The sequence below is a fragment of the Saccoglossus kowalevskii genome, chromosome 6 (assembly GCF_978046115.1).
Source record: "Saccoglossus kowalevskii chromosome 6, keSacKowa6.1, whole genome shotgun sequence".
NCBI lineage: Eukaryota > Metazoa > Hemichordata > Enteropneusta > Harrimaniidae > Saccoglossus > Saccoglossus kowalevskii.
In genome coordinates, this window is record NC_140646.1 from 3371481 (window position 1) to 3515659 (window position 144179).

General features: G+C 34.1%; 1 protein-coding gene across 2 annotated transcripts; it reads left to right on the plus strand.

Moving 5' to 3' along the window:
• The first annotated feature begins 7694 nt into the window (after positions 1-7694).
• On the plus strand, positions 7695-93357 carry LOC144349513 (multidrug and toxin extrusion protein 1-like). 2 transcript variants are annotated; one of them, XM_085499964.1, is made up of 16 exons: positions 7695-7812; positions 54268-54406; positions 55202-55303; positions 56439-56507; positions 57181-57329; positions 69231-69273; positions 69989-70131; positions 71005-71102; positions 72158-72271; positions 75817-75884; positions 76358-76466; positions 78765-78840; positions 79344-79413; positions 80591-80723; positions 91105-91199; positions 92711-93357. In XM_085499964.1, the coding sequence occupies exons 2-16, from the start codon at positions 54287-54289 to the stop codon at positions 93227-93229; spliced, it is 1908 nt and encodes a 635-aa protein (XP_085356090.1). In that variant the 5' UTR covers positions 7695-7812; positions 54268-54286; the 3' UTR covers positions 93230-93357. The 2 variants fall into 2 exon arrangements, with proteins under 2 accessions (XP_085356090.1, XP_085356091.1); XM_085499965.1 differs by lacking the exon at positions 7695-7812 and having other exon boundaries at positions 54313-54406; positions 55179-55303.
• The last annotated feature ends 50822 nt before the right edge of the window (positions 93358-144179 follow it).

The following is a 144179-nucleotide window of genomic DNA, read 5'->3' on the forward strand; positions in this document are numbered from 1 at the left end:
TGGCAGTTAAAAATATAGCAGCAGAAATAAGCCAAAAAACACACAAAGATGATACCATGAAAAAAATAATTCATGGAGATTTTAATATACTGAAAACAGTTTCAATGAACCTAGGTGAACCACTTGCAGATGTATCTACAATAAAGTTTATAAATCATGTTTTAGGAGACATGCTAACATCACAAAGTAAAAAGAAATTTGTTATTAAACTATTACAACATTTTAATTGTCTGCACTGTCAAACTGTGTCAACAAGTGGTATTAAAGAAATTACATCCCTGCCTGTCAACAATTTCACAAAAGACTCTGTTAAAAATGCAATAAATGAAATAAGATTAAAGCCTATGAATCCAAAATGTAATTCTAACACATGTACAAAGCCAGATAAATTTAGAAGTTTTAAGCCTAGTGCAGAACCTTACATTTTTCAAGTAGGACAAACAATAATACTTTATACAAAAAAAACATCAACTGACTTCCAACTAACAGCAAATCTTGATCTTTCCGCGGTTGTTGATGAATTCCCAACTTTTATAAGTAAAAGGACTGTATTTTCAATGAAGACCATTGTTGTTTGTAAATCTGTTAGTTCTGAAAACGTACAATACAATACTTATATTAAAAATGTTGGGAAGTGGGAACTCACATCTATGTCCAGCCCACAGAATAAATCATTTTGTACATTTAGTAAACTTCACACTGACTGTTTTGAGGCAGAGGAATGCATAGCATTTTATGACAGAATAACTCAGAGTAAATATTCATCATCCGATATTAAATTCAAACATAGCTCTGATAATGATATGAATAGTTGTGGTAAAAATAAAATTGTAATATCAATTGGAAAGAAAAAGTATGAGAAAATGTTGGAGGATATGCGAGATATTGATGATATTTTAGTGGTAGGGATAAATATACAAAAACAATGTATCTTTGATTTAATAAATGGACATTGGCTAGATGACTGTTTGATTACATCATACATAAGACTTCTTGTTGAAGGCAATAATAAACAGAATACAATTTTAGTCCAAGATGCTTGTTGGGCACTCCAAAAACTGTCAAGTTCATTAAATGCTGGGTTACCAATGCCCTATAGACAAACAAATTGGTTCAATTATGAATATATCTATATACCTTCAAATTTAAGGGGATCACACTGGATTATATTTATAGTCAAAATTAAACTACAGGAAATTTATGTAATTGATACTTATGGCCCACTTGATAGTAATGGCGAACACCTTTTAGAACAGCTATTTAAATACATACAATTTATACATCTATTAAGATATGGAAATAAAAATCATTTAACCCAATGGACTGTAAAAGTCTTGTCTCAAAATAAATTATTCATAAAGCAGAATGATACACAAAACTGTGGGTTGTTAATTTGTGCATATGCCAAGTGCATATTGCTTGATGCACCATTGTCAGTAGACACAAGTTTAGAGATGCTAAACAGCATGAGAGTTACCATGGCATATGAACTAATTACACAGAATATCCTAGTTAGAAAGCAAATTACAAGTGAAACCAATATTAAAACCATTCAAACAACAGGTAAAATAGAGCAAACAAAATTGCAAGATAGAAGATTTTCACTTGATAAACAAAAAGTTAATATACCTAAACTATATAAACGGTCAGTCGAATGGGTAGAAACATCTGTAATTTGGAGATATCGGGAGGTAGATAGAAGAGTAATTAAAAATCCAAGCAAGAGAAGTGACTTCCTTGATGGATTTATAAAACCAAAAATTATCCGTGAAAATTTCAAAATTTCAGAACCACTTACACTCTCAGTTAAACTTGACACTGGACATGCATACTTATATGATGGCAATCATCGAATACGTATTGCGAAAGAATTAAATATAAAATGGATACCAATAGTGATTTCAACAGTATTTCTTAATGACTTAACAGATATTCATGGAAATGAATGGCAGAAAGTTCCATCATGAAAAGGGTGTCTGCTCCAGATACAGCAATTGCCAATTACACCTTCCGATCATGGATTTGATGCTTGTGCCACTTGTCCATTAGACAAATAAATAAATAAATAGCTTAGTTTTACAATGTTCAGTCATGCCTACCTATAACGTGATCGGCTTGATTAAAACTTGATCGGCTTTACTATCCAAAAGCTCCAAGTTTGAAATACAAGCATCTGAGAGCGCTGGAAAAACCAGCAGCCTAGGGATGCAAGCATCCCTAAGTAACCAGTACTAAAATTTGTAGCTGTTGAAAAACAGCCACAAACTTTAGGCCGTCCATAATCCCAGAATTACCTTTGGTAGAAGTCTGATTTCAAAGATTTCTTATTTCAGAATTCTTTCTTTTCAGAATTTAAAACCATGGTAATCATGTCATCACCCCATCCATCCTTTCCTGGGCTGCAGGTATCACACAATGTACAGCTTTGTGGGTATCTGCTATGGCATCAGACACTGTTAAGACAAATAGGACATGACAGTAGTCCATAAGCATAAATGTTTCGGGTGAGATCACATCATCTGAAACTTACCCACAGTAAATTGGACCTGCTTTTAAATTTTGTTTTTTTTAACATTACAATTTTATATCTTGCAGATATTTTGTGCCTTACTGCATTCATCATATATTCTTGATCTAATTATCAGGGAAAATGTATGCACTCCCAGTACAGGAAATATCATAGCATAGGATTTTTTGTGATAAGTCATCAGTAAAAATTACTTATTTTAGGGAATTAACAAACAATTTTGAAAAGACAACCTGAAAAGCTCATTAAAATTTTGGCACAATTATCACTGAGCTTTGAATTTTTTTGACCTGTCAATAATTATCACACACAAATAATCACAGTTTATATTTGGTTAGTGAATATGTTTGTTTTTTTTAAATTCAATTAGGAAAATCTATTGTCATTGTTTACCACAATGAAATTTGTTTCGACAAATCATTTTTGGAAATGAATTTTTTTTAATGTTTTTACAGAAAACTTTTAAATAAACTCGTTTGAACTTCAATGAAATGTGTTGCATCCCATTATTATAACTGTTACCAGTGTCATTGTCACAGTCGTCATAACATGTTGTGTCATAGATGAGTCCCATGCGTACAACTTACGTAAAATACATTTTTTATTTAAAATTTGAATGTGAACCGTATGACGATTGTGACATTATGAGTGAAAGCAATGATTCATATATACGCACTTTCACCCCCACATATAATACCACAAGTACACCTCAAACAACAGCACCTTTATTATATTTCTGAGACCGAATACAATTCACCAATCTTTGAAATGTCACATACAGATGTGTTCAAAAATGTTATTGATGCATTTGTATGTCTTCCTTATTTAGAAAATTATGTGTCACTTTAACGTCACATTCTTTTGTTCACTTCAGACACAAGAACACTATTAAATATTGCATAATGCTAAAGATTCTTTATTGCGATTTTGTGTTATAGTTTCATTAATTATTATTAAAAGCAGGGAAAAAATGTATAATAATATTATGAGGTTATTATGAGGTTGATGCAACGGCATACCGTCTGAGTGCATATTTTGAGATATCCTCAGAATAACCTTACTATTATACATCTTTTCCTTCCAAAGGTACATAATGGGAAAGCTGAGGTCCAAAATGTTTAGAACAGAATCAGCGAACTTCTTTGTGTGGAGTCAATTCAAAGTCTAGTGGCAGCCATGTTTGTTTTTATCATTAGAGGACGCTTATGCATGTAATCATTCCATATTTGGAATTTGCATTTCCTTATATGGTAGGATGAAAATACCCCATAAAATACCGCACAATTACGGCATGCTGTAACTTCTGGCATTACGGTGACAGATGTATAATAATATTATGAGGTTATTACAAGAATAACACGAAGTATACACAACAGCAGTATGGTGATCATATCGACAGAAGTGTAGCAGAGGTTGATAAGTTACCGTAATGCTAGAGTGCATATAGATTGCGATAATCTCATTAATATAGTGATAATTAATGAGTGGAAGCTAAATGACAGTGCACACCCGATATTTTTAATTAAATTGGTGATTTAAATTGCATAGATGGGCAGTTCTACCACAATTATGATTTCCATATTTTAAAATTGTCTGCTAATTATTAAATGTCACCTATTACAAATTGTAGTGAATACATGTATGTTTCATACCACATAGGTGGTTAAGGTGCACACTCAATATTTTTACTGTAATTAGTGACTTAATTAGTGTCTGCTAGCAAATAGATAGGGCAGTTCCACCACAATTATGATTTCCATATTTTAAAATTGTCTGCTAATTATTAAATGTCACCTATCACAAATTGTAGTCCATACATGTATGTTTCATACCACATAGGTGGTTAAGGTGCACACTCAATATTTTTACTGTAATTAGTGACTTAATTAGTGTCTGCTAGCAAATAGATAGGGCAGTTCTACCATAATTATGATTTCCATATTTTAAAATTTTCTGCTAATTATTAAATGTCACCTATCACAAATTGTAGTCAATACATGTATGTTTCATACCACATAAGTGGTTAAAGTGCACACTCAATATTTTTACTGTAATTTGTGACTTAATTAGTGTCTGCTAGCAAAAAGGGCAGTTCCACCACAATTATGATTTGCATATTTTAAAATTGTCTGCTAATTATTAAATGTCACCTATTACAAATTGTAGTCCATACATGTATGTTTCATACCACATAGGTGGTTAAGGTGCACACTCAATATTTTTACTGTAATTAGTGACTTAATTAGTGTCTGCTAGCAAATAGATAGGGCAGTTCTATCATAATTATGATTTCCATATTTTAAAATTTTCTGCTAATTATTAAATGTCACCTATCACAAATGGTAGTCAATACATGTATGTTTCATACCACATAGGTGGTTAAGGTGCACACTCAATATTTTAACTGTAATTTGTGATTTAATTAGTGTCTGCTAGCAAAAAGAGCAGTTCTACCATAATTATGATTTCCATATTTTAAAATTGTCTGCTAATTATTAAATGTCACCTATCACAAATTGTTGTCAATACATGTATGTTTCATACCAGATAAGTGGTTAAGGTGCACACTCAATATTTTTACTGTAATTTGTGACTTAATTAGTGTCTGCTAGCAAATAGATAGGGCAGTTCTACCATAATTATGATTTCCATATTTTAAAATTGTCTGCTAATTATTAAATGTCACCTATCACAAATTGTAGTCCATACATGTATGTTTCATACCACATAGGTGGTTAAGGTGCACACTCAATATTTTTACTGTAATTAGTGACTTAATTAGTGTCTGCTAGCAAATAGATAGGGCAGTTCTACCATAATTATGATTTCCATATTTTAAAATTTTCTGCTAATTATTAAATGTCACCTATCACAAATTGTAGTCAATACATGTATGTTTCATACCACATAAGTGGTTAAAGTGCACACTCAATATTTTTACTGTAATTTGTGACTTAATTAGTGTCTGCTAGCAAAAAGGGCAGTTCCACCACAATTATGATTTGCATATTTTAAAATTGTCTGCTAATTATTAAATGTCACCTATTACAAATTGTAGTCAATACATGTATGTTTCATACCAGATAAGTGGTTAAGGTGCACACTCAATATTTTTACTGTAATTTGTGACTTAATTAGTGTCTGCTAGCAAATAGATAGGGCAGTTCTACCATAATTATGATTTCCATATTTTAAAATTTTCTGCTAATTATTAAATGTCACCTATCACAAATGGTAGTCAATACATGTATGTTTCATATAACATAAGTGGTTAAGGTGCACACTCAATATTTTTACTGTAATTAGTGACTTAATTAGTGTCTGCTAGCAAAAAGAGCAGTTCCACCACAATTATGATTTCCATATTTTAAAATTGTCTGCTAATTATTAAATGTCACCTATCACAAATTGTAGTCCATACATGTATGTTTCATACCACATAGGTGGTTAAGGTGCACACTCAATATTTTTACTGTAATTAGTGACTTAATTAGTGTCTGCTAGCAAATAGATAGGGCAGTTCTACCATAATTATGATTTCCATATTTTAAAATTTTCTGCTAATTATTAAATGTCACCTATCACAAATGGTAGTCAATACATGTATGTTTCATATAACATAAGTGGTTAAGGTGCACACTCAATATTTTAACTGTAATTTGTGATTTAATTAGTGTCTGCTAGCAAAAAGAGCAGTTCTACCATAATTATGATTTCCATATTTTAAAATTGTCTGCTAATTATTAAATGTCACCTATCACAAATTGTAGTCCATACATGTATGTTTCATACCACATAGGTGGTTAAGGTGCACACTCAATATTTTTACTGTAATTAGTGACTTAATTAGTGTCTGCTAGCAAATAGATAGGGCAGTTCTACCACAATTATGATTTCCATATTTTAAAATTGTCTGCTAATTATTAAATGTCACCTATTACAAATTGTTGTCAATACATGTATGTTTCATACCACATAGGTGGTTAAGGTGCACACTCAATATTTTTACTGTAATTAGTGACTTAATTAGTGTCTGCTAGCAAATAGATAGGGCAGTTCTACCACAATTATGATTTCCATATTTTAAAATTGTCTGCTAATTATTAAATGTCACCTATTACAAATTGTAGTCCATACATGTATGTTTCAAACCAGATAAGTGGTTAAGGTGCACACTCAATATTTTTACTGTAATTTGTGACTTAATTAGTGTCTGCTAGCAAATAGATAGGGCAGTTCTACCATAATTATGATTTCCATATTTTAAAATTTTCTGCTAATTATTAAATGTCACCTATCACAAATGGTAGTCAATACATGTATGTTTCATATAACATAAGTGGTTAAGGTGCACACTCAATATTTTTACTGTAATTAGTGACTTAATTAGTGTCTGCTAGCAAAAAGAGCAGTTCCACCACAATTATGATTTCCATATTTTAAAATTGTCTGCTAATTATTAAATGTCACCTATCACAAATTGTAGTCCATACATGTATGTTTCATACCACATAGGTGGTTAAGGTGCACACTCAATATTTTAACTGTAATTTGTGATTTAATTAGTGTCTGCTAGCAAAAAGAGCAGTTCTACCATAATTATGATTTCCATATTTTAAAATTGTCTGCTAATTATTAAATGTCACCTATTACAAATTGTAGTCCATACATGTATGTTTCATACCACATAGGTGGTTAAGGTGCACACTCAATATTTTAACTGTAATTTGTGATTTAATTAGTGTCTGCTAGCAAAAAGAGCAGTTCTACCTTAATTATGATTTCCATATTTTAAAATTGTCTGCTAATTATTAAATGTCACCTATCACAAATTGTAGTCAATACATGTATGTTTCATACCATATAAGTGGATAAGGTGCACACTCAATATTTCCCAAAAAATATTGGGAATAGTGTTTATATACACTCACATAGAGATACACTTTCAGGGGGAGTGAGTACATTTGTTAGAATTTCTCTGTTTAAATGAATATTAGCCATTTATATTAATATATTGATGTCAAACTATGATTACGTGATGCAAAAAGAGGTGATAAACTTTGATTCAAAGCATTAATATGCCTTATAGACTGTGGCTGCTAGTGTGTCTGCTAGCTTCCACTGTCTGCTGGGAGTGTCTGCTAGCTTCAGCCGAGTCCAACCGTCCTTTTAACTATTTATAAACCTTCGTGCTGACATTTGATTCTGAACACATGCTAGCTCGGACTATAAAAGGATCGTCAAGTATGGTTGCTATTATAATATGAATATAACATCATTTATCGGTAAGTCAAATTATTGTAGTCGCCTCGTGTATACATGATAACTTGGTCTAGTGTTTACAGATAGCTTTTGTTCCATTGCGTTGGCAGAATACTGCTTCTACTACCACATGTTATCTCATGTATTTACCGCAAATATAACCTATACAATATTATCATATACTCAGTGTGCATATCTTTCGAAGTAGTGACGATTAGTGTAAAATAACACTATCCCAAAAGCAAATTGTGTATTTACTGTATTTTGGATCAAATGGACAAATTCATTAGACAGCATAACTTCTCAATAAATTTTTTCATTCCAAGTATAATTTGTTTTATACAAGAAGTATCCCATATTTGTCCAAGTGTATCGTCTTATTACACAACAGCATATATTTATCTATACTTACATTTAGAATTCAATTTATCAATTGTTTATGCTTACCTGACTGACTATGGTACATTCATTACATCCTATTTTGTATCTGTTTAACATATATGTCAGCCAAGGATGTACAACAAACTGATTGTGGTGAGAGTAATACTGATTTATTTCATTGCATTTTGCTCAACTGCAAATGCCAAAACTAGATATATAATGGAAAATTAAATTTTAATTTAGTTAAATTGATCAAGAAAAAGTTCATAAAAAATGACAATGAATCATGTTAGGATCCAAAACAGGATAATTTTTAATATATGCAAATTAGGTAAACGTTAAATGACTTTCATGGGAAATGTGTTATACACTCTTCTTATAATGACTGAATTCTTTCAGTAAACTGGAGTAAAAATATAATTTTACTGATATCTATCTGTAATTAATCTATTGAAAATGTTTGTGAATGAATTAAATATTAAATTTCATATTTTTGTACAGGTTATGTATCATATTACTGGGACTATTTAGATTCTAAGTCCAATTTTTGTACATTCTATGTATACATAAATAGTACTAATATTTGTCAAGATGCCAAGTCAATAATTTGTACAGTTAATGTATACATAAATTATACTTCATTCTGACATCAATCTAACATAAATTGTTTTGGTTACTCTTTATTTCTTAGTCAAGATATGTAAATTTTACAATATTTAGATGTTGAATTCAATGCAAAAAATCTGTACATTTCTAGTATACAACAAATATACATAAAGGAATTTGTATAAAGTGTGTATACAGATAATGTACTGCTGTTTTCTTGTACATGTATGTATAAATTTTGTATACACATAATGTACACAATTTCAAAAAAGTATACTTTTTGTACAAAACATGTATAAAATTAATATACTATTGGGGTGTACAATTTGGTAAGGGTGTTTTTTGACTAAGACAAAGTTATATTAGAATGCAATCACATGACAATGAGAGAAGTGCCAGTGTCTGGGTTTTGTCGTGCAATAATGACCCATCAAAAGTGTGTAATAGTTGTGAACTACTGGGCACAAACCATCTTCAGCAGCCAAAGACTATTTATTCGGCAAAAATCTCAACATTTGTTATGCTGGCTTTAGTGAAACGATTCGGGGTGATGGGCTGACACGCCTCACTTTAAACTTTTTAAAAACAATCTGAATATATCCGAAAAAATTTCAATTGAAAATAAAAGTGTTTTCTAGAAATTGAAGGTTTAGCCATTTTGACAAGATCTGTAATCTGATTATGTGAATATATAAATAATTATCTCTAATTATATCACCACACCCTTCTTCCTGCTACCTTAAAACTACTCGAATGACATTAACAATATAAGTATGCATAAATTCATATGAAAACTTATGTAAATATTGTGAATATTAAATATACAATATTACTTTTATATGTATTGTACTTTATCACTAATATTTTGCTGTCAACCTATGGAATCTATTGCTAGGGATTTATTATTATTATAACATATGCTGGTTTGTACAATAAATCAAATTTACTATTTTAGTGCATGTAGAAAGTGATTCTAGCTAATTTTGCAAATTTTACATTGAGTGATTCACTTTTTGCAAATTTCATTGAGTGTTGTTGTCAATTCATTCTTGTCTGTCTAAGTTACCTATGCAAATATACTAGCTGTAACATTCTGTCGCATACGACTTGTTTACCACTTCCGTGTGACTGAGAATGTTCTAGAACCGTACTGTGTCTGGGTGGAATTTTTAGAAGCTGGTTGAATAGGTACTAGGACACTGTAGAAGGCAATAGAAGGTAATGGAACATTCTAGAAATTTGTAGTAAATTCCAGACTCATTATGTATGCTGATGTAATGGTATATTTATAGACAGTGGGGGTAAATATAGGGGAGTTGTTCAGCACTGATTTCAGATCGGAGATCCCGTTGAATTGTATTGGAATTTAAGTATCTAGTTAGTGGAGTAGTGGAGTTTTACCGCGTTATTGTACTTGATGTTTGCAGAGTATAATAATACCAGTACCAGTTGAAACCTCATCTGTTGGCTCTGTGTTCGTATTTTATCATCGCCGCCAGGGAAGGCTTTCTGTTACTGTTGCCATTTTTGTATTTGAACCATCACACCTGTACTATACCAATTACGGTGATATTACGTTGCGTGTGACACATTCTTGTCTGTCTAAGTTACCTATGCAAATATACTAGCTGTAACTTTCTTGTCTGTCTAAGTTACCTATGCAAATATACTAGCTGTAACATTTTTGTCTGTCTAAGTTACCTATGCAAATATACTAGCTGTAACATTCTTGCCTGTCTAAGTTACCCATGCAAATATACTAGCTGTAACATTCTTGTCTGTCTAAGTTACCTATGCAAATATACTAGCTGTAACATTTTTGTCTAAGTTACCTATGCAAATATACTAGCTGTAACATTCTTGCCTGTCTAAGTTATCCATGCAAATATACTAGCTGTAACATTCTTGTCTGTCTAAGTTACCTATGCAAATTTACTAGCTGTAACATTCTTGTCTGTCTAAGTTACCCATGCAAATATACTAGCTGTAACATTCTTGTCTGTCTAAGTTACCCATGCAAATATACTAGCTGTAACATTCTTGTCTGTCTAAGTTACCTATGCAAATATACTAGCTGTAACATTCTTGCCTGTCTAAGTTATCCATGCAAATATACTAGCTGTAACATTCTTGTCTGTCTAAGTTACCTATGCAAATATACTAGCTGTAACATTCTTGTCTGTCTAAGTTACCCATGCAAATATACTAGCTGTAACATTCTTGTCTGTCTAAGTTACCTATGCAAATATACTAGCTGTAACATTCTTGTCTGTCTAAGTTACCTATACAAATATACTAGCTGTAACATTCTTGTCTGTCTAAGTTACCCATGCAAATATACTAGCTGTAACATTCTTGTCTGTCTAAGTTACCTATGCAAATATACTACCTGTAACATTCTTGCCTGTCTAAGTTACCTATGCAAATGTACTAGCTATAACATTCTTGCCTGTCTAAGTTACCTATGCAAATTTACTAGCTGTAACGTTCTTGTCTATCTAAGTTACCTATGCAAATGTACTAGCTGTAACATTCTTGTCTGTCTAAGTTACCTATACAAATATACTAGCTGTAACATTCTTGTCTGTCTAAGTTACCCATGCAAATATACTAGCTGTAACATTCTTGTCTGTCTAAGTTACCTATGCAAATATACTACCTGTAACATTCTTGCCTGTCTAAGTTACCTATGCAAATGTACTAGCTGTAACATTCTTGTCTGTCTAAGTTACCTATGCAAATATACTAGCTATAACATTCTTGCCTGTCTAAGTTACCCATGCAAATATACTAGCTGTAACATTCTTGTCTGTCTAAGTTACCCATGCAAATATACTAGCTGTAACATTCTTGTCTGTCTAAGTTACCTATGCAAATTTACTAGCTGTAACGTTCTTGTCTGTCTAAGTTACCTATGCAAATATACTAGCTGTAACATTCTTGTCTGTCTAAGTTACCTATGCAAATATACTAGCTATAACATTCTTGTCTGTCTAAGTTACCTATGCAAATATACTAGCTGTAACATTCTTGTCTGTCTAAGTTACCTATGCAAGTATACTAGCTGTACCTTTCTTGTCTGTCTAAGTTACCTATGCAAATATACTAGCTGTAACATTCTTGTCTGTCTAAGTTACCTATACAAATTACTAGCTGTAACATTCTTGTCTGTCTAAGTTACCTATGCAAATATACTAGCTGTAACATTCTTGTCTGTCTAAGTTACCTATGCAAATTTACTAGCTGTAACATTCTTGTCTGTCTAAGTTACCTATGCAAATATACTAGCTGTAACATTCTTGTCTGTCTAAGTTACCTATGCAAATATACTAGCTGTAACATTCTTGTCTGTCTAAGTTACCTATGCAAATATACTAGCTGTAACATTCTTGCCTGTCTAAGTTACCTATGCAAATATACTAGCTGTAACATTCTTGTCTGTCTAAGTTACCTATGCAAATATACTAGCTGTAACATTCTTGCCTGTCTAAGTTACCTATGCAAATATACTAGCTATAACATTCTTGCCTGTCTAAGTTACCTATGCAAATTTACTAGCTGTAACATTCTTGTCTGTCTAAGTTACCTATGCAAATTTACTAGCTGTAACGTTCTTGTCTGTCTAAGTTACCTATGCAAATATACTAGCTGTAACATTCTTGTCTGTCTAAGTTACCTATGCAAATATACTAGCTGTAACATTCTTGTCTGTCTAAGTTACCTATGCAAATTTACTAGCTGTAACGTTCTTGTCTATCTAAGTTACCTATGCAAATATACTAGCTGTACCTTTCTTGTCTGTCTAAGTTACCTATGCAAATATACTAGCTGTAACGTTCTTGTCTATCTAAGTTACCCATGCAAGTATACTAGCTGTACCTTTCTTGTCTGTCTAAGTTACCCATGCAAATATACTAGCTGTAACATTCTTGTCTGTCTAAGTTACCTATGCAAATTTACTAGCTGTAACGTTCTTGTCTATCTAAGTTACCTATGCAAATTTACTAGCTGTAACATTCTTGTCTGTCTAAGTTACCTATGCAAGTATACTAGCTGTACCTTTCTTGTCTGTCTAAGTTACCCATGCAAATATACTAGCTGTAACATTCTTGTCTGTCTAAGTTACCTATGCAAATTTACTAGCTGTAACATTCTTGTCTGTCTAAGTTACCCATGCAAATATACTAGCTGTAACATTCTTGTCTGTCTAAGTTACCTATGCAAATGTACTAGCTGTAACATTCTTGTCTATCTAAGTTACCTATGCAAATATACTAGCTGTACCTTTCTTGTCTGTCTAAGTTACCTATGCAAATATACTAGCTGTAACATTCTTGTCTGTCTAAGTTACCTATGCAAATTTACTAGCTGTAACATTCTTGTCTGTCTAAGTTACCTATGCAAATATACTAGCTGTAACATTCTTGTCTGTCTAAGTTACCTATGCAAATATACTAGCTGTAACATTCTTGTCTGTCTAAGTTACCTATGCAAATTTACTAGCTGTAACATTCTTGTCTGTCTAAGTTACCTATGCAAATATACTAGCTGTAACATTCTTGTCTGTCTAAGTTACCTATGCAAATATACTAGCTGTAACATTCTTGCCTGTCTAAGTTACCTATGCAAATATACTAGCTGTAACATTCTTGCCTGTCTAAGTTACCTATGCAAATATACTAGCTGTAACATTCTTGTCTGTCTAAGTTACCTATGCAAATATACTAGCTGTAACATTCTTGCCTGTCTAAGTTACCTATGCAAATATACTAGCTGTAACATTCTTGCCTGTCTAAGTTACCCATGCAAATATACTAGCTGTAACATTCTTGTCTGTCTAAGTTACCTATGCAAATATACTAGCTGTAACATTCTTGTCTGTCTAAGTTACCCATGCAAATATACTAGCTGTAACATTCTTGTCTGTCTAAGTTACCTATGCAAATATACTAGCTGTAACATTCTTTCCTGTCTAAGTTATCCATGCAAATATACTAGCTGTAACATTCTTGCCTGTCTAAGTTACCTATGCAAATATACTAGCTGTAACATTCTTGCCTGTCTAAGTTACCTATGCAAATATACTAGCTGTAACATTCTTGCCTGTCTAAGTTACCTATGCAAATATACTAGCTGTAACATTCTTGCCTGTCTAAGTTACCCATGCAAATATACTAGCTGTAACATTCTTGTCTGTCTAAGTTACCCATGCAAATATACTAGCTGTAACATTCTTGTCTGTCTAAGTTACCTATGCAAATATACTAGCTGTACCTTTCTTGTCTGTCTAAGTTACCTATGCAAATATACTAGCTGTAACATTCTTGTCTGTCTAAGTTACCTATGCAAATTTACTAGCTGTAACATTCTTGTCTGTCTAAGTTACCCATGCAAATTTACTAGCTGTAACATTCTTGTCTGTCTAAGTTACCTATGCAAATATACTAGCTGTACCTTTCTTGTCTGTCTAAGTTACCTATGCAAATATACTAGCTGTAACATTCTTGTCTGTCTAAGTTACCTATGCAAATATACTACCTGTAACATTCTTGCCTGTCTAAGTTACCCATGCAAATATACTACCTGTAACATTCTTGTCTGTCTAAGTAACCCATGCAAATATACTAGCTGTAACATTCTTGTCTGTCTAAGTTACCTTTGCAAATATACTAGCTGTACCTTTCTTGTCTGTCTAAGTTACCTATGCAAATATACTAGCTGTAACATTCTTGTCTGTCTAAGTTACCTATGCAAATATACTAGCTGTAACATTCTTGTCTGTCTAAGTTACCTATGCAAATATACTAGCTGTAACATTCTTGTCTGTCTAAGTTACCTATGGAAATATACTAGCTGTAACATTCTTGTCTGTCTAAGTTACCTATGCAAATATACTAGCTGTAACATTCTTGTCTGTCTAAGTTACCTATGCAAATATACTAGCTGTAACATTCTTGCCTGTCTAAGTTACCTATGCAAATATACTAGCTGTAACATTCTTGTCTGTCTAAGTTACCTATGCAAATATACTAGCTGTAACATTCTTGTCTGTCTAAGTTACCTATGGAAATATACTAGCTGTAACATTCTTGTCTGTCTAAGTTACCTATGCAAATATACTAGCTGTACCTTTCTTGTCTGTCTAAGTTACCTTTGCAAATATACTAGCTGTAACACTCTTGTCTATCTAAGTTACCCATGCAAATATACTAGCTGTACCTTTCTTGTCTGTCTAAGTTACCCATGCAAATATACTAGCTGTAACATTCTTGTCTGTCTAAGTTACCTATGCAAATATACTAGCTGTAACATTCTTGTCTATCTAAGTTACCCATGCAAATATACTAGCTGTACCTTTCTTGTCTGTCTAAGTTACCCATGCAAATATACTAGCTGTAACATTCTTGTCTGTCTAAGTTACCTATGCAAATATACTAGCTGTAACATTCTTGTCTGTCTAAGTTACCTATGCAAATATACTAGCTGTAACATTCTTGTCTAAGTTACCTATGCAAATATACTAGCTGTAACATTCTTGTCTGTCTAAGTTACCTATGCAAATATACTAGCTGTAACATTCTTGTCTGTCTAAGTTACCTATGCAAATATACTAGCTGTAACATTCTTGTCTGTCTAAGTTACCTATGCAAATATACTAGCTGTACCTTTCTTGTCTGTCTAAGTTACCTATGCAAATATACTAGCTGTAACATTCTTGTCTGTGTAAGTTACCTATGCAAGTATACTAGCTGTAACATTCTTGTCTAAGTTACCTATGCAAATATACTAGCTGTAACATTCTTGTCTGTCTAAGTTACCTATGCAAATATACTAGCTGTAACATTCTTGTCTGTCTAAGTTACCTATGCAAATATACTAGCTGTAACATTCTTGTCTGTCTAAGTTACCTATGCAAATATACTACCTGTAACATTCTTGTCTATCTAAGTTACCTTTGCAAATATACTAGCTGTACCTTTCTTGTCTGTCTAAGTTACCTATGCAAATATACTAGCTGTAACATTCTTGCCTGTCTAAGTTACCTATGCAAATATACTAGCTGTAACATTCTTGTCTGTCTAAGTTACCTATGCAAATATACTAGCTGTAACATTCTTGCCTGTCTAAGTTACCTATGCAAATATACTAGCTGTAACATTCTTGTCTGTCTAAGTTACCTTTGCAAATATACTAGCTGTACCTTTCTTGTCTGTCTAAGTTACCCATGCAAATATACTAGCTGTAACATTCTTGTCTATCTAAGTTACCCATGCAAATATACTAGCTGTAACATTCTTGTCTGTCTAAGTTACCTATGCAAATATACTAGCTGTAACATTCTTGCCTGTCTAAGTTACCTATGCAAATATACTAGCTGTAACATTCTTGTCTGTCTAAGTTACCTATGCAAATGTACTAGCTGTAACATTCTTGTCTGTCTAAGTTACCCATGCAAATATACTAGCTGTAACATTCTTGTCTGTCTAAGTTACCTATGCAAATATACTAGCTGTAACATTCTTGCCTGTCTAAGTTACCTTTGCAAATATACTAGCTGTAACATTCTTGTCTGTCTAAGTTACCTATGCAAATATACTAGCTGTAACATTCTTGCCTGTCTAAGTTACCCATGCAAATATACTACCTGTAACATTCTTGCCTGTCTAAGTTACCCATGCAAATATACTACCTGTAACATTCTTGTCTATCTAAGTTACCCATGCAAATATACTAGCTGTACCTTTCTTGTCTGTCTAAGTTACCTATGCAAATGTACTAGCTGTAACATTCTTGTCTGTCTAAGTTACCCATGCAAATATACTAGCTGTAACATTCTTGTCTGTCTAAGTTACCTATGCAAATATACTAGCTGTAACATTTTTGTCTGTCTAAGTTACCTATGCAAATGTACTAGCTGTAACATTCTTGTCTGTCTAAGTTACCTATGCAAATATACTAGCTGTAACATTCTTGTCTGTCTAAGTTACCCATGCAAATATACTAGCTGTAACATTCTTGTCTGTCTAAGTTACCTATGCAAATATACTAGCTGTAACATTCTTGCCTGTCTAAGTTACCTATGCAAATATACTAGCTGTAACATTCTTGCCTGTCTAAGTTACCTTTGCAAATATACTAGCTGTAACATTCTTGTCTGTCTAAGTTACCTATGCAAATATACTAGCTGTAACATTCTTGCCTGTCTAAGTTACCCATGCAAATATACTACCTGTAACATTCTTGCCTGTCTAAGTTACCCATGCAAATATACTACCTGTAACACTCTTGTCTATCTAAGTTACCTATGCAAATATACTACCTGTAACATTCTTGTCTGTCTAAGTTACCTATGCAAATATACTAGCTGTAACATTCTTGCCTGTCTAAGTTACCTTTGCAAATATACTAGCTGTAACATTCTTGTCTGTCTAAGTTACCTATGCAAATATACTAGCTGTAACATTCTTGCCTGTCTAAGTTACCCATGCAAATATACTACCTGTAACATTCTTGCCTGTCTAAGTTACCCATGCAAATATACTAGCTGTAACATTCTTGTCTATCTAAGTTACCCATGCAAATATACTAGCTGTACCTTTCTTGTCTGTCTAAGTTACCTATGCAAATATACTACCTGTAACATTCTTGTCTGTCTAAGTTACCTATGCAAATATACTAGCTGTAACATTCTTGCCTGTCTAAGTTACCCATGCAAATATACTAGCTGTAACATTCTTGTCTATCTAAGTTACCCATGCAAATATACTAGCTGTACCTTTCTTGTCTGTCTAAGTTACCTATGCAAATATACTAGCTGTAACATTCTTGCCTGTCTAAGTTACCCATGCAAATATACTACCTGTAACATTCTTGCCTGTCTAAGTTACCTATGCAAATATACTAGCTGTACCTTTCTTGTCTGTCTAAGTTACCTATGCAAATGTACTAGCTGTACCTTTCTTGTCTATCTAAGTTACCCATGCAAATATACTAGCTGTACCTTTCTTGTCTGTCTAAGTTACCTATGCAAATGTACTAGCTGTACCTTTCTTGTCTATCTAAGTTACCCATGCAAATATACTAGCTGTACCTTTCTTGTCTGTCTAAGTTACCTATGCAAATGTACTAGCTGTACCTTTCTTGTCTATCTAAGTTACCCATGCAAATATACTAGCTGTACCTTTCTTGTCTGTCTAAGTTACCTATGCAAATGTACTAGCTGTACCTTTCTTGTCTATCTAAGTTACCCATGCAAATATACTAGCTGTACCTTTCTTGTCTGTCTAAGTTACCTATGCAAATGTACTAGCTGTACCTTTCTTGTCTATCTAAGTTACCCATGCAAATATACTAGCTGTACCTTTCTTGTCTGTCTAAGTTACCTATGCAAATATACTAGCTGTACCTTTCTTGTCTGTCTAAGTGACCTGTGCAAATATACTAGCTGTACCTTTCTTGTCTGTCTAAGTTACCTATGCAAATGTACTAGCTGTACCTTTCTTGTCTATCTAAGTTACCCATGCAAATATACTAGCTGTACCTTTCTTGTCTGTCTAAGTTACCTATGCAAATGTACTAGCTGTACCTTTCTTGTCTATCTAAGTTACCCATGCAAATATACTAGCTGTACCTTTCTTGTCTGTCTAAGTTACCTATGCAAATGTACTAGCTGTACCTTTCTTGTCTATCTAAGTTACCCATGCAAATATACTACCTGTAACATTCTTGCCTGTCTAAGTTACCCATGCAAATATACTAGCTGTACCTTTCTTGTCTGTCTAAGTTACCTATGCAAATGTACTAGCTGTACCTTTCTTGTCTATCTAAGTTACCCATGCAAATATACTACCTGTAACATTCTTGCCTGTCTAAGTTACCTTTGCAAATATACTAGCTGTAACATTCTTGTCTGTCTAAGTTACCTTTGCAAATATACTAGCTGTACCTTTCTTGTCTGTCTAAGTTACCCATGCAAATATACTAGCTGTACCTTTCTTGTCTGTCTAAGTTACCTTTGCAAATATACTAGCTGTACCTTTCTTGTCTGTCTAAGTTACCCATGCAAATATACTAGCTGTACCTTTCTTGTCTATCTAAGTTACCCATGCAAATATACTAGCTGTACCTTTCTTGTCTGTCTAAGTTACCTTTGCAAATATACTAGCTGTACCTTTCTTGTCTGTCTAAGTTACCCATGCAAATATACTAGCTGTAACATTCTTGTCTGTCTAAGTTACCCATGCAAATATACTAGCTGTAACATTCTTGTCTGTCTAAGTTACCTATGCAAATATACTAGCTGTAACATTCTTGTCTGTCTAAGTTACCTATGCAAATATAATAGCTGTAACATTCTTGTCTGTCTAAGTTACCTATGCAAATATACTAGCTGTAACATTCTTGTCTATCTAAGTTACCTATGCAAATATACTAGCTGTAACATTCTTGTCTGTCTAAGTTACCTATGCAAATATACTAGCTGTAACATTCTTGTCTGTCTAAGTTACCTTTGCAAATATACTAGCTGTAACATTCTTGTCTGTCTAAGTTACCTTTGCAAATATACTAGCTGTAACATTCTTGTCTGTCTAAGTTACCTATGCAAATATACTAGCTGTAACATTCTTGTCTAAGTTACCTATGCAAATATACTAGCTGTAACATTCTTGTCTGTCTAAGTTACCTATGCAAATATACTAGCTGTAACATTCTTGCCTGTCTAAGTTACCCATGCAAATATACTACCTGTAACATTCTTGCCTGTCTAAGTTACCCATGCAAATATACTACCTGTAACATTCTTGTCTATCTAAGTTACCCATGCAAATATACTAGCTGTACCTTTCTTGTCTGTCTAAGTTACCTTTGCAAATATACTAGCTGTACCTTTCTTGTCTGTCTAAGTTACCCATGCAAATATACTAGCTGTACCTTTCTTGTCTGTCTAAGTTACCCATGCAAATATACTAGCTGTACCTTTCTTGTCTGTCTAAGTTACCTATGCAAATATACTAGCTGTACCTTTCTTGTCTATCTAAGTTACCCATGCAAATATACTAGCTGTACCTTTCTTGTCTGTCTAAGTTACCCATGCAAATATACTAGCTGTACCTTTCTTGTCTGTCTAAGTTACCTATGCAAATATACTACCTGTAACATTCTTGTCTATCTAAGTTACCCATGCAAATATACTAGCTGTACCTTTCTTGTCTATCTAAGTTACCCATGCAAATATACTAGCTGTACCTTTCTTGTCTGTCTAAGTTACCCATGCAAATATACTAGCTGTACCTTTCTTGTCTGTCTAAGTTACCTATGCAAATATACTACCTGTAACATTCTTGTCTGTCTAAGTTACCTTTGCAAATATACTAGCTGTACCTTTCTTGTCTGTCTAAGTTACCTATGCAAATATACTAGCTGTACCTTTCTTGTCTGTCTAAGTTACCCATGCAAATATACTAGCTGTACCTTTCTTGTCTATCTAAGTTACCCATGCAAATATACTAGCTGTACCTTTCTTGTCTATCTAAGTTACCCATGCAAATATACTAGCTGTACCTTTCTTGTCTGTCTAAGTTACCTATGCAAATATACTAGCTGTACCTTTCTTGTCTGTCTAAGTTACCTATGCAAATATACTAGCTGTAACATTCTTGTCTGTCTAAGTTACCTATGCAAATATACTAGCTGTACCTTTCTTGTCTGTCTAAGTTACCTATGCAAATATACTAGCTGTACCTTTCTTGTCTGTCTAAGTTACCTATGCAAATATACTAGCTGTACCTTTCTTGTCTATCTAAGTTACCCATGCAAATATACTAGCTGTACCTTTCTTGTCTGTCTAAGTTACCTTTGCAAATATACTAGCTGTACCTTTCTTGTCTGTCTAAGTTACCTATGCAAATATACTACCTGTAACATTCTTGTCTATCTAAGTTACCCATGCAAATATACTAGCTGTAACATTCTTGTCTGTCTAAGTTACCTATGCAAATATACTAGCTGTAACATTCTTGTCTGTCTAAGTTACCCATGCAAATATACTAGCTGTACCTTTCTTGTCTGTCTAAGTTACCTTTGCAAATATACTAGCTGTAACATTCTTGTCTGTCTAAGTTACCTATGCAAATATACTAGCTGTAACATTCTTGCCTGTCTAAGTTACCTATGCAAATATACTAGCTGTAACATTCTTGTCTGTCTAAGTTACCTATGCAAATGTACTAGCTGTAACATTCTTGTCTGTCTAAGTTACCCATGCAAATATACTAGCTGTAACATTCTTGTCTGTCTAAGTTACCTATGCAAATATACTAGCTGTAACATTCTTGTCTGTCTAAGTTACCTATGCAAATATACTAGCTGTAACATTCTTGTCTGTCTAAGTTACCTATGCAAATATACTAGCTGTAACATTCTTGTCTGTCTAAGTTACCTATGCAAATTTACTAGCTGTAACATTCTTGTCTGTCTAAGTTACCTATGCAAATATACTAGCTGTAACATTCTTGTCTGTCTAAGTTACCTATGCAAATATACTAGCTGTAACATTCTTGTCTGTCTAAGTTACCTATGCAAATATACTAGCTGTAACATTCTTGTCTATCTAAGTTACCCATGCAAATATACTAGCTGTAACATTCTTGTCTGTCTAAGTTACCTATGGAAATATACTAGCTGTAACATTCTTGTCTGTGTAAGTTACCTTTGCAAATATACTACCTGTAACATTCTTGTCTATCTAAGTTACCTATGCAAATATACTTGCTGTAACATTCTTGTCTGTCTATGTTACCTATGCAAATATACTAGCTGTAACATTCTTGCCTGTCTAAGTTACCCATGCAAATATACTAGCTGTAACATTCTTGTCTGTCTAAGTTACCTATGCAAATTTACTAGCTGTAACATTCTTGTCTGTCTAAGTTACCTATGCAAATATACTAGCTGTAACATTCTTGTCTGTGTAAGTTACCTTTGCAAATATACTAGCTGTAACATTCTTGTCTGTGTAAGTTACCTATGCAAATATACTAGCTGTAACATTCTTGTCTGTCTAAGTTACCTATGCAAATATACTAGCTGTAACATTTTTGTCTGTCTAAGTTACCTATGCAAATATACTAGCTGTAACATTCTGTCTGTCTAAGTTACCTATGCAAATATACTAGCTGTAACATTCTTGTCTGTCTAAGTTACCTATGCAAATATACTAGCTGTAACATTCTTGTCTGTCTAAGTTACCTATGCAAATATACTAGCTGTAACATTCTTGTCTGTCTAAGTTACCTATGCAAATATACTAGCTGTAACATTCTTGTCTGTCTAAGTTACCTTTGCAAATATACTAGCTGTAACATTCTTGTCTATCTAAGTTACGTATGCAAATATACTAGCTGTAACATTCTTGTCTAAGTTACCTATGCAAATATACTAGCTGTAACATTCTTGTCTGTCTAAGTTACCCATGCAAATATACTAGCTGTAACATTCTTGTCTGTCTAAGTGACCTATGCAAATTTACTAGCTGTAACATTCTTGTCTGTCTAAGTTACCTATGCAAATATACTAGCTGTAACATTCTTGTCTATCTAAGTTACCTATGCAAATATACTAGCTGTAACATTCTTGTCTGTCTAAGTTACCTATGCAAATATAATAGCTGTAACATTCTTGTCTGTCTAAGTTACCTATGCAAATTTACTAGCTGTAACATTCTTGCCTGTCAAAGTTACCCATGCAAATATACTAGCTGTAACATTCTTGTCTGTCTAAGTTACCTATGCAAATATACTAGCTGTAACATTCTTGCCTGTCTAAGTTACCCATGCAAATATACTAGCTGTAACATTCTTGTCTGTCTAAGTTACCTATGCAAATTTACTAGCTGTAACATTCTTGTCTGTCTAAGTTACCTATGCAAATATACTAGCTGTAACATTCTTGTCTGTCTAAGTTACCTATGCAAATATACTAGCTGTAACATTCTTGCCTGTCTAAGTTACCCATGCAAATATACTAGCTGTAACATTCTTGTCTGTATAAGTTACCTATGCAAATGTACTAGCTGTAACATTCTTGTCTGTCTAAGTTACCTATGCAAATATACTAGCTGTACCTTTTTTGTCTGTCTAAGTTACCTATGCAAATATACTAGCTGTAACATTCTTGTCTGTCTAAGTTACCTATGCAAATATACTAGCTGTAACACTTTTGTCTGTGTAAGTTACCTTTGCAAATATACTAGCTGTAACATTCTTGTCTGTCTAAGTTACCTATGCAAATATACTAGCTGTAACATTCTTGTCTGTCTAAGTTACCTATGCAAATATACTAGCTGTAACATTCTTGTCTGTCTAAGTTACGTATGCAAATATACTAGCTGTAACATTCTTGTCTAAGTTACCTATGCAAATATACTAGCTGTAACATTCTTGTCTGTCTAAGTTACGCATGCAAATATACTAGCTGTAACATTCTTGTCTGTCTAAGTTACCTATGCAAATATACTAGCTGTAACATTCTTGTCTGTCTAAGTTACCTATGCAAATATACTAGCTATAACATTCTTGTCTGTCTAAGTTACCTATGCAAATTTACTAGCTGTAACATTCTTGTCTGTCTAAGTTACCTATGCAAATATACTAGCTGTAACATTCTTGTCTGTCTAAGTTACCTATGCAAATATACTAGCTGTAACATTCTTGTCTGTCTAAGTTACCTATGCAAATATACTAGCTGTAACATTCTTGTCTGTCTACGTTACCTATGCAAATATACTAGCTGTAACATTCTTGTCTGTCTAAGTTACCTTTGCAAATATACTAGCTGTAACATTCTTGTCTGTCTAAGTTACCTATGCAAATATACTAGCTGTAACATTCTTGTCTAAGTTACCTATGCAAATATACTAGCTGTAACATTCTTGTCTGTCTAAGTTACCCATGCAAATATACTAGCTGTAACATTCTTGTCTGTCTAAGTGACCTATGCAAATTTACTAGCTGTAACATTCTTGTCTGTCTAAGTTACCTATGCAAATATACTAGCTGTAACATTCTTGTCTATCTAAGTTACCTATGCGAATATACTAGCTGTAACATTCTTGTCTGTCTAAGTTACCTATGCAAATATAATAGCTGTAACATTCTTGTCTGTCTAAGTTACCTATGCAAATATACTAGCTGTAACATTCTTGCCTGTCTAAGTTACCCATGCAAATATACTAGCTGTAACATTCTTGTCTGTCTAAGTTACCTATGCAAATTTACTAGCTGTAACATTCTTGTCTGTCTAAGTTACCTATGCAAATATACTAGCTGTAACATTCTTGTCTGTCTAAGTTACCTATGCAAATATACTAGCTGTAACATTCTTGCCTGTCTAAGTTACCCATGCAAATATACTAGCTGTAACATTCTTGTCTGTATAAGTTACCTATGCAAATGTACTAGCTGTAACATTCTTGTCTGTCTAAGTTACCTATGCAAATATACTAGCTGTACCTTTTTTGTCTGTCTAAGTTACCTATGCAAATATACTAGCTGTAACATTCTTGTCTGTCTAAGTTACCTATGCAAATATACTAGCTGTAACACTCTTGTCTGTGTAAGTTACCTTTGCAAATATACTAGCTGTAAAATTCTTGTCTGTCTAAGTTACCTATGCAAATATACTAGCTGTAACATTCTTGTCTGTCTAAGTTACCTATGCAAATATACTAGCTGTAACATTCTTGTCTGTCTAAGTTACGTATGCAAATATACTAGCTGTAACATTCTTGTCTAAGTTACCTATGCAAATATACTAGCTGTAACATTCTTGTCTGTCTAAGTTACCCATGCAAATATACTAGCTGTAACATTCTTGTCTGTCTAAGTGACCTATGCAAATTTACTAGCTGTAACATTCTTGTCTGTCTAAGTTACCTATGCAAATATACTAGCTGTAACATTCTTGTCTATCTAATTTACCTATGCAAATATACTAGCTGTAACATTCTTGTCTGTCTAAGTTACCTATGCAAATATAATAGCTGTAACATTCTTGTCTGTCTAAGTTACCTATGCAAATATACTAGCTGTAACATTCTTGCCTGTCTAAGTTACCCATGCAAATATACTAGCTGTAACATTCTTGTCTGTCTAAGTTACCTATGCAAATTTACTAGCTGTAACATTCTTGTCTGTCTAAGTTACCTATGCAAATATACTAGCTGTAACATTCTTGTCTGTCTAAGTTACCTATGCAAATATACTAGCTGTCACATTCTTGCCTGTATAAGTTACCTATGCAAATGTACTAGCTGTAACATTCTTGTCTGTCTAAGTTACCTATGCAAGTATACTAGCTGTACCTTTCTTGTCTGTCTAAGTTACCTATGCAAATATACTGGCTGTAACATTCTTGTCTAAGTTACCTATGCAAATATACTAGCTGTAACACTCTTGTCTGTCTAAGTTACCTATGCAAATATACTAGCTGTAACATTCTTGTCTGTCTAAGTTACCTATGCAAATATACTAGCTGTAACATTCTTGTCTGTGTAAGTTACCTTTGCAAATATACTAGCTGTAACATTCTTGTCTGTCTAAGTTACCTATGCAAATATACTAGCTGTAACATTTTTGTCTGTCTAAGTTACCTATGCAAATATACTAGCTGTAACATTCTGTCTGTCTAAGTTACCTATGCAAATATACTAGCTGTAACATTCTTGTCTGTCTAAGTTACCTATGCAAATATACTACCTGTAACACTCTTGTCTGTGTAAGTTACCTTTGCAAATATACTAGCTGTAAAATTCTTGTCTGTCTAAGTTACCTATGCAAATATACTAGCTGTAACATTCTTGTCTGTCTAAGTTACCTATGCAAATATACTAGCTGTAACATTCTTGTCTGTCTAAGTTACGTATGCAAATATACTAGCTGTAACATTCTTGTCTAAGTTACCTATGCAAATATACTAGCTGTAACATTCTTGTCTGTCTAAGTTACCCATGCAAATATACTAGCTGTAACATTCTTGTCTGTCTAAGTGACCTATGCAAATTTACTAGCTGTAACATTCTTGTCTGTCTAAGTTACCTATGCAAATATACTAGCTGTAACATTCTTGTCTATCTAATTTACCTATGCAAATATACTAGCTGTAACATTCTTGTCTGTCTAAGTTACCTATGCAAATATAATAGCTGTAACATTCTTGTCTGTCTAAGTTACCTATGCAAATATACTAGCTGTAACATTCTTGCCTGTCTAAGTTACCCATGCAAATATACTAGCTGTAACATTCTTGTCTGTCTAAGTTACCTATGCAAATTTACTAGCTGTAACATTCTTGTCTGTCTAAGTTACCTATGCAAATATACTAGCTGTAACATTCTTGTCTGTCTAAGTTACCTATGCAAATATACTAGCTGTCACATTCTTGCCTGTATAAGTTACCTATGCAAATGTACTAGCTGTAACATTCTTGTCTGTCTAAGTTACCTATGCAAGTATACTAGCTGTACCTTTCTTGTCTGTCTAAGTTACCTATGCAAATATACTGGCTGTAACATTCTTGTCTAAGTTACCTATGCAAATATACTAGCTGTAACACTCTTGTCTGTCTAAGTTACCTATGCAAATATACTAGCTGTAACATTCTTGTCTGTCTAAGTTACCTATGCAAATATACTAGCTGTAACATTCTTGTCTGTGTAAGTTACCTTTGCAAATATACTAGCTGTAACATTCTTGTCTGTCTAAGTTACCTATGCAAATATACTAGCTGTAACATTTTTGTCTGTCTAAGTTACCTATGCAAATATACTAGCTGTAACATTCTGTCTGTCTAAGTTACCTATGCAAATATACTAGCTGTAACATTCTTGTCTGTCTAAGTTACCTATGCAAATATACTACCTGTAACATTCTTGTCTGTCTAAGTTACCTATGCAAATATACTAGCTGTAACATTCTTGTCTGTCTAAGTTACCTATGCAAATATACTAGCTGTAACATTCTTGTCTGTCTAAGTTACCTTTGCAAATATACTAGCTGTAACATTCTTGTCTGTCTAAGTTACGTATGCAAATATACTAGCTGTAACATTCTTGTCTAAGTTACCTATGCAAATATACTAGCTGTAACATTCTTGTCTGTCTAAGTTACCCATGCAAATATACTAGCTGTAACATTCTTGTCTAAGTGACCTATGCAAATTTACTAGCTGTAACATTCTTGTCTGTCTAAGTTACCTATGCAAATATACTAGCTGTAACATTCTTGTCTATCTAAGTTACCTATGCAAATATACTAGCTGTAACATTCTTGTCTGTCTAAGTTACCTATGCAAATATACTAGCTGTAACATTCTTGCCTGTCTAAGTTACCTATGCAAATATACTAGCTGTAACATTCTTGTCTAAGTTACCTATGCAAATATACTAGCTGTAACATTCTTGTCTGTCTAAGTTACCCATGCAAATATACTAGCTGTAACATTCTTGTCTGTCTAAGTGACCTATGCAAATTTACTAGCTGTAACATTCTTGTCTGTCTAAGTTACCTATGCAAATATACTAGCTGTAACATTCTTGTCTATCTAAGTTACCTATGCGAATATACTAGCTGTAACATTCTTGTCTGTCTAAGTTACCTATGCAAATATAATAGCTGTAACATTCTTGTCTGTCTAAGTTACCTATGCAAATATACTAGCTGTAACATTCTTGCCTGTCTAAGTTACCCATGCAAATATACTAGCTGTAACATTCTTGTCTGTCTAAGTTACCTATGCAAATTTACTAGCTGTAACATTCTTGTCTGTCTAAGTTACCTATGCAAATATACTAGCTGTAACATTCTTGTCTGTCTAAGTTACCTATGCAAATATACTAGCTGTAACATTCTTGCCTGTCTAAGTTACCCATGCAAATATACTAGCTGTAACATTCTTGTCTGTATAAGTTACCTATGCAAATGTACTAGCTGTAACATTCTTGTCTGTCTAAGTTACCTATGCAAATATACTAGCTGTACCTTTTTTGTCTGTCTAAGTTACCTATGCAAATATACTAGCTGTAACATTCTTGTCTGTCTAAGTTACCTATGCAAATATACTAGCTGTAACACTCTTGTCTGTGTAAGTTACCTTTGCAAATATACTAGCTGTAAAATTCTTGTCTGTCTAAGTTACCTATGCAAATATACTAGCTGTAACATTCTTGTCTGTCTAAGTTACCTATGCAAATATACTAGCTGTAACATTCTTGTTTGTCTAAGTTACGTATGCAAATATACTAGCTGTAACATTCTTGTCTAAGTTACCTATGCAAATATACTAGCTGTAACATTCTTGTCTGTCTAAGTTACCTATGCAAATATACTAGCTGTAACATTCTTGCCTGTCTAAGTTACCCATGCAAATATACTAGCTGTAACATTCTTGTCTGTCTAAGTTACCTATGCAAATTTACTAGCTGTAACATTCTTGTCTGTCTAAGTTACCTATGCAAATATACTAGCTGTAACATTCTTGTCTGTCTAAGTTACCTATGCAAATATACTAGCTGTAACATTCTTGCCTGTCTAAGTTACCCATGCAAATATACTAGCTGTAACATTCTTGTCTGTATAAGTTACCTATGCAAATGTACTAGCTGTAACATTCTTGTCTGTCTAAGTTACCTATGCAAATATACTAGCTGTACCTTTTTTGTCTGTCTAAGTTACCTATGCAAATATACTAGCTGTAACATTCTTGTCTGTCTAAGTTACCTATGCAAATATACTAGCTGTAACACTCTTGTCTGTGTAAGTTACCTTTGCAAATATACTAGCTGTAAAATTCTTGTCTGTCTAAGTTACCTATGCAAATATACTAGCTGTAACATTCTTGTCTGTCTAAGTTACCTATGCAAATATACTAGCTGTAACATTCTTGTCTGTCTAAGTTACGTATGCAAATATACTAGCTGTAACATTCTTGTCTAAGTTACCTATGCAAATATACTAGCTGTAACATTCTTGTCTGTCTAAGTTACCCATGCAAATATACTAGCTGTAACATTCTTGTCTGTCTAAGTGACCTATGCAAATTTACTAGCTGTAACATTCTTGTCTGTCTAAGTTACCTATGCAAATATACTAGCTGTAACATTCTTGTCTATCTAAGTTACCTATGCAAATATACTAGCTGTAACATTCTTGTCTGTCTAAGTTACCTATGCAAATATAATAGCTGTAACATTCTTGTCTGTCTAAGTTACCTATGCAAATATACTAGCTGTAACATTCTTGCCTGTCTAAGTTACCCATGCAAATATACTAGCTGTAACATTCTTGTCTGTCTAAGTTACCTATGCAAATTTACTAGCTGTAACATTCTTGTCTGTCTAAGTTACCTATGCAAATATACTAGCTGTAACATTCTTGTCTGTCTAAGTTACCTATGCAAATATACTAGCTGTCACATTCTTGCCTGTATAAGTTACCTATGCAAATGTACTAGCTGTAACATTCTTGTCTGTCTAAGTTACCTATGCAAGTATACTAGCTGTACCTTTCTTGTCTGTCTAAGTTACCTATGCAAATATACTAGCTGTAACATTCTTGTCTAAGTTACCTATGCAAATATACTAGCTGTAACACTCTTGTCTGTCTAAGTTACCTATGCAAATATACTAGCTGTAACATTCTTGTCTGTCTAAGTTACCTATGCAAATATACTAGCTGTAACATTCTTGTCTGTGTAAGTTACCTTTGCAAATATACTAGCTGTAACATTCTTGTCTGTCTAAGTTACCTATGCAAATATACTAGCTGTAACATTTTTGTCTGTCTAAGTTACCTATGCAAATATACTAGCTGTAACATTCTGTCTGTCTAAGTTACCTATGCAAATATACTAGCTGTAACATTCTTGTCTGTCTAAGTTACCTATGCAAATATACTACCTGTAACATTCTTGTCTGTCTAAGTTACCTATGCAAATATACTAGCTGTAACATTCTTGTCTGTCTAAGTTACCTATGCAAATATACTAGCTGTAACATTCTTGTCTGTCTAAGTTACCTTTGCAAATATACTAGCTGTAACATTCTTGTCTGTCTAAGTTACGTATGCAAATATACTAGCTGTAACATTCTTGTCTAAGTTACCTATGCAAATATACTAGCTGTAACATTCTTGTCTGTCTAAGTTACCCATGCAAATATACTAGCTGTAACATTCTTGTCTAAGTGACCTATGCAAATTTACTAGCTGTAACATTCTTGTCTGTCTAAGTTACCTATGCAAATATACTAGCTGTAACATTCTTGTCTATCTAAGTTACCTATGCAAATATACTAGCTGTAACATTCTTGTCTGTCTAAGTTACCTATGCAAATATACTAGCTGTAACATTCTTGCCTGTCTAAGTTACCTATGCAAATATACTAGCTGTAACATTCTTGCCTGTCTAAGTTACCCATGCAAATATACTAGCTGTAACATTCTTGTCTGTCTAAGTTACCTATGCAAATATACTAGCTGTAACATTTTTGTCTAAGTTACCTATGCAAATATACTAGCTGTAACATTCTTGCCTGTCTAAGTTATCCATGCAAATATACTAGCTGTAACATTCTTGTCTGTCTAAGTTACCTATGCAAATTTACTAGCTGTAACATTCTTGTCTGTCTAAGTTACCTATGCAAATATACTAGCTGTAACATTCTTGTCTGTCTAAGTTACCTATGCAAGTATACTAGCTGTAACATTCTTGTCTGTCTAAGTTACCTATGCAAATATACTAGCTGTAACATTCTTGTCTGTCTAAGTTACCTATGCAAATATACTAGCTGTAACACTCTTGTCTGTCTAAGTTACCTATGCAAATATACTAGCTGTAACATTCTTGTCTGTCTAAGTTACCTATGCAAATATACTAGCTGTAACATTCTTGCCTGTCTAAGTTACCTATGCAAATATACTAGCTGTAACATTCTTGTCTGTCTAAGTTACCCATGCAAATATACTAGCTGTAACATTCTTGTCTGTCTAAGTTACCTATGCAAATTTACTAGCTGTAACATTCTTGTCTGTCTAAGTTACCCATGCAAATATACTAGCTGTAACATTCTTGTCTGTCTAAGTTACCTATGCAAATGTACTAGCTGTAACATTCTTGTCTGTCTAAGTTACCTATGCAAATTTACTAGCTGTACCTTTCTTGTCTGTCTAAGTTACCTATGCAAATATACTAGCTGTAACATTCTTGTCTGTCTAAGTTACCTATGCAAATATACTAGCTGTAACATTCTTGTCTGTCTAAGTTACCCATGCAAATATACTAGCTGTAACATTCTTGTCTGTCTAAGTTACCTATGCAAATATACTAGCTGTAACATTCTTGTCTGTCTAAGTTACCTATGCAAATATACTAGCTGTAACATTCTTGTCTGTCTAAGTTACCTATGCAAATTTACTAGCTGTAACATTCTTGTCTGTCTAAGTTACCCATGCAAATATACTAGCTGTAACATTCTTGTCTGTCTAAGTTACCTATGCAAATTTACTAGCTGTAACATTCTTGTCTGTCTAAGTTACCTATGCAAATTTACTAGCTGTAACATTCTTGTCTGTCTAAGTTACCCATGCAAATATACTAGCTGTAACATTCTTGTCTGTCTAAGTTACCTATGCAAATATACTAGCTGTAACGTTCTTGTCTGTCTAAGTTACCTATGCAAATATACTAGCTGTACCTTTCTTGTCTGTCTAAGTTACCTATGCAAATATACTAGCTGTAACATTCTTGTCTGTCTAAGTTACCTATGCAAATTTACTAGCTGTAACATTCTTGTCTGTCTAAGTTACCTATGCAAATATACTAGCTGTAACATTCTTGTCTGTCTAAGTTACCTATGCAAATTTACTAGCTGTAACATTCTTGTCTGTCTAAGTTACCTATGCAAATTTACTAGCTGTAACATTCTTGTCTGTCTAAGTTACCCATGCAAATATACTAGCTGTAACATTCTTGTCTGTCTAAGTTACCTATGCAAATATACTAGCTGTAACGTTCTTGTCTGTCTAAGTTACCTATGCAAATATACTAGCTGTACCTTTCTTGTCTGTCTAAGTTACCTATGCAAATATACTAGCTGTAACATTCTTGTCTGTCTAAGTTACCTATGCAAATATACTAGCTGTAACATTCTTGTCTGTCTAAGTTACCTATGCAAATATACTAGCTGTAACATTCTTGTCTGTCTAAGTTACCTATGCAAATTTACTAGCTGTAACATTCTTGTCTGTCTAAGTTACCTATGCAAATATACTAGCTGTAACATTCTTGTCTGTCTAAGTTACCTATGCAAATATACTAGCTGTAACATTCTTGCCTGTCTAAGTTACCTATGCAAATATACTAGCTGTAACATTCTTGCCTGTCTAAGTTACCCATGCAAATATACTAGCTGTAACATTCTTGTCTGTCTAAGTTACCTATGCAAATTTACTAGCTGTAACATTCTTGTCTGTCTAAGTTACCTATGCAAATATACTAGCTGTAACATTCTTGTCTGTCTAAGTTACCTATGCAAATATACTACCTGTAACATTCTTGTCTGTCTAAGTTACCTATGCAAATGTACTAGCTGTAACATTCTTGTCTGTCTAAGTGACCTGTGCAAATATACTAGCTGTACCTTTCTTGTCTGTCTAAGTTACCTATGCAAATATACTACCTGTAACATTCTTGCCTGTCTAAGTTACCCATGCAAATATACTAGCTGTAACATTCTTGTCTGTCTAAGTTACCTATGCAAATATACTAGCTGTAACATTCTTGTCTGTCTAAGTTACCTATGCAAATATACTAGCTGTAACATTCTTGTCTGTCTAAGTTACCTATGCAAATATACTAGCTGTAACATTCTTGTCTATCTAAGTTACCCATGCAAATATACTAGCTGTACCTTTCTTGTCTATCTAAGTTACCTATGCAAATATACTAGCTGTACCTTTCTTGTCTGTCTAAGTTACCTATGCAAATATACTAGCTGTAACATTCTTGTCTGTCTAAGTTACCTATGCAAATATACTAGCTGTACCTTTCTTGTCTGTCTAAGTTACCTATGCAAATATACTAGCTGTACCTTTCTTGTCTGTCTAAGTTACCTATGCAAATATACTACCTGTAACATTCTTGCCTGTCTAAGTTACCTATGCAAATATACTAGCTGTAACACTCTTGTCTGTCTAAGTTACCTATGCAAATATACTAGCTGTACCTTTCTTGTCTGTCTAAGTTACCTATGCAAATATACTAGCTGTACCTTTCTTGTCTGTCTAAGTTACCTATGCAAATATACTACCTGTAACATTCTTGCCTGTCTAAGTTACCTATGCAAATATACTAGCTGTAACACTCTTGTCTGTCTAAGTTACCCATGCAAATATACTAGCTGTAACACTCTTGTCTGTCTAAGTTACCCATGCAAATATACTAGCTGTACCTTTCTTGTCTGTCTAAGTTACCTATGCAAATATACTAGCTGTAACATTCTTGTCTATCTAAGTTACCTATGCAAATATACTAGCTGTAACATTCTTGTCTGTCTAAGTTACCTATGCAAATATACTAGCTGTAACATTCTTGTCTATCTAAGTTACCTATGCAAATATACTAGCTGTAACATTCTTGTCTATCTAAGTTACCTATGCAAATATACTAGCTGTAACATTCTTGTCTGTCTAAGTTACCTATGCAAATATACTAGCTGTAACATTCTTGTCTGTCTAAGTTACCTATGCAAATATACTAGCTGTAACATTCTTGCCTGTCTAAGTTACCTATGCAAATATACTAGCTGTAACATTCTTGTCTGTCTAAGTTACCTATGCAAATGTACTAGCTGTAACATTCTTGTCTGTCTAAGTTACCCATGCAAATATACTAGCTGTAACATTCTTGTCTGTCTAAGTTACCTATGCAAATATACTAGCTGTAACATTCTTGTCTGTCTAAGTTACCTATGCAAATATACTAGCTGTAACATTCTTGTCTGTCTAAGTTACCTATGCAAGTATACTAGCTGTACCTTTCTTGTCTGTCTAAGTTACCTATGCAAATATACTAGCTGTAACATTCTTATCTGTCTAAGTTACCTATGCAAATATACTAGCTGTAACACTCTTGTCTGTCTAAGTTACCTATGCAAATATACTAGCTGTAACATTCTTGTCTGTCTAAGTTACCTATGCAAATATACTAGCTGTAACATTCTTGTATGTGTAAGTTACCTTTGCAAATATACTAGCTGTAACATTCTTGTCTGTCTAAGTTACATATGCAAATATACTAGCTGTAACATTTTTGTCTGTCTAAGTTACCTATGCAAATATACTAGCTGTAACATTCTGTCTGTCTAAGTTACCTATGCAAATATACTAGCTGTAACATTCTTGTCTGTCTAAGTTACCTATGCAAATATACTAGCTGTAACATTCTTGTCTGTCTAAGTTACCTATGCAAATATACTAGCTGTAACATTCTTGTCTGTCTAAGTTACCTATGCAAATATACTAGCTGTAACATTCTTGTCTGTCTAAGTTACCTTTGCAAATATACTAGCTGTAACATTCTTGTCTGTCTAAGTTATGTATGCAAATATACTAGCTGTAACATTCTTGTCTAAGTTACCTATGCAAATATACTAGCTGTAACATTCTTGTCTGTCTAAGTTACCCATGCAAATATACTAGCTGTAACATTCTTGTCTGTCTAAGTGACCTATGCAAATTTACTAGCTGTAACATTCTTGTCTGTCTAAGTTACCCATGCAAATATACTAGCTGTAACATTCTTGTCTATCTAAGTTACCTATGCAAATATACTAGCTGTAACATTCTTGTCTGTCTAAGTTACCTATGCAAATATACTAGCTGTAACATTCTTGCCTGTCTAAGTTACCCATGCAAATATACTAGCTGTAACATTCTTGTCTGTCTAAGTTACCCATGCAAATATACTAGCTGTAACATTCTTGTCTGTCTAAGTTACCTATGCAAATTTACTAGCTGTAACATTCTTGTCTGTCTAAGTTACCTATGCAAATATACTAGCTGTACCTTTCTGTCTGTCTAAGTGACCTATGCAAATTTACTAGCTGTAACATTCTTGTCTGTCTAAGTTACCTATGCAAATATACTAGCTGTAACATTCTTGTCTATCTAAGTTACCTATGCAAATATACTAGCTGTAACATTCTTGTCTGTCTAAGTTACCTATGCAAATATACTAGCTGTAACATTCTTGCCTGTCTAAGTTACCCATGCAAATATACTAGCTGTAACATTCTTGTCTGTCTAAGTTACCCATGCAAATATACTAGCTGTAACATTCTTGTCTGTCTAAGTTACCTATGCAAATTTACTAGCTGTAACATTCTTGTCTGTCTAAGTTACCTATGCAAATATACTAGCTGTACCTTTCTTGTCTGTCTAAGTTACCTATGCAAATATACTAGCTGTAACATTCTTGTCTGTGTAAGTTACCTTTGCAAATATACTAGCTGTAACATTCTTGTCTGTCTAAGTTACCTATGCAAATATACTAGCTGTAACATTCTTGCCTGTCTAAGTTACCTATGCAAATATACTAGCTGTAACATTCTTGCCTGTCTAAGTTACCTATGCAAATATACTAGCTGTAACATTCTTGTCTGTCTAAGTTACCTATGCAAATATACTAGCTGTAACATTCTTGTCTGTCTAAGTTACCTTTGCAAATATACTAGCTGTAACATTCTTGTCTGTCTAAGTTACGTATGCAAATATACTAGCTGTAACATTCTTGTCTAAGTTACCTATGCAAATATACTAGCTGTAACATTCTTGTCTGTCTAAGTTACCCATGCAAATATACTAGCTGTAACATTCTTGTCTGTCTAAGTGACCTATGCAAATTTACTAGCTGTAGCATTCTTGTCTGTCTAAGTTACCTATGCAAATATACTAGCTGTAACATTCTTGTCTGTCTAAGTTACCTTTGCAAATATACTAGCTGTAACATTCTTGTCTATCTAAGTTACGTATGCAAATATACTAGCTGTAACATTCTTGTCTAAGTTACCTATGCAAATATACTAGCTGTAACATTCTTGTCTGTCTAAGTTACCTATGCAAATTTACTAGCTGTAACATTCTTGTCTGTCTAAGTTACCTATGCAAATATACTAGCTGTAACATTCTTGTCTGTCTAAGTTACCTATGCAAATATACTATCTGTAACATTCTTGTCTGTCTAAGTGACCTATGCAAATTTACTAGCTGTAACATTCTTGTCTGTCTAAGTGACCTATGCAAATTTACTAGCTGTAACATTCTTGCCTGTCTAAGTTACCTATGCAAATTTACTAGCTGTAACATTCTTGCCTGTCTAAGTTACCCATGCAAATATACTAGCTGTAACATTCTTGTCTGTCTAAGTTACCTATGCAAATATACTAGCTGTAACATTCTTGTCTGTCTAAGTGACCTATGCAAATTTACTAGCTGTAACATTCTTGTCTGTCTAAGTTACCTATGCAAATATACTAGCTGTAACATTCTTGTCTGTCTAAGTTACCTATGCAAATATACTAGCTGTAACATTCTTGTCTGTCTAAGTTACCTATGCAAATATACTAGCTGTAACATTCTTGTCTGTCTAAGTTACCTATGCAAATATACTAGCTGTAACATTCTTGTCTGTCTAAGTTACCTATGCAAATATACTAGCTGTAACATTCTTGCCTGTCTAAGTTACCCATGCAAATATACTAGCTGTAACATTCTTGTCTGTATAAGTTACCTATGCAAATGTACTAGCTGTAACATTCTTGTCTGTCTAAGTTACCTATGCAAATATACTAGCTGTACCTTTTTTGTCTGTCTAAGTTACCTATGCAAATATACTAGCTGTAACATTCTTGTCTGTCTAAGTTACCTATGCAAATATACTAGCTGTAACACTCTTGTCTGTGTAAGTTACCTTTGCAAATATACTAGCTGTAACATTCTTGTCTGTCTAAGTTACCTATGCAAATATACTAGCTGTAACATTCTTGTCTGTCTAAGTTACCTATGCAAATATACTAGCTGTAACATTCTTGTCTGTCTAAGTTACGTATGCAAATATACTAGCTGTAACATTCTTGTCTAAGTTACCTATGCAATATACTAGCTGTAACATTCTTGTCTGTCTAAGTTACGCATGCAAATATACTAGCTGTAACATTCTTGTCTGTCTAAGTTACCTATGCAAATATACTAGCTGTAACATTCTTGTCTGTCTAAGTTACCTATGCAAATATACTAGCTGTAACATTCTTGTCTGTCTACGTTACCTATGCAAATATACTAGCTGTAACATTCTTGTCTGTCTAAGTTACCTTTGCAAATATACTAGCTGTAACATTCTTGTCTGTCTAAGTTACGTATGCAAATATACTAGCTGTAACATTCTTGTCTAAGTTACCTATGCAAATATACTAGCTGTAACATTCTTGTCTGTCTAAGTTACCCATGCAAATATACTAGCTGTAACATTCTTGTCTGTCTAAGTGACCTATGCAAATTTACTAGCTGTAACATTCTTGTCTGTCTAAGTTACCTATGCAAATATACTAGCTGTAACATTCTTGTCTATCTAAGTTACCTATGCGAATATACTAGCTGTAACATTCTTGTCTGTCGAAGTTACCTATGCAAATATAATAGCTGTAACATTCTTGTCTGTCTAAGTTACCTATGCAAATATACTAGCTGTAACATTCTTGTCTGTCTAAGTTACCTATGCAAATTTACTAGCTGTAACATTCTTGTCTGTCTAAGTTACCTATGCAAATATACTAGCTGTAACATTCTTGTCTGTCTAAGTTACCTATGCATATATACTAGCTGTAACATTCTTGCCTGTCTAAGTTACCCATGCAAATATACTAGCTGTAACATTCTTGTTTGTATAAGTTACCTATGCAAATGTACTAGCTGTAACATTCTTGTCTGTCTAAGTTACCTATGCAAATATACTAGCTGTACCTTTTTTGTCTGTCTAAGTTACCTATGCAAATATACTAGCTGTAACATTCTTGTCTGTCTAAGTTACCTATGCAAATATACTAGCTGTAACACTCTTGTCTGTGTAAGTTACCTTTGCAAATATACTAGCTGTAAAATTCTTGTCTGTCTAAGTTACCTATGCAAATATACTAGCTGTAACATTCTTGTCTGTCTAAGTTACCTATGCAAATATACTAGCTGTAACATACTTGTCTGTCTAAGTTACGTATGCAAATATACTAGCTGTAACATTCTTGTCTAAGTTACCTATGCAAATATACTAGCTGTAACATTCTTGTCTGTCTAAGTTACCCATGCAAATATACTAGCTGTAACATTCTTGTCTGTCTAAGTGACCTATGCAAATTTACTAGCTGTAACATTCTTGTCTGTCTAAGTTACCTATGCAAATATACTAGCTGTAACATTCTTGTCTATCTAAGTTACCTATGCAAATATACTAGCTGTAACATTCTTGTCTGTCTAAGTTACCTATGCAAATATAATAGCTGTAACATTCTTGTCTGTCTAAGTTACCTATGCAAATATACTAGCTGTAACATTCTTGCCTGTCTAAGTTACCCATGCAAATATACTAGCTGTAACATTCTTGTCTGTCTAAGTTACCTATGCAAATTTACTAGCTGTAACATTCTTGTCTGTCTAAGTTACCTTTGCAAATATACTAGCTGTAACATTCTTGTCTGTCTAAGTTACGTATGCAAATATACTAGCTGTAACATTCTTGTCTAAGTTACCTATGCAAATATACTAGCTGTAACATTCTTGTCTGTCTAAGTTACCCATGCAAATATACTAGCTGTAACATTCTTGTCTGTCTAAGTTACCCATGCAAATATACTAGCTGTAACATTCTTGTCTGTCTAAGTGACCTATGCAAATTTACTAGCTGTAACATTCTTGTCTGTCTAAGTTACCTATGCAAATATACTAGCTGTAACACTCTTGTCTGTGTAAGTTACCTTTGCAAATATACTAGCTGTAACATTCTTGTCTGTCTAAGTTACCTATGCAAATATACTAGCTGTAACATTCTTGTCTGTCTAAGTTACCTATGCAAATATACTAGCTGTAACATTCTTGTCTGTCTAAGTTACGTATGCAAATATACTAGCTGTAACATTCTTGTCTAAGTTACCTATGCAAATATACTAGCTGTAACATTCTTGTCTGTCTAAGTTACGCATGCAAATATACTAGCTGTAACATTCTTGTCTGTCTAAGTTACCTATGTAAATATACTAGCTGTAACATTCTTGTCTGTCTAAGTTACCTATGCAAATATACTAGCTGTAACATTCTTGTCTGTCTACGTTACCTATGCAAATATACTAGCTGTAACATTCTTGTCTGTCTAAGTTACCTTTGCAAATATACTAGCTGTAACATTCTTGTCTGTCTAAGTTACGTATGCAAATATACTAGCTGTAACATTCTTGTCTAAGTTACCTATGCAAATATACTAGCTGTAACATTCTTGTCTGTCTAAGTTACCCATGCAAATATACTAGCTGTAACATTCTTGTCTGTCTAAGTGACCTATGCAAATTTACTAGCTGTAACATTCTTGTCTGTCTAAGTTACCTATGCAAATATACTAGCTGTAACATTCTTGTCTATCTAAGTTACCTATGCGAATATACTAGCTGTAACATTCTTGTCTGTCGAAGTTACCTATGCAAATATACTAGCTGTAACATTCTTGTCTGTCTAAGTTACCTATGCATATATACTAGCTGTAACATTCTTGCCTGTCTAAGTTACCCATGCAAATATACTAGCTGTAACATTCTTGTCTGTCTAAGTTACCTATGCAAATATACTAGCTGTAACATTCTTGTCTGTCTAAGTTACCTATGCATATATACTAGCTGTAACATTCTTGCCTGTCTAAGTTACCCATGCAAATATACTAGCTGTAACATTCTTGTTTGTATAAGTTACCTATGCAAATGTACTAGCTGTAACATTCTTGTCTGTCTAAGTTACCTATGCAAATATACTAGCTGTACCTTTTTTGTCTGTCTAAGTTACCTATGCAAATATACTAGCTGTAACATTCTTGTCTGTCTAAGTTACCTATGCAAATATACTAGCTGTAACACTCTTGTCTGTGTAAGTTACCTTTGCAAATATACTAGCTGTAAAATTCTTGTCTGTCTAAGTTACCTATGCAAATATACTAGCTGTAACATTCTTGTCTGTCTAAGTTACCTATGCAAATATACTAGCTGTAACATACTTGTCTGTCTAAGTTACGTATGCAAATATACTAGCTGTAACATTCTTGTCTAAGTTACCTATGCAAATATACTAGCTGTAACATTCTTGTCTGTCTAAGTTACCTATGCAAATATACTAGCTGTAACATTCTTGTCTGTCTAAGTTACCTATGCAAATATACTAGCTGTAACATTCTTGTCTGTCTAAGTTACCTATGCAAATATACTAGCTGTAACATTCTTGCCTGTCTAAGTTACCTATGCAAATATACTAGCTGTAACATTCTTGTCTGTCTAAGTTACCTATGCAAATATACTAGCTGTAACATTCTTGTCTGTCTAAGTGACCTATGCAAATTTACTAGCTGTAACATTCTTGTCTGTCTAAGTTACCTATGCAAATATACTAGCTGTAACATTCTTGTCTATCTAAGTTACCTATGCAAATATACTAGCTGTAACATTCTTGTCTGTCTAAGTTACCTATGCAAATATAATAGCTGTAACATTCTTGTCTGTCTAAGTTACCTATGCAAATATACTAGCTGTAACATTCTTGCCTGTCTAAGTTACCCATGCAAATATACTAGCTGTAACATTCTTGTCTGTCTAAGTTACCTATGCAAATTTACTAGCTGTAACATTCTTGTCTGTCTAAGTTACCTATGCAAATATACTAGCTGTAACATTCTTGTCTGTCTAAGTTACCTATGCAAATATACTAGCTGTCACATTCTTGCCTGTCTAAGTTACCCATGCAAATATACTAGCTGTAACATTCTTGTCTGTATAAGTTACCTATGCAAATGTACTAGCTGTAACATTCTTGTCTGTCTAAGTTACCTATGCAAGTATACTAGCTGTACCTTTCTTGTCTGTCTAAGTTACCTATGCAAATATACTAGCTGTAACATTCTTGTCTAAGTTACCTATGCAAATATACTAGCTGTAACACTCTTGTCTGTCTAAGTTACCTATGCAAATATACTAGCTGTAACATTCTTGTCTGTCTAAGTTACCTATGCAAATATACTAGCTGTAACATTCTTGTCTGTGTAAGTTACCTTTGCAAATATACTAGCTGTAACATTCTTGTCTGTGTAAGTTACCTATGCAAATATACTAGCTGTAACATTTTTGTCTGTCTAAGTTACCTATGCAAATATACTAGCTGTAACATTCTGTCTGTCTAAGTTACCTATGCAAATATACTAGCTGTAACATTCTTGTCTGTCTAAGTTACCTATGCAAATATACTAGCTGTAACATTCTTGTCTGTCTAAGTTACCTATGCAAATATACTAGCTGTAACATTCTTGTCTGTCTAAGTTACCTATGCAAATATACTAGCTGTAACATTCTTGTCTGTCTAAGTTACCTATGCAAATATACTAGCTGTAACATTCTTGTCTGTCTAAGTGACCTGTGCAAATTTACTAGCTGTAACATTCTTGTCTGTCTAAGTTACCTATGCAAATATACTAGCTGTAACATTCTTGTCTATCTAAGTTACCTATGCAAATATACTAGCTGTAACATTCTTGTCTGTCTAAGTTACCTATGCAAATATACTAGCTGTAACATTCTTGTCTGTCTAAGTGACCTGTGCAAATTTACTAGCTGTAACATTCTTGTCTGTCTAAGTTACCTATGCAAATATACTAGCTGTAACATTCTTGTCTATCTAAGTTACCTATGCAAATATACTAGCTGTAACATTCTTGTCTGTCTAAGTTACCTATGCAAATATACTAGCTGTAACATTCTTGTCTGTCTAAGTTACCTATGCAAATATACTAGCTGTAACATTCTTGTCTGTCTAAGTTACCTATGCAAATATACTAGCTGTAACATTCTTGTCTGTCTAAGTTACCTATGCAAATATACTAGCTGTAACATTCTTGTCTGTCTAAGTGACCTGTGCAAATTTACTAGCTGTAACATTCTTGTCTGTCTAAGTTACCTATGCAAATATACTAGCTGTAACATTCTTGTCTATCTAAGTTACCTATGCAAATATACTAGCTGTAACATTCTTGTCTGTCTAAGTTACCTATGCAAATTTACTAGCTGTAACATTCTTGTCTGTCTAAGTTACCTATGCAAATATACTAGCTGTAACATTCTTGTCTGTCTAAGTTACCTATGCAAATATACTAGCTGTAACATTCTTGTCTGTCTAAGTGACCTGTGCAAATTTACTAGCTGTAACATTCTTGTCTGTCTAAGTTACCTATGCAAATATACTAGCTGTAACATTCTTGTCTATCTAAGTTACCTATGCAAATATACTAGCTATAACATTCTTGTCTGTCTAAGTTACCTATGCAAATATAATAGCTGTAACATTCTTGTCTGTCTAAGTTACCTATGCAAATATACTAGCTGTAACATTCTTGCCTGTCTAAGTTACCCATGCAAATATACTAGCTGTAACATTCTTGTCTGTCTAAGTGACCTATGCAAATTTACTAGCTGTAACATTCTTGTCTGTCTAAGTTACCTATGCAAATTTACTAGCTGTAACATTCTTGTCTGTCTAAGTTACCTATGCAAATATACTAGCTGTACCTTTCTTGTCTGTCTAAGTTACCTATGCAAATATACTAGCTGTAACATTCTTGTCTGTGTAAGTTACCTTTGCAAATATACTAGCTGTAACATTCTTGTCTGTCTAAGTTACCTATGCAAATATACTAGCTGTAACATTCTTGTCTGTCTAAGTTACCTATGCAAATATACTAGCTGTAACATTCTTGTCTGTCTAAGTTACCTATGCAAATATACTAGCTGTAACATTCTTGCCTGTCTAAGTTACCTATGCAAATATACTAGCTGTAACATTCTTGTCTGTCTAAGTGACCTATGCAAATTTACTAGCTGTAACATTCTTGTCTGTCTAAGTTACCTATGCAAATATACTAGCTGTAACATTCTTGTCTGTCTAAGTTACCTATGCAAATATACTAGCTGTAACATTCTTGCCTGTCTAAGTTACCCATGCAAATATACTAGCTGTAACATTCTTGCCTGTCTAAGTTACCCATGCAAATATACTAGCTGTAACATTCTTGTCTGTCTAAGTTACCTATGCAAATATACTAGCTGTAACATTCTTGTCTGTCTAAGTTACCTATGCAAATATACTAGCTGTAACATTCTTGCCTGTCTAAGTTACCTATGCAAATATACTAGCTGTAACATTCTTGCCTGTCTAAGTTACCTATGCAAATATACTAGCTGTAACATTCTTGTCTGTCTAAGTTACCTATGCAAATTTACTAGCTGTAACATTCTTGTCTGTCTAAGTTACCTATGCAAATATACTAGCTGTAACATTCTTGTCTGTCTAAGTTACCTTTGCAAATATACTAGCTGTAACATTCTTGTCTGTCTAAGTTACGTATGCAAATATACTAGCTGTAACATTCTTGTCTAAGTTACCTATGCAAATATACTAGCTGTAACATTCTTGTCTGTCTAAGTTACCCATGCAAATATACTAGCTGTAACATTCTTGTCTGTCTAAGTGATCTATGCAAATTTACTAGCTGTAACATTCTTGTCTGTCTAAGTTACCTATGCAAATATACTAGCTGTAACATTCTTGTCTATCTAAGTTACCTATGCAAATATACTAGCTGTAACATTCTTGTCTGTCTAAGTTACCTATGCAAACATAATAGCTGTAACATTCTTGTCTGTCTAAGTTACCTATGCAAATTTACTAGCTGTAACATTCTTGTCTGTCTAAGTTACCTATGCAAATATACTAGATGTAACATTCTTGTCTAAGTTACCTATGCAAATATACTAGCTGTAACATTCTTGCCTGTCTAAGTTACCTATGCAAATTTACTAGCTGTAACATTCTTGTCTGTCTAAGTTACCTATGCAAATATACTAGCTGTACCTTTTTTGTCTGTCTAAGTTACCTATGCAAATATACTAGCTGTAACATTCTTGTCTGTCTAAGTTACCTATGCAAATATACTAGCTGTAACACTCTTGTCTGTGTAAGTTACCTTTGCAAATATACTAGCTGTAAAATTCTTGTCTGTCTAAGTTACCTATGCAAATATACTAGCTGTAACATTCTTGTCTGTCTAAGTTACCTATGCAAATATACTAGCTGTAACATACTTGTCTGTCTAAGTTACGTATGCAAATATACTAGCTGTAACATTCTTGTCTAAGTTACCTATGCAAATATACTAGCTGTAACATTCTTGTCTGTCTAAGTTACCCATGCAAATATACTAGCTGTAACATTCTTGTCTGTCTAAGTGACCTATGCAAATTTACTAGCTGTAACATTCTTGTCTGTCTAAGTTACCTATGCAAATATACTAGCTGTAACATTCTTGTCTATCTAAGTTACCTATGCAAATATACTAGCTGTAACATTCTTGTCTGTCTAAGTTACCTATGCAAATATAATAGCTGTAACATTCTTGTCTGTCTAAGTTACCTATGCAAATATACTAGCTGTAACATTCTTGCCTGTCTAAGTTACCCATGCAAATATACTAGCTGTAACATTCTTGTCTGTCTAAGTTACCTATGCAAATTTACTAGCTGTAACATTCTTGTCTGTCTAAGTTACCTATGCAAATATACTAGCTGTAACATTCTTGTCTGTCTAAGTTACCTATGCAAATATACTAGCTGTCACATTCTTGCCTGTCTAAGTTACCCATGCAAATATACTAGCTGTAACATTCTTGTCTGTATAAGTTACCTATGCAAATGTACTAGCTGTAACATTCTTGTCTGTCTAAGTTACCTATGCAAGTATACTAGCTGTACCTTTCTTGTCTGTCTAAGTTACCTATGCAAATATACTAGCTGTAACATTCTTGTCTAAGTTACCTATGCAAATATACTAGCTGTAACACTCTTGTCTGTCTAAGTTACCTATGCAAATATACTAGCTGTAACATTCTTGTCTGTCTAAGTTACCTATGCAAATATACTAGCTGTAACATTCTTGTCTGTGTAAGTTACCTTTGCAAATATACTAGCTGTAACATTCTTGTCTGTCTAAGTTACCTATGCAAATATACTAGCTGTAACATTTTTGTCTGTCTAAGTTACCTATGCAAATATACTAGCTGTAACATTCTGTCTGTCTAAGTTACCTATGCAAATATACTAGCTGTAACATTCTTGTCTGTCTAAGTTACCTATGCAAATATACTAGCTGTAACATTCTTGTCTGTCTAAGTTACCTATGCAAATATACTAGCTGTAACATTCTTGTCTGTCTAAGTTACCTATGCAAATATACTAGCTGTAACATTCTTGTCTGTCTAAGTTACCTTTGCAAATATACTAGCTGTAACATTCTTGTCTGTCTAAGTTACGTATGCAAATATACTAGCTGTAACATTCTTGTCTAAGTTACCTATGCAAATATACTAGCTGTAACATTCTTGTCTGTCTAAGTTACCCATGCAAATATACTAGCTGTAACATTCTTGTCTGTCTAAGTGACCTGTGCAAATTTACTAGCTGTAACATTCTTGTCTGTCTAAGTTACCTATGCAAATATACTAGCTGTAACATTCTTGTCTATCTAAGTTACCTATGCAAATATACTAGCTATAACATTCTTGTCTGTCTAAGTTACCTATGCAAATATAATAGCTGTAACATTCTTGTCTGTCTAAGTTACCTATGCAAATATACTAGCTGTAACATTCTTGCCTGTCTAAGTTACCCATGCAAATATACTAGCTGTAACATTCTTGTCTGTCTAAGTTACCTATGCAAATTTACTAGCTGTAACATTCTTGTCTGTCTAAGTTACCTATGCAAATATACTAGCTGTAACATTCTTGTCTGTCTAAGTTACCTATGCAAATATACTAGCTGTAACATTCTTGCCTGTCTAAGTTACCCATGCAAATATACTAGCTGTAACATTCTTGTCTGTCTAAGTTACCTATGCAAATATACTAGCTGTAACATTCTTGCCTGTCTAAGTTACCCATGCAAATATACTAGCTGTAACATTCTTGTCTGTCTAAGTTACCTATGCAAATTTACTAGCTGTAACATTCTTGTCTGTCTAAGTTACCTATGCAAATATACTAGCTGTATCTTTCTTGTCTGTCTAAGTTACCTATGCAAATATACTAGCTGTAACATTCTTGTCTGTGTAAGTTACCTTTGCAAATATACTAGCTGTAACATTCTTGTCTGTCTAAGTTACCTATGCAAATATACTAGCTGTAACATTCTTGTCTGTCTAAGTTACCTATGCAAATATACTAGCTGTAACATTCTTGTCTGTCTAAGTTACCTATGCAAATATACTAGCTGTAACATTCTTGCCTGTCTAAGTTACCTATGCAAATATACTAGCTGTAACATTCTTGTCTGTCTAAGTGACCTATGCAAATTTACTAGCTGTAACATTCTTGTCTGTCTAAGTTACCTATGCAAATATACTAGCTGTAACATTCTTGTCTGTCTAAGTTACCTATGCAAATATACTAGCTGTAACATTCTTGCCTGTCTAAGTTACCTATGCAAATATACTAGCTGTAACATTCTTGTCTGTCTAAGTTACCCATGCAAATATACTAGCTGTAACATTCTTGCCTGTCTAAGTTACCCATGCAAATATACTAGCTGTAACATTCTTGTCTGTCTAAGTTACCTATGCAAATATACTAGCTGTAACATTCTTGTCTGTCTAAGTTACCTATGCAAATATACTAGCTGTAACATTCTTGCCTGTCTAAGTTACCTATGCAAATATACTAGCTGTAACATTCTTGCCTGTCTAAGTTACCTATGCAAATATACTAGCTGTAACATTCTTGTCTGTCTAAGTTACCTATGCAAATTTACTAGCTGTAACATTCTTGTCTGTCTAAGTTACCTATGCAAATATACTAGCTGTAACATTCTTGTCTGTCTAAGTTACCTTTGCAAATATACTAGCTGTAACATTCTTGTCTGTCTAAGTTACGTATGCAAATATACTAGCTGTAACATTCTTGTCTAAGTTACCTATGCAAATATACTAGCTGTAACATTCTTGTCTGTCTAAGTTACCCATGCAAATATACTAGCTGTAACATTCTTGTCTGTCTAAGTGATCTATGCAAATTTACTAGCTGTAACATTCTTGTCTGTCTAAGTTACCTATGCAAATATACTAGCTGTAACATTCTTGTCTATCTAAGTTACCTATGCAAATATACTAGCTGTAACATTCTTGTCTGTCTAAGTTACCTATGCAAACATAATAGCTGTAACATTCTTGTCTGTCTAAGTTACCTATGCAAATTTACTAGCTGTAACATTCTTGTCTGTCTAAGTTACCTATGCAAATATACTAGATGTAACATTCTTGTCTAAGTTACCTATGCAAATATACTAGCTGTAACATTCTTGCCTGTCTAAGTTACCTATGCAAATTTACTAGCTGTAACATTCTTGTCTGTCTAAGTTACCTATGCAAATATACTAGCTGTACCTTTTTTGTCTGTCTAAGTTACCTATGCAAATATACTAGCTGTAACATTCTTGTCTGTCTAAGTTACCTATGCAAATATACTAGCTGTAACACTCTTGTCTGTGTAAGTTACCTTTGCAAATATACTAGCTGTAACATTCTTGTCTAAGTTACCTATGCAAATATACTAGCTGTAACATTCTTGTCTGTCTAAGTTACCCATGCAAATATACTAGCTGTAACATTCTTGTCTGTCTAAGTGACCTATGCAAATTTACTAGCTGTAACATTCTTGTCTGTCTAAGTTACCTATGCAAATATACTAGCTGTAACATTCTTGTCTATCTAAGTTACCTATGCAAATATACTAGCTGTAACATTCTTGTCTGTCTAAGTTACCTATGCAAATATAATAGCTGTAACATTCTTGTCTGTCTAAGTTACCTATGCAAATATACTAGCTGTAACATTCTTGCCTGTCTAAGTTACCCATGCAAATATACTAGCTGTAACATTCTTGTCTGTCTAAGTTACCTATGCAAATTTACTAGCTGTAACATTCTTGTCTGTCTAAGTTACCTATGCAAATATACTAGCTGTAACATTCTTGTCTGTCTAAGTTACCTATGCAAATATACTAGCTGTCACATTCTTGCCTGTCTAAGTTACCCATGCAAATATACTAGCTGTAACATTCTTGTCTGTATAAGTTACCTATGCAAATGTACTAGCTGTAACATTCTTGTCTGTCTAAGTTACCTCTGCAAGTATACTAGCTGTACCTTTCTTGTCTGTCTAAGTTACCTATGCAAATATACTAGCTGTAACATTCTTGTCTAAGTTACCTATGCAAATATACTAGCTGTAACACTCTTGTCTGTCTAAGTTACCTATGCAAATATACTAGCTGTAACATTCTTGTCTGTCTAAGTTACCTATGCAAATATACTAGCTGTAACATTCTTGTCTGTGTAAGTTACCTTTGCAAATATACTAGCTGTAACATTCTTGTCTGTCTAAGTTACCTATGCAAATATACTAGCTGTAACATTTTTGTCTGTCTAAGTTACCTATGCAAATATACTAGCTGTAACATTCTGTCTGTCTAAGTTACCTATGCAAATATACTAGCTGTAACATTCTTGTCTGTCTAAGTTACCTATGCAAATATACTAGCTGTAACATTCTTGTCTGTCTAAGTTACCTATGCAAATATACTAGCTGTAACATTCTTGTCTGTCTAAGTTACCTATGCAAATATACTAGCTGTAACATTCTTGTCTGTCTAAGTTACCTATGCAAATTTACTAGCTGTAACATTCTTGTCTGTCTAAGTTACCTATGCAAATATACTAGCTGTAACATTCTTGTCTGTCTAAGTTACCTATGCAAATATACTAGCTGTAACATTCTTGCCTGTCTAAGTTACCCATGCAAATATACTAGCTGTAACATTCTTGTCTGTCTAAGTTACCTATGCAAATATACTAGCTGTAACATTCTTGCCTGTCTAAGTTACCCATGCAAATATACTAGCTGTAACATTCTTGTCTGTCTAAGTTACCTATGCAAATTTACTAGCTGTAACATTCTTGTCTGTCTAAGTTACCTATGCAAATATACTAGCTGTACCTTTCTTGTCTGTCTAAGTTACCTATGCAAATATACTAGCTGTAACATTCTTGTCTGTGTAAGTTACCTTTGCAAATATACTAGCTGTAACATTCTTGTCTGTCTAAGTTACCTATGCAAATATACTAGCTGTAACATTCTTGTCTGTCTAAGTTACCTATGCAAATATACTAGCTGTAACATTCTTGTCTGTCTAAGTTACCTATGCAAATATACTAGCTGTAACATTCTTGCCTGTCTAAGTTACCTATGCAAATATACTAGCTGTAACATTCTTGTCTGTCTAAGTGACCTATGCAAATTTACTAGCTGTAACATTCTTGTCTGTCTAAGTTACCTATGCAAATATACTAGCTGTAACATTCTTGTCTGTCTAAGTTACCTATGCAAATATACTAGCTGTAACATTCTTGCCTGTCTAAGTTACCCATGCAAATATACTAGCTGTAACATTCTTGCCTGTCTAAGTTACCCATGCAAATATACTAGCTGTAACATTCTTGTCTGTCTAAGTTACCTATGCAAATATACTAGCTGTAACATTCTTGTCTGTCTAAGTTACCTATGCAAATATACTAGCTGTAACATTCTTGCCTGTCTAAGTTACCTATGCAAATATACTAGCTGTAACATTCTTGCCTGTCTAAGTTACCTATGCAAATATACTAGCTGTAACATTCTTGTCTGTCTAAGTTACCTATGCAAATTTACTAGCTGTAACATTCTTGTCTGTCTAAGTTACCTATGCAAATATACTAGCTGTAACATTCTTGTCTGTCTAAGTTACCTTTGCAAATATACTAGCTGTAACATTCTTGTCTGTCTAAGTTACGTATGCAAATATACTAGCTGTAACATTCTTGTCTAAGTTACCTATGCAAATATACTAGCTGTAACATTCTTGTCTGTCTAAGTTACCCATGCAAATATACTAGCTGTAACATTCTTGTCTGTCTAAGTGATCTATGCAAATTTACTAGCTGTAACATTCTTGTCTGTCTAAGTTACCTATGCAAATATACTAGCTGTAACATTCTTGTCTATCTAAGTTACCTATGCAAATATACTAGCTGTAACATTCTTGTCTGTCTAAGTTACCTATGCAAACATAATAGCTGTAACATTCTTGTCTGTCTAAGTTACCTATGCAAATTTACTAGCTGTAACATTCTTGTCTGTCTAAGTTACCTATGCAAATATACTAGATGTAACATTCTTGTCTAAGTTACCTATGCAAATATACTAGCTGTAACATTCTTGCCTGTCTAAGTTACCTATGCAAATTTACTAGCTGTAACATTCTTGCCTGTCTAAGTTACCTATGCAAATATACTAGCTGTAACACTCTTGTCTGTCTAAGTTACCCATGCAAATATACTAGCTGTAACATTCTTGTCTGTCTAAGTTACCTATGCAAATATACTAGCTGTAACATTCTTGTCTGTCTAAGTTACCTATGCAAATATACTAGCTGTAACATTCTTGCCTGTCTAAGTTACCTATGCAAATATACTAGCTGTAACATTCTTGTCTGTCTAAGTTACCTATGCAAATATACTAGCTGTAACATTCTTGTCTGTCTAAGTTACCTATGCAAATATACTAGCTGTAACATTCTTGTCTGTCTAAGTTACCTATGCAAGTATACTAGCTGTACCTTTCTTGTCTGTCTAAGTTACCCATGCAAATATACTAGCTGTAACATTCTTGTCTGTCTAAGTTACCTATGCAAATTTACTAGCTGTAACATTCTTGTCTGTCTAAGTTACCCATGCAAATATACTAGCTGTAACATTCTTGTCTGTCTAAGTTACCTATGCAAATGTACTAGCTGTAACATTCTTGTCTATCTAAGTTACCTATGCAAATATACTAGCTGTACCTTTCTTGTCTGTCTAAGTTACCTATGCAAATATACTAGCTGTAACATTCTTGTCTGTCTAAGTTACCTATGCAAATATACTAGCTGTAACATTCTTGTCTGTCTAAGTTACCTATGCAAATATACTAGCTGTAACATTCTTGCCTGTCTAAGTTATCTATGCAAATATACTAGCTGTAACACTCTTGTCTGTCTAAGTTACCTATGCAAATATACTAGCTGTAACATTCTTGTCTGTCTAAGTTACCTATGCAAATATACTAGCTGTAACATTCTTGCCTGTCTAAGTTATCTATGCAAATATACTAGCTGTAACACTCTTGTCTGTCTAAGTTACCTATGCAAATATACTAGCTGTAACATTCTTGTCTGTCTAAGTTACCTATGCAAATATACTAGCTGTAACATTCTTGTCTGTCTAAGTTACCTATGCAAATATACTAGCTGTAACATTCTTGCCTGTCTAAGTTACCTATGCAAATATACTAGCTGTAACACTCTTGTCTGTCTAAGTTACCTATGCAAATATACTAGCTGTAACATTCTTGTCTGTCTAAGTTACCTATGCAAATATACTAGCTGTAACATTCTTGCCTGTCTAAGTTACCTATGCAAATATACTAGCTGTAACATTCTTGCCTGTCTAAGTTACCCATGCAAATATACTAGCTGTAACATTCTTGTCTGTCTAAGTTACCTATGCAAATATACTAGCTGTAACATTCTTGTCTGTCTAAGTTACCTATGCAAATTTACTAGCTGTAACATTCTTGTCTGTCTAAGTTACCTATGCAAATATACTAGCTGTAACATTCTTGTCTGTCTAAGTTACCTTTGCAAATATACTAGCTGTAACATTCTTGTCTGTCTAAGTTACGTATGCAAATATACTAGCTGTAACATTCTTGTCTAAGTTACCTATGCAAATATACTAGCTGTAACATTCTTGTCTGTCTAAGTTACCCATGCAAATATACTAGCTGTAACATTCTTGTCTGTCTAAGTGACCTATGCAAATTTACTAGCTGTAACATTCTTGTCTGTCTAAGTTACCTATGCAAATATACTAGCTGTAACATTCTTGTCTATCTAAGTTACCTATGCAAATATACTAGCTGTAACATTCTTGTCTGTCGAAGTTACCTATGCAAATATAATAGCTGTAACATTCTTGTCTGTCTAAGTTACCTATGCAAATATACTAGCTGTAACATTCTTGCCTGTCTAAGTTACCCATGCAAATATACTAGCTGTAACATTCTTGCCTGTCTAAGTTACCTATGCAAATATACTAGCTGTAACATTCTTGCCTGTCTAAGTTACCTATGCAAATATACTAGCTGTAACACTCTTGTCTGTCTAAGTTACCCATGCAAATATACTAGCTGTAACATTCTTGTCTGTCTAAGTTACCTATGCAAATATACTAGCTGTAACATTCTTGTCTGTCTAAGTTACCTATGCATATATACTAGCTGTAACATTCTTGTCTGTCTAAGTTACCTATGCAAATATACTAGCTGTAACATTCTTGTCTGTCTAAGTTACCTATGCAAATATACTAGCTGTAACACTCTTGTCTGTCTAAGTTACCTATGCAAATATACTAGCTGTAACATTCTTGTCTGTCTAAGTTACCTATGCAAATATACTAGCTGTAACATTCTTGCCTGTCTAAGTTACCTATGCAAATATACTAGCTGTAACACTCTTGTCTGTCTACGTTACCTATGCAAATATACTAGCTGTAACATTCTTGTCTGTCTAAGTTACCTATGCAAATATACTAGCTGTGACATTCTTGTCTGTCTAAGTTACCTATGCAAATATACTAGCTGTAACATTCTTGCCTGTCTAAGTTACCTATGCAAATATACTAGCTGTAAATGTTGTTTTATACCTATCTGTATACCCCTTCAAATGCAATATTTTTTTTTTCTGCAAATATGTTGGCGGTAAACACAATTTATGTATTTTTTCTATAAATTGGATCAAATTTTTTACTTTGGCACAGTAATGTTAGAATGTAATTACAGGACTGGTTTTTAGTTCCCGTTCGGACGCAGTCCGAAAACAAGGACTTATTGATTGACCTCTGCGCGTCCTTGTGTATGTGCATTCGTTTGTGTGATTGGACCTGTATCTTGGACATGCACATACATCATACATAATATTGTTTCACTGTCTGATTCAAGATGGCCGAATGGCGGCCATTTTTGTACTGAAAGATCATCAAAATCAAGCACTTCTTGACTGTTTACAGATAGATTTTGTTCAAACTTGGTTGCATGTCATTTTGTTTTTCAGATAAGATTCAAAATAGCCAACTGGTGACCATGTTAATGATTTTAATTAATGAATGGCCAAATGGCAGCCATTTTTGTCGTGAAAAATCATCAAAATCAAACATTTCTCGACTGTATACAGATGGATTTTGTTTGAACTTGATACATACATTAGATATTATCTGACCTTGTTGGACGACATGTTTTTTTTTCAGATGAGATTCAAAATGGCCAACTGGTGGCCATTTTGTTTTAATATTGTGGTTCTAGTGCCATATCTCTGTCATGCTTTGACTGATTATGTTAAAATTTCATTATACATCATATTTCATATTATACATCATCTCATAGATATACAGACTTATTGATTTGATAATCCGATTCTAAATGACCGAATTGTGATGAATTTTTTGTTAAAAAATCACCAACAATCAAGCATTTTTGGCATTCCGGAATCAGTTCTTGGTCATTTATGAATGGATTTTGTTCAAACTTAGTACATACATTGGATATTATATGACTTTGATGCATGTCATTCAAAATGGCCGACTGTTTTGGAAATCATATACTGTAAAATATCTTTAATATTTTTCGATTGGAATTAACTTTCTCTATTTTCACTGATTGGATGATTCAGTGAAATAAAATCAAGCGAATATACTTTTTTCACAAATCAGTAAAAAAATTAATTCCATACAAAATACCGAAAAAAGTCTTTATAGTGAAAATTAATTCTTGGTAAAATATATTTTACAGTACAAGATATACTAATAGAATTAGTATACATTCTCTGATCATAATTCTTTCTATTGAAATCTAAATATTTATAAAATTAGCGTGAATCTACTTTGTACTAAATGTATTTTCAATGCTTTCTACATTTTGATCTAGAATATAAGACAAATATAATATGGAAGAAGATTCAATACTATCAACATACAAAGATCTAAGATGCAAAAATTGTTGTCATGGTAATTTGGCATCATGGAGAAGAGAATTTAAAGAAATCTTTAAATTAGCATGGACTACTGTAAGTACAGACACGTTTAATATCAGTACAGTAACTTGTTGATTGAATTTGTGCAGATGTGTACTGTTGTTTCTAGCCAGCAACCTGTCTACTGTTGTTTTATACAGGCACTCCGCGTTATAGACAGCAGTATACTTTTGATTGAAAAATTCATGTAATTTACAAATTAGCAGTACAAATCTGTGACTATATTTCAAAATATTTTAATTTTCTGGTTGTTGTAGGAAATAAATTTATAATTGACTATTTTAAAACATGTTTATGTAAAATACCATTAAAAATTGGTTCACCACTTTTTAATTATGTTTTCTGTGTGGTCTCCATGGTAACCAATGCAACTGTGATTAATGCGCTGCAGATTATGCTACAGTTATTTGACGTTGAGTAACATTTGCTGTCGAGTCACCATTTATTTTCACTGACATTTAATTTCATTATTTTGATATTTTGTGCATATAGTCACTGGGTTTTAAAAATTTGTCATGGAAACAACGAGTTCTATTATTGTTTCACCTATTAATACGGATTAAATTTTGCAAATCTTACTTCAGCGAAAATAGAGAACATAAAAGGCAGTGAATAATTAATGTATTCACAGTATTTATCACAATATGCAAATGAAGTTATAAAGTCATTTACATTTATTGAATAGTATATTATGTGTATTTTAATAATAGGTCATCCAAAAATACAATATTTTCACAAACATGTGTAAATGTTGCCAAAAATATAACAAAATTATCAACTTCCTTGACCTTAATTCTTTGTATAGAACATCTTTTCTCAATTTTGTAGATTATATTTACCATTGCTTTCGGGTCATTTAATGTCATGAATATCATATTTTGTGGTCATCTTGGTAAAAAAGAACTTGCTGCAGCATCACTTGGATTGTCAGTAAGTAACTTTTTCATGATGCGTGACTTTAGAATGGTTTAGAATTTCTTATGTTTTGAACATTGTATGTACAGTGGATGGCAGTTGCTATTTTAAATATTTAATTCCAAACATGTAAATAAATCTAACATTACAGTACGATTATTTTGTTGATTTCTCAAAAGACGACCAGTTTGGCACGGCCTGTTTCTTGTAGGAGTAAGTTCTATGTGTGATTTCATATTGCAAAAAAAAAAAATTCCATTTCAAGCTGCACACATACACACACACACACACACACACACTTACTTGTATTGCTATATGTTCCGAGGACTTCATTGGATTAACTTTTAATATAGTTGAATTAACTTTTAATATAGTTGCGATATGAACTCGATTAAAACGCGTTCCTATATACGGTTGTGTTTTAATTGGAGTTTAATTAAACTCAATTACAATGCAATACAATGGAGAATTGCATTTTAATTAAGTTTACGTAAACAAGAGTTGAATATCCCGTGACTGAACATAGAAATGTTTGTGAAGCTTAGGTTTAGTATCGGGGTAAGGTATGGTACAATTATATTAATATTAACATAACATATCTTTAAAAATAAACATGCAAGACATGCCAAGATTGCATGTAACATTATCAGTTTGTTGAATGAATATTGTGGTATTTATAAATACTTATATAAGAACATTTTGTAGCTTTAATATTACTATGGTGTATTTTACAAATGTTAAATTCAATACACCTTAAATTGAGAAATTGTCATATATTTTTCCACAAATTCATTTATTCACAAATTTACAAATTAATTTATTCACAAATTCATATTTGTATTCAAAAATATATATAGTTATTCACAAATTCATTAATTTATTCACAAATTAATCAATTATTCAACCAGTAAAGACTGTGTGTCTATAAAGACAAGTTTGTAGAGCATTTACTAGGTGGTTGCTATAAACAGGTTCATATGTTAAGTGAGAGCTAAAAACAGGAGTCAAAGTAGCATTGCTTGTTGGGATATCTAGGATTTGAGTAATTACATTTTTAAATATAACAATATAACTTAATCATCATCAGCTACCAACTGCATCGTCAAATCCACTACATCAATATGCATCTTTGCTTTCATATTTTGAATAGTTCTGTAATGTTACTGGTGTGTCTTTTGCGTATGGAGTTGGATCAGCTTTAGATACACTGTTTTCTCAGGTAAAATTACTTCCACCATGTATATGTTAGTTCATGAAAGTAATGTTATCCAGTCTATTTATAGCCAAACAGTATTTGTGTGTATTTCAGTGGTCATGCATTTGTGATGAAAGTGAAAAGCACCGTTATATTTCTGTCTGTCTCCAACAATAATATCTAGCCATTGTGTTCAAGTTATTAGTTTAACTGCCATAATGTATGGATTATAATTTACAGACGAGAATGAAAAGCCTTGATTTGATTCTAAAATAGGTTATCAGAACAGTTGAACAAATCAGTCCAACAAAAAAAAGGTGGTTGGAATTTCCATGTGGTAACAAAAATCCCTCAGTGATTTTAATGTAATATGCATTGGCTAAAATATTGCTGGTAATAAGAAGTATGGAACAAGTTTTTAAAAAAAAAAGTGAAATCATTGCATATTAGTAGCAAACGATCACAATAGTGTAATCTGGTCATGCTAATTTGACAGGCGAATAAATTACATATTTTCAAGGTGTTACAAATGTTTATTAAGTTCAGTCATCCTGTCATATCGAGACGTAATTTTAGTCCCATGTGCTGTTTGAGTCTTCAGTGCAATTGTAGTTTCCATCTTGCAATGACTAGTGGGTTTCTTGTGGAATTACTGGTATCATCTTGACATGTGACTTAATGCTTGTGTTAAATTCAGATCTATGGTAGTGAAAATAAGAAACATGTTGGAATTGTACTGCAAAGAAGTTTACTTATTATGGGTCTTGGATGTATATTAATATGGGCACTTTATGTCAATGTGGAATATATATTGATTGCATTTCAAATTGATAGGGACGTAGCCAGGTAGGTATATTTGTCAATTTCTCATGGAATGTATAACTTTGCAGCATACTGGTAGTCAATTTCTCATAGCATGTATAACTTTGCAGCATACTGGTTGTCAATTTCTCATAGCATGTATAACTTTGCAGCATACTGGTTGGCAATTTCTCATGGCATGTATAACTTTGCAGCACACTGGTTGGCAATTTCTCATAGCATGTATAACTTTGCACCATACTGGTTGTCAATTTCTCATAGCATGTATAACTTTGCACCATACTGGTTGTCAATTTCTCATGGCATGTATAACTTTGCACCATACTGGTTGTCAATTTCTCATGGCATGTATAACTTTGCACCATACTGGTTGTCAATTTCTCATAGCATGTATAACTTTGCACCATACTGGTTGTCAATTTCTCATGGTATTTATAACTTTGCAGCATACTGGTAGTCAATTTCTCATGGCATGTATAACTTTGCAGCATACTGGTTGTCAATTTCTCATGGCATGTATAACTTTGCACCATACTGGTTGTCAATTTCTCATGGCATGTATAACTTTGCACCATACTGGTTGTCAATTTCTTATGGCATTTATAACTTTGCAGCATACTGGTTGGCAATTTCTCATGGCATGTATAACTTTGCAGCATACTGGTTGTCAATTTCTCATGGCATGTATAACTTTGCAGCATACTGGTTGTCAATTTCTCATAGCATGTATAACTTGCCTACACACTGGTTGTCAATTTTTCTGGGCATGTATAACTTTGCAGCATACTGGTTGTCAATTTCTCATGGCATGTATAACTTTGCACCATACTGGTTGGCAATTTCTCATGGCATGTATAAATTTGCAGCATACTGGTAGTCAATTTCTCATAGCATGTATAACTTGCCTACACACTGGTTGTCAATTTTTCTGGGCATGTATAACTTTGCAGCATACTGGTTGTCAATTTCTCATGGCATGTATAACTTTGCACCATACTGGTTGGCAATTTCTCATGGCATGTATAAATTTGCACCATACTGGTTGTCAATTTCTCATGGCATGTATAACTTTGCACCATACTGGTTGTCAATTTCTCATGGCATGTATAACTTTGCACCATACTGGTTGGCAATTTCTCATGGCATGTATAACTTTGCAGCATACTGGTTGTCAATTTCTCATGGCATGTATAACTTTGCAGCATACTGGTTGTCAATTTCTCATGGCATGTATAACTTTGCAGCATACTGGTTGTCAATTTCTCATGGCATGTATAACTTTGCAGCATACTGGTTGTCAATTTCTCATGGCATGTATAACTTTGCAGCATACTGGTTGGCAATTTCTCATGGCATGTATAACTTTGCACCATACTGGTTGGCAATTTCTCATGGCATGTATAACTTTGCAGCATACTGGTTGGCAATTTCTCATGGCATGTATAACTTTGCACCATACTGGTTGTCAATTTCTCATGGCATGTATAACTTTGCAGCATACTGGTTGGCAATTTCTCTGGGCATGTATAACTTTGCAGCATACTGGTTGTCAATTTCTCATGGCATGTATAACTTGCATACACACTGGTTGTCAATTTCTCTGGGCATGTATAACTTTGCAGCATACTGGTTGTCAATTTCTCATGGCATGTATAACTTTGCAGCATACTGGTAGTCAATTTCTCATGGCATGTATAACTTTGCAGCATACTGGTTGTCAATTTCTCATGGCATGTATAACTTTGCACCATACTGGTTGTCAATTTCTCATGGCATGTATAACTTTGCAGCATACTGGTTGGCAGTTTCTCATAGCATGTATAACTTTGCAGCATACTGGTTGGCAATTTTTCATGGCATGTATAACTTTGCACCATACTGGTTGTCAATTTCTCTGGGCATGTATAACTTTGCACCATACTGGTTGTCAATTTCTCATGGCATGTATAACTTTGCAGCATACTGGTTGGCAATTTCTCTGGGCATGTATAACTTTGCACCATACTGGTTGTCAATTTCTCATGGCATATATAACTTTGCAGCATACTGGTTGTCAATTTCTCATGGCATGTATAACTTTGCAGCACACTGGTTGTCAATTGCTCATGGCATGTATAACTTTGCAGCATACTGGTTGTCAATTTCTCATGGCATTTATAACTTTGCAGCATACTGGTAGTCAATTTCTCATGGCATGTATAACTTTGCAGCATACTGGTTGTCAATTTCTCATGGCATGTATAACTTTGCACCATACTGGTTGTCAATTTCTCATGGCATGTATAACTTTGCACCATACTGGTTGTCAATTTCTCATGGCATTTATAACTTTGCAGCATACTGGTTGGCAATTTCTCATGGCATGTATAACTTTGCAGCATACTGGTAGTCAATTTCTCATAGCATGTATAACTTGCCTACACACTGGTTGTCAATTTTTCTGGGCATGTATAACTTTGCAGCATACTGGTTGTCAATTTTTCATGGCATGTATAAATTTGCAGCATACTGGTTGGCAATTTCTCATGGCATGTATAAATTTGCAGCATACTGGTTGGCAATTTCTCATGGCATGTATAAATTTGCAGCATACTGGTTGGCAATTTCTCATGGCATGTATAAATTTGCAGCATAGTGGTTGGCAATTTCTCATGGCATGTATAACTTTGCAGCATACTGGTTGGCAATTTCTCATGGCATGTATAAATTTGCAGCATACTGGTAGTCAATTTCTCATAGCATGTATAACTTGCCTACACACTGGTTGTCAATTTTTTTGGGCATGTATAACTTTGCAGCATACTGGTTGTCAATTTCTCATGGCATGTATAACTTTGTACCATACGGGTTGGCAATTTCTCATGGCATGTATAAATTTGCAGCATACTGGTTGTCAATTTCTCATGGCATGTATAACTTGCCTACACACTGGTTGTCAATTTCTCTGGGCATGTATAACTTTGCAGCATACTGGTTGTCAATTTCTCATGGCATGTATAACTTTGCAGCATACTGGTAGTCAATTTCTCATGGCATGTATAACTTTGCAGCATACTGGTTGTCAATTTCTCATGGCATGTATAACTTTGCACCATACTGGTTGTCAATTTCTCATGGCATGTATAACTTTGCAGCATACTGGTTGGCAGTTTCTCATAGCATGTATAAATTTGCAGCATACTGGTTGGCAATTTCTCATGGCATGTATAACTTTGCACCATACTGGTTGTCAATTTCTCTGGGCATGTATAACTTTGCACCATACTGGTTGTCAATTTCTCATGGCATGTATAACTTTGCAGCATACTGGTTGGCAATTTCTCTGGGCATGTATAACTTTGCACCATACTGGTTGTCAATTTCTCATGGCATATATAACTTTGCAGCATACTGGTTGTCAATTTCTCATGGCATGTATAACTTTGCAGCACACTGGTTGGCAATTTCTCTGGGCATGTATAACTTTGCACCATACTGGTTGTCAATTTCTCATGGCATGTATAACTTTGCAGCATACTGGTTGGCAATTTCTCTGGGCATGTATAACTTTGCACCATACTGGTTGTCAGTTTCTCATGGCATGTATAACTTTGCACCATACTGGTTGTCAATTTCTCATGGCATGTATAACTTTGCAGCATACTGGTTGGCAATTTCTCATGGCATGTATAACTTTGCAGCATACTGGTAGTCAATTTCTCATGGCATGTATAACTTTGCAGCATACTGGTTGGCAATTTCTCATGGCATGTATAACTTGCCTACACACTGGTTGTCAATTTCTCATGGCATGTATAACTATGCACCATACTGGTTGTCAATTTCTCTGGGCATGTATAACTTTGCAGCATACTGGTTGGCAATTTCTCTGGGCATGTATAACTTTGCAGCATACTGGTTGTCAATTTCTCATGGCATGTATAACTTTGCACCATACTGGTTGTCAATTTCTCTGGGCATGTATAACTTTGCAGCATACTGGTTGTCAATTTGTCTGGGCATGTATAACTTTGCACCATACTGGTTGTCAATTTCTCATGGCATGTATAACTTTGCACCATACTGGTTGTCAATTTCTCTGGGCATGTATAACTTTGCAGCATACTGGTTGGCAATTTCTCATGGCATGTATAACTTTGCACCATACTGGTTGTCAATTTCTCATGGCATGTATAACTTTGCACCATACTGGTTGGCAATTTCTCATGGCATGTATAACTTTGCACCATACTGGTTGTCAATTTCTCATGGCATGTATAACTTTGCACCATACTGGTTGTCAATTTCTCATGGCATGTATAACTTTGCACCATACTGGTTGTCAATTTCTCATGGCATGTATAACTTTGCACCATACTGGTTGTCAATTTCTCTGGGCATGTATAACTTTGCAGCATACTGGTTGTCAATTTCTCATGGCATGTATAACTTTGCACCATACTGGTAGTCAATTTCTCTGGGCATGTATAACTTTGCACCATACTGGTTGGCAATTTCTCTGGGCATGTATAACTTTGCAGCATACTGGTAGTCAATTTCTCATAGCATGTATAACTTTGCAGCATACTGGTTGGCAATTTCTCATGGCATGTATAACTTTGCACCATACTGGTTGTCAATTTCTCTGGGCATGTATAACTTTGCACCATACTGGTTGTCAATTTCTCTGGGCATGTATAACTTTGCAGCATACTGGTTGTCAATTTGTCTGGGCATGTATAACTTTGCACCATACTGGTTGTCAATTTCTCATGGCATGTATAACTTTGCAGCATACTGGTTGTCAATTTCTCATGGCATGTATAAATTTGCACCATACTGGTTGGCAATTTCTCATGGCATGTATAACTTTGCACCATACTGGTTGTCAATTTCTCATGGCATGTATAACTTTGCACCATACTGGTTGTCAATTTCTCATGGCATGTATAACTTTGCACCATACTGGTTGGCAATTTCTCATAGCATTTATAACTTTGCAGCATACTGGTTGTCAATTTCTCATGGCATGTATAACTTTGCAGCATACTGGTTGTCAATTTCTCATGGCATGTATAACTGCACCATACTGGTTGTCAATTTATCATGGCATGTATAACTTTGCACCATACTGGTTGGCAATTTCTCTGGGCATGTATAACTTTGCAGCATACTGGTTGTCAATTTCTCATGGCATGTATAACTTTGCAGCATACTGGTTGTCAATTTCTCATGGCATGTATAACTGCACCATACTGGTTGTCAATTTCTCATGGCATGTATAACTTTGCACCATACTGGTTGTCAATTTCTCATGGCATGTATAACTTTGCACCATACTGGTTGGCAATTTCTCTGGGCATGTATAACTTTGCAGCATACTGGTTGTCAATTTCTCATGGCATGTATAACTTTGCAGCATACTGGTTGTCAATTTCTCATGGCATGTATAACTGCACCATACTGGTTGTCAATTTCTCTGGGCATGTATAACTTTGCAGCATACTGGTTGGCAATTTCTCATGGCATGTATAACTTTGCAGCATACTGGTTGTCAATTTGTCTGGGCATGTATAACTTTGCACCATACTGGTAGTCAATTTCTCTGGGCATGTATAACTTTGCAGCATACTGGTTGTCAATTTGTCTGGGCATGTATAACTTTGCACCATACTGGTTGTCAATTTCTCTGGGCATGTATAACTTTGCAGCATACTGGTTGGCAATTTCTCATGGCATGTATAACTTTGCAGCATACTGGTTGTCAATTTGTCTGGGCATGTATAACTTTGCACCATACTGGTTGTCAATTTCTCATGGCATGTATAACTTTGCACCATACTGGTTGTCAATTTCTCATGGCATGTATAACTTTGCAGCATACTGGTTGTCAATTTCTCTGGGCATGTATAACTTTGCACCATACTGGTTGTCAATTTCTCTGGGCATGTATAACTTTGCACCATACTGGTTGTCAATTTCTCTGGGCATGTATAACTTTGCAGCATACTGGTTGGCAATTTCTCATAGCATTTATAACTTTGCAGCATACTGGTTGTCAATTTCTCATGGCATGTATAACTTTGCAGCCTACTGGTTGTCAATTTCTCATGGCATGTATAACTGCACCATACTGGTTGTCAATTTCTCATGGCATGTATAACTTTGCACCATACTGGTTGGCAATTTCTCTGGGCATGTATAACTTTGCAGCATACTGGTTGTCAATTTCTCATGGCATGTATAACTTTGCAGCATACTGGTTGTCAATTTCTCATGGCATGTATAACTGCACCATACTGGTTGTCAATTTCTCTGGGCATGTATAACTTTGCAGCATACTGGTAGTCAATTTCTCTGGGCATGTTTAACTTTGCAGCATACTGGTTGTCAATTTCTCATGGCATGTATAACTTTGCAGCATACTGGTTGTCAATTTCTCATGGCATGTATAACTGCACCATACTGGTTGTCAATTTCTCATGGCATGTATAACTTTGCACCATACTGGTTGTCAATTTCTCATGGCATGTATAACTTTGCACCATACTGGTTGGCAATTTCTCTGGGCATGTATAACTTTGCAGCATACTGGTTGTCAATTTCTCATGGCATGTATAACTTTGCAGCATACTGGTTGTCAATTTCTCATGGCATGTATAACTGCACCATACTGGTTGTCAATTTCTCATGGCATGTATAACTTTGCAGCATACTGGTAGTCAATTTCTCTGGGCATGTATAACTTTGCACCATACTGGTTGGCAATTTCTCTGGGCATGTATAACTTTGCAGCATACTGGTTGTCAATTTCTCATGGCATGTATAACTTTGCACCATACTGGTTGTCAATTTCTCATGGCATGTATAACTTTGCACCATACTGGTTGGCAATTTCTCTGGGCATGTATAACTTTGCACCATACTGGTTGGCAATTTCTCTGGGCATGTATAACTTTGCAGCATACTGGTTGTCAATTTCTCATGGCATGTATAACTTTGCACCATACTGGTTGTCAATTTCTCATGGCATGTATAACTTTGCAGCATACTGGTAGTCAATTTCTCTGGGCATGTTTAACTTTGCAGCATACTGGTTGTCAATTTCTCATGGCATGTATAACTTTGCAGCATACTGGTTGTCAATTTCTCATGGCATGTATAACTGCACCATACTGGTTGTCAATTTCTCATGGCATGTATAACTTTGCACCATACTGGTTGTCAATTTCTCATGGCATGTATAACTTTGCACCATACTGGTTGGCAATTTCTCTGGGCATGTATAACTTTGCAGCATACTGGTTGTCAATTTCTCATGGCATGTATAACTTTGCAGCATACTGGTTGTCAATTTCTCATGGCATGTATAACTGCACCATACTGGTTGTCAATTTCTCATGGCATGTATAACTTTGCAGCATACTGGTAGTCAATTTCTCTGGGCATGTATAACTTTGCACCATACTGGTTGGCAATTTCTCTGGGCATGTATAACTTTGCAGCATACTGGTTGTCAATTTCACATGGCATGTATAACTTTGCACCATACTGGTTGGCAATTTCTCTGGGCATGTATAACTTTGCACCATACTGGTTGGCAGTTTCTCATGGCATGTATAACTTTGCAGCATACTGGTTGTCAATTTCTCATGGCATGTATAACTTTGCAGCATACTGGTTGTCAATTTCTCTGGGCATGTATAACTTTGCAGCATACTGGTTGTCAACTTCTCATGGCATGTATAACTTTGCAGCATACTGGTTGTCAATTTCTCTGGGCATGTATAACTTTGCAGCATACTGGTTGTCAATTTCTCTGGGCATGTATAACTTTGCAGCATACTGGTTGTCAACTTCTCTGGGCATGTATAACTTTGCAGCATACTGGTTGTCAATTTCTCTGGGCATGTATAACTTTGCACCATACTGGTTGTCAATTTCTCTGGGCATGTATAACTTTGCAGCATACTGGTTGGCAATTTCTCATGGCATGTATAACTTTGCACCATACTGGTTGTCAATTTCTCTTGGCATGTATAACTTTGCAGCATTCTGGTTGTCAACTTCTCTGGGCATGTATAACTTTGCAGCATACTGGTTGTCAACTTCTCTGGGCATGTATAACTTTGCAGCATACTGGTTGTCAATTTCTCTGGGCATGTATAACTTTGCAGCATACTGGTTGGCAGTTTCTCATGGCATGTATAACTTTGCAGCATACTGGTTGTCAATTTCTCATGGCATGTATAACTTTGCACCATACTGGTTGGCAATTTCTCTGGGCATGTATAACTTTGCACCATACTGGTTGTCAATTTCTCTGGGCATGTATAACTTTGCAGCATACTGGTTGGCAATTTCTCATGGCATGTATAACTTTGCACCATACTGGTTGTCAATTTCTCATGGCATGTATAACTTTGCAGCATACTGGTTGGCAATTTCTCATGGCATGTATAACTTTGCACCATACTGGTTGGCAGTTTCTCATGGCATGTATAACTTTGCAGCATACTGGTTGGCAATTTCTCATGGCATGTATAACTTTGCAGCATACTTGTTGGCAATTTCTCATAGCATGTATAACTTGGCTGCAAAATGGTTGGTAATTTCCTTTAAATGTCTTTTAAATGTCTAGAAAAAAGGGTTTACATTTTTTACTTCTGTGCAAAGCACACAATGGGAGTCTTTGCAGTTACCCTGTCTGTATGTGTGTATGTCTGTCCATTCCACTGATATCTCAAGAACCGTATGTTGGTTTTTAATGAAACTTGATGCATATATGCTCTGGGCTAATGCGCATATTTGATTAGGTTTTGGATGAAATCCATGCATATTAATTACCTAATTGACATGATATTTAGCTAATTTTTAACTGTTCCATGACCTTGCCACTGATATCTAAAGAGCCATTTATTTGATTTTTATGAAACTTGGTACATAGATGCTCTGGACTAATGTACAGATTTGATTAGTTTTGGATGAAAATCCATTCATATAATTAAGCTAATTTACATAATGATTAATCAATTTTGGGCTTTTCCACTGATATCTCAGGTACTAATCATCACATTTCAATGAAACTTACATAGATACATGGGACAATGCACAACATATATGTGAAATATTAATTACCTAATTTGTATAATTAATCAATTTTCAACTTTTGATATTTTTCAATGAAACTTGGTACATAGATTTTCAAGAACATTGCAGAGACCTGATTAATTTTGGGTATAAATTTGTGCATATTAATCAACCAATTTACATAATTAGTTATTTTTCAGCTTTCAGACTGATATCGCAAGTACTAATTATTCCATTTCAATGAATTCTGGTACATAGATTTTCTAAAAACCATGGATGAAAAATCAATTGTATTTTCTGTATGTATGATAAATTTTGATAATGTAAATCACATTGTTTTCATGTTGTGCATCACAAATAGCAGATAAATTTTAGTTGATAAGCTCTGGTTTGAAATGCTAATCTTAAATTTTCAATACTCTCAGCACACGGGAGTTCTTTCTAAGCTTTCTTTGATTTTAATTTAGAGTTGCTTAATTTAGCAGCACACAAATGACAAAATGTATGAAATGAAAAGTGTATTCTGTTGATGAATATAATGAATAAATCAACTATTGTTGCCAACTAGTGATGCCAATTAGTGATGCCAACTATTGTTGCCAATTAGTGATGCCAATTAGTGATGCCAATTAGTTATGCCAATTAGTGATGCCAACTATTGTTGCCAATTAGTGATGCCAATTAGTGATGCCAATTAGTGATGCCAACTATTGTTGCCAACTAGTGATGCCAACTATTGTTGCCAATTAGTGATGCCAATTAGTGATGCCAACTATTGTTGCCAATTAGTGATGCCAATTAGTGATGCCAATTAGTGATGCCAACTATTGTTGCCAATTAGTGATGCCAATTAGTGATGCCAATTAGTGATGCCAACTATTGTTGCCAATTAGTGATGCCAATTAGTGATGCCAACTAGTGATGCCAACTATTGTTGCCAATTAGTGATGTCAATTAGTGATGCCAATTAGTGATGCCAACTATTGTTGCCAATTAGTGATGCCAATTAGTGATGCCAACTATTGTTGCCAATTAGTGATGCCAATTAGTGATGCCAACTATTGTTGCCAATTAGTGATGCCAATTAGTGATGCCAATTAGTGATGCCAATTAGTGATGCCAATTAGTGATGCCAACTATTGTTGCCAATTAGTGATGCAAATTAGTGATGCCAATTAGTGATGCCAACTATTGTTGCCAATTAGTGATGCCAATTAGTGATGCCAACTATTGTTGCCAATTAGTGATGCCAACTATTGTTGCCAACTAGTGATGCCAATTAGTGATGCCAATTAGTGATGCCAATTAGTGATGCCAACTATTGTTGCCAATTAGTGATGCCAATTAGTGATGCCAATTAGTGATGCCAATTAGTGATGCCAATTAGTGATGCCAACTATTGTTGCCAATTAGTGATGCAAATTAGTGATGCCAATTAGTGATGCCAACTATTGTTGCCAATTAGTGATGCCAATTAGTGATGCCAACTATTGTTGCCAATTAGTGATGCCAATTAGTGATGCCAACTATTGTTGCCAATTAGTGATGCCAATTAGTGATGCCAATTAGTGATGCCAATTAGTGATGCCAACTAGTGATGCCAATTAGTGATGCCAATTAGTGATGCCAACTATTGTTGCCAATTAGTGATGCCAATTAGTGATGCCAATTAGTGATGCCAATTAGTGATGCCAACTAGTGATGCCAATTAGTGATGCCAATTAGTGATGCCAACTATTGTTGCCAATTAGTGATGCCAATTAGTGATGCCAATTAGTGATGCCAATTAGTGATGCCAACTAGTGATGCCAACTAGTGATGCCAATTAGTGATGCCAACTATTGTTGCCAATTAGTGATGCCAATTAGTGATGCCAATTAGTGATGCCAATTAGTGATGTCAATTAGTGATGCCAATTAGTGATGCCAATTAGTGATGCCAACTATTGTTGCCAATTAGTGATGCCAATTAGTGATGCCAATTAGTGATGCCAACTATTGTTGCCAATTAGTGATGCCAATTAGTGATGCCAATTAGTGATGCCAACTATTGTTGCCAATTAGTGATGCCAATTAGTGATGCCAATTAGTGATGCCAATTAGTGATGCCAATTAGTGATGCCAATTAGTGATGCCAACTAGTGATGCCAACTAGTGATGCCAACTAGTGATGCCAATTAGTGATGCCAATTAGTGATGCCAATTAGTGATGCCAACTATTGTTGCCAATTAGTGATGCCAATTAGTGATGCCAATTAGTGATGCCAATTAGTGATGCCAATTAGTGATGCCAACTATTGTTGCCAATTAGTGATGCCAATTAGTGATGCCAATTAGTAATGCCAACTATTGTTGCCAATTAGTGATGCCAATTAGTGATGCCAATTAGTGATGCCAATTAGTGATGCCAATTAGTGATGCCAACTAGTGATGCCAATTAGTGATGCCAATTAGTGATGCCAATTAGTGATGCCAATTAGTGATGCCAACTATTGTTGCCAATTAGTGATGCCAATTAGTGATGCCAATTAGTGATGCCAATTAGTGATGCCAATTAGTGATGCCAATTAGTGATGCCAATTAGTGATGCCAACTAGTGATGCCAACTAGTGATGCCAACTAGTGATGCATTCATATATATAGATTTGATATGTTAAATTAAGCAATGATACAGAAGTTAGGGTTTTCTGTTTTCTAAATCCAGTTCTCTCTTTGCTGGCAATGATATTACCATGGTAAACACCTGTCCCATCCCAGATTTTGATTTAATGTGGAGGAGATCATTCATCCTGTCTTTGTCATATGAAATATTAAAATAGTATAATAATTATCTTTATTATTTTATGTTGTTTTGTAGGGGGACTGCTGTCTATGTACATGTTATCATAATTGGTGTGCCAGTAAGTTTAAAACACTATAATGCTTGCCATATGAAAATATAATAAGTATACATAACTTACAATTTGTTAAACATTAGGCCATTTTTACAGAAAATGCAAAGTTGATATGTTTAGTAACCTTTAATGGAAATATGTTAGGTAGATTGTTGAACAATTTCATTATTGGTATGTTTGTGAAAATCTTCAGGTTATTATTATTCAACTATACATAATTTGATTGTGCCATCATTATGCAAATTAACGCTTGTGATTTCAATAAACCCAACATTTGTGTTTTCCCAAAATGCAATGGACTTTTTTAATGAAATCACAAGTACGAATTTTGACCTGGGTGCGACACGCACTAATTAATCCTGGTGACTCCTTCGATACCTTTCAATCACCAGAAAAAATTATTTAATTAAAGCTTGGTAACTTGGTAACCGGTTTTTACTATGCCATTGTACACAATGTCATCCTTGTTCATATGAGACCCACATCTTGTGCATGTGTGGCATGAATGACCACCAATCTTTAAATGTAAACTTTGCAGCAAATTTAAATATAATAAAAAATAACTAAATTACTGTTCTTACATCAATTCTTTCCAATAGGTTTTCATGTTTTCGTGAGAAATTAAGACCCGGTTTGAACTTTTGTTTTTTTGTTCAAACCTCAGAATAATTTATGAATGTTACTGTACTGAATGCTAATCAATTTCCTGTTTTATTTGCAGGGCCTCTTACTTTTCATGGTTTTACAGCGATACCTCCAAAATCAGAATATTGTGATCTCAGTTATGTTGATTACGGTGATAGTTGCTTTCATTTCTATACCAGTCCACTATTTCTCCTTATTTTTTTTGCATCTAAAGATCGTGTAAGTTCCTTTATTGTTTTTGATAGAAAAAGCAATATTCTTTAAGTAAAATATGATAAAATCGTAGGTTTAATGACACTTCATTTTATGTTTTTTACCAAAAGTAATCTCTAGAGCTGCCATTTCTTTGTTTGTTCACCTTTTTCCTACTGGCATAAATGCATTCCTAACATTTCAATCCAGAAAACACAATTTAATGAGAAGATGCATGTTATTATTAGAGATTGAGGCCCTCTAGAGTTCTCTTACTTATTTACTTTGTTTATTGATCTCCCTCACAGGCATTAAATGCATGCCTAACATTTCAATACAGAAAAGGTTTAGAGATAATGTATCTTATGAATTTGAGGCCCTCTAGAATCCTCATACTCCTTTCCTTTGTTTATTACCCCCCCCCCCTTTCCTTTGTTTTTTTTACCCCCCCCCCCCCCACTGGCATAATATGCATGCCTGACATTTCAATACAGAAAAGGTTCAGGGATAATGTATCTTATGAAGTTGAGGCCCTCTAGAGTCCTCATACTCCTTTCCTGTGTTTATTACCCCCCTCCCCCCTCCCACTGGCATAATAGACATACCTGACATTTCCAATTTCCAATCCAGAAAACTCAGGTTAAAATGAAAAAAATATCTTAAGAAGCAAAGGCCCTCTAAAGTTCACTTACTTGTTTACATTGTTTTTTTCAAATCCTGAAAACTCAGTTTTCAGAATGAGAAGATAGTCAAAATTGACAATAGCAGGATTCGTTGCTATTGCTATTGTTGCATACTTAGAAAGAAAAGTCTGAATCACAGATCAATTTTTAACTAATTTTTTCCCTGTTGCTACTGTATTATTAAAGGATCTTTTTTTTTTCATTTGTTTATGTTCAGAGGTGCTGCCTTGGCTATTTCATCACTTTGGTGGATTTTATCATTTTCTTTCATTATTTACATTAAAATAAGAAATTTACACAAACAGACATGGGCAGGTAAATATCAAAAAGTTGTACACACATAACATGTGTTGCCGCTTCTATTTATGAGTCATGTGAAAAGTTATAAAGGTGGAGATTTGACCTGAGTATTGCAGTACTTCATTTGACCATTCATTTATTTATTTATTTATTTGTTTATTTGTTTGTTTGATTGTTTGTTTGTTTGTTTGTTTGTTTGTTTGTTTGTTTGTTTGCTTGCTTGCTTGTTGATTGATTGATTGTTCTACCCCTAGGCCCTCTAAATACAAAATCAATTATACAATATATTACAATACAACTATAAAAATACACTAACAATTTACAGAAATACGAAATAACATTAAAATATACTACAGTTTTAAAAAAAAAGCATCAAGCCCAACATTCCTTCAAATATGATCTTTGGAATCCAGAAATCGAGTTTGCAGATTTTACATTTAAATCAACACTATTCCATTGTTTTGCACCATTAATAGTGAAACCTCTACGATAAAAATCATTGACTGTAGCCGGGATTTGCAATAATTGCTGTGCTTTAGATCTAGTAACTTGTGTGTGATTAATTACATTAAAAAGCTACCCATATATGGTGGCACAAGGTCATTTAAACATTTGTAGACTATACATACATTCTTATATAAAAAAAAACTTGTTTATTTGTGGATTGTATAGTTTTGTACGATATTAAAATGATTTTATTTCTAGGAGGTGACACTTAGAATGAACAAAAACTGAATAAGATGCCAGAAATAATAACCATAGTTTTATGATTTATAGTGCCCCACATTTAATTATATAATCTATTTACTTCTTTTATTGTTTATATTTGTAATTGATAAAGTCACTAAACATGGAGTATGGCAACATTAAGTAAGACTATTCCATCACTACAAATCATTTGAAATATGTCCCTGCCATTGAATTCATTTAATATTAAATATCATTATATAAAATTTAAAAATTTATACCTTCTTAATGATGAGATATTGTTTGTAGATTTATTATTATATATTTACATCGTTTTCTGTGAATTCTAATCACAATGTTATCAAATGTTTGTAAACTCTCAGGCTGGTCAAGAGAGTGTTTACAAGACTGGGGAGTGATCACAAAGCTTGGAGTAGCCGGAGTACTCATGCTTGCTACTGAATGGTGGGTTTTTGAAATTGCCGTTTTTTTAATGGGTGAGTTTGTGCATTTAGTTAATACTAACAATTTATGTGTATTTTTAATGTGCTTTGTTGTTTTCTATTAATTTAGCTCTCTTTTAATTCATTCACTTTAGTCTATCTCTATTTAATAAATTCTTATATTTTGCAATATAATATTTCATGTGCCTGAACCATTTTTTTAATGGTTGTACAAATTGGTCAATATTTGATCAAAGGGCAGCAATTTTTGGTAGAAGAAATTAAAATGATTTCAACCTTTTCTTAAGCATTCATCGTCATACATCGCTATGAGTCCCATATCAAACAAAACGCAGTGTGACAACCACCACCTTCAAACTTGCAAATCTAAGCAAGACACCTATACATGGCATACCGTATTTCCCTGAGTATAAGCCCAGGGGCCTGAACATATAAAATTGGTAAGGGGTGGGCTTATACTCGAGGACCACCTCTGAAAACATAAATTTTTGGTGCGTTTAAAACTGTAACCATCTTCCCAACCTTGAATAATTATCCAAATTACATTTTCACAGCGCCGGTTTCGGAAGAATATTACGTCTTTTTGAGGAAAAAAAGCGAAACGAGTCGTCATTGATTTCAACAACACTTTTTACAATAAAGAAACAAACATGTTCATAAAAATACAAACATTTTATTACAATACGATTTACATATCATCTGAATTTACGGTGCAAAAATGGGTCTATGTTCCGTCACGTACATTCACTCGTCGTGCACTCTGTAATTAATGCGAGTTTTCTCTTAAAAACTGGAACCAAACTACCATACCAATCATGATTTTTATGCAATGAAATACAATTTTTACATGCATATTTTAATAAATGTCGTCGACGCCCGGTAAAACACCCTGGGTCTTTACTCGGGGATGCCCTCAACCCGTTAAATGTCCAAAAACAGAAGGGTGGGCTTATACTCGGGGAGGGGCTTATACTCTGGGAAGTACGGTATATTTGCATAATACTCATCAGTTTGTCTTCAAATTTGTTAACAATTGAAATTGGCATTACTTAAGTCATAAAGCTGTATATCCTGAATTATTGATTCTGTCATTATTGCAAAATGCAATAGACAAATGTCTCTACCTAAATCAATATTTCTCTATATTTTTAACAAATTTTTGGTGTGTAACAACAATTCATAAGAGAGTTTTTTATCACTAGTTGATAGCTGTTGGTTTGAGATCTCTATGATTGAGTTAATTATTTCTGACTCCTCAAACCATGTTAGATGAAACGAAGTTAGACAACAATGTGTCTGCGCCTGAAGACAATATGGCTGCCACTGGTATTCAACCTGTCTAGAGGCTACCAAACACTTCAACACTAGCCATGAATTTTAAGCCTATGTTGAGTCTGATGATTTTAGCAGACTATGTGAAATTGCTAATTGTGGTTTTTGTGAAGGTTGGTCACCAGGGATAAAAGAATTCCCAATTTTCGAGTTCCCGGTTTTTGCTAGAAAGCCGCTAGAGGGCTATCAAAGTACCCCGATGAAAACCACTGTCACGGCTCTGAGTGGGGTTAAAATAACCACAGCTTTGGCGTTTACTTGCTGACGCACACAAAGTGAATTTCTTGGCTTACTTTCGAGGACACAATAATCACAATGATAAATTGGTAATGCAATGCTCCTGACTGTTCTTCCAGTCCCATAAAAAATAATCTGACAAAATATCCAGTGCTTTCCAGCGTAACTGAATCTTTAATGTCGATGTTTTTATGTCTAGTCTGGTACTTCTCAAAATATAACTGGCGTGCGACAGGTTCATTCTCGATGCCAAAAGATAGGTGCGGAGACTGCACTTGCTAATTGCGAGTATTTAGTATTGTTTTCACGATGTAGTTGTCTGAATTATTAGTTTCCCGCATATGAAGCACACAGGGAGCTATACTGGCTGTTACACGGCCATGTCGATATTTAAACCAATGCGGTGAGTTTCACTGATTTAGTGAAAGTGATATCATTAGTTCAATGTCGGACACAGTGAGTTCATTTGCCATGTACTGTATAAAATTAGTAGCACTTGAAGATTTGAATTTACTGAGTTTAACATTGGATCCAACATGTGGTTCATGAGTTCACAGAGGAAATATCATAAATAGCTTTGATTAAATCTTTGTTGTTTTCATGGCATGATTTTCTCCCCTGGGTTGTAAGATGACAATGTTGGTTTAACAGTGGCTGGACGCAATTTATTTCATCTTATATCGATGTTATCAATTTGCAGGGGGTGGACACCTTTCTCGGCTTGTCCCATATACATGCAACATCGATGCCGACCTGTGTTGCGCGGTCTTTGTGGCGCGAGTCAAAATCCTGGATACTGAATAGTAGTGCCACACAGCGTTTACATGAACCATGTTCTCTTATATTTTCAATGGAAATTATTTTTAGTTACAATCATTAAAGCAAATATTAATAACATTTATTTCAAGTCACTTCGACAAGGAGCGGAAGTGTAACATATGTTCAGTGACGCTTGTAGTTGCATCTAGTTCTTAATAAAAAAAACTGACTTATGCAACGCAATTACAGCCACCAGAAATTTTTTCTGAACTTGTTTTAACCAGAAACCAGCATTGGTAAGGTTTTTCTATTTGGGATGTTTCTTGAACACACTCAGCCATGATGTAAATAACTTCAGTTTCTTTAACATGGTGAAGCTTGACGGAAACAATATGTCCATCTTTGTACAGAAGAAAACCATTGTCAAGTCGGTATTCTTTTAACCTGGACACTGTCCAGTCACATTGATGTATTATGTATGCAAATATATCTGCAGTTTTGAATGATGGCATGTAATGGAGGTTTTTCTCCCAGGTTTTGATAGTATACGGATCTTCTAATGTCAGAATAGATTCCTTGTCCTGAACTGTACGGCGACGCTTGCTTAAGGTTTCGCGATTGTCAGGCTCTAAAGGGCTAACTTTTAACTCATTTGCAAGTTCCACGAGTTCAATCAGCTTGGTCTTTTGTGTATTACAACAAGTTATTCCTCGTTCTTGTAGAAACTGACGTAATTCAGAAACTTTTTTTGAATGCAAATTTTCCATTGTTACGCTTCTGTGAACAGAAAAAAACAACCCCACTGGGAGTACGCCCTCGCACAGCGAAATCTTGAAATCTTTTCACAACCAGACTTTAATTCTCACATTTGTCTGCAATTCTTGTCTAATATTCTCAAATATTTCTGGAAATGAACACTAATTTTGGAGCCAACAGACAAAATTTAAGTCAATTTTCAGTTTTTACTCAACAAATTTGGCTATTTTTGTCCCAATCTTCTGAAGTAGATGCATTGTGAATTTATAATGAAAATAGGGAACTGGAGGTGAAAACGTTAAAGTTTTATAAACTCATAGTGGGTCACTGATACCCCCTCTAGATGCCCTGGTTAATACTAATTTATGTCAAACTATTTTCATGCAGCAATCCAGGTTAATTGACTTTGTATTGTGATTCATTTTCCATTTGAAATAAACTTATCCTGCCTATTTATTGCCAAGATAATTTAATTGTTATATGACACTCCATAGGTGCAGAAGGAGAGATTGCAGTTGGTGCTCAGGGAGCCCTTCTTCAGATTGTATTTGTACTCAGCATGGTACGTACATTAATGCACAGCTGCATACAGTTAAATGGATTATTGATGGTGTTTATTTGCTTATCCTTTGCACCACTTTCTTTTCTTGCCAACATTTTTCTGAGCTTTTTTCTCATATTTTTCGATATTTCTGGAAATGAACCCTAATTTTGGAGCCAACATACAAAATTTGGGTAAGGTTTTAGTTTTTACTCAAAACGTCTGGCTATTAATTTTTGTCCCAATCTTCTAAAGGAAAATGCAGACTATAAGTGGGACTATTTTTTGATCTTGAGATGAAAAGATGGAACTGGTGGTGAAAAGGTTAATATATTCTTTCTATTAGTAGTACATGTGCTTAATATGTAAATTACAGAGGTGTCGTCAAAATAAATCATATTTTAATAAATCAGTATTTTTGGTTCATATGTGCTTTGGATTGAGATGTGCTTTTGATATAATAGTAAATACTGTACCATTATTCTTGTTTATAGCCTAGTTTAGGTGTGTGGATTGCTGCATCTATAAGGGTTGGTAACTGTCTAGGCGCCAATCAACCCAAGCAAGCAAAACAAGCTGCAGTTATTTCTCTTATATCCATTGGTGAGTTGACTTATTAGATTTATTTATTGCTGGGATATATTGACTAATTTCATTCCAAAACTTTTTTTCAACAAAACCATTTTTGCAACACTTAATACTTTTGAAACTTGTGAGTCTATTAGTTTTTTAAATCATGCTTTGCTGTTTTTACAGTCTTGTTATTTTCTTCATTTTTACATATTTGATATATATCAAGTGAATATGAGCTAGGTCTCCATACTGTTTCAAGTGTTTTGTCTGTTTTAAAGTGCATGTGCAATGCCCACCCTCACGTTTCCCATTTTAGATCTGTATCCCACTGAAATGGGCAGTTATTGATATTTTTGCTGAAAATGATTACTCGTATCCAAGAAAATTTCGGATATTTCTCGTGTTGTAGCCACGCCCACCTATCCTGAAACGGTCGACTGTTTCCGGATTTCCGACTCTCGTCGAAAGTGCGCCACCAAATGCCAAAATGTGAGAGGAAGTCATACCCCTGAGCCGTAATAACACTGGTCATACAGTATACTTTTAAACGATATACATTTTTCAGTCGGTGTTTTTTTCTTTCTTTTTTTGTTTATTTTCTTTTTTTTTTTGAGAGTGAGTTTTTAGATGTTGTGTTGTGGGCAGTTGCAGTGAAACGTATAGTCATAGTGTATGTATTCACACGTTTCTAATCGATCCGAAAGTGCGACATCAGTGGACGAAAGCCACTTAACCTCAGATTCATTTTTTGGAAAAACTGTCCTCGTCCATGAAAAAAACTAGGTTTAAAGAGAAACGCCGACAACATAAACCTGGCGCAACACTTTTGAAAGAAAAAGATTCCGGACCATGATCACCGAGGCGGATTTCAGAAGAGAGAGAGACGTCCGGCAAGTGTTTCAAATGAGTTTCAAATGACTTTTTTGCGATCCTGATTATCGTTTTATAGAGACCATTTAGTCCCTGTTAAGTAAAAGGTAGCAATAATTTTGACAGTGACACGAAAACGAAGCGTCGGACAAACAGGAAATTACACAGCCCTTACACACTGCTAATTGTTTTCATTTTCGAAGGCTAAAAGTTTCTGAATTGTTTGGTGGTTTGTGTTGAATGTCAAATTCACACCTCTGTTCTTTTTTTACCTCCATGCTTGCAGCTTGATCTGCGTAATAATTTCTGAAATAAGGACCCGGGCTTGGTCAATGTGTTTCCACCAAATAAAGTTTTAATATGATGTTATAATTATGACAATCATGCCATGGATCACGCTAACTCGAATCCACTCTGAATTTATCTGTATGTGTGTCGATCTCGATTATTTTTGTTATCCAATTAAACGCCGCTTTTAACGCACTTGCCCTCGTCGTGACCCGACGCGTTCACCTATTTCAACAAAATTTCAATTTATTTCCATGCGACTGTCATTTATTTAGTAACTGTGATTTGTCGTTTTTTAAATTATATAATAGTGATCACTATGGTCTAATGTTTAGAATGTCAAAATATGTTCTCTTTTATTTTAATTTTGAAAGTTTTACTCAGACGATCGATGAAATAAAACAGTGTAGTGACGTGCCTAGTAACCTGCTAAATAACGAGATAATTCCGACGTCAAATTCTATTTTGTCCAGCGACAGTGTACAAACGTGCGCCGCTGACGATCACGGTGACCAGCTACACCAGAACGAACATATTTCGCATCTAACTCAACCCCGTGCAACAACAATTGATACTATGTGTTAATTATGGTCCGTTCCTCTTCGACGAATAAGTACATAAATGAAAATTTAGTTAAAGACGAGAAAACTGCACAAGAAATTTGCCTTATTTACACGTATCGGCAATGCAAGCTGCCATGCGACTTCCCCTTCTGACGTCACAAGGGGAATTTCTGTATGCAAATAAGAAGCTAATGAGAAGCCTCGTTTTAAAATAAAGTTGCCGTAGATTGAGTTTAAAACACATTTTTTCACTTAAAAAATAATTCATGCTTAGAAACATAAAAAAATAATAATATTTATGTATCAAATGATAATTTTAGGCGTGAAAATAGCAGCCATTTCAGAGGCACTTTAAGGCATTTTACCATTGTTTCCCATGGTACTGTTTTTATCAGATTGACTGTGACTGATGATCAATACTAAAACAATTGTAGACTGATTGTGATATTGTCCTAGATATGCTTAAATATACATACAGGTGAAAAAAACTCATGAGTACTATACTACCTAAAATCTAAGTGAATAAAATCAAATCAGACAATCCTTGTAAAAACTACACAAGAGAGTTCATTAAAATCTATAGTTTATTTATATTTCATTCCTTCAGGAATTATTTCAACGGTTTGTGCTGTGATTTTATTATGTCTGAAAGACTTTGTTGGTAAAGTTTTTACACAGGAAGTGTAAGTATCTTTCGAATTATTGTTATATACTTCTAAATAAAATTAAATTCAAGGACTCCCTGAGTCTATTCATGTGTCTTTTTTGATTTAAAATGTGTTGTTTTTTTTATTTGGTATTTTGTATTTTTTTATGATTTTTCCTGTGCCTAACAGAAATGAATTAAATAGAATTTGGGGAGAGCTGCAAAATTATCTTTTTGAGAGAACAATATGCAAATTTCTTGGTATGTCCCCTTTGTTTCCCAAATCTGAATCAATTGTGTAATTGATTATGCCTAGATTTTTTTTCTCTTAAGCTGTGAGACTCATGAAACACATGTCTAACTATTCTATCATATCATCTCCCAAACAAAACAAGGAGCATTTTGCTTTGTGAAACATGTACCATACTTATTGACCCTGCCAGTTTGAACGTTGCATGATTGTCGCCAAATCAAAAGACTCAACATACATTTTTGTGAAATTGTAGTTTTTGCCAATGAATATGTTTGTCTTTATCACAGGGAAGTCGTAAATGAAATAAGTAGAGCCATTCCATTGCTTGCATTGTTACTACTTGTGGATCCCCTTGGAGTGAGTAAAACCTTTAGCAACTCTCTCCCTGTTTGAATGAAGCTTAGATTCTGTTTTGTATTTCTTTGTTAGTTTCACGATTAAAACATAAATAATGTGCATATGCTTTTTCTGGATCAGATTTAGCTGACCTGTGCTCATTTTTGTCACAAAAACTCGTAATTTGAACAATTTCTCTTCAGTGTTTGGAAATGTTTACCAATTTCTTTCAAGGTCATACATGATGAATGTCAGTTTATTTTGCAACTTTTAATACAAATTCACTGGCGGCCATTCTTGCATTGAAATACTATCTGCATTCATTGTTCAGAAAATACTATATCTGTGCATAAAGGGGAAAATATCTGTCCTTGTTGTTGTCAACCATGTTATAGCACTTTCTTGTGATTCCGATAACTCAAACAGTTTTCATCCAATTTTCTTCATAATTTAAAATAAAACTGTTTTGAATCTCAGTAAAGTTTGATTTTGGTAGTTTGGTAGATGTTCTATATGTATTTTCCTAGATCTTCTACTTGTGTTTTCAATAAACAATATTTATCTGATCATCATCAAACCTACACAATAAATACCACATTTTCATAATTTTGAAATTTTCTGATACCTAAAAATAACTTAAATTTTGTGCATATACTGTAAAATCTGTATTAGAAGCCGCATCCCCAATTAGAAGCTGCACCCATTCTTTTTGAACAATCGAGACCCAAAAATTCATCAGGTCGCATATGTGTAGATGCTCTAATAGAAGCCGCATCTCCTCTGTTGCATTGTACCATTTTAATAGAAGCTGCGGCTTTTAATACAGATTTTACAGTAGGTGCAAACTGCAAACAACTTAAATGCAATCAACTTATTTCTTTTTTTAATATGATTTTTTTGTTAGTATTTTAAACTTATTAGCACTGTGGATCACATTTATTTCACATTGTACATCTCAAATAGCAAGCAGTATACGCCACTAGTCGTCATGTTTAAAAGGCTAATCTTAAATTTTGAATAAATTTGGAATATTTGAAGGCAGTAACTAAGGTGGAATTGTCCACCCTAAACTTTAAATATGTATTTCTACTTCATATGTCTCCAGTACCCATAACACATGCAAGGTCTTTCTCAATTTTATTTCATTTTGTTTGTGTGGTTATGTGCATTTACCTTTCCTCTGTGTGTTATTCACTAGGTTGTATCAATGGGTATATTACAAGGCTGTGGACTGCAGAAGGTTGCTGCTATTGTTAATTGTGTAATATACTATGTAATTTCTTTACCTCTGATGTGTGTTTTGGTTTTAGTTTTCGATTTGAGTGTCATGGGTGAGTATACATATTATCTCAGCTTCTCCTCAGGAATTATTCACATACTGATATGATTGTATGCCTGTACCAAGTTAAATCTTTAAACTCTTAAAGAGAACTTTAGGTGAAAGCCTTCAATATAGCATTAATGTTACAAAGCAAAGCAACGGTTATGAACTAATTTGATAACTGTTCTCTTTCGTCTTCTATGATCAAGTTAAATAATCACACTACTCTTGGTCATGTGACTCAATTATATTCGTTTATCATTTTTGTTTGTCTTTTTGCAGATTATAAACCACTGTGGTTATATTTATATGCAAATTATAAACTGCTATGATTATATTTATATGCAGATTATAAACTGCTATGGTTATATTTATATGCAGATTATAAACTGCTATGGTTATATTTATATGCAGATTATAAACTGCTATGGTTATATTTATATGCAGATTATAAACTGCTATGGTTATATTTATATGCAGATTATAAACTGCTATGGTTATATTTATATGCAGATTATAAACCACTATGGTTATATTTATATGCAGATTATAAACTGCTATGGTTATATTTATATGCAGATTATAAACTGCTATGGTTATATTTATATGCAGATTATAAACTGCTATGATTATATTTATATGCAGATTATAAACCACTATGGTTATATTTATATGCAGATTATAAACTGCTATGGTTATATTTATATGCAGATTATAAACTGCTATGATTATATTTATATGCAGATTATAAACCACTGTGGTTATATTTATATGCAGATTATAAACCACTGTGGTTATATTTATATGCAGATTATAAACTGCTATGATTATATTTATATGCAGATTATAAACTGCTATGGTTATATTTATATGCAGATTATAAACTGCTATGGTTATATTTATATGCAGATTATAAACTGCTATGATTATATTTATATGCAGATTATAAACCACTATGGTTATATTTATATGCAGATTATAAACCACTGTGGTTATATTTATATGCAGATTATAAACCACTGTGGTTATATTTATATGCAGATTATAAACTGCTATGATTATATTTATATGCAGATTATAAACTGCTATGGTTATATTTATATGCAGATTATAAACCACTGTGGTTATATTTATATGCAGATTATAAACTGCTATGGTTATATTTATATGCAGATTATAAACCACTGTGGTTATATTTATATGCAGATTATAAACTGCTATGATTATATTTATATGCAGATTATAAACCACTATGGTTATATTTATATGCAGATTATAAACCACTATGGTTATATTTATATGCAGATTATAAACCACTATGATTATATTTATATGCAGATTATAAACTGCTATGATTATATTTATATGCAGATTATAAACCACTATGGTTATATTTATATGCAGATTATAAACCACTATGGTTATATTTATATGCAGATTATAAACCACTATGGTTATATTTATATGCAGATTATAAACCACTGTGGTTATATTTATATGCAGATTATAAACCACTGTGGTTATATTTATATGCAGATTATAAACTGCTATGATTATATTTATATGCAGATTATAAACCACTGTGGTTATATTTATATGCAGATTATAAACTGCTATGATTATATGTATATGCAGATTATAAACCACTATGGTTATATTTATATGCAGATTATAAACCACTGTGGTTATATTTATATGCAGATTATAAACTGCTATGATTATATTTATATGCAGATTATAAACCACTATGGTTATATTTATATGCAGATTATAAACCACTGTGGTTATATTTATATGCAGATTATAAACCACTGTGGTTATATTTATATGCAGATTATAAACTGCTATGATTATATTTATATGCAGATTATAAACCACTGTGGTTATATTTATATGCAGATTATAAACTGCTATGATTATATTTATATGCAGATTATAAACCACTATGGTTATATTTATATGCAGATTATAAACCACTGTGGTTATATTTATATGCAGATTATAAACCGCTGTGGTTATATTTATATGCAGATTATAAACTGCTATGATTATATTTATATGCAGATTATAAACTGCTATGTTTATATTTATATGCAGATTATAAACTGCTATGATTATATTTATATGCAGATTATAAACTGCTATGGTTATATTTATATGCAGATTATAAACCACTGTGGTTATATTTATATGCAGATTATAAACTGCTATAGTTATATTTATATGCAGATTATAAACTGCTATGGTTATATTTATATGCAGATTATAAACCGCTGTGGTTATATTTATATGCAGATTATAAACTGCTATGGTTATATTTATATGCAGATTATAAACTGCTATGGTTATATTTATATGCAGATTATAAACTGCTATGGTTATATTTATATGCAGATTATAAACTGCTATGATTATATTTATATGCAGATTATAAACTGCTATGGTTATATTTATATGCAGATTATAAACCACTGTGGTTATATTTATATGCAGATTATAAACCACTGTGGTTATATTTATATGCAGATTATAAACCACTATGGTTATATTTATATGCAGATTATAAACTGCTATGATTATATTTATATGCAGATTATAAACTGCTATGGTTATATTTATATGCAGATTATAAACCACTATGGTTATATTTATATGCAGATTATAAACTGCTATGATTATATTTATATGCAGATTATAAACTGCTATGGTTATATTTATATGCAGATTATAAACTGCTATGATTATATTTATATGCAGATTATAAACCACTATGGTTATATTTATATGCAGATTATAAACTGCTATGGTTATATTTATATGCAGATTATAAACTGCTATGGTTATATTTATATGCAGATTATAAACCACTATGATTATATTTATATGCAGATTATGAACTGCTATGATTATATTTATATGCAGATTATAAACTGCTATGATTATATTTATATGCAGATTATAAACTGCTATGATTATATTTATATGCAGATTATAAACTGCTATGGTTATATTTATATGCAGATTATAAACTGCTATGGTTATATTTATATGCAGATTATAAACTGCTATGATTATATTTATATGCAGATTATAAACTGCTATGGTTATATTTATATGCAGATTATAAACCTCTATGGTTATATTTATATGCGGATTATAAACTGCTATGGTTATATTTATATGCAGATTATAAACTGCTATGGTTATATTTATATGCAGATTATAAACCACTATGATTATATTTATATGCAGATTATGAACTGCTATGATTATATTTATATGCAGATTATAAACTGCTATGATTATATTTATATGCAGATTATAAACTGCTATGATTATATTTATATGCAGATTATAAACTGCTATGGTTATATTTATATGCAGATTATAAACTGCTATGGTTATATTTATATGCAGATTATAAACTGCTATGATTATATTTATATGCAGATTATAAACTGCTATGGTTATATTTATATGCAGATTATAAACTGCTATGGTTATATTTATATGCAGATTATAAACCACTATGGTTATATTTATATGCAGATTATAAACTGCTATGGTTATATTTATATGCAGATTATAAACTGCTATGGTTATATTTATATGCAGATTATAAACCACTATGATTATATTTATATGCAGATTATAAACCTCTATGGTTATATTTATATGCAGATTATAAACTGCTATGGTTATATTTATATGCAGATTATAAACTGCTATGGTTATATTTATATGCAGATTATAAACTGCTATGGTTATATTTATATGCAGATTATAAACCACTATGATTATATTTATATGCAGATTATAAACTGCTATGGTTATATTTATATGCAGATTATAAACCACTGTGGTTATATTTATATGCAGATTATAAACTGCTATGGTTATATTTATATGCAGATTATAAACTGCTGTGGTTATATTTATATGCAGATTATAAACCACTATGGTTATATTTATATGCAGATTATAAACCACTGTGGTTATATTTATATGCAGATTATAAACTGCTATGATTATATTTATATGCAGATTATAAACCACTATGGTTATATTTATATGCAGATTATAAACCACTATGGTTATATTTATATGCAGATTATAAACCACTGTGGTTATATTTATATGCAGATTATAAACTGCTATGATTATATTTATATGCAGATTATAAACCACTATGGTTATATTTATATGCAGATTATAAACTGCTGTGGTTATATTTATATGCAGTTTATAAACCACTATGGTTATATTTATATGCAGATTATAAACTGCTATGGTTATATTTATATGCAGATTATAAACCACTATGGTTATATTTATATGCAGATTATAAACCACTATGGTTATATTTATATGCAGATTATAAACTGCTGTGGTTATATTTATATGCAGATTATAAACCACTATGGTTATATTTATATGCAGATTATAAACTGCTATGGTTATATTTATATGCAGATTATAAACCACTATGGTTATATTTATATGCAGATTATAAACCACTGTGGTTATATTTATATGCAGATTATAAACCACTGTGGTTATATTTATATGCAGATTATAAACTGCTATGATTATATTTATATGCAGATTATAAACCACTGTGGTTATATTTATATGCAGATTATAAACTGCTATGATTATATTTATATGCAGATTATAAACCACTATGGTTATATTTATATGCAGATTATAAACCACTGTGGTTATATTTATATGCAGATTATAAACCGCTGTGGTTATATTTATATGCAGATTATAAACTGCTATGATTATATTTATATGCAGATTATAAACTGCTATGGTTATATTTATATGCAGATTATAAACTGCTATGATTATATTTATATGCAGATTATAAACTGCTATGGTTATATTTATATGCAGATTATAAACCACTGTGGTTATATTTATATGCAGATTATAAACTGCTATAGTTATATTTATATGCAGATTATAAACTGCTATGGTTATATTTAAAAGCAGATTATAAACCGCTGTGGTTATATTTATATGCAGATTATAAACTGCTATGGTTATATTTATATGCAGATTATAAACTGCTATGGTTATATTTATATGCAGATTATAAACTGCTATGGTTATATTTATATGCAGATTATAAACTGCTATGATTATATTTATATGCAGATTATAAACTGCTATGGTTATATTTATATGCAGATTATAAACCACTGTGGTTATATTTATATGCAGATTATAAACCACTGTGGTTATATTTATATGCAGATTATAAACCACTATGGTTATATTTATATGCAGATTATAAACTGCTATGATTATATTTATATGCAGATTATAAACTGCTATGGTTATATTTATATGCAGATTATAAACCACTATGGTTATATTTATATGCAGATTATAAACTGCTATGATTATATTTATATGCAGATTATAAACTGCTATGGTTATATTTATATGCAGATTATAAACTGCTATGATTATATTTATATGCAGATTATAAACCACTATGGTTATATTTATATGCAGATTATAAACTGCTATGGTTATATTTATATGCAGATTATAAACTGCTATGGTTATATTTATATGCAGATTATAAACCACTATGATTATATTTATATGCAGATTATGAACTGCTATGATTATATTTATATGCAGATTATAAACTGCTATGATTATATTTATATGCAGATTATAAACTGCTATGATTATATTTATATGCAGATTATAAACTGCTATGGTTATATTTATATGCAGATTATAAACTGCTATGGTTATATTTATATGCAGATTATAAACTGCTATGATTATATTTATATGCAGATTATAAACTGCTATGGTTATATTTATATGCAGATTATAAACCTCTATGGTTATATTTATATGCAGATTATAAACTGCTATGGTTATATTTATATGCAGATTATAAACTGCTATGGTTATATTTATATGCAGATTATAAACCACTATGATTATATTTATATGCAGATTATGAACTGCTATGATTATATTTATATGCAGATTATAAACTGCTATGATTATATTTATATGCAGATTATAAACTGCTATGATTATATTTATATGCAGATTATAAACTGCTATGGTTATATTTATATGCAGATTATAAACTGCTATGGTTATATTTATATGCAGATTATAAACTGCTATGATTATATTTATATGCAGATTATAAACTGCTATGGTTATATTTATATGCAGATTATAAACTGCTATGGTTATATTTATATGCAGATTATAAACCACTATGGTTATATTTATATGCAGATTATAAACTGCTATGGTTATATTTATATGCAGATTATAAACTGCTATGGTTATATTTATATGCAGATTATAAACCACTATGATTATATTTATATGCAGATTATAAACCTCTATGGTTATATTTATATGCAGATTATAAACTGCTATGGTTATATTTATATGCAGATTATAAACTGCTATGGTTATATTTATATGCAGATTATAAACTGCTATGGTTATATTTATATGCAGATTATAAACCACTATGATTATATTTATATGCAGATTATAAACTGCTATGGTTATATTTATATGCAGATTATAAACCACTGTGGTTATATTTATATGCAGATTATAAACTGCTATGGTTATATTTATATGCAGATTATAAACTGCTGTGGTTATATTTATATGCAGATTATAAACCACTATGGTTATATTTATATGCAGATTATAAACCACTGTGGTTATATTTATATGCAGATTATAAACTGCTATGATTATATTTATATGCAGATTATAAACCACTATGGTTATATTTATATGCAGATTATAAACCACTATGGTTATATTTATATGCAGATTATAAACCACTGTGGTTATATTTATATGCAGATTATAAACTGCTATGATTATATTTATATGCAGATTATAAACCACTATGGTTATATTTATATGCAGATTATAAACTGCTGTGGTTATATTTATATGCAGATTATAAACCACTATGGTTATATTTATATGCAGATTATAAACTGCTATGGTTATATTTATATGCAGATTATAAACCACTATGGTTATATTTATATGCAGATTATAAACCACTATGGTTATATTTATATGCAGATTATAAACTGCTGTGGTTATATTTATATGCAGATTATAAACCACTATGGTTATATTTATATGCAGATTATAAACTGCTATGGTTATATTTATATGCAGATTATAAACTGCTGTGGTTATATTTATATGCAGATTATAAACCACTATGGTTATATTTATATGCAGATTATAAACCACTATGGTTATATTTATATGCAGATTATAAACTGCTGTGGTTATATTTATATGCAGATTATAAACTGCTATGATTATATTTATATGCAGATTATAAACTGCTATGGTTATATTTATATGCAGATTATAAACTGCTATGGTTATATTTATATGCAGATTATAAACTGCTATGGTTATATTTATATGCAGATTATAAACCACTATGGTTATATTTATATGCAGCTTATAAACTGCTATGATTATATTTATATGCAGATTATAAACTGCTATGGTTATATTTATATGCAGATTATAAATTGCTATGATTATATTTATATGCAGATTATAAACCACTATGGTTATATTTATATGCAGATTATAAACCACTATGATTATATTTATAAGCAGATTATAAACTGCTATGGTTATATTTATATGCAGATTATAAACCACTATGATTATATTTATATGCAGATTATGAACTGCTATGATTATATTTATATGCAGATTATAAACTGCTATGATTATATTTATATGCAGATTATAAACTGCTATGATTATATTTATATGCAGATTATAAACTGCTATGGTTATATTTATATGCAGATTATAAACTGCTATGGTTATATTTATATGCAGATTATAAACTGCTATGATTATATTTATATGCAGATTATAAACTGCTATGGTTATATTTATATGCAGATTATAAACCTCTATGGTTATATTTATATGCAGATTATAAACTGCTATGATTATATTTATATGCAGATTATAAACCACTATGGTTATATTTACATGCAGATTATAAACTGCTATGGTTGTATTTATATGCAGATTATAAACTGCTATGGTTATATTTATATGCAAATTATAAACTGCTATGGTTATATTTATATGCAGATTATAAACTGCTATGATTATATTTATATGCAGATTATAAACTGCTATGGTTATATTTATATGCAGATTATAAACCACTATGGTTATATTTATATGCAGATTATAAACTGCTATGGTTATATTTATATGCAGATTATAAACCACTGTGGTTATATTTATATGCAGATTATAAACTGCTATGGTTATATTTATATGCAGATTATAAACCACTATGATTATATTTATATGCAGATTATAAACCACTGTGGTTATATTTATATGCAGATTATAAACTGCTATGGTTATATTTATATGCAGATTATAAACTGCTATGGTTATATTTATATGCAGATTATAAACTGCTATGGTTATATTTATATGCAGATTATAAACTGCTATGGTTATATTTATATGCAGATTATAAACCACTATGATTATATTGATTTGCAGATTATAAACCACTATGATTATATTTATATGCAGATTATAAACTGCTATGATTATATTTATATGCAGATTATAAACTGCTATGGTTATATTTATATGCAGATTATAAACTGCTATGGTTATATTTATATGCAGATTATAAACTGCTATGGTTATATTTATATGCAGATTATAAACCACTATGATTATATTTATATGCAGATTATAAACTGCTATGATTATATTTATATGCAGATTATAAACTGCTATGGTTATATTTATATGCAGATTATAAACTGCTATGGTTATATTTATATGCAGATTATAAACCACTGTGGTTATATTTATATGCAGATTATAAACTGCTATGGTTATATTTATATGCAGATTATAAACCACTATGATTATATTTATATGCAGATTATAAACTGCTATGATTATATTTATATGCAGATTATAAACCACTATGGTTATATTTATATGCAGATTATAAACTGCTATGGTTATATTTATATGCAGATTATAAACCACTATGATTATATTTATATGCAAATTATAAACTGCTATGATTATATTTATATGCAGATTATAAACCACTGTGGTTATATTTATATGCAGATTATAAACTGCTATGGTTATATTTATATGCAGATTATAAACTGCTATGGTTATATTTATATGCAGATTATAAACCACTATGATTATATTTATATGCAGATTATAAACTGCTATGATTATATTTATATGCAGATTATAAACCACTATGGTTATATTTATATGCAGATTATAAACTGCTATGGTTATATTTATATGCAGATTATAAACCACTATGATTATATTTATATGCAAATTATAAACTGCTATGATTATATTTATATGCAGATTATAAACCACTGTGGTTATATTTATATGCAGATTATAAACTGCTATGGTTATATTTATATGCAGATTATAAACTGCTATGGTTATATTTATATGCAGATTATAAACTGCTATGGTTATATTTATATGCAGATTATAAACCACTATGATTATATTTATATGCAAATTATAAACTGCTATGATTATATTTATATGCAGATTATAAACCACTGTGGTTATATTTATATGCAGATTATAAACTGCTATGGTTATATTTATATGCAGATTATAAACTGCTATGGTTATATTTATATGCAGATTATAAACTGCTATGGTTATATTTATATGCAGATTATAAACTGCTATGGTTATATTTATATGCAGATTATAAACTGCTATGATTATATTTATATGCAGATTATAAACTGCTATGGTTATATTTATATGCAGATTATAAACTGCTATGATTATATTTATATGCAGATTATAAACTGCTATGGTTATATTTATATGCAGATTATAAACCACTGTGGTTATATTTATATGCAGATTATAAACTGCTATGGTTATATTTATATGCAGATTATAAACTGCTATGATTATATTTATATGCAGATTATAAACTGCTATGGTTATATTTATATGCAGATTATAAACCACTATGATTATATTTATATGTAAATTATAAACTGCTATGATTATATTTATATGCAGATTATAAACCACTGTGGTTATATTTATATGCAGATTATAAACTGCTATGGTTATATTTATATGCAGATTATAAACTGCAATGGTTATATTTATATGCAGATTATAAACTGCTATGATTATATTTATATGCAGATTATAAACTGCTATGGTTATATTTATATGCACATTGATAAGAATATTGATATTTTTTGAGGTAGAATAGAATTTCTACTGTTTTTCATGTCTGAGTTTTTATCTTGCAGGAACATGGATTGCATTAGATATTGCTGTGTGCATTAAAGCAGCAATATTAATTATATGCATAATGAAGATAGATTGGCAGAAACAAGCAAATAAAGTAGGTTATCTCACTAAATACATGTATTGTTATTTTATCTTGTACATCAAGTGGTGAACTGGAATAGGAAGATTGTCAGAGTATATCCCATTTGTGTTTGCAGATGAAAAAAAACTTTGCACATATTTTTTGAAAAATTCAGGTTCAGGTACAATCTACCTTTTTAGCTCCGCTGTTGACTTTGTCGAGCGGAGTGATTGATATGAGTGATTGTCAGTCGCCGTCGTCTGTCGTCCCTGTCAATGTTTTACTTTTTCGACTTTTGGTGAATATTTTTGGTGACAAGTGATATTTTTTAATTCTTGTTGAAAACAGCAAGTCCCATTGCTTTGATACTATACATATTGTTCATTTTTTCGTCCCTGTTCGGACGTAGTCTGAAAACGGGGACTTATGTTTTGCCCTGTGTGCGTCCGTGCGTCCGTGATCTCCTGTATCTCGAACATGCATGGACCGATTAAGTTCAAACTTCACTCATACATCACACATTATATGGGACATATGCACATGCATTTTTTCAAGATCCGATTAACGATCGCCGAATAGCGGCCACTTTAAGGCCGAAAATGCATCAAAATCGAATTTTGTCACCATTCCGGACCCGGATCTCAGTTATGCATGGACAGATTTTGTTCAAATTTGGTACATACATTAAACATAATAGGAACTTGATGCACGTCATTTTTTTTGGAATCGGGTTTGAAATGGCCGACTGGCGGCCATTTTGTTTTAAAGAATTCAGTTCTGGATCTGTATCTGAGACATGCCTAGATTGATCGAGTTCAAACTTCACACACACAAGGTACATCATGTCACAAATATGTATGTGCATTTTTTTCATGATCTCATTAACGATAGCCAAATGGCGGCTGCTTTAAGGCCGAAAACGCATTGAAATCGCACATTTTCACCATTCCGGACCTGGATCTCAGTTATGCATGGACGGATTTTGTTCAAATTTGGTACATACATTAAACATAATAGGACCTTGATGCACGTCATTTTTTTTTTCGGATCAAGTTCGAAATAGCCAACTGGCGGCCATTTTGTTTTAAAGAATTCAGTTCTGGATCCGTATCCGAGACATGTCTGGATTGATCAAGTTCAAACTTCACACACACATGGTACATTGTACATCATGTCACAAATAGATATGTGCATTTGTTTCATGATCCGCTTAACAATAGCTGAATGATGGCCATTTTAAGGCCGAAAATGCATCAAAATCACGTATTTTCACAATTCCGGAACCGGATCTCAGTCATGCATGGATGGATTTTGTTCAGATTTAGTACAATGTGTTGTACATATGCAGGTGCATTTCGGTCATGATCTGCTTTGAATGTATATGTCACTCAAATATGAACGGAACGGGGATGTGTCATTGACAATGACTTGTCTAATGATATCTTCTGTTCTTTAATTGAAATGTGCATTGCTAACAGCGGAGCTATCTCAACCGACTGGCTGCTTGTTTTTATTATTGATAATCTAACTGATTGTGTTCGCAGGCACAGAAACGAGCTGGAGTTGTCAGTCAAGGGGAACAATTGACAACAACTATGCTTTATAATGACAGGAAGATGCAAACAAATGAAACGGAAATGGACACTATGGTTATCTCACCCTCTGTGCCTCACCAAGCTGAAACATGTCTAAATGAAACAGAAATGGACACTATGGTTATCTCACCCTCTGTGCCTCACCAAGCTGAAACATGTCTAAATGAAACAGAAATGGACACTAAGAATACTCTACCTGACCAGGCATGTGAATTACCATACCATCACACGCAGCCAATGTACAATGTTATAATTAGAAGAACACTTACATTTTTAATAGCCTTACTTATTTTAGGTGCAAGTATACTTGTCCACTTTGTTGTTGAACTTCCATCCATATCAGAAACATACAAGTGTGTTTATTTGAATGGAACCAAGTTTTTAACAGATGTTTCTATGCATGGAACCGAATTAATAATGGATGATAACAATAATGCTACATACACATGCAATATCACATTGACCTGATAAATCCTTGAGATTACTTGTTCAAACCATTAAGTGCCTTCATGAGAACATCACTGAGTTGTAATCACCATCTATAACAATCAAATTAAAGATTTATTCATGTCATAAAAAATGAGGTTACATCCAAACACCTGTCTATATGTGTGTAATTATCCAGTCACTGACTAATAACAGTTAAATATCAATATTAATAAGCTACTTGCAATGAAAACTTTCTATTACAATAAACTAGAGGCAATGTACATGTAGCACTGTGCAGTTTATAACTGTGTCATATCCTCTTGCAGTGCTTGTTTTTTTAAAGTTGACCATAAACTCTGTTGTATAGAGCTTGCTCCAACGTTCTATTTACTACTTTGAAAAGGTGTTAAAATATTCCATTTTCACGCCATGTTCAACTGTTTACTTAGTATCCAGAATTGTCGTGGGATTATGTTAAATATTAATAGTTTGTGCAAATTGTAAAACAAGGTTTTGTCAAGATTAAAATTAACGTGTCATGCAGTAATTCAGCAAAATTGAATTTCTTTGTGAATAATGTGCTAAAGGCATTGAATTTGAAAGTTTATTGTATACTTTTCACAATTTGCAAACTTTTCAAACTACAAAATATGTTTCACAATTCTCACAAGACTTTAATAAAGCTGTATGAATGCTCCCAGAATGCAACTCTTAGTTAGAATGTTTTGAGTTTTATTGCCAACACTTATTAGTTCTCATTGGTATAAAATTTAGCTGCTGTTATTGCCAACATACATGAGATGCATAGGCTACAAGTGTTAATGAATTTTGTTGATTTTTGACTCCCGTGTGCGAAGCACAAAAGGGAGTCTTTGCAGTTACCCTGTATGTATGTATGTATGTATTTGCATACGGACGTGTTTGAGCTGAGCTCCTGCCGAATTGGTCGTTTTCGCCGTTTTGCAAGCTAAGTTTACCTCAATTTGTCAACAAGTACTCTGTGGTTCTACTGGTACGTTGCTTTTGGTTCTTGGGCATATTTTTGCCGTTCTTTTACTTGTTTTTACATTGTTGGTCTTTTCAGACCAGAGAGTACATCCATCCAATATGGCCGCCACCTCGGCGAGCCTTTCACGTGGCAATCCCTTTGCGGGTTTAACTCGTAAACATGGCCTGAAGTGTGAATCTGTTACTGGTGTTGGCATTGAAGCGTATGTTCGCGCAATTTCTGATATGCTTGGGCCGAAACATGTTGTAGCGGCGTCACGGGTTAATGGCAGTGTGATCGTTTTTTTGGACTCATTGGAGGCAGTCGAGGAGGTCTGTGCTGCTGGGATAAGTTCAATTGGTGAGTCTTTTATTTATGTTCAACCACTTGTGAAACCTGCGGCCATAGTCGTACTGTCGGGAGTTCCTCCCTTTATACCTAGTCATGTTTTACAGGACGAGTTAAAACGATACGGGCGTGTTGTGAGCACGGTTCGCTTAATACCATTGGGATGTAAAAATCCAGACTTGAAACATGTTAAGTCTTTTCGTAGACAAGTCTACATGTTGTGTGAAGATAAACTGGAAGGTGTCATTAATGTTGTGTACGAGGAGAGGTCATATCGTATTTATTTGTCTATAGATGAGATCACTTGCTATAAATGTCACAAACAAGGGCATGTTCAGCGTAACTGCCGTGAAAATATTGCACTCACATCACAAAATAACCAAAAGCTATCTACTGATGACTATGTCAATACAAACTCTGAAACTAATACACATAAGATAAGATAAGATAATTCTTTATTACAACCTTATAGAATGAATTACATATCTATTTTGGTTTATGAAATGCAATAAAGGTGTTAAAATAAACATAACAAGTTTGATATCTAAAATCTACTACAATACAGTTACATGAAATAATGTAAAAAAAAAAAAAAATATTAATGACCCATTAGGTGGTTTTCTCTAATGGTATTTGCTCTTTTTATAAATTTGATAAGCTCTGTTAGTAAATATTTGTTGTTTGTATTCAATATATGAATGATTTTTTCTTTGTTTGTACAGTGTTGAAAATTGTTAATTTTCTTTGAAAAATGTGAATATAACAACTCTCTTTCATCTGTGTAAAGTTCACATTTTGTGATGTAATGAATTTCATCCTCAAGTAGGTTGCATTTAGTACATTTTCTGTCTTCTGTTTTTATTTTTGGTCTTTTGTGCCTTCCCATCTCGATGTTTAGTTTATGAGCACTTAGTCTCAATTTTGCTAATAGACCAATGTTTTCTTTATTATCAAGGATTTTAATGTATGGTTCAGTATTTATATTTTTCTTCAGTAATGTATAAATTCTTAGTTTTGAATCTGGTCTTTGATTATCTTGGTTCCATTTATAATTGTAATATTCATTCACTTTTTTTTGGTCTTTTTTAATTGTTTCGAAATTCTTAATATCATACAGCTGTTTTATTTTATGCAGATTCATTAACCATGTGTCATTATATTTGTTTTGTTGTTGATCTTTTATTGCATCATATACTAGACTGATTGGGCCACATAGCGCGGAAAACACGCTGTCACTAACTGATAAAACAATGATAATGAAATGCATATTGATGAAACTGAGTCGCATGCACCGTTACCAACTGATCTACGTAAAGATAACGATCTACCCACTTCAAAAAATGATATAAATGACACTCAATTAAATGACAACGAGATAACTAACATGATTAGCGCGAAACGCAAACTTTCTAAAGATGAATCAAATACTGATCAAACCGCCAAGTGTACTGACACTGTAAATGCAAATGAACCTGACCCAAATAACGTAAACAATGAAAACAATACACCCACACTAACACCTGCTGACATTGACTCTAATGCAATCAATGTTGAGGACCTAAGTCAAAACACACCTGTTAACCCGATCAATTCTAATAGCATACCTATTTTAAATCATACTAATGAGGAGAAGGTACGAACCCCTCCCTCTTCTTTGGAGAGTTACACTTCGTTTACTCTCCCCGGGGACTCGCAAGAACCAATGTCTTTTGATTTTGATGTTAATAAACCTTCTGAACCAGTCTATATGACGGGTGATAGAGATGATGCAGAGTCAGTGACGTCAGAAATGTCTGAGCTATCTCAGCTTTCACAAGACGAATCTTCAAAAGGATCAGAAAAACTTCTCTCTCACGAATCATTGATGACATTTCTGGAAGAATCATACAATTCAAGAAAATTGATGGAGCAGGCTACCCTATTTTGTGCTGATTTCAGACTTTTAATTAAGTCACTGAACCACCTACGCAAACATATTGACGTTCCTAGTAAAGACAAAATACGGATACAGAGACTGACATCAAGACTTGCAAAGAACTACAAAGAAAATAAATTGAAATATGCGAAATCTGACCAGAGTAAATGTGACGACACACATGGAAAAGCCAGTGACGATATGATAAACAAGAGACGTGGTATTGTTACCCAACAGGTTAAAAAACCGAAAAATAAATGAATTGTTGTATAATGAACCTCTGGTTGATATCTTGTATCTATGTTATACTTGGTTGTTTTTTTGCTCATTTCAATGGCGATTTTTTTCCGCTGTCACATGGAATGTACACGGTTGTCGTGACTATCAGCTCTTTGAACTTTTAAAAATGAATCATTTTAGTGATTTCCACTTTCTACAGGAAACGCACACTATTGTTTCGGATGAACCTCAATGGCAGGTGGTTTGGAGGGCTCCAGTTTTATTTTCACATGGTTCTAAACATTCAGCAGGTGTTGCGATACTAATAAATCCACGTTCCAATATTGATGTTCTGAGTTCTCAGGACGTTGTTCCGGGGCGGTTGCTACATGCACATGTGAACGTTGATGGCGCCCCAGTTCATCTAATAAAGGTATATACACCGACGGATGGAACGGAGCGATTAACTTTCTTTAAATTGCTAAAACATTTGCTTATTAGAATAAATCAAGATCCCGTCATTCTGGGCGGCGATTTCAATTGCACTATAAATCCAAATATTGACAGGCCTAACAGTGCTGAACCACACACACAATCTTCAAACTTTCTCTCAAACCTAACTGCGCGTTTCAAACTTATTGATGCTTGGCGCCATGTCAATGCGAACGCCCGAGAATACACTTGGATAAGAAATCAAAATAAATCACGTATTGATACTTTTTTCATATCCAAATCCCTCACACAGCGAATTAAATACACGTCAATCGAGCCGCATTTCAACCTCTCTGATCACTGTATTGTCAAACTGTCTGTCGTTCAAACGTGTCAATAACCGTAATCCCTCCTGGTGTTTCAACACCAGCTTACTTTATGACGAGAAGTACTGTAAAATACTATATGATTATTGGTTGCTATGGCGTAATGAACAGCCACGTTTCAACTCTTTGCAAATGTGGTGGGATGTTGGGAAGGTTAAAATTAAAGAACTTACTAAGCAATATACAGCAAAACTTAGTAATACATGTAGTTACAAGCAAACTAAATACACACTCAGTAAAGAAATAGCACACCTTGAACAAAACTCGCATAACACTCCATCAATGACTACAGAATTAAATGACAAAAAGGCGCTACTAGAAAACCTGGTTCAAACCGAAACTAAAGGGGCCACAATCAGGTCCCGGCACAAAATCCTGAATGAGAACGATGCGCCGACAGCGTTCTTTTTTGACATTGAAAGACACAAAGGTACCAGAAAGGTCATGACCCAGTTGCAGCGTACAGACGGTACTGTAACTGAAAATCAAGGCGAAATGCGACAACTGGCTAACAATTTTTATACTTCACTGTTCTCTCCTGACCCCGTTTCAATGGACTGCCGTTACAAAATACTCTCAGATCTTCCCAGACTTGATAATAATCTTAGAGACAATTGCGATGCGCCATTGTTATATGATGAACTCACAAGTGCAGTTAAACTGTTATCCAACGGTAAATCACCTGGCATTGATGGATTGCCGGGGGGGGGGGGGGGGTTCTGTAAACATTTCTGGTCTCTGATTGGACCAGATCTATATAATGTTTTTAAAGCCTCCATAGAGGACGGTATTCTGCCTTTGTCTTGTCGGTGGGCTATGATAACTCTCCTTCCAAAAAAAGGAAATAATTCTTTGTTGAAAAACTGGAGACCAGTAAGCCTTTTATGTGCTGATTACAAGGTTTTGACCAAAGCTATTTCACTCAGGTCAAAATGTGTACTGGGTAACATTATTCATACTGATCAAACGTACTGTGTTCCGGGTCGACAGATTTTTGATAACATAAACCTAATACGTGACGTCATAACATACTCAAATGAAAATAATATCTCACTCGGCATTGTCTCTCTTGACCAGGAGAAAGCGTTTGATCGTATTCATCACAATTATCTTTTTAGTACACTGCAGGCTGTTGGATTTGGGGAACAGTTCGTCAAATACATTCAGCTCATTTATTCCGATACACAAAGTCTCGTACGTATCAACAATAGCCTCATAAATCACATTCCTTTTTCACGTGGAATACGGCAAGGCTGCTCTCTATCAGGTCAACTTTATTCATTAGCCATAGAACTGTTACTTCATAAAGTCAGAACTCAGAGTCAAATCCGAGGTGTGAAAATACGTAACTCGTGTGGCAAAAGTGTTAATCTGACTGCCTATGCAGATGATGTGAGTTTCTTTCTCACAAAAAATAGTGATTTTTACAAACTTGAAGAGTGGCTGCACATCTACGAACGTGCTAGCAATTCCCGTGTTAATTACGGGAAATCGCAAGGTTTATGGGTCGGAAAATGGAAAACAAGAACCGACAGACCAATGGGTATAACCTGGAACAATAACGGTTTAAAAATCTTGGGCACGTGTCTTGGAAATAATAAGGTATTCTTAGATAAAAACTGGGAAAACTTAATCGAAAAAGTTGAATCAAAACTCGAATGATGGACAGAATACGCCCCTGCCATGTCTTATAGAGGGCGCTCTTTAGTTGTGAACCAATTAATAGCATCAAAACTTTTACACCGATTTGTTTGTCTTTGTTGGGTTACTGCCGAAACGGTTTACTTGCCCATATGTGAAGGTGGTCAAGGTTTGATACACTTGCCCACACGTATTGCTACTTTCCGTATTCAGTTCATTCAAAGGTATTTGTATGCTAATTTGAAACACTCTAGTTTCTCATTCACGGAATATTTTCTCAGGCAGGTACATGGTTTGAATTATGATAAACACACACTTCTTAACAAACCCATCGTTGGCCTTCCAGCATTTGATCATGACATTCTTAAGACCTGGTTCTCTCTTACAACATTAAGAAAGGACAAACCATCCACATTTGTGGAAGTGTGTACAGAACCATTGTTTAATAACCCACTGGTCTTGCATCCAACTCAAAACACACCACTTATTTTGTTACATTTCCGTGAAGCTGGCATTACTGAAGTTGTTGACCTGATAGGTTACGGTAATAATAATTGGCTACAAGTTGTTGATTTACATGAAATAGTACCCATATATTCAAAGAGACTGCTTGGTATGGCCCTTGATGTGACACACCGAGCCATACCAACTCCTTGGAAACGCATTATTAACAATCACAATACGAGTGAAATACAAATATCTGACAGAAACTACTCACTTGAGCTAATTTTTAATGATGAACTCAACGACATTCTTTTAAATTGTCCGTTATACAAATTTGACAAAGGACGTATCTATACATTTCTCATATCAACAAGAAAATTGTCAAAAGCAACTACACACAGTAATAATGTCTGGAGAGATGTTCTGTCTCTCAACCCTGCCGACAAACCGAACTTTACAGATTGCTACCTCCTTCCGACCACAAAAAAGGACGGTGACCTGCAGTGGCGTCTCTTGCACGCTGTATATTCTACAGGTGGTTATTTATTGAAATCTCAAATACGTACGTCAGATGAATGTCTTTTCTGTAACGAACACGATGATCTGGTGCACATCTTTGTTGAATGTCCGAGACTGGCTCCTCTTTTTGAAACATTCAATACAATAACTCACCAGCTACTCAACATGGACACCATTCCATTGTCATGGTATATTCTTGGTCCACCCAGAAAAAAAAAAAACTATCACCCCAACTCACCGATTGTTGTGCTACCTGATAACATCTCTGAAATGTGCTATTCATGTAACCCGTTTAAATAAAATCAAGGGACTATCGCAAACAAACGTTCTACAGTGTTTTAAAGCCCGTATACGTTTCAGGCTATCTAATGAGTTTAAGTACCATCTCGTCACGCACACAATGAGTACTTTCACAACACAATTTTGCATCAACGACGCTTTAGCCACTGTTAACGGAGATATACTGAGGTATCCGGAATATATGGAACTGACGTGACGTATCCAAACTCCGCTGTGCCTTCATGGACAAATTTGTTATGCACACAAGCTCGGACTGCATTGTCGACGCCACTCACCTATAATCGAACTTTGTATCGTCTCTACGCGACCATCGATATATACACTTTTGATTTTCGTAATGTATTATGAATGTTTATTGATATTAGTTTTGTATATGAATGTTATTTACTTATTTGTTAATTATGATATGACAGTATCAATTTCTTTATTTTGTGCAATATTCCTTTCTTTAAGCTTTATGTAAATATGTAAATTTGCAATGTAAATTGCTTTTAACTGCGTAATAAAAAACAGAAATGTATGTATGTATGTATGTACATGAGTGCACATGCCTTTTCACATGAGCTCCTGCGAAATCGTCGGATTTTGACTACCTGCAAGCAAAGTGACGGGATAATTTTGCACTGACACTTCTATAAGGTGACGCTGTTTTATTTGGTGGTTTTGTTTTTTACTTTGAAGTGTAAAATACATACTTCACGTTCATTTTTACTTTTGAGTTCGTTCAGACTCGACCGGCAGCAAGCCAAGATGGCCGCCGCCATGCCGAGTCTACCACAGCTGTTCGATGGACTGACACCTAAGCATGGCATTCAGTGTGACTCTGTGGATGGTATTAGTATTGAGATGTACGTACAAAATATTTCAAGTGTGGTCGAGCCACAAAGCATTTTAGCGGCATCACGCGCTAATGGAGCTGTTCTTGTTTTCCTGAAAAATGTAACTGATGTTGAAAGGATTTGTGCTGTTGGACACATCGCCATTGGTGAGTCAAATATTTCCGTGCAGCCGTTGGTCAAACCCGCTACTAAAGTTATAATATCAGGGGTTTCCCTTTTTGTTTCAAACGACGTGTTGCATACAGAACTATTGAGATATGGACGTATTGTCAGTACGATTCGTTTAATACCACTCGGATGTAAAAACCCCATGCTTAAACACATTAAATCGTTTCGGAGGCAAGTTTACATGCATATTGATGACAAACTTGATGGGGCTATTAATGTTAGCTATGAAGATCGATTGTACCGTATTTATCTCTCTACGGATGAAATTACATGTCATAGATGCCACAAGAAAGGCCATATACAAAGAAACTGTTTTGAAAATATCGCCACTGTATCTAACGATAAACCACGAGATAAAGTTGTTTCAACACCGCTTGAGCACAACAAACAACATGATAATGACGAAAATGATGTGCCTGATCATGCCGGTGATCAAAACAAATTCACTTGTACTGGTTATCCTGATGAGGAAAAATGTGCGACCGTAAGGTCTGAACCTATTACTACTCCTGCCCTTCAACATGATGAAAGTGATTGTATGGATATATATCCAGCGATACTTGTACTTTAACAATAGTCATCCTTGCTTTCTCTTTACTGACTATTTTCTCAAGAAATTTCATAACCTGAAATATAATAAACATTTATTTATCATTGATTTGCCACAAGGTGTGTTACACCTGCCTACATTTTATCAAGATTTACTGAAAACTTGGTCCTGTATCACTTTTATTCGTAAAGATTTACCATCTAACTTTCAAAGTGTATGCGACGAGCCTTTGTTCTATAACAAATCAATACTGCATCGGATTCAAAATGTACCACTCAAACTCACACACTTTATTGAATCTGGTATCACAAAAATCGATGACCTTTTACACAATAACATCTGGAGGTCTGTTGAATCCATGCATGCGAATGTAGGTATTTATTCTAAACGCTTGCTTTCCATCGCTCATGACGTTATATATAGTGCAATACCGATAGCTTTTAAAGACACAATAAATCGCGGGTATATTCAAAATGCAGAATTAGTCACGCCCAAGTATTCTCTTGAGCTCTTGCATCGAGACGATGGGAATGATATTCTACTTAACTTTCCTCTGTACAAACTAGAGAAAGGCAGAATTTATAAGTTCTTGGCCCTGTCTAAAAAACTCGACAAGGACCCTTCTCTGCCTGGAACACTTTGGTGTGATTTACTGTCTCTCCATGGAGAAAGACCTAATTTCAGAGATTGCTATATTTCCCCTCTAAGAAAAAAAGACGGGGACCTGCAGTGGAGGCTCCTCTACGGTGCGTACCCTAATGGTGTTTTTTTTCGAAATCGGGCATGCGGGACAATGACCTCTGCCCTTTCTGTAATCAGAAAGACGATATTGTCCATATATTTTTAGAGTGTGAAAGGCTGGAACAACTCTTACATATGGTAAAATATATGTTGTCAAATTTAATTGTTTGTGAACAAATCTCCTTAGCCCATTTTGTACTTGGTCCGCCAAGGCGAAAAGCTATAACAAAAGAACATGGTCTATTATGTTTTATCTTGGCAACACTCAAAGCAGCCATTCATGTTACCCGTGTCAAAAAAATGAAAGACCTACCTGAAACTGATTGGTGCGTGCGTGCGTGCGTGCGTGCGTGCGTGCGTGCGTGCGTGCGTGCGTGCGTGTGTGTGTGTGTGTGTGTGTGTGAAACTTGGCATATAGATTGATTAGTTTTGGGTAAAAATCTGTTAATATTATTAATTATCTAATTTACATAATGATTAATCAATTTTCTGCTTTTCCACTGATATCTCAAGTACTAATCATCACATTTCAATAAAACTTGGTACATAGATGTCATATGACACTGCACAGACCTGATAGTTTTTAGGGTAATATCAGTACTTATTATTACCTAATTTGCATAATTAATTAATTTTCAGCTTTTGATATTTCGAGTAGTAATGATCATGTTTCAATGAAACTTGGTACATAGTTACTTAAGGACTGTGCAGACCCCTGATTAGTTTTTGGGTAAATATGTGTGCATATTAATTACCTTATTAGCATAATTAGTTAATTTTCAGCTTTTCACCTGATATCCAAAGTACTAATCATCACATTTCAATGAGACTTGCGACATAGATATTCTAGGACTATGCAGAGACCTGATTAATTTTGGGATAAATAATTGTGCCTACATGTATTAATTACCTAATTTGCATAATTAGTTAATTTTTTGCTGTTCTATGGCTATTGCACTGATGTCTAAAAACCACTCATTAGATTTTAATGAAACTTTTAAAGAGTACCCATCACAATCAATGAACCTAGGACTATACACCATATTAGTTTTTTGGTAAATATTTATGCTTCTTAATCACCTAATTAACATAATTAATTAATACTGATATCTCTAGTATTGATCATCACATTTGAATAAAACTTGATACACAAATGCTCTAGGACAATAGACAGCCTGATTAATTTTGGGTTAAAATCTGTTCATATTAATTCTCTAATTAGCATAATAATTAATATTTGTTTGGTTGTAATCACATTTCAATGAAACATGGTACATTGTGCAGACCTTATTAGTTTTACACTTAAATCTATTCATATTAGTTACCTTATTTGCATAATTAGTTTTCAGCTATTCCATCAATATCTCAAGTATAAGTAATTTTGAATTAATTTTTAATGTGTCTCCAATACTCTCAGCACACGGGAGTTCTTTCTAAGCTTTCTTTGATTAGTTCATTTATTGTTAAAACCAGCTTGAATTGCCGGAAATAATAAAATGAATAAATTGTAATTCTTGTTTTGTAAGGCGTATATCTTATATCGAAGAAAAAGAACAAAATTCTGTATGATTAGGTTATTGTGGGTAAGGTCCAAGCAACTAGTGGGAAGGTCTTTGACTGCTCGGCCAATTTGCATGCAAAACAGATTCCACAATTTTGCAAGAACACTGTGCTACAAGCCTTCAGTTTTTATACGGGTTCACATAGTTTTAGGACGATTATCCTGAACACTAAATGACGAAAATGTGTATTGCTTACCAGGAATTGTTAATAAGCTTAGATACCATGAAACCCCCTCAAGTAATACGACCAAATGAACATGACAGGTGCACAGCCTGATGCTGATAGAAAACTCACATGCGTTGCATTGTATAGATTGCACACCGAAGTCACAGTAGAAGAACCATAGTTGACAGGTTATCACGTTCAGCTATACAATGATACCGTTATTAGAACCAATCAAATTCTGAGTGGTATACGTGCTTGACTATTTTTGTAGTTTACATTTAAATATGAATGTTGCCTTTTATCTGACTGAAAATGTTAATAATAGGTGGTGATACCCCTATAAGGTATTATGGCGGCCTTTTAGATTTATGCAATTTGGTAACATTAACAAAAGTCCTATGGTATCATTGACCACAATCCTTCAAAACATATAGACTCCAAATCCTAGTTGATCACCTTGTCTGCCAGACATCTGTAGACTCCACTGAGTTTATGCTGGTCGAGTCTGTTCTGTCATCGGAATTTGAATTTTACCGAATCTTGCCATTAAAGGGCGGTGGATTTTGCGCCACGCACGCGTGATATGGGTTTCATATAAAAATGGCGACTTTGACAGAGACACTACCGAGCTTTAAATAAGTAATTTCTTTGGTGATTAGAAGGTATCGTAAGGTTCACCGGCAGTATTTAGTGAACGTCACGCCCAGGTCAAAACTCGTACTCGCTGAGCAACGAGCACCGCCCTTTAAGGTTCCGGCCGCTGGTATGACGCTAGTTCACATTGGGTCCCTACTTGGGGAGGGGAGGTAATGCCTCATAATCTGGGAGAGCCTTAATGCTGTGTTGATTTGATGTCTCTGAACCATTAAAATTTATATTTGGGTTGTAGGTGGTGCCCTTCTCCTTTAACCAATGTCCTTTAGCCAATGTTTTTGATGTTTTGTTTTTATGTGCCCCCAGTTCAGAAAAGAAGTAAAGAGAGGTGTTGCCTTGTAATGATGGAGTTGGCAAGATTGGTGATTGTACCATACAACAGATGCTGACATCGTATTGAGCAACAAACATAACAAATGCACCATTATATTATAGTAAATGTAATAGAGCCCCGGACAAAACAGTTTAATATTAAATGTGAAAGTAATCGGACTGGCTGCTGATTTTGCAAATTATTCTTACAAAAATACGGTAGATAGAGACATACAAGATGGACAACGACTGGCGATTAGAATTAATTTAGAGACCAGCTGAGGTAATAAATAGGCTTTTCTCAGAAAAAAAGAAGGCAACTGTAATTCACGATTGAATTCAAATCTCAGTAACTGCAATACAAACGCGCGCGTGTTGTTTGGAAAGTTTATACTGTGTTTCGCGCATTGCGCACGGACAAAGGTCGACATAGTAGATATTTGCAGAACACAGTCGAAGAACTGACGTTCTACTGGACGTGTTTTATTAGGTATCAACTTGTTAGAGGTTGTCCAAAATATGTTGAAATATTTGAGTGAGTGAAAATGTTAATCTGATTTTAACTTAAATAAAGTTCCACTCAGCTTAGCCACGAATAGGCTCAAAGTAATATTAAGACGTAATAAAAGTCGCATGTATGGGCATGACTTGAACTCGAACTTGGTTCTATAACTGATACATTATAAAACAGAAAGTTGAAAGAAAAATTATATTTCCCGGAAAATGCGAATTCTCGGTTGAATGATAGTGAGAGTTGTATTCCTATCATTATTAACATGTTTTCGGGAATTTAAAATAAAAAAAAAATACACAACACACAGAATTACACACATGACTCTACTTCTATGATGGCTAAACTGACAGTTCATTGCATCTTCTTTTGCCATTCTGCGCAAAACACCATGCACCATGTGTGGTTTGTACTGGAGAACGCAAAACGTGCCGACCCTGGAAGTCCGAAAGTTACGTGGTTACTGCCGTATCGCAAAGAAATTACTACATTTTAAAGCTAATCATGACAGTAATGATATTGAATCGACATTTTATGCTAATTTAAGGCATACTAACGCAAAACATTTGAATATATGATAAATGCAAACTAAATTGATAAAACTTCAACTTCATATTCACAATATGCGCCATCATGCATATAGTGATCTTAGAACTGAACACGTATAGATGCATATAGTGATCTTAGAACTGAACACGTATATATGCATATAGTGATCTTAGAACTGAACACGTACAGATGCATACAGTGATCTTAGAACTGAACACGTATAGATGCATATAGTGATCATAGAACTGAACACGTATAGATGCATATAGCGATCTTAGAACTTAGAACTGAACACGTATAGATGCATACAGTGATCTTAGAACTGAACACGTATAGATGCATACAGTGATCTTAGAACTGAACACGTATAGATGCATATAGTGATCTTAGAACTGAACACGTACAGATGCATACAGTGATCTTAGAACTGAACACGTATAGATGCATGTAGTGATCTTAGAACTGAACACGTATAGATGCTTATAGTGATCTTAGAACTGAACACGTATAGATGCCTATAGTAATCTTAGAACAGAACACGTATATATGCATACAGTGATCTTAGAACTGAACACGTATAGATGCATACAGTGATCTTAGAACTGGACACGTATAGATGCATACAGTGATCTTAGAACTGAACACGTATAGATGCATACAGTGATCTTAGAATTGAACACGTATAGATGCATACAGTGATCTTAGAACTGAACACGTATAGATGCATATAGTGATCGTAGAACTGAACACGTATAAATGCATATAGTGATCTTAGAACTGAACACGTATAGATGCATATAGTGATCTTAGAACTGAACACGTATAGATGCATACAGTGATCTTAGAACTGAACACGTATAGATGCATATAGTGATCTTAGAACTGAACATGTATAGATGCATATAGTGATCTTAGAACTGAACACGTATAGATGCATATAGTGATCTTAGAACTGAAAACGTACAAATGCATATAGTGATCTTAGAACTGAACACGTATAGATGCATGTAGTGATCTTAGAACTGAACACGTATAGATGCATATAGTGATCTTAGAACTGAACACGTATAGATGCATATAGTAATCTTAGAACTGAACAGGTATATATGCATACAGTGATCTTAGAACTGAACACGTATAGATGTATACAGTGATCTTAGAACTGAACACGTATAGATGCATACAGTGATCTTTGAACTGAACACGTATAGATGCATACAGTGATCTTAGAACTGAACACGTATAGATGCATACAGTGATCTCAGAACTGAACACGTATAGATGCATATAGTGATCTTAGAACTGAACACGTATAAATGCATATAGTGATCTTAGAACTGAACACGTATAGATGCATACAGTGATCTTAGAACTGAACACGTATAGATGCATATAGTGATCTTAGAACTGAACACGTATAGATGCATATAGTGATCTTAGAACTGAACACGTATAGATGCATATAGTGATCTTAGAACTGAACACGTATAGATGCATATAGTGATCTTAGAACTGAACACGTATAGATGCATGTAGTGATCTTAGAACTGAACACGTATAGATGCATATAGTGATCTTAGAACTGAACACGTATAGATGCATGTAGTGATCTTAGAACTGAACACGTACAGATGCATACAGTGATCTTAGAACTGAACACGTATAGATGTATACAGTGATCTTAGATCTGAACACGTATAGATGCATATAGTGATCTTAGAACTGAACACATACAGATGCATACAGTGATCTTAGAACTGAACACGTATAGATGCATATAGTGATCTTAGAACTGAACACGTATAGATGCATACAGTGATCTTAGAACTGAACACGTATAGATGCATATAGTGATCTTAGAACTGAACATGTATAGATGCATACAGTGATCTTAGAACTGAACACGTATAGATGCATATAGTGATCTTAGAACTGAACACGTATAGATGCATATAGTGATCTTAGAACTGAACACGTATAGATGCATACAGTGATCTTAGAACTGAACACGTATAGATGCATACAGTGATCTTAGAATTGAACACGTATAGATGCATACAGTGATCTTAGAACTGAACACGTATAGATGCATATAGTGATCTTAGAACTGAACACGTATAGATGCATACAGTGATCTTAGAACTGAACACGTATAGATGCATATAGTGATCTTAGAACTGAACACGTAGATGCATATGGTGATCTTAGAACTGAACACGTATAGATGCATATAGTGATCCTACAACTGAACACGTATAGATGCATATAGTGATCTTAAAAATGAATACGTATAGATGCATATAGTGATCTTAGAACTGAACACGTATAGATGCATACAGTGATTGTAGAACTGAACACGTATAGATGCATATAGTGATCTTAGAACTGAACACGTAGATGCATATGGTGATCTTAGAACTGAACACGTATAGATGCATATAGTGATCCTACAACTGAACACGTATAGATGCATATAGTGATCTTAAAAATGAATACGTATAGATGCATATAGTGATCTTAGAACTGAACACGTATAGATGCATACAGTGATCTTAGAACTGAACACGTATAGATGCATACAGTGATCTTGGAACTGAATACGTATAGATGCATACAGTGATCTTGGAACTGAATACGTATAGATGCATATAGTGATCTTAGAACTGAACACGTATAGATGCATATAGTGATCTTAGAACTGAACACGTATAAATGCATATAGTGATCTTAGAACTGAACACGTATAGATGCTTACAGTGATCTTAGAACTGAACACGTATAGATGCATATAGTGATCTTAGAACTGAACACGTATAGATGCATACAGTGATCTTAGAACTGAACACGTATAGATGTATACAGTGATCTTAGATCTGAACACGTATAGATGCATATAGTGATCTTAGAACTGAACACATACAGATGCATACAGTGATCTTAGAACTGAACACGTATAGATGCATATAGTGATCTTAGAACTGAACACGTATAGATGCATACAGTGATCTTAGAACTGAACACGTATAGATGCATATAGTGATCTTAGAACTGAACATGTATAGATGCATACAGTGATCTTAGAACTGAACACTTATAGATGCATATAGTGATCTTAGAACTGAACACGTATAGATGCATATAGTGATCTTAGAACTGAACACGTATAGATGCATACAGTGATCTTAGAACTGAACACGTATAGATGCATACAGTGATCTTAGAATTGAACACGTATAGATGCATACAGTGATCTTATAATTGAACACATATAGATGCATACAGTGATCTTAGAACTGAACATGTATAGATGCATATAGTGATCTTAGAACTGAACACGTATAGATGCATATAGTGATCTTAGAACTGAACACGTATAGATGCATACAGTGATCTTAGAACTGAACACGTATAGATGCATACAGTGATCTTAGAACTGAACATGTATAGATGCATACAGTGATCTTAAAACTGAACACATATAGATGCATATAGTGATCTTAGTACTGAACACATATAGATGCATATAGTGATCTTAGAAATGAACACGTATAGATGCATACAGTGATCTTAAAACTGAACACGTATAGATGCATACAGTGATCTTAGAACTGAACACGTATAGATGCATATAGTGATCCTAGAACTGAACACGTATAGATGCATACAGTGATCTTAGAACTGAACACGTATAGATGCATATAGTGATCTTAGAACTGAACACGTAGATGCATATGGTGATCTTAGAACTGAACACGTATAGATGCATATAGTGATCCTACAACTGAACACGTATAGATGCATATAGTGATCTTGAAAATGAATACGTATAGATGCATATAGTGATCTTAGAACTGAACACGTATAGATGCATACAGTGATCTTAGAACTGAACACGTATAGATGCATACAGTGATCTTGGAACTGAATACGTATAGATGCATACAGTGATCTTGGAACTGAATACGTATAGATGCATATAGTGATCTTAGAACTGAACACGTATAGATGCATATAGTGATCTTAGAACTGAACACGTATAGATGCATACAGTGATCTTAGAACTGAACACGTATAGATGCATACAGTGATCTTAGAACTGAACATGTATAGATGCATACAGTGATCTTAAAACTGAACACATATAGATGCATATAGTGATCTTAGTACTGAACACATATAGATGCATATAGTGATCTTAGAAATGAACACGTATAGATGCATACAGTGATCTTAAAACTGAACATGTATAGATGCATACAGTGATCTTAGAACTGAACACGTATAGATGCATATAGAGATCTTAGAACTGAACACGTATAGATGCATACAGTGATCTTAGAACGGAACACGTATAGATGCATATAGTGATCTTAGAACTGAACACGTATAGATGCATACAGTGATCTTAGAACTGAACACGTATAGATTCATATAGTGATCTTAGAACAGAACACGTAGATGCATATAGTGATCTTAGAACTGAACACGTATAGATGCATATAGTGATCCTACAACTGAACACGTATAGATGCATATAGTGATCTTAGAACTGAACACGTATAGATGCATATAGTGATCTTAGAACTGAAAACATATAGATGCATACAGTGATCTTAGAACTGAACACGTATAGATGCATACAGTGATCTTGGAACTGAATACGTATAGGGGCATATAGTGATCTTAGAACTGAACACGTATAGATGCATACAGTTTTCTTAGAACTGAACACGTATAGATGCATATAGTGATCTTAGAACTGAACACGTATAGATGCATACAGTGATCTTAGAACTGAACACGTATAGATGCATACAGTTATCATAGATCTGAACACGTATAGATGCATACAGGAATCTTAGAACTGAACACGTATAGATGCATACAGTGATCTTAGAACTGAACACGTATAGATGCATACAGTGATCTTAGAACTGAACACGTATAGATGCATATAGTGATCTTAGAAATGAACACGTATAGATGCATACGTGATCTTAGAACTGAACACGAATAGATGCATATAGTGATCTTAGAACTGAACACGTATAGATGCATATAGTGATCTTAAAACTGAACACGTATCGATGCATACAGTGATCTTAGAACTGAACACATACAGATGCATACAGTGATCTTAGAACTGAACACGTATAGATGCATATAGTGATCTTAGAACTGAACACGTATAGATGCATATAGTGATCTTAGAACTGAACACGTATAGATGCATACAGTGATCTTAGATCTGAACACGCATGGATGCATATAGTGATCTTAGAACTGAACATGTATAGATGCATATAGTGATCTTAGAACTGAACACGTATAGATGCATATAGTGATCTTAGAACTGAACACGTATAGATGCATACAGGGATCTTAGAACTGAACACGTATAGGTGCATACAGTGATCTTAGAACTGAACACGTATAGATGCATATAGTGATCTTAGAACTGAACACATATAGATGCATATAGTAATCTTAGAACTGAACAGGTATATATGCATACAGTGGTCTTAGAACTGAACACGTATAGATGCATACAGTAATCTAAGAACTGAACACGTATAGATGCATACAGTGATCTTTGAACTGAACACGTATAGATGCATACAGTGATCTTAGAACTGAACACGTATAGATGCATATAGTGATCTTAGAACTGAACACGTATAGATGCATATAGTGATCATAGAACTGAACACGTATAGATGCATATAGTGAACTTAGAACTGAACTCATATAGATGCATACAGTGATCTTAGAACTGAACACGTAGATGCATATAGTGATCTTAGAACTGAACACGTATAGATGCATATAGTGATCCTAGAACTGAACACGTATAGATGCTTATAGTGATCTTAGAACTGAACACGTATAGATGCATATAGTGATCTTAGAACTGAACACGTATAGATGCATACAGTGATCTTAGAACTGAACACGTATAGATGCATATAGTGATCTTGCAAATGAACACGCATAGATGCATATAGTGATCTTAGAACTGAAGACTTATAGATGCATACAGTGATCTTAGAACTGAACACGTATAGATGCATACAGTGATCTTAGAACAGAACACGTATAGATGCATACAGTTGTCTTAGAACTGAACACGTATAGATGCATATAGTGATCTTAGAACTGAACACGTATAGATGCTATAGTGATCTTAGAACTGAACACGTATAGATGCATACAGTGATCTTAGAACTGAACACGTATAGATGCATATAGTGATCTTGGAAATGAACACGTATAGATGCATATAGTGATCTTAGAACTGAAGACTTATAGATGCATACAGTGATCTTAGAACTGAACACGTATAGATGCATACAGTGATCTTAGAACTGAACACGTATAGATGCATATAGTGATCTTGGAAATGAACACGTATAGATGCATATAGTGATCTTAGAACTGAAGACTTATAGATGCATACAGTGATCTTAGAACTGAACACGTATAGATGCATATAGTGATCTTAGAACTGAACACGTATAGATGCATACAGTTGTCTTAGAACTGAACACATATAGATGCATATAGTGATCTTAGAACTGAACACGTGTAGATGCTATAGTGATCTTAGAACTGAACACGTATAGATGCATACAGTGATCTTAGACCTGAACACGTATAGATGCATACAGTGATCTTAGAAATGAACACGTATGGATGCATATAGTGATCTTAGAACTGAACACGTATAGTCGCATATAGTGATCTTAAAACTGAACACGTATCGATGCATACAGTGATCTTAGAACTGAACACATACAGATGCATACAGGGATCTTAGAACTGAACACGTATAGATGCATACAGTGATCTTAGAACTGAACACGTATAGATGCATGTAGTGATCTTAGAACTGAACACGTATAGATGCATATAGTGGTCTTAGAACTGAACACATATAGATGCATATAGTAATCTTAGAACTGAACAGGTATATATGCATACAGTGGTCTTAGAACTGAACACGTATAGATGCATACTGTAATCTAAGAACTGAACACGTATAGATGCATACAGTGATCTTTGAACTGAACACGTATATATGCATACAGTGATCTTAGAACTGAACACGTATAGATGCATATAGTGATCTTAGAACTGAACACGTATAGATGCATATAGTGATCATAGAACTGAACACGTATAGATGCATATAGTGACCTTAGAACTGAACACATATAGATGCATACAGTGATCTTAGAACTGAACACGTAGATGCATATAGTGATCTTAGAACTGAACACGTATAGATGCATATAGTGATCCTAGAACTGAACACGTATAGATGCTTATAGTGATCTTAGAACTGAACACGTATAGATGCATACAGTGATCTTAGAACAGAACACGTATAGATGCATACAGTTGTCTTAGAACTGAACACGTATAGATGCATATAGTGATCTTAGAACTGAACACGTATAGATGCATACAGTGATCTTAGAACTGAACACGTATAGATGCATATAGTGATCTGGCAAATGAACACGCATAGATGCATATAGTGATCTTAGAACTGAAGACTTATAGATGCATACAGTGATCTTAGAACTGAACACGTATAGATGCATACAGTGATCTTAGAACAGAACACGTATAGATGCATACAGTTGTCTTAGAACTGAACGCGTATAGATGCATATAGTGATCTTAGAACTGAACACGTATAGATGCTATAGTGATCTTAGAACTGAACACGTATAGATGCATACAGTGATCTTAGAACTGAACACGTATAGATGCATATAGTGATCTTGGAAATGAACACGTATAGATGCATATAGTGATCTTAGAACTGAAGACTTATAGATGCATACAGTGATCTTAGAACTGAACACGTATAGATGCATACAGTGATCTTAGAACTGAACACGTATAGATGCATATAGTGATCTTGGAAATGAACACGTATAGATGCATATAGTGATCTTAGAACTGAAGACTTATAGATGCATACAGTGATCTTAGAACTGAACACGTATAGATGCATACAGTGATCTTAGAACTGAACACGTATAGATGCATACAGTTGTCTTAGAACTGAACACGTATAGATGCATATAGTGATCTTAGAACTGAACACGTATAGATGCTATAGTGATCTTAGAACTGAACACGTATAGATGCATACAGTGATCTTAGAACTGAACACGTATAGATGCATATAGTGATCTTAGACCTGAACACGTATAGATGCATACAGTGATCTTAGAAATGAACACGTATGGATGCATATAGTGATCTTAGAACTGAACACGTATAGTCGCATATAGTGATCTTAAAACTGAACACGTATCGATGCATACAGTGATCTTAGAACTGAACACATACAGATGCATACAGGGATCTTAGAACTGAACACGTATAGATGCATACAGTGATCTTAGAACTGAACACGTATAGATGCATATAGTGATCTTAGAACTGAACACGTATAGATGCATATAGTGGTCTTAGAACTGAACACATATAGATGCATATAGTAATCTTAGAACTGAACAGGTATATATGCATACAGTGGTCTTAGAACTGAACACGTATAGATGCATACTGTAATCTAAGAACTGAACACGTATAGATGCATACAGTGATCTTTGAACTGAACACGTATAGATGCATACAGTGATCTTAGAACTGAACACGTATAGATGCATATAGTGATCTTAGAACTGAACACGTATAGATGCATATAGTGATCATAGAACTGAACACGTATAGATGCATATAGTGACCTTAGAACTGAACACATATAGATGCATACAGTGATCTTAGAACTGAACACGTAGATGCATATAGTGATCTTAGAACTGAACACGTATAGATGCATATAGTGATCCTAGAACTGAACACGTATAGATGCTTATAGTGATCTTAGAACTGAACACGTATAGATGCATATAGTGATCTTAGAACTGAACACGTATAGATGCATACAGTGATCTTAGAACAGAACACGTATAGATGCATACAGTTGTCTTAGAACTGAACACGTATAGATGCATATAGTGATCTTAGAACTGAACACGTATAGATGCTATAGTGATCTTAGAACTGAACACGTATAGATGCATACAGTGATCTTAGAATTGAACACGTATAGATGCATATAGTGATCTTGGAAATGAACACGTATAGATGCATATAGTGATCTTAGAACTGAAGACTTATAGATGCATACAGTGATCTTAGAACTGAACACGTATAGATGCATACAGTGATCTTAGAACTGAACATGTATAGATGCATATAGTGATCTTGGAAATGAACACGTATAGATGCATATAGTGATCTTAGAACTGAAGACTTATAGATGCATACAGTGATCTTAGAACTGAACACGTATAGATGCATACAGTTGTCTTAGAACTGAACACGTATAGATGCATACAGTTGTCTTAGAACTGAACACGTATAGAGATGCATATAGTGATCTTAGAACTGAACACGTATAGATGCTATAGTGATCTTAGAACTGAACACGTATAGATGCATACAGTGATCTTAGAACTGAACACGTATAGATGCATATAGTGATCTTAGACCTGAACACGTATAGATGCATACAGTGATCTTAGAAATGAACACGTATGGATGCATATAGTGATCTTAGAACTGAACACGTATAGACGCATATAGTGATCTTAAAACTGAACACGTATCGATGCATACAGTGATCTTAGAACTGAACACATACAGATGCATACAGGGATCTTAGAACTGAACACGTATAGATGCATACAGTGATCTTAGAACTGAACACGTATAGATGCATATAGTGATCTTAGAACTGAACACGTATAGATGCATATAGTGGTCTTAGAACTGAACACGTATAGATGCATACAGTGATCTTAGAACTGAACACGTATAGATGCATATAGTGATCTTAGAACTGAAAACGTACAAATGCATATAGTGATCTTAGAACTGAACACGTATAGATGCATGTAGTGATCTTAGAACTGAACACGTATAGATGCATATAGTGATCTTAGAACTGAACACGTATAGATGCATATAGTAATCTTAGAACTGAACAGGTATATATGCATACAGTGGTCTTAGAACTGAACACGTATAGATGCATACAGTAATCTAAGAACTGAACACGTATAGATGCATACAGTGATCTTTGAACTGAACACGTATAGATGCATACAGTGATCTTAGAACTGAACATGTATAGATGCATATAGTGATCTTAGAACTGAACACGTATAGATGCATATAGTGATCATAGAACTGAACACGTATAGATGCATATAGTGACCTTAGAACTGAACACATATAGATGCATACAGTGATCTTAGAACTGAACACGTAGATGCATATAGTGATCTTAGAACTGAACACGTATAGATGCATATAGTGATCCTAGAACTGAACACGTATAGATGCTTATAGTGATCTTAGAACTGAACACGTATAGATGCATATAGTGATCTTAGAACTGAACACGTATAGATGCATACAGTGATCTTAGAACTGAACACGTATAGATGCATATAGTGATCTTGGAAATGAACACGTATAGATGCATATAGTGATCTTAGAACTGAAGACTTATAGATGCATACAGTGATCTTAGAACTGAACACGTATAGATGCATATAGTGATCTTAGAACTGAACACGTATAGATGCTATAGTGATCTTAGAACTGAACACGTATAGATGCATACAGTGATCTTAGAACTGAACACGTATAGATGCATATAGTGATCTTAGACCTGAACACGTATAGATGCATACAGTGATCTTAGAAATGAACACGTATGGATGCATATAGTGATCTGAGAACTGAACACGTATAGATGCATATAGTGATCTTAGAACGGAACACGTATAGATGCATACAGTGATCTTAGAACTGAACACGTATAGATGCATATAGTGATCTTAGAACTGAACACGTATAGATGCATATAGTGGTCTTAGAACTGAACACATATAGATGCATATAGTAATCTTAGAACTGAACAGGTATATATGCATACAGTGGTCTTAGAACTGAACACGTATAGATGCATACTGTAATCTAAGAACTGAACACGTATAGATGCATACAGTGATCTTTGAACTGAACACGTATAGATGCATACAGTGATCTTAGAACTGAACACGTATAGATGCATATAGTGATCTTAGAACTGAACACGTATAGATGCATATAGTGATCATAGAACTGAACACGTATAGATGCATATAGTGACCTTAGAACTGAACACATATAGATGCATACAGTGATCTTAGAACTGAACACGTAGATGCATATAGTGATCTTAGAACTGAACACGTATAGATGCATATAGTGATCCTAGAACTGAACACGTATAGATGCTTATAGTGATCTTAGAACTGAACACGTATAGATGCATACAGTGATCTTAGAACAGAACACGTATAGATGCATACAGTTGTCTTAGAACTGAACACGTATAGATGCATATAGTGATCTTAGAACTGAACACGTATAGATGCATACAGTGATCTTAGAACTGAACACGTATAGATGCATATAGTGATCTTGCAAATGAACACGCATAGATGCATATAGTGATCTTAGAACTGAAGACTTATAGATGCATACAGTGATCTTAGAACTGAACACGTATAGATGCATACAGTGATCTTAGAACAGAACACGTATAGATGCATACAGTTGTCTTAGAACTGAACACGTATAGATGCATATAGTGATCTTAGAACTGAACACGTATAGATGCTATAGTGATCTTAGAACTGAACACGTATAGATGCATACAGTGATCTTAGAACTGAACACGTATAGATGCATATAGTGATCTTGGAAATGAACACGTATAGATGCATATAGTGATCTTAGAACTGAAGACTTATAGATGCATACAGTGATCTTAGAACTGAACACGTATAGATGCATACAGTGATATTAGAACTGAACACGTATAGATGCATATAGTGATCTTGGAAATGAACACGTATAGATGCATATAGTGATCTTAGAACTGAAGACTTATAGATGCATACAGTGATCTTAGAACTGAACACGTATAGATGCATACAGTGATCTTAGAACTGAACACGTATAGATGCATACAGTTGTCTTAGAACTGAACACGTATAGATGCATATAGTGATCTTAGAACTGAACACGTATAGATGCTATAGTGATCTTAGAACTGAACACGTATAGATGCATACAGTGATCTTAGAACTGAACACGTATAGATGCATATAGTGATCTTAGACCTGAACACGTATAGATGCATACAGTGATCTTAGAAATGAACACGTATGGATGCATATAGTGATCTTAGAACTGAACACGTATAGTCGCATATAGTGATCTTAAAACTGAACACGTATCGATGCATACAGTGATCTTAGAACTGAACACATACAGATGCATACAGGGATCTTAGAACTGAACACGTATAGATGCATACAGTGATCTTAGAACTGAACACGTATAGATGCATATAGTGATCTTAGAACTGAACACGTATAGATGCATATAGTGGTCTTAGAACTGAACACATATAGATGCATATAGTAATCTTAGAACTGAACAGGTATATATGCATACAGTGGTCTTAGAACTGAACACGTATAGATGCATACTGTAATCTAAGAACTGAACACGTATAGATGCATACAGTGATCTTTGAACTGAACACGTATAGATGCATACAGTGATCTTAGAACTGAACACGTATAGATGCATATAGTGATCTTAGAACTGAACACGTATAGATGCATATAGTGATCTTAGAACTGAACACGTATAGATGCATACAGGGATCTTAGAACTGAACACGTATAGGTGCATACAGTGATCTTAGAACTGAACACGTATAGATGCATATAGTGATCTTAGAACTGAACACGTATAGATGCATATAGTGATCTTAGAACTGAACACATATAGATGCATATAGTAATCTTAGAACTGAACAGGTATATATGCATACAGTGGTCTTAGAACTGAACACGTATAGATGCATACAGTAATCTAAGAACTGAACACGTATAGATGCATACAGTGATCTTTGAACTGAACACGTATAGATGCATACAGTGATCTTAGAACTGAACACGTATAGATGCATATAGTGATCATAGAACTGAACACGTATAGATGCATATAGTGAACTTAGAACTGAACTCATATAGATGCATACAGTGATCTTAGAACTGAACACGTAGATGCATATAGTGATCTTAGAACTGAACACGTATAGATGCATATAGTGATCCTAGAACTGAACACGTATAGATGCTTATAGTGATCTTAGAACTGAACACGTATAGATGCATATAGTGATCTTAGAACTGAACACGTATAGATGCATACAGTGATCTTAGAACTGAACACGTATAGATGCATATAGTGATCTTGCAAATGAACACGCATAGATGCATATAGTGATCTTAGAACTGAAGACTTATAGATGCATACAGTGATCTTAGAACTGAACACGTATAGATGCATACAGTGATCTTAGAACAGAACACGTATAGATGCATACAGTTGTCTTAGAACTGAACACGTATAGATGCATATAGTGATCTTAGAACTGAACACGTATAGATGCTATAGTGATCTTAGAACTGAACACGTATAGATGCATACAGTGATCTTAGAACTGAACACGTATAGATGCATATAGTGATCTTGGAAATGAACACGTATAGATGCATATAGTGATCTTAGAACTGAAGACTTATAGATGCATACAGTGATCTTAGAACTGAACACGTATAGATGCATACAGTGATCTTAGAACTGAACACGTATAGATGCATATAGTGATCTTGGAAATGAACACGTATAGATGCATATAGTGATCTTAGAACTGAAGACTTATAGATGCATACAGTGATCTTAGAACTGAACACGTATAGATGCATACAGTGATCTTAGAACTGAACACGTATAGATGCATACAGTTGTCTTAGAACTGAACACGTATAGATGCATATAGTGATCTTAGAACTGAACACGTGTAGATGCTATAGTGATCTTAGAACTGAACACGTATAGATGCATACAGTGATCTTAGAACTGAACACGTATAGATGCATATAGTGATCTTAGACCTGAACACGTATAGATGCATACAGTGATCTTAGAAATGAACACGTATGGATGCATATAGTGATCTTAGAACTGAACACGTATAGTCGCATATAGTGATCTTAAAACTGAACACGTATCGATGCATACAGTGATCTTAGAACTGAACACATACAGATGCATACAGGGATCTTAGAACTGAACACGTATAGATGCATACAGTGATCTTAGAACTGAACACGTATAGATGCATATAGTGATCTTAGAACTGAACACGTATAGATGCATATAGTGGTCTTAGAACTGAACACATATAGATGCATATAGTAATCTTAGAACTGAACAGGTATATATGCATACAGTGGTCTTAGAACTGAACACGTATAGATGCATACTGTAATCTAAGAACTGAACACGTATAGATGCATACAGTGATCTTTGAACTGAACACGTATAGATGCATACAGTGATCTTAGAACTGAACACGTATAGATGCATATAGTGATCTTAGAACTGAACACGTATAGATGCATATAGTGATCATAGAACTGAACACGTATAGATGCATATAGTGACCTTAGAACTGAACACATATAGATGCATACAGTGATCTTAGAACTGAACATGTAGATGCATATAGTGATCTTAGAACTGAACACGTATAGATGCATATAGTGATCCTAGAACTGAACACGTATAGATGCTTATAGTGATCTTAGAACTGAACACGTATAGATGCATACAGTGATCTTAGAACAGAACACGTATAGATGCTTACAGTTGTCTTAGAACTGAACACGTATAGATGCATATAGTGATCTTAGAACTGAACACGTATAGATGCATACAGTGATCTTAGAACTGAACACGTATAGATGCATATAGTGATCTTGCAAATGAACACGCATAGATGCATATAGTGATCTTAGAACTGAAGACTTATAGATGCATACAGTGATCTTAGAACTGAACACGTATAGATGCATACAGTGATCTTAGAACAGAACACGTATAGATGCATACAGTTGTCTTAGAACTGAACACGTATAGATGCATATAGTGATCTTAGAACTGAACACGTATAGATGCTATAGTGATCTTAGAACTGAACACGTATAGATGCATACAGTGATCTTAGAACTGAACACGTATAGATGCATATAGTGATCTTGGAAATGAACACGTATAGATGCATATAGTGATCTTAGAACTGAAGACTTATAGATGCATACAGTGATCTTAGAACTGAACACGTATAGATGATACAGTGATCTTAGAACTGAACACGTATAGATGCATATAGTGATCTTGGAAATGAACACGTATAGATGCATATAGTGATCTTAGAACTGAAGACTTATAGATGCATACAGTGATCTTAGAACTGAACACGTATAGATGCATACAGTGATCTTAGAACTGAACACGTATAGATGCATACAGTTGTCTTAGAACTGAACACGTATAGATGCATATAGTGATCTTAGAACTGAACACGTATAGATGCTATAGTGATCTTAGAACTGAACACGTATAGATGCATACATTGATCTTAGAACTGAACACGTATAGATGCATATAGTGATCTTAGACCTGAACACGTATAGATGCATACAGTGATCTTAGAAATGAACACGTATGGATGCATATAGTGATCTTAGAACTGAACACGTATAGTCGCATATAGTGATCTTAAAACTGAACACGTATCGATGCATACAGTGATCTTAGAACTGAACACATACAGATGCATACAGGGATCTTAGAACTGAACACGTATAGATGCATACAGTTATCTTAGAACTGAACACGTATAGATGCATATAGTGATCTTAGAACTGAACACGTATAGATGCATATAGTGGTCTTAGAACTGAACACATATAGATGCATATAGTAATCTTAGAACTGAACAGGTATATATGCATACAGTGGTCTTAGAACTGAACACGTATAGATGCATACTGTAATCTAAGAACTGAACACGTATAGATGCATACAGTGATCTTTGAACTGAACACGTATAGATGCATACAGTGATCTTAGAACTGAACACGTATAGATGCATATAGTGATCTTAGAACTGAACACGTATAGATGCATATAGTGATCATAGAACTGAACACGTATAGATGCATATAGTGACCTTAGAACTGAACACATATAGATGCATACAGTGATCTTAGAACTGAACACGTAGATGCATATAGTGATCTTGGAAATGAACACGTATAGATGCATATAGTGATCTTAGAACTGAAGACTTATAGATGCATACAGTGATCTTAGAACTGAACACGTATAGATGCATACAGTGATCTTAGAACTGAACACGTATAGATGCATACAGTTGTCTTAGAACTGAACACGTATAGATGCATATAGTGATCTTAGAACTGAACACGTATAGATGCTATAGTGATCTTAGAACTGAACACGTATAGATGCATACATTGATCTTAGAACTGAACACGTATAGATGCATATAGTGATCTTAGACCTGAACACGTATAGATGCATACAGTGATCTTAGAAATGAACACGTATGGATGCATATAGTGATCTTAGAACTGAACACGTATAGTCGCATATAGTGATCTTAAAACTGAACACGTATCGATGCATACAGTGATCTTAGAACTGAACACATACAGATGCATACAGGGATCTTAGAACTGAACACGTATAGATGCATACAGTTATCTTAGAACTGAACACGTATAGATGCATATAGTGATCTTAGAACTGAACACGTATAGATGCATATAGTGGTCTTAGAACTGAACACATATAGATGCATATAGTAATCTTAGAACTGAACAGGTATATATGCATACAGTGGTCTTAGAACTGAACACGTATAGATGCATACTGTAATCTAAGAACTGAACACGTATAGATGCATACAGTGATCTTTGAACTGAACACGTATAGATGCATACAGTGATCTTAGAACTGAACACGTATAGATGCATATAGTGATCTTAGAACTGAACACGTATAGATGCATATAGTGATCATAGAACTGAACACGTATAGATGCATATAGTGACCTTAGAACTGAACACATATAGATGCATACAGTGATCTTAGAACTGAACACGTAGATGCATATAGTGATCTTAGAACTGAACACGTATAGATGCATATAGTGATCCTAGAACTGAACACGTATAGATGCTTATAGTGATCTTAGAACTGAACACGTATAGATGCATATAGTGATCTTAGAACTGAACACGTATAGATGCATACAGTGATCTTAGAACAGAACACGTATAGATGCATACAGTTGTCTTAGAACTGAACACGTATAGATGCATATAGTGATCTTAGAACTGAACACGTATAGATGCTATAGTGATCTTAGAACTGAACACGTATAGATGCATACAGTGATCTTAGAATTGAACACGTATAGATGCATATAGTGATCTTGGAAATGAACACGTATAGATGCATATAGTGATCTTAGAACTGAAGACTTATAGATGCATACAGTGATCTTAGAACTGAACACGTATAGATGCATACAGTGATCTTAGAACTGAACATGTATAGATGCATATAGTGATCTTGGAAATGAACACGTATAGATGCATATAGTGATCTTAGAACTGAAGACTTATAGATGCATACAGTGATCTTAGAACTGAACACGTATAGATGCATACAGTTGTCTTAGAACTGAACACGTATCGATGCATACAGTTGTCTTAGAACTGAACACGTATAGATGCATATAGTGATCTTAGAACTGAACACGTATAGATGCTATAGTGATCTTAGAACTGAACACGTATAGATGCATACAGTGATCTTAGAACTGAACACGTATAGATGCATATAGTGATCTTAGACCTGAACACGTATAGATGCATACAGTGATCTTAGAAATGAACACGTATGGATGCATATAGTGATCTTAGAACTGAACACGTATAGACGCATATAGTGATCTTAAAACTGAACACGTATCGATGCATACAGTGATCTTAGAACTGAACACATACAGATGCATACAGGGATCTTAGAACTGAACACGTATAGATGCATACAGTGATCTTAGAACTGAACACGTATAGATGCATATAGTGATCTTAGAACTGAACACGTATAGATGCATATAGTGGTCTTAGAACTGAACACATATAGATGCATATAGTAATCTTAGAACTGAACAGGTATATATGCATACAGTGGTCTTAGAACTGAACACGTATAGATGCATACAGTAATCTAAGAACTGAACACGTATAGATGCATACAGTGATCTTTGAACTGAACACGTATAGATGCATACAGTGATCTGAGAACTGAACATGTATAGATGCATATAGTGATCTTAGAACTGAACACGTATAGATGCATATAGTGATCATAGAACTGAACACGTATAGATGCATATAGTGACCTTAGAACTGAACACATATAGATGCATACAGTGATCTTAGAACTGAACACGTAGATGCATATAGTGATCTTAGAACTGAACACGTATAGATGCATATAGTGATCCTAGAACTGAACACGTATAGATGCTTATAGTGATCTTAGAACTGAACACGTATAGATGCATATAGTGATCTTAGAACTGAACACGTATAGATGCATACAGTGATCTTAGAACTGAACACGTATAGATGCATATAGTGATCTTGGAAATGAACACGTATAGATGCATATAGTGATCTTAGAACTGAAGACTTATAGATGCATACAGTGATCTTAGAACTGAACACGTATAGATGCATATAGTGATCTTAGAACTGAACACGTATAGATGCTATAGTGATCTTAGAACTGAACACGTATAGATGCATACAGTGATCTTAGAACTGAACACGTATAGATGCATATAGTGATCTTAGACCTGAACACGTATAGATGCATACAGTGATCTTAGAAATGAACACGTATGGATGCATATAGTGATCTGAGAACTGAACACGTATAGATGCATATAGTGATCTTAGAACGGAACACGTATATATGCATACAGTGATCTTAGAACTGAACACGTATAGATGCATATAGTGATCTTAGAACTGAACACGTATAGATGCATATAGTGGTCTTAGAACTGAACACATATAGATGCATATAGTAATCTTAGAACTGAACAGGTATATATGCATACAGTGGTCTTAGAACTGAACACGTATAGATGCATACTGTAATCTAAGAACTGAACACGTATAGATGCATACAGTGATCTTTGAACTGAACACGTATAGATGCATACAGTGATCTTAGAACTGAACACGTATAGATGCATATAGTGATCTTAGAACTGAACACGTATAGATGCATATAGTGATCTTAGAACTGAACACGTATAGATGCATATAGTGATCATAGAACTGAACACGTATAGATGCATATAGTGATCCTAGAACTGAACACGTATAGATGCTTATAGTGATCTTAGAACTGAACACGTATAGATGCATACAGTGATCTTAGAACAGAACACGTATAGATGCATACAGTTGTCTTAGAACTGAACACGTATAGATGCATATAGTCATCTTAGAACTGAACACGTATAGATGCATACAGTGATCTTAGAACTGAACACGTATAGATGCATATAGTGATCTTGCAAATGAACACGCATAGATGCATATAGTGATCTTAGAACTGAAGACTTATAGATGCATACAGTGATCTTAGAACTGAACACGTATAGATGCATACAGTGATCTTAGAACAGAACACGTATAGATGCATACAGTTGTCTTAGAACTGAACACGTATAGATGCATATAGTGATCTTAGAACTGAACACGTATAGATGCTATAGTGATCTTAGAACTGAACACGTATAGATGCATACAGTGATCTTAGAACTGAACACGTATAGATGCATATAGTGATCTTGGAAATGAACACGTATAGATGCATATAGTGATCTTAGAACTGAAGACTTATAGTTGCATACAGTGATCTTAGAACTGAACACGTATAGATGCATACAGTGATCTTAGAACTGAACACGTATAGATGCATATAGTGATCTTGGAAATGAACACGTATAGATGCATATAGTGATCTTAGAACTGAACACGTATAGATGCATATAGTGACCTTAGAACTGAACACATATAGATGCATACTGTAATCTAAGAACTGAACACGTATAGATGCATACAGTGATCTTTGAACTGAACACGTATAGATGCATACAGTGATCTTAGAACTGAACACGTATAGATGCATATAGTGATCTTAGAACTGAACACGTATAGATGCATATAGTGATCTTAGAACTGAACACGTATAGATGCATATAGTGATCATAGAACTGAACACGTATAGATGCATATAGTGATCCTAGAACTGAACACGTATAGATGCTTATAGTGATCTTAGAACTGAACACGTATAGATGCATACAGTGATCTTAGAACAGAACACGTATAGATGCATACAGTTGTCTTAGAACTGAACACGTATAGATGCATATAGTCATCTTAGAACTGAACACGTATAGATGCATATAGTGATCTTAGAACTGAACACGTATAGATGCATACAGTGATCTTAGAACTGAACACGTATAGATGCATATAGTGATCTTGGAAATGAACACGTATAGATGCATATAGTGATCTTAGAACTGAAGACTTATAGATGCATACAGTGATCTTAGAACTGAACACGTATAGATGCATACAGTGATCTTAGAACTGAATACGTATAGATGCATATAGTGATCTTGGAAATGAACACGTATAGATGCATATAGTGATCTTAGAACTGAAGACTTATAGATGCATACAGTGATCTTAGAACTGAACACGTATAGATGCATACAGTGATCTTAGAACTGAACACGTATAGATGCATACAGTTGTCTTAGAACTGAACACGTATAGATGCATATAGTGATCTTAGAACTGAACACGTATAGATGCTATAGTGATCTTAGAACTGAACACGTATAGATGCATACAGTGATCTTAGAACTGAACACGTATAGATGCATATAGTGATCTTAGACCTGAACACGTATAGATGCATACAGTGATCTTAGAAATGAACACGTATGGATGCATATAGTGATCTTAGAACTGAACACGTATAGTCGCATATAGTGATCTTAAAACTGAACACGTATCGATGCATACAGTGATCTTAGAACTGAACACATACAGATGCATACAGGGATCTTAGAACTGAACACGTATAGATGCATACAGTGATCTTAGAACTGAACACGTATAGATGCATATAGTGATCTTAGAACTGAACACGTATAGATGCATATAGTGGTCTTAGAACTGAACACATATAGATGCATATAGTAATCTTAGAACTGAACAGGTATATATGCATACAGTGGTCTTAGAACTGAACACGTATAGATGCATACTGTAATCTAAGAACTGAACACGTATAGATGCATACAGTGATCTTTGAACTGAACACGTATAGATGCATACAGTGATCTTAGAACTGAACACGTATAGATGCATATAGTGATCTTAGAACTGAACACGTAAAGATGCATATAGTGATCATAGAACTGAACACGTATAGATGCATATAGTGACCTTAGAACTGAACACATATAGATGCATACAGTGATCTTAGAACTGAACACGTAGATGCATATAGTGATCTTAGAACTGAACACGTATAGATGCATATAGTGATTCTAGAACTGAACACGTATAGATGCTTATAGTGATCTTAGAACTGAACACGTATAGATGCATATAGTGATCTTAGAACTGAACACGTATAGATGCATACAGTGATCTTAGAACAGAACACGTATAGATGCATACAGTTGTCTTAGAACTGAACACGTATAGATGCATATAGTGATCTTAGAACTGAACACGTATAGATGCTATAGTGATCTTAGAACTGAACACGTATAGATGCATACAGTGATCTTAGAATTGAACACGTATAGATGCATATAGTGATCTTGGAAATGAACACGTATAGATGCATATAGTGATCTTAGAACTGAAGACTTATAGATGCATACAGTGATCTTAGAACTGAACACGTATAGATGCATACAGTGATCTTAGAACTGAACATGTATAGATGCATATAGTGATCTTGGAAATGAACACGTATAGATGCATATAGTGATCTTAGAACTGAACACGTATAGATGCATACAGTTGTCTTAGAACTGAACACGTATAGATGCATACAGTTGTCTTAAAACTGAACACGTATAGATGCATATAGTGATCTTAGAACTGAACACGTATAGATGCTATAGTGATCTTAGAACTGAACACGTATAGATGCATACAGTGATCTTAGAACTGAACACGTATAGATGCATATAGTGATCTTAGACCTGAACACGTATAGATGCATACAGTGATCTTAGAAATGAACACGTATGGATGCATATAGTGATCTTAGAACTGAACACGTATAGACGCATATAGTGATCTTAAAACTGAACACGTATCGATGCATACAGTGATCTTAGAACTGAACACATACAGATGCATACAGGGATCTTAGAACTGAACACGTATAGATGCATACAGTGATCTTAGAACTGAACACGTATAGATGCATACAGTAATCTAAGAACTGAACACGTATAGATGCATACAGTGATCTTTGAACTGAACACGTATAGATGCATACAGTGATCTTAGAACTGAACATGTATAGATGCATATAGTGATCTTAGAACTGAACACGTATAGATGCATATAGTGATCATAGAACTGAACACGTATAGATGCATATAGTGACCTTAGAACTGAACACATATAGATGCATACAGTGATCTTAGAACTGAACACGTAGATGCATATAGTGATCTTAGAACTGAACACGTATAGATGCATATAGTGATCCTAGAACTGAACACGTATAGATGCTTATAGTGATCTTAGAACTGAACACGTATAGATGCATATAGTGATCTTAGAACTGAACACGTATAGATGCATACAGTGATCTTAGAACTGAACACGTATAGATGCATATAGTGATCTTGGAAATGAACACGTATAGATGCATATAGTGATCTTAGAACTGAAGACTTATAGATGCATACAGTGATCTTAGAACTGAACACGTATAGATGCATATAGTGATCTTAGAACTGAACACGTATAGATGCATACAGTGATCTTAGAACTGAACATGTATAGATGCATACAGTTGTCTTAGAACTGAACACGTATAGATGCATATAGTGATCTTAGAACTGAACACGTATAGATGCTATAGTGATCTTAGAACTGAACACGTATAGATGCATACAGTGATCTTAGAACTGAACACGTATAGATGCATATAGTGATCTTAGACCTGAACACGTATAGATGCATACAGTGATCTTAGAAATGAACACGTATGGATGCATATAGTGATCTTAGAACTGAACACGTATAGATGCATATAGTGATCTTAAAATTGAACACGTATCGATGCATACAGTGATCTTAGAACTGAACACATACAGATGCATACAGTGATCTTAGAACTGAACACGTATAGATGCATATAGTGATCTTAGAACTGAACACGTATAGATCCATATAGTGATCTTAGAATTGAACACGTATAGATGCATACAGTGATCTTAGAACTGAACACGTATAGATGCATATTGTGATCTTAGAACTGAACACGTATAGATGCATATAGTGATCTGAGAACTGAACACGTATAGATGCATATAGTGATCTTAGAACTGAACACGTATAGATGCATATAGTGATCTTAGAACGGAACACGTATAGATGCATACAGTGATCTTAGAACTGAACACGTATAGTTGCATATAGTGATCTTAGAACTGAACACATATAGATGCATATATTAATCTTAGAACTGAACACGTATAGATGCATATAGTAATCTTAGAACTGAACAGGTATATATGCATACAGTGATCTTAGAACTGAACACGTATAGATGCATACAGTGATCTTAGAACTGAACCCGTATAGATGCATACAGTGATCTTTGAACTGAACACGTATAGATGCATACAGTGATCTTAGAACTGAACACGTATAGATGCATATAGTGATCTTAGAACTGAACACGTATAGATGCATATAGTGATCATAGAACTGAACACGTATAGATGCATATAGTGACCTTAGAACTGAACACATATAGATGCATACAGTGATCTTAGAACTGAACACGTAGATGCATATAGTGATCTTAGAACTGAACACGTATAGATGCATATAGTGATCCTAGAACTGAACACGTATAGATGCTTATAGTGATCTTAGAACTGAACACGTATAGATGCATATAGTGATCTTAGAACTGAACACGTATAGATGCGTATAGTGATCTTGGAACTGAACACGTATAGATGCATATAGTGATTTTAGAACTGAAGACGTATAGATGCATACAGTGATCTTAGAACTGAACACGTATAGATGCATATAGTGATCTTAGAACTGAACACGTATAGATGCATACAGTGATCTTAGAACTGAACACGTATAGATGCATATAGTGATCTTGGAACTGAACACGTATAGATGCATATAGTGATCTTAGAACTGAAGATGTATAGATGCATACAGTGATCTTAGAACTGAACACGTATAGATGCATATAGTGATCTTAGAACTGAACACGTATAGATGCATATAGTGATCTTGGAAATGAACACGTATAGATGCATATAGTGATCTTAGAACTGAAGACTTATAGATGCATACAGTGATCTTAGAACTGAACACGTATAGATGCATACAGTGATCTTAGAACTGAACACGTATAGATGCATACAGTTGTCTTAGAACTGAACACGTATAGATGCATATAGTGATCTTAGAACTGAACACGTATAGATGCTATAGTAATCTTAGAACTGAACACGTATAGATGCATACAGTGATCTTAGAACTGAACACGTATAGATGCATATAGTGATCTTAGACCTGAACACGTATAGATGCATACAGTGATCTTAGAAATGAACACGTATGGATGCATATAGTGATCTTAGAACTGAACACGTATAGACGCATATAGTGATCTTAAAACTGAACACGTATCGATGCATACAGTGATCTTAGAACTGAACACATACAGATGCATACAGGGATCTTAGAACTGAACACGTATAGATGCATACAGTGATCTTAGAACTGAACACGTATAGATGCATATAGTGATCTTAGAACTGAACACGTATAGATGCATACAGTGATCTTAGAACTGAACACGTATAGATGCATACAGTTGTCTTAGAACTGAACACGTATAGATGCATATAGTGATCTTAGAACTGAACACGTATAGATGCTATAGTGATCTTAGAACTGAACACGTATAGATGCATACAGTGATCTTAGAACTGAACACGTATAGATGCATATAGTGATCTTAGACCTGAACACGTATAGATGCATACAGTGATCTTAGAAATGAACACGTATGGATGCATATAGTGATCTTAGAACTGAACACGTATAGATGCATATAGTGATCTTAAAATTGAACACGTATCGATGCATACAGTGATCTTAGAACTGAACACATACAGATGCAGACAGTGATCTTAGAACTGAACACGTATAGATGCATATAGTGATCTTAGAACTGAACACGTATAGATCCATATAGTGATCTTAGAATTGAACACGTATAGATGCATACAGTGATCTTAGAACTGAACACGTATAGATGCATATAGTGATCTTAGAACTGAACACGTATAGATGCATATAGTGATCTGAGAACTGAACACGTATAGATGCATATAGTGATCTTAGAACTGAACACGTATAGATGCATATAGTGATCTTAGAACGGAACACGTATAGATGCATACAGTGATCTTAGAACTGAACACGTATAGTTGCATATAGTGATCTTAGAACTGAACACATATAGATGCATATAGTAATCTTAGAACTGAACACGTATAGATGCATATAGTAATCTTAGAACTGAACAGGTATATATGCATACCGTGATCTTAGAACTGAACACGTATAGATGCATACAGTGATCTTAGAACTGAACACGTATAGATGCATACAGTGATCTTTGAACTGAAAACGTATAGATGCATACAGTGATCTTAGAACTGAACACGTATAGATGCATATAGTGATCTTAGAACTGAACACGTATAGATGCATATAGTGATCATAGAACTGAACACGTATAGATGCATATAGTGACCTTAGAACTGAACACATATAGATGCATACAGTGATCTTAGAACTGAACACGTACATGCATATAGTGATCTTAGAACTGAACACGTATAGATGCATATAGTGATCCTAGAACTGAACACGTATAGATGCTTATAGTGATCTTAGAACTGAACACGTATAGATGCATATAGTGATCTTAGAACTGAACACGTATAGATGCGTATAGTGATCTTGGAACTGAACACGTATAGATGCATATAGTGATCTTAGAACTGAAGACGTATAGATGCATACAGTGATCTTAGAACTGAACACGTATAGATGCATATAGTGATCTTAGAACTGAAGACTTATAGATGCATACAGTGATCTTAGAACTGAACACGTATAGATGCATTCAGTGATCTTAGAACTGAACACGTATAGATGCATACAGTTGTCTTAGAACTGAACACGTATAGATGCATATAGTGATCTTAGAACTGAACACGTATAGATGCTATAGTAATCTTAGAACTGAACACGTATAGATGCATACAGTGATCTTAGAACTGAACACGTATAGATGCATATAGTGATCTTAGAACTGAACACGTATAGATCCATATAGTGATCTTAGAATTGAACACGTATAGATGCATACAGTGATCTTAGAACTGAACACGTATAGATGCATATAGTGATCTTAGAACTGAACACGTATAGATGCATATAGTGATCTGAGAACTGAACACGTATAGATGCATATAGTGATCTTAGAACTGAACACGTATAGATGCATATAGTGATCTTAGAACGGAACACGTATAGATGCATACAGTGATCTTAGAACTGAACACGTATAGTTGCATATAGTGATCTTAGAACTGAACACATATAGATGCATATAGTAATCTTAGAACTGAACACGTATAGATGCATATAGTAATCTTAGAACTGAACAGGTATATATGCATACCGTGATCTTAGAACTGAACACGTATAGATGCATACAGTGATCTTAGAACTGAACACGTATAGATGCATACAGTGATCTTTGAACTGAAAACGTATAGATGCATACAGTGATCTTAGAACTGAACACGTATAGATGCATATAGTGATCTTAGAACTGAACACGTATAGATGCATATAGTGATCATAGAACTGAACACGTATAGATGCATATAGTGACCTTAGAACTGAACACATATAGATGCATACAGTGATCTTAGAACTGAACACGTACATGCATATAGTGATCTTAGAACTGAACACGTATAGATGCATATAGTGATCCTAGAACTGAACACGTATAGATGCTTATAGTGATCTTAGAACTGAACACGTATAGATGCATATAGTGATCTTAGAACTGAACACGTATAGATGCGTATAGTGATCTTGGAACTGAACACGTATAGATGCATATAGTGATCTTAGAACTGAAGACGTATAGATGCATACAGTGATCTTAGAACTGAACACGTATAGATGCATATAGTGATCTTAGAACTGAACACGTATAGATGCATACAGTGATCTTAGAACTGAACACGTATAGATGCATATAGTGATCTTGGAACTGAACACGTATAGATGCATATAGTGATCTTAGAACTGAAGATGTATAGATGCATACAGTGATCTTAGAACTGAACACGTATAGATGCATATAGTGATCTTAGAACTGAACACGTATAGATGCATATAGTGATCTTGGAAATGAACACGTATAGATGCATATAGTGATCTTAGAACTGAAGACTTATAGATGCATACAGTGATCTTAGAACTGAACACGTATAGATGCATTCAGTGATCTTAGAACTGAACACGTATAGATGCATACAGTTGTCTTAGAACTGAACACGTATAGATGCATATAGTGATCTTAGAACTGAACACGTATAGATGCTATAGTAATCTTAGAACTGAACACGTATAGATGCATACAGTGATCTTAGAACTGAACACGTATAGATGCATATAGTGATCTTAGACCTGAACACGTATAGATGCATACAGTGATCTTAGAAATGAACACGTATGGATGCATATAGTGATCTTAGAACTGAACACGTATAGACGCATATAGTGATCTTAAAACTGAACACGTATCGATGCATACAGTGATCTTAGAACTGAACACATACAGATGCATACAGGGATCTTAGAACTGAACACGTATAGATGCATACAGTGATCTTAGAACTGAACACGTATAGATGCATATAGTGATCTTAGAACTGAACACGTATAGATGCATATAGTGGTCTTAGAACTGAACACATATAGATGCATATAGTAATCTTAGAACTGAACACGTATAGATGCATACAGTTATCTTAGATCTGAACACGTATAGATGCATACAGGGATCTTAGAACTGAACACGTATAGATGCATACAGTGATCTTAGAACTGAACACGTATAGATGCATATAGTGATCTAAGAACTGAACACATATAGATGCATATAGTGATCTTAGAACTGAACACGTATAGATGCATACAGTGATCTTAGAACTGAACACGTATAGATGCATTTAGTGATCCTAGAACTGAACACGTATAGATGCTTATAGTGATCTTAGAACTGAACACGTATAGATGCATATAGTGATCTTAGAACTGAACACGTATAGATGCGTATAGTGATCTTGGAACTGAACACGTATAGATGCATATAGTGATCTTAGAACTGAACACGTATAGATGCATACAGTGATCTTAGAACTGAACACATATAGATGCATATAGTGATCTTAGAACTGAACACGTATAGATGCATATAGTGACCTTAGAACTGAACACGTATAGATGCATACAGTGATCTTAGAACTGAACACGTATAGATGCATACAGTGATCTTAGAACTGAACACGTATAGATGCATATAGTAATCTTAGAACTGAACAGGTATATATGCATACAGTGATCTTAGAACTGAACACGTATAGATGCATACAGTGATCTTAGAACTGAACACGTATAGATGCATACAGTGATCTTTGAACTGAAAACGTATAGATGCATACAGTGATCTTAGAACTGAACACGTATAGATGCATATAGTGATCTTAGAACTGAACACGTATAGATGCATATAGTGATCATAGAACTGAACACGTATAGATGCATATAGTGACCTTAGAACTGAACACATATAGATGCATACAGTGATCTTAGAACTGAACACGTACATGCATATAGTGATCTTAGAACTGAACACGTATAGATGCATATAGTGATCCTAGAACTGAACACGTATAGATGCTTATAGTGATCTTAGAACTGAACACGTATAGATGTATATAGTGATCTTAGAACTGAACACGTATAGATGCGTATAGTGATCTTGGAACTGAACACGTATAGATGCATATAGTGATCTTAGAACTGAACACGTATAGATGCATACAGTGATCTTAGAACTGAACACGTATAGATGCATATAGTGATCTTAGAACTGAACACGTATAGATGCATACAGTGATCTTAGAACTGAACACGTATAGATGCATATAGTGATCTTGGAACTGAACACGTATAGATGCATATAGTGATCTTAGAACTGAAGATGTATAGATGCATACAGTGATCTTAGAACTGAACACGTATAGATGCATATAGTGATCTTAGAACTGAACACGTATAGATGCATATAGTGATCTTGGAAATGAACACGTATAGATGCATATAGTGATCTTAGAACTGAAGACTTATAGATGCATACAGTGATCTTAGAACTGAACACGTATAGATGCATTCAGTGATCTTAGAACTGAACACGTATAGATGCATACAGTTGTCTTAGAACTGAACACGTATAGATGCATATAGTGATCTTAGAACTGAACACGTATAGATGCTATAGTAATCTTAGAACTGAACACGTATAGATGCATACAGTGATCTTAGAACTGAACACGTATAGATGCATATAGTGATCTTAGACCTGAACACGTATAGATGCATACAGTGATCTTAGAAATGAACACGTATGGATGCATATAGTGATCTTAGAACTGAACACGTATAGACGCATATAGTGATCTTAAAACTGAACACGTATCGATGCATACAGTGATCTTAGAACTGAACACATACAGATGCATACAGGGATCTTAGAACTGAACACGTATAGATGCATACAGTGATCTTAGAACTGAACACGTATAGATGCATATAGTGATCTTAGAACTGAACACGTATAGATGCATATAGTGGTCTTAGAACTGAACACATATAGATGCATATAGTAATCTTAGAACTGAACACGTATAGATGCATACAGTTATCTTAGATCTGAACACGTATAGATGCATACAGGGATCTTAGAACTGAACACGTATAGATGCATACAGTGATCTTAGAACTGAACACGTATAGATGCATATAGTGATCTTAGAACTGAACACATATAGATGCATATAGTGATCTTAGAACTGAACACGTATAGATGCATACAGTGATCTTAGAACTGAACACGTATAGATGCATTTAGTGATCCTAGAACTGAACATGTATAGATGCTTATAGTGATCTTAGAACTGAACACGTATAGATGCATATAGTGATCTTAGAACTGAACACGTATAGATGCGTATAGTGATCTTGGAACTGAACACGTATAGATGCATATAGTGATCTTAGAACTGAAGACGTATAGATGCATACAGTGATCTTAGAACTGAACACGTATAGATGCATATAGTCATCTTAGAACTGAACACGTATAGATGCATACAGTGATCTTAGAACTGAACACGTATAGATGCATATAGTGATCTTGGAACTGAACACGTATAAATGCATATAGTGATCTTAGAACTGAAGATGTATAGATGCATACAGTGATCTTAGAACTGAACACGTATAGATGCATATAGTGATCTTAGAACTGAACACGTATAGATGCATATAGTGATCTTGGAAATGAACACGTATAGATGCATATAGTGATCTTAGAACTGAAGACTTATAGATGCATACAGTGATCTTAGAACTCAACACGTATAGATGCATACAGTGATCTTAGAACTGAACACGTATAGATGCATACAGTTGTCTTAGAACTGAACACGTATAGATGCATATAGTGATCTTAGAACTGAACACGTATAGATGCATACAGTGATCTTAGAACTGAACACGTATAGATGCATTTAGTGATCCTAGAACTGAACACGTATAGATGCTTATAGTGATCTTAGAACTGAACACGTATAGATGCATATAGTGATCTTAGAACTGAACACGTATAGATGCGTATAGTGATCTTGGAACTGAACACGTATAGATGCATATAGTGATCTTAGAACTGAAGACGTATAGATGCATACAGTGATCTTAGAACTGAACACGTATAGATGCATATAGTGATCTTAGAACTGAACACGTATAGATGCATACAGTGATCTTAGAACTGAACACGTATAGATGCATATAGTGATCTTGGAACTGAACACGTATAAATGCATATAGTGATCTTAGAACTGAAGATGTATAGATGCATACAGTGATCTTAGAACTGAACACGTATAGATGCATATAGTGATCTTAGAACTGAACACGTATAGATGCATATAGTGATCTTGGAAATGAACACGTATAGATGCATATAGTGATCTTAGAACTGAAGACTTATAGATGCATACAGTGATCTTAGAACTCAACACGTATAGATGCATACAGTGATCTTAGAACTGAACACGTATAGATGCATACAGTTGTCTTAGAACTGAACACGTATAGATGCATATAGTGATCTTAGAACTGAACACGTATAGATGCTATAGTAATCTTAGAACTGAACACGTATAGATGCATAAAGTGATCTTAGAACTGAACACGTATAGATGCATATAGTGATCTTAGACCTGAACACGTATAGATGCATACAGTGATCTTAGAAATGAACACGTATGGATGCATATAGTGATCTTAGAACTGAACACGTATAGACGCATATAGTGATCTTAAAACTGAACACGTATCGATGCATACAGTGATCTTAGAACTGAACACATACAGATGCATACAGGGATCTTAGAACTGAACACGTATAGATGCATACAGTGATCTTAGAACTGAACACGTATAGATGCATATAGTGATCTTAGAACTGAACACGTATAGATGCATATAGTGGTCTTAGAACTGAACACATATAGATGCATATAGTAATCTTAGAACTGAACAGGTATATATGCATAAAGTGGTCTTAGAACTGAACACGTATAGATGCATACAGTAATCTAAGAACTGAACACGTATAGATGTATACAGTGATCTTTGAACTGAACACGTATAGATGCATACAGTGATCTTAGAACTGAACACGTATAGATGCATATAGTGATCTTAGAACTGAACACGTATAGATGCATATAGTGATCATAGAACTGAACACGTATAGATGCATATAGTGACCTTAGAACTGAACACATATAGATGCATACAGTGATCTTAGAACTGAACACGGATAGATGCTTATAGTGATCTTAGAACTGAACACGTATAGATGCATATAGTGATCTTAGAACTGAACACGTATAGATGCATACAGTGATCTTAGAACTGAACACGTATAGATGCATATAGTGATCTTGGAAATGAACACGTATAGATGCATATAGTGATCTTAGAACTGAAGACTTATAGATGCATACAGTGATCTTAGAACTGAACACGTATAGATGCATATAGTGATCTTAGAACTGAACACGTATAGATGCATACAGTGATCTTAGAACTGAACTCGTATAGATGCATACAGTTGTCTTAGAACTGAACACGTATAGATGCATATAGTGATCTTAGAACTGAACACGTATAGATGCTATAGTGATCTTAGAACTGAACACGTATAGATGCATACAGTGATCTTAGAACTGAACACGTATAGATGCATATAGTGATCTTAGACCTGAACACGTATAGATGCATACAGTGATCTTAGAAATGAACACGTATGGATGCATATAGTGATCTTAGAACTGAACACGTATAGATGCATATAGTGATCTTAAAACTGAACACGTATCGATGCATACAGTGATCTTAGAACTGAACACATACAGATGCATACAGTGATCTTAGAACTGAACACGTATAGATGCATATAGTGATATTAGAACTGAACACGTATAGATCCATATAGTGATCTTAGAATTGAACACGTATAGATGCATACAGTGATCTTAGAACTGAACACGTATAGATGCTTATAGTGATCTTAGAACTGAACACGTATAGATGCATATAGTGATCTTAGAACTGAACACGTATAGATGCATATAGTGATCATAGAACTGAACACGTATAGATGCATATAGTGACCTTAGAACTGAACACATATAGATGCATACAGTGATCTTAGAACTGAACACGTAGATGCATATAGTGATCTTAGAACTGAACACGTGTAGATGCATATAGTGATCCTAGAACTGAACACGTATAGATGCTTATAGTGATCTTAGAACTGAACACGTATAGATGCACATAGTGATCTTAGAACTGAACACGTATAGATGCGTATAGTGATCTTGGAACTGAACACGTATAGATGCATATAGTGATCTTAGAACTGAACACGTATAGATGCATATAGTGATCTTAGACCTGAACACGTATAGATGCATACAGTGATCTTAGAAATGAACACGTATGGATGCATATAGTGATCTTAGAACTGAACACGTATAGATGCATATAGTGATCTTAAAACTGAACACGTATCGATGCATACAGTGATCTTAGAACTGAACACATACAGATGCATACAGTGATCTTAGAACTGAACACGTATAGATGCATATAGTGATATTAGAACTGAACACGTATAGATCCATATAGTGATCTTAGAATTGAACACGTATAGATGCATACAGTGATCTTAGAACTGAACACGTATAGATGCATATAGTGATCTTAGAACTGAACACGTATAGATGCATATAGTGATCTTAGAACTGAACACGTATAGATGCATATAGTGATCATAGAACTGAACACGTATAGATGCATATAGTGACCTTAGAACTGAACACATATAGATGCATACAGTGATCTTAGAACTGAACACGTAGATGCATATAGTGATCTTAGAACTGAACACGTGTAGATGCATATAGTGATCCTAGAACTGAACACGTATAGATGCTTATAGTGATCTTAGAACTGAACACGTATAGATGCACATAGTGATCTTAGAACTGAACACGTATAGATGCGTATAGTGATCTTGGAACTGAACACGTATAGATGCATATAGTGATCTTAGAACTGAAGACGTATAGATGCATACAGTGATCTTAGAACTGAACACGTATAGATGCATATAGTGATCTTAGAACTGAACACGTATAGATGCATACAGTGATCTTAGAACTGAACACGTATAGATGCATATAGTGATCTTGGAACTGAACACGTATAGATGCATATAGTGATCTTGGAACTGAACACGTATAGATGCATATAGTGATCTTAGAACTGAAGATGTATAGATGCATACAGTGATCTTAGAACTGAACACGTATAGATGCATATAGTGATCTTAGAACTGAACACGTATAGATGCATACAGTTGTCTTAGAACTGAACACGTAAAGATGCATATAGTGATCTTAGAACTGAACACGTATAGATGCTATAGTGATCTTTGAAATGAACACGTATAGATGCATACAGTGATCTTAGAACTGAACACGTATAGATGCATATAGTGATCTTAGAACTGAACACGTATAGATGCATACAGTGATCTTAGAACTGAACACGTATAGATAGATGCATATAGTGATCATAGAACTGAACACGTATAGATGCATATAGTGATCTTAGAACTGAACACGTATCGATGCATATAGTGATCTTAGAACTGAACACATAGAGATGCATACAGTGATCTTAGAACTGAACACGTATAGATGCATATAGTGATCTTAGAACTGAACACGTATAGATGCATACAGTGATCTTAGAACTGAACACGTATAGATGCATACAGTGATCTTAGAATTGAACACGTATAGATGCATACAGTGATCTTATAAATGAACACGTATAGATGCATACAGTGATCTTAGAACTGAACATGTATAGATGCATATAGTGATCTTAGAACTGAACACGTATAGATGCATATAGTGATCTTAGAACTGAACACGTATAGATGCATACATTGATCTTAGAACTGAACACGTATAGATGCATACAGTGATCTTAGAACTGAACATGTATAGATGCATACAGTGATTTTAAAACTGAACACATATAGATGCATATAGTGATCTTAGAACTGAACACATATAGATGCATATAGTGATCTTAGAACTGAACACGTATAGATGCATACAGTGATCTTAAAACTGAACACGTATAGATGCATACAGGGATCTTAGAACTGAACACGTATAGATGCATACAGTGATCTTAGAACTGAACACGTATAGATGCATACAGTGATCTTAGAACTGAACACGTATAGATGCATATAGTGATCTTAGAACTGAACACGTATAGATGCATACAGTGATCTTAGAACTGAACACGTAGAGATGCATATAGTGATCTTAGAACTGAACACGTATAGATGCATATAGTGATCTTAAAACTGAACACGTATCGATGCATACAGTGATCTTAGAACTGAACACATACAGATGCATACAGTGATCTTAGAACTGAACACGTATAGATGCATATAGTGATCATAGAACTGAACACGTATAGATGCATATAGTGATCTTAGAACTGAACACGTATAGATGCATACAGTGATCTTAGAACTGAACACGTATAGATGCATATAGTGATCTTATAACTGAACACGTATAGATGCATATAGTGATCTTAGAACTGAACACGTATAGATGTATATAGTGATCTTAGAACTGAACACGTATAGATGCATACAGGGATCTTAGAACTGAACACGTATAGATGCATACAGTGATCTTAGAACTGAACACGTATAGATGCATATAGTGATCTTAGAACTGAACACGTATAGATGCATATAGTGATCTTAGAACTGAACACATATAGATGCATATAGTAATCTTAGAACTGAACAGGTATATATGCATACAGTGATCTTAGAACTGAACACGTATAGATGCATACAGTGATCTTAGAACTGAACACATATAGATGCATACAGTGATCTTTGAACTGAACACGTATAGATGCATACAGTGATCTTAGAACTGAACACGTATAGATGCATATAGTGATCTTAGAACTGAACACGTATAGATGCATACAGTGATCATAGAACTGAACACGTATAGATGCATATAGTGATCTTAGAACTGAACATGTATAGATGCATACAGTGATCTTAGAACTGAACAGGTATATATGCATACAGTGATCTTAGAACTGAACACGTATAGATGCATACAGTGATCTTAGAACTGAACACGTATAGATGCATACAGTGATCTTTGAACTGAACACGTATAGATGCATACAGTGATCTTAGAACTGAACACGTATAGATGCTTATAGTGATCTTAGAACTGAACACGTATAGATGCATATAGTGATCATAGAACTGAACACGTATAGATGCATATAGTGACCTTAGAACTGAACACATATAGATGCATACAGTGATCTTAGAACTGAACACGTAGATGCATATAGTGATCTTAGAACTGAACACGTATAGATGCATATAGTGATCCTAGAACTGAACACGTATAGATGCTTATAGTGATCTTAGAACTGAACACGTATAGATGCATATAGTGATCTTAGAACTGAACACGTATAGATGCATACAGTGATCTTAGAACTGAACACGTATAGATGCATATAGTGACCTTGGAACTGAACACGTATAGATGCATATAGTGATCTTAGAACTGAAGACGTATAGATGCATACAGTGATCTTAGAACTGAACACGTATAGATGCATATAGTGATCTTAGAACTGAACACGTAGATGCATATAGTGATCTTAGAACTGAACACGTATAGATGCATATAGTGATCCTAGAACTGAACACGTATAGATGCTTATAGTTTTCTTAGAACTGAACACGTATAGATGCATATAGTGATCTTAGAACTGAACACGTATAGATGCATACAGTGATCTTAGAACTGAACACGTATAGATGCATATAGTGACCTTGGAACTGAACACGTATAGATGCATATAGTGATCTTAGAACTGAAGACGTATAGATGCATACAGTGATCTTAGAACTGAACACGTATAGATGCATATAGTGATCTTAGAACTGAACACGTATAGATGCATACAGTGATCTTAGAACTGAACACGTATAGATGCATACAGTTGTCTTAGAACTGAACACGTATAGATGCATATAGTGATCTTAGAACTGAACACGTATAGATGCTATAGTGATCTTAGAACTGAACACGTATAGATGCATACAGTGATCTTAGAACTGAACACGTATAGATGAATATAGTGATCTTAGAACTGAACACGTATAGATGCATACAGTGATCTTAGAACTGAACACGTATA

Excerpts from the sequence above, each read along its gene's own strand:
- LOC144349513 (XM_085499964.1), top strand. The coding sequence starts at position 54,287 with ATGGAAGAAGATTCAATACTATCAACATACAAAGATCTAAGATGCAAA. Across the intron at positions 54,407-55,201 it reads TTAAATTAGCATGGACTACT|ATTATATTTACCATTGCTTT; the intron begins GTAAGTACAGAC and ends TCAATTTTGTAG. Across the intron at positions 56,508-57,180 it reads TAGATACACTGTTTTCTCAG|ATCTATGGTAGTGAAAATAA; the intron begins GTAAAATTACTT and ends TGTTAAATTCAG.